Here is a 144,179-nt window from a genome sequence, read left to right as displayed (position 1 = left end):
GCTCCAGAGGAAGTGGAGGAGACAGGAAAAGGAAAGAGAAAAAACGGGAAAGAAGATGGTGGAAGGCTTCTTCCAGTGTCCACAGCACTCCTGCCTATCCTACTCCTGCCCCCTTCCCTCCTACTGATGACAAAGACTTTTGGATGTGCAGCACCCTGGTGTGAGGCTACTGCTCCTGAATGGGTGTGCTTCTTTTAAACATAGGCCCAGGACAGCTGTCTGCTGAGTGACTGTCTCTGTGGGAGGGCATTACCAGCCCTCACAAAAAGAGACTTGGTCCTCAGGGTTTCTGTCCTGCCACATGGCAGTATCAGCCCGTCTGACCCGAATACACAATCCCTTCCACAGCAGAGCTGATTCACAGGAGTTGACACGTGCAATATCAATTGGGACGTAGAGGACATGAACATAGGTAACTCCATGCACTAAACTCAGGCATACATTATTTGTAGAGTTTACCCTGCCACCAGCATGGGGTACTCATGATCATCGTAGTTTGGGTACTGTGGACACGTCTTAAATGTCGCCCCGTGGGCTGAAGTGACCTTTCTGTCATTCTGGCAGTTGAATGGGCATCTTGTGACCTTTGAACCTGCTCTGTGTCACGAGCAGAGAGGGTGCTGCAGATCAGGCTACTGATGCAGCTGGGCATACGTGCACTATTCTTTTGGCATGGAGTTGCGACAAAGGGGGATCTGGTTAGCAAATTTCCCGTTTCGAAATTGAATCACTCACATCATTTTATGTACTGAAAATCAAAAAGCCAGGGCATTGCACCCTTGCCAGATGACAATTCCTCACAGGTTTGCCAAGTGAAAACTATAGAAGTATGACATATGTTGCAAGAAAATGTAATTATGTCAGTAATAAAGACGCTATAGAACATGAGAGTGAACTGGTTACCCTCCCTTAAGTCCACACTATTGGTATGGGCCAACATCTTACAACTTTTCTTTTTCTTTTATTTTTTTTGTTCTGTTCTGATCAATCTAAGAACCCTGTATATGCTGAACAAGAACCATAGTCACATGTTTTACTTACCCCACTATAGAACCTTTTTGATGCATAGTCAAAATTCTGATGTGAATAGGAATTGTGTCTGCATCTTATGTTTGAAATAATTGTTTCTTATATGATTTTTTATGTTTTAACTGAGAATTGAATAAATTATTTTGAATGAAACAGGTGCATGGTTGAATACAGTGTTAAAATAATACACAGTAAGAAGATGTTGGCCCATACCAATAGTGTGGATTTAAGGGAGGGGTAACCAGTTCACTCTCATGTTCCATATGTCTTCGCAATCTTCCTGCAATTGAACTGGTTCCCCGAGATTAAAAAACAGGGAAGTACCCAATCACAGACTACAGTATTAAAGACGCTGCCAGGAGATGTTATTCAAATCATTGCTTGTGTGTAAGTATAATAAATGTGAATTAGAATTGGCAGGAAAATTATTTTTCAAAGCTGCTAGTAAGGGTGTTGTTACTGCATGCCAGATTACTTCTTAAGTATATAGTGACAAATGGCCTCCCTTTAAAATGTACCCAAACAGTGCCTTAGCAAACTGTTGCATAGGAAAAGAGCAATGAAATCCGTCCCTTGATCTTGTGGCTAGAGGTCCCACACTAAGAATGATTGGAAACTAGTAGGAGACGAGGACCAAAAAAACAATCTGAGCAGGGATTACAGGTCTGGGGACTTCCCACCAGTGGGGTGAAGTCATGTGAGGTATGTGAAGGGGAAGTGCCGCAGCACAGGGGGAGAAGCCGTGGAGAACTAGAAGAGGCGAGATAGGGGTGGAAGCTTCTGCATCTTGGAGAAGAAGTTACCTAGAGAGACCTGTGACCAGGAGGCACTCTGACTGGGCTGGACTGGGGTGCCTGGCTCTACCAGATAAAACCATTTTTTGGGAGGTTTTGAAGGCTAGAAATATTGGCAGCAAGACTGCAGAGAATTCGGGAGAGAGGGTTGCCGGAGGAGTCAAAATGATGGAGACACATGAGAGATCCTACGAGAGCTTTAAAGAAATGACTGATATCTTCAGAGCAGTGTTATGTGAGAAGTAGGAGAAAACATTGAAACTGGAAGTCCACGGGAAAGATATGTGTACTCCTGTTTGGCCTCATCCTGCATGTTGGAAAGTATAGTAAAATTACCAATGCATCTAACAGACAGTGGGCCTCATTACGAATGTGGCGGTAAGGCAACAACGGCGCCGGTAGTGCTACCAGCGCCGTTGTTACCGTACCGCCACATTACGAGCTCTGCTCGCAGGTGCCGCTCTGAACGCCTGGTCAGATCCCCATTCTGCCCTATGGGGCAGAATAGGGATCGGGAGCCCGCCCACACCGGCACCTGCGAATGGGAAATTACCAGCCCATTCATCTCGTAATGTGCCGGTAATGGCCCATTCGCGGGAGCCGGTGCCGGTAGCCAAACTCGTAATAAGGCCCAATGTGTCAGGGAACATATCTTCAATTGACCAAAAAGTGTTCAAAACTAAAATAAGTATAATTCCACCAAAAATGTTCTCCCAGGCGGGATGGTTCCAGTGGAGGGGGGGCCTTCCTCTGGATTATCAATTGCAAGAATAATAGACACTTGTGTAAACAGTTACTTGTTATCTTGTATGGGCTCACAAGATTCTTGTTTATGCAACCAAGTCTTTAACAGTCTTTCTTTAATGACACTTTCTCCGTGGTCTGGATAGCAATGTCTTCTTTAACATTAAACTTTCTAGGGTTCAATAAATAAACACCAATCTTTCCTTTACTATTTCTTGAGGCTTGTAAATTGCCTCATTTACTCTCTTGCCAGGTTCCTTTATGCAATGCCAACTGCCTGGTGTACTCTCCTGCCAGGGCTCTTTCTGAAATGTGAACTGCATGGTATACTTGCTTGCGTATTGGGGTTGGAAGCCTGTGGCTGAAATGTTTGAGGGAGAAAAGACTGAAAGTAATTTTTCTGAAATTAACTTTCGGTCTTCTCTCCCCTGAACATTTCGGACTTGCCACCCACCCCCACCCACACCCCCACCTCCACCCCCACCTCCACCCCCTACTTACCTTGCAGCGGCACATTTCGCTGTGTGCCGCCGACTCAATGTGTCCCTGCAACGCCTGTTCCCTTTCACTTCCGTGATCGGGAACCGGCGCCGCATGACCCTTTCCTTTTTTACTTTTTATGGGTTCAGCTGCGGGGACACCCCTGCAAACCCCACCAAGGGTGCAGGAAGACACCGCCACAGCGCCTGCAGCCCTTGCCACCGAATGGGGATTTGGTCAAACTTTTCGGCTGTTCAGAATTTTCGAACAGATGGAATTTGTCCAAATCTCCCATTCAGTCTTTTATTTTCGGCCTTTTTGGATGATTCCCTCTCTTGCCAGGTCTTCACTTATGAGTTTCACTTGCCTGGTAAACCCCCCTGCCAGGACTTTTATTTTTGTATCAATTGCTTGCTGTCTTGCTTGTCAGGATTACTAATATAAATATCATTTGCCTGGTGTCTTTGGTTATACCCAGATTTCTCCTTTGTTTCGGCTCTTTCATCAATATTGTAGATATGGACATAAGGTTGATATATATACTCGTGGTAAGGTTTCTTTAAATTTGGCCCCACATTTACATTTCAGATATTCACAGTTCAGTGGGGGTTGCCTTTCTGTCTTTTGGTATTCAAGTAAGCCTTTCGCTGTATTCACAAAGTTACAACGCTCAAAGTTTCTATTGGTGCGGTTGCCAGAATGCCCCGGGGTCCCCACTAGATTCGGGTCGACTCACCAGTTTTCTTCAGCATCTCCGGTTGGGTTCATGTTTCTGTGGCATGCTGCTGTCACCTGCTTTCCAATCTGAAGGCTGCAGACGTTCTTTCGGCCTGCCTCATGGCTCTGCGATTGTATGTCTGCTTCCCTTCGGGATCCAAAATGGAAAACGCCAGCTTCTCGACTCACGGAGCGCCTAGGACCTTCCTTGCGGTTCCCTGCATCTCCACGGCACTACAGTCTCTGCTTTGTCATCCCTCACATGGTGGCCTCTTCTGCTCTGCCACGCCGGTACATGCTGTTTGTGAGCTTTGGAACAGGAGCCAACATCTTCTCCTTCCCTGACTGGGGCATCATGGGGTCTTCCTTACGGAAAAGGGTCTTGGGCATAAGGGGGTCTTCCTCATAGGAAAGGAGGAGATACCGCATCTCATCCAATGAAGTCATAACATCTACACGGTAGATGTCTCCTCCCATGTGATCCTCCCTCAGGAAACTGCCCCCAGAGTCAGGATCAGGATCAGGTAGTGGCTGCCTTACCCTGGCCACATCGTAGGAGAGTTATGACAATGGGTACTCACAAGTTTTTTGTTGTCGGGGGGTCTAGTCTGTGAACAGGGAGATTCTTAAGAGACAAGGAAACACAACAGACTGACTACCCCTCTCTCTAAGGTCTTTCGACAACACAGATGTAGGTGCTAAAGTACTGTTACGTAAGTCTACAGTAGGTACTTTTTGCGAGGAAAAATGTATTTCACACAGACCGTTAATTTATAAAGATATAAATCATTTTAATAATTTGGTTAAAAACCACATGTTTTTTTTAAAAAAAAAATTGTACATTTGTGGGCTTTTTCATACATCACTCATACCTTTCATGACTATTCATTCGTACTGTGACATCAGGGTTTGACAATTTAAATTTTCTTTTGGCATATTAGTTGTTGATAATATACATGACATCAGAAAAAACATTTTGTTTTCCTATAGGTCGACATATGTTTCGGCCACTTATACTAGTACCACCGTTGTCTACGGTAGTCTAAGGAATCGTTAATGGGCCATCTTCAGGACAATGATGATTTTTTGAAGCTTCAAGTCTTCACCCCTTTCTTTTCCATATGAAAAGCCAAATCTAAAAACATAAATAGTGCATGTATTACATTACAGAACGGTCTGTACTCTTTTAGTTGTTTTCAAGGTGATGGCCAGATTACTTTGCCAAGAACGAAGCACCCACCTGTGGTCGAAATATTTTATTCTGGACCACGGAGCTAGAGTTGTAGGGTATCTTCTATTTTACCCCTTGTCAGGAGCCCTATTGAAAGGGAACATATGTAGGGAGAATTACTACCCTGCATGTATACTTGAGTCAACATGTGGGAAGGAGAAAATCTCATTTTAAAATTCAAAAAGAAACTTACACCAGGCTTCTTGGTATAGATGAATCTTCAGTATTCTCTGCTTCTGTACCACTTGGTGGGTTGTAAACGCGTAGAAACTGTTTACATGGGTGGCATCGAAAGTGATGCCTGGAGGACAAAGGCGTTACTGAACCTCAAGTATACGCAGCATTTTCTTCGTTAGAAACGGCTACTTGTAGACCTGTAGACCTGTAGCTCGCAAGGGCAAAATTTGTTAAACTACTGACGGATGCGATTTTTAATTTTTGACAACATCAAGCAGACACTTGAGGTTCAGTTACTATAAATAATATTGAATTAGCAGTTTCCTAAAATCAAAGTGTACAAATGCATTGCTACATTTGTCTTCAACAATAACTGTGAGAGGATTAAAATAGGTTGGTCTCTAACCGTGCCTTTGTCCTCCAGGCATTACTTTCGATGCCACCCATGTAAACAGTTTCTACGCGTTTACAACCCACCAAGTGGTACAGAAGCAGAGAATACTGAAGATTCATCTATACCAAGAAGCCTAGTGTAAGTTTCTTTTTGAATTTTAAAATTAGATTTTCTCCTTCCCACATGTTGACTCAAGTATACATGCAGGGTAGTAATTCTCCCTACATATGTTCCCTTTCAATAGGGCTCCTGACAAGGGGTAAAATAGAAGATACCCTACAACTCTAGCTCCGTGGTCCAGAATAAAATATTTCGACCACAGGTGGGTGCTTCGTTCTTGGCAAAGTAATCTGACCATCACCTTGAAAACAACTAAAAGAGTACAGACCGTTCTGTAATGTAATACATGCACTATTTATGTTTTTAGATTTGGCTTTTCATATGGAAAAGAAAGGGGTGAAGACTTGAAGCTTCAAAAAATCATCATTGTCCTGAAGATGGCCCATTAACGATTCCTTAGACTACCGTAGACAACGGTGATACTAGTATAAGGGGCCGAAACATATGTCGACCTATAGAAAAACAAAATGTTTTTTCTGATGTCATGTATATTATCAACAACTAATCTGCCAAAAGAAAATTTAAATTGTCAAACCCTAATGTCACAGTACGAATGAATAGTCATGAAAGGTATGAGTGATGTATGAAAAAGCCCACAAATGTACAATTTTTTTAAAAAAACGTGGTTTTTAACCAATTATTAAAATGATTTATATCTTTATAAATTAACGGTCTGTGTGAAATAAATTTTTCCTCGCAAAAAGTACCTACTGTAGACTTACGTAACAGTACTTTAGCACCTACATCTGTGTTGTCGAAAGACCTTAGAGAGAGGGGTAGTCAGTCTGTTGTGTTTCCTTGTCTCACATGGTAGGAGGTCACCACCGGGGAATCTGTGATGACTCCACTGGATTCATCACACTTCTTCCAAAGGCCCTGCCTTAATAGGGCTTTGGCACCACCTTCTAGCCTCCCTGTAGTGTTAGGGAGCCCTGCTGTTTTCCTTTGGTAGCAGGGTTGAGGATTATTTTACAAGCCCTACTGAACTGACAGTTCTGATTTTGGACTTGGTTTTGGCTCATCCCACACCTTAGGTGGCCCTTTCACTGCACACCACATCCTGGCCTAGCCCTTGGGGTGTATTCCCTTAGCCAAATCTTTGTTAGCTGTATGACTATGGACTCCTTGAGTGGTGAATGGTGGCTTGATAGCATTCTATCGCCAAGTTCAGGTCCCACTCTATCCTCCTCTGGTTTTACATTGGATTTCTCTGTCCGCAAGAGGGGATCGGATCGAGCAGGCATTTCAGCTACACAGGATCACCATATCTTGATTCCCTTAAAGTGTAGGGATCGTCTACGGTGGCAATGTGACAAGACCCTACTTCCCAGGTGTGTTACATTGGGTGTAACAAGGGGATCCGCCTCATGCTACTCCCATGCATGGTGTCACTTGGCTTGTGGTGGTATCAAGTCCCCTTGGTGACCCACCATCCAACAGCAAGGTCTGGCAGGGGACTTCCTTGCAGAATTTTGAACCGGACAGACACTGGCTTCCTTAGCCATGAAAATGTAATGCAAACCGTAAATGTACTGAATAGACTACAGCCTTAGTCTGAGCCTAGTCTAATAGATCCTATCACTTATTTGTGCTAAGTGTTAGGGAGAATTCTCATAAAGGTGCCAATTCGTTCCACCTTAGAGCCCTCCAGCTCTTTTGCTAAACTTTGGGACTTTTAACTTTTTAATTCTGTTTGTTTTCTGTGTTTGTCTCTTTGGTTATGGAGTTTTTAGACAAACTCCATCATCTTTTCGTGTGTGTCACACAGCACCCTCAGTGCAGTGACACAGGTAAGCCTTTTTAGACTTTCCAAAGGTTTAAATCCCTTCTCTGGGATAAACTACTGTTTCCCAGAGAAAGTAAAGTGAAATTGACTTTACTAGTTTTTTCAAATTCCTAGACCCAGCACACCCTATCTTACAATAGAGTTCAGGAGGTGTTACCTAGTATCCCCTATGTCTAGAAACTCATGTAGCAGTCAAATGCTACCCTTTCCTCTTGAAATGTCTGGTGGCAGTGGTTTTACAACGAACTACCATGATTTTTCCCCGACAACGAACACCAATAGCGTTAAATCGCGGGAGCCATGTTTTTCAAGATGACGTCTGAGCTCACTTTGTTTAAACAAGTCCCGGTCTTCTTTTTTCGCCATTTCTTTTTGGAAAGGTCCTTCTAGAGTTGGTCTCTGCACGCCAAACCAGGTTTGGTCCCTTTGTTCCTACGCCTTTGGCGGGCTTTGGGACTGAAGACCGCCTCTGGTGCCTGAGTGTCTGGGGTTGCAGGAAGTGAGGTTGGTGCCCGAAACTCCCTGTGCTTAGTCTCCTAGGAGACCCAAATGCACTCTGGCGTGATTGGCTGGCTGACTGTCCGGCAAGGACAGCCACCCTGCTGAGTGAGTGACAGCTAAGCTGGAATGAATGTGAGAGAACTGATTAAGAGGCAAGTCTCTTGGCTTGGAAGGCAGAGTTGACCACTGGAACGAAAGCACCGAAGATGAGCTTGAAGAGGACGGCTGCTGAAACTCCTGGACCATTGGTTTGCCCGGTGAAGCCTTGCTGCAGGTCCAAATCGCCAAGTTCATCTCGACAGAGAAGCCCTGCAAGGACGAATTCTCCCTTTAAGTTGGTGGGACCAATCAACTCGACCCGTAAGCCACCTGGATACCATTCTCAGAGCTGGTTGTATTTTCCTCAGAGTGCTGCAGGAAACCGAATAACCAGGGAGAGGGACACCAGTTTGTGTGCTTTACTACAGCTACCGGAATCGAAGATTTGTCAGTTGCCAGCTTTGCGACCAGTCCCAGTGCAGGAGTACCCCGACGTCCTCCCTCTTGTCCCCACGACTGAGGCTCAGGAACAGCAAGATCTGCAGGAACAGAAGTCTTCAGCTGCATCTTTTTCTTCATTGTAAGGTACTGTGAAAACCTGACCGAGAGAACTTACCTCTCACTGCGAAAGTGCTTGAAACTTTGGCAACTTGCAGGCCTAGTCAGCTCGTGACCCAACATATGAACCTTTCTTTTACGAACTACTTCTGAGAACTTTGGAAAAGACTTTTCCGTTTAACTACCAGAACTGCTTTATCTGATACAAGACTTTAGCCCATTGACTTTGGCCTACCCTATTGCATTGAATTGGCTCCGCTGGTGAACTCAAACTATTTGCACTGTCTAAGAGTAACTGTAATATTCTTTTTATTAACCTATCCCTTTTTGCTCCTACTTCAACGTACTCTGAATGCCATTTTGCTCCTCCTTCAAAGTAGTTTAAAGGCCTCAGACCCATACCGTGTAAAGTACTGAAGTATATTTTTGTGTGATATAGATTGCCTCCTTCTAGTGAATGTTTTATAAGGGACTGTGGAATAAATTAATACGTGTTTTTCCAAGAAACCTTGAGTATAAAAGTCTATTTGAATACTTATGATTGTAGACCTCTGTGTAACATCATTACAGCTCACATTCCCCTCCTGAGATAAGCCTGGCTGCTCAGCAACGTACCAAAACTGTGTAGTACAGACTTATACCAAAGGTTGGTTTTGCTTACACCTGTAGTCCTAGTTGTGTGTAGTGGTCCCAAAGGGTACTGCATACAAACTCTGCCTAACACTAAGACACAGAAGGGCTTCCCTTGAATACTCTTCTGTGATTGCTAGGTTACATACCAGTCTGCAGCGAAGAGTTGCTGAAACAAAACCTATTAATTACATGGAATTTTGGGATGACAATGTTGTGTTCATTGTTAATGTGACATTTTATTATATCACCATGGTTGATATCATTCTTACACATACTACGAGTCCACTTAAATTATCGTGTGATAGCCACATGATAAAACTGACCGGCCTGATGAACCCAACTGCAATGCAACCTGAGAAGCTGCTCACCTCTAATGTATGCCATGGTGGTGCTCAGAGCAAACACACTATGAACACAGCAGCACATTTAGGTCGGAAATGTATCATTATTACAAAATATACCTCTTGCGAAGGAGACAAGTGGCTCCCTCTTCTAGATACATTTAATTGTAATGAAACAATGATCATAGAAGTAGTTACCATCGGTTGTCCGACAACTCTGTTTACAAAGACCCCAATGATGAGTTACAAAATTCTTTCCTGGAATACAAGATGAAATGGTAACTTTTGTATTCCCGTAGGTGTTTTTCTGGAATTTTTACATTTATAAATTGTCTTCAAGAGGTTCGAGCAGTAAATAATACTTATTTAGATAGTATTTAAGAGTCAGCACTAAAGTCTAACCGAAGCAAATGGTCCAAGGTTCTCGCAAGGCACACAAAGTCACAAAAATATGTTTTACTTTAATCTCCCCAAATATTCTTGAAATCAGAAATGCCATGCCTTTGGAGCGATTTCTCTTAATAAATGTCTATGACCCACCAAGGCTGCGTGGTAGGTCAGAAGGAGGAGACAGTTTGGTGAGTCCCTGAATGTGCCTCACTTCTCTCCTGGTCTCGCCATTCACTGGGATGAGTATGATGAACTCTTGAATAATTCTCCCCCTTCCAACTGTAGTACCTCTCACTGGGATGAGGCGGCATTCTCCAATCATTATATGCGGTTTGTTTATAGGGAAAAATATTTCCGTCCCTTTTTAAATCTGTGCTTCATTCCCCGGGTCTCGCACTCTACCCGTTACCTACAGTGAAAGGGGTCTGCATCACCGGGTTGGCGTTCTCTCTTTCTTCTTCTTCACTCCAAACTGCTCTATGGCTTTTCTCTGTTATGTTATGTTATGTGAATTTCTAAAGCGTGCGGTCATCATAAGGCCTAAGGTATCATGGCGCTGGAAGAAGAGGCAAGGCCATAACCAGGAATCGCTCTGCCTAAAACAAATAGGTCTTAACAGCCTTTCTAAAGGCCAGATGGTTGGGAAGTTTTTTATGGCTAATGGCATGTCATTCCATAGCAGAGCTGCCGCTAAGGAAAAAGCTCGGCCTCAAACCCGTACACCTTGAAAGTAGGGCACACAAAGCCGATCCGCCAAGGCAGATCGCAAACAACGATTGGGGCAATAGCGGGTAAACTTAACTCTGAGAAATTCTGCCCCCTGGTCCTGCAGCGCCCAATGGACGATACATAATGCTTTAAACTTAATGCATTGAGAAACTGGGAGCCAGTGAAGGGACTGGAGCACCAGCGAGATGTGAGCCCCATAGGATGTGCCTGTTGCCACATGAGCTGCTAGGTTTTGCAAACGCTGCAGTCGCAGAATCAACCCCTTCGGCTGCTCCAGATAGAGGGAGTTACAGTAGTCCAGCCGGGATAGCACCAAGGTTGCCACCATAGGCAGACGAAGAGGGGCTGGGATCATGGGAAGCACTTTCTTTAATACTTTAAGCTGGATATGACTGGATTGGCAAACAGCTGCAACTTCGTTGTCCATAGATAGAGATGCAGACAGGACTACCGCCAAGTTTTTCACCTTCTCCGTTCGAGCTGGGAGGGGACCAAGGGAAGAGAGCCAAAAAGAGGACACCCAAAGTGAAGGATCAGGAGGACAGCCCACCACCATCACCTCAGCCTTGTCTCCTTTCAATTTTAGCTATTTGAGGTTCATCCAATCCCCCACGGCCACCAGGCAACCCCCTAGGCATGACGACACCTCAGCCTGATCGAGATCTAAACGGATCAGGATCTGGATGTCGTCGGCGTAAGAGTAGCACCTGACGCCGAAGGAGCGGATGAGATACACAAGTGCCCAGATGTAAATATTAAATAGAATCGGAGACAAGGAAGATCCCTGCATCACCCCACAGCTGAGATGGCAAGAAGCAGAGAGAAAGGGGGGCATGGCAAGGGTCTGAGTGCAGTCCACCAGGAACGAAGTGAACCAGGCTAGTACTTGCCCACATATACCCATCTGGGTGAGACTGGAAAGCAGAATGGGGTGGTCGACAGTGTCAAATGCCGCTGACAGGTCTACTAAAATCAGGGCACCTACACCACCTGCGTCCACCAGCCTGGCCATATCGTCCTGGACAGAAACCAAAACACTCTGTGCCCATGCCAGGCCTAAAGCCAGACTGAGCAGGGTGCAGGAGGTGAGAAGATTCAAGAAACATGGAGAGTAAAGGTAACACCAGGGACTCCAAAAGCTTTGTGAGGAAAGGGTGGAGAGAAATGGGGTGACAGACAGAACAGAAGGATCCAGTGACAGCTTTTTCAGGAGAGGGATAACCCTAGCAGCTTTAAGCTCAGGCAGAACCAGCATTGACTGACAAGAATCATTGATAGCAACCATGATCTCCGTCAGGAGATCGGGGGTGATCTTTTTTCATGATAGTCAGCGGGACTGCCTCGACGGTGAGCCTGACTTAATTTTTTGAATTGCGGCCAACACTGTCTCTTCAGAGAACCTTGGGAAGGACGACCAAGTCGTAGGACCAACTGGGTCCACAGCTTCAAATGTGTTGTTCTCACTAGTTAAAGGGGTAATTGCTACCAACAAGATGTTTGCGCGGATAGTCTTGATCTTAGTGATAAAGTGTTGTGATAGGGTGTCACACAATTCCTGGGTAGCTATGACATTAGGGGTCAGATTAGCTGAAGAAGAGAGGGATTTGACTGCTGAAAAAGAGCCTTTGGTTGGCACAATGAAGATTCAATCTTCTTAGTTAAGTACAGTGTTTTGGCTGCTTTGATAGCTAGAGAGTATGTTATCGAGCAGGCCTTATACTGTGCTTTGAGGATAGGGTCATAGGCCTTAGCACCATTTACGTTCTGCCTGTCTCAATTTGAGCCGTGTCTCTGGCCTCTGTAAGGGGGCAGGAGGAGGCTGACAAAAATGTGGCATATTTGGGGCTAAGGACGCTTATTCAACAAAAAGGGAAGAAAAACAACCTATCCATCGCTATTCCAAGGAGGGGTTTCCCTGCCTCAACTAAAGATATATGGTGACTGTCAGGATGTCTGCCAACTCAAACGTGACCACCGTCCTGTATCAAGAAAACCTTACTTCTGTCCCTTACACTAAAACTAAAGACTAAAGCAAGACTGTTCTGGTCCCAGGAGAATGACTCCCTTCTCCTGGGTTATAGTTTCTGGTTTGGTGAAACAGTTCCCAAATTTCAGAACATTCTTGTGTCTCACACGTTATCGGGGGAATGGCTCCCTTCTCCTGATAATACATTTCCAAACAATACTTTCTCATGTGATATCAGGGGGAATGTCTTCCTTGCCATGTTGGTAGGGTTCCAAACACTTTGGTTCTCCTTCTTGGTGAGTCAGGAGAAGGTATCCCTTCTCCTGACGTCGATTTCAGATAGCCTGCAGGAATGACTCCCTTCCCCAGGTCTTTTTTAACTTAAATGCGAGTCCCTTCTCCTGATATCTTCTTCTCAGTCCATTACAATCAGGGGGAATGACTCCCTTTCCCTGGTCTTCGTTTTCATTAGGCTGCACACCTATAACACCTATTTCTAAATTATAGGAGGGTCCACAACCATATCTTCTCTTCTTCTTTGGTCTGGCCCACTTGGTTCACTTCCCTGCCAAGTACTGCCATGAGGAAGATGTCTCGTAACACTCTCTTGCTTTGGGTTCCAATCCCTGGTATCGCCTCTTCTTTGGCTCTGAGTGGGCTTAGGTTGGCCACTGTCATGAGGGACTCTCCCCCTCAAGTTCTCTTTGCTGTCCTTAGGGTCCTTGACCCTTCCCTGGTTGTCAAAAGGCCTCGTTCTATCACTTTGATGGGGAGGAGAAGGTTTATAGGCTTTCTGCCCCTGCCGTGCCACCCAAGCATTATGATTGCCAAGGGGCCTAAGGACAACTGCATGCACTCTCTTGGTGAGCCGCCCCCATCCCCTCTGAGTCTCCCATGCCACCCTTTACTTTGTTTGGGGTTTTGGCATGTTGCCAGGGCTTCCTGGGATGGTGGGCGTTCAGTTCAGCTTCTCTGGCATCTTGCTTTCCCTGCTACTCTGCAATGGCGTTCTGAGCTGACTTCTGCTTTCCTTCCTCCTCTTGACACCACTGTGCATAGGTACGCTCCTGTGAATCATCTGATCATCATTTGCAGCAGACTGCCAGCGTCCTTGGAGCACTGTTCTTCCGGATCAGCGACCAGGTTTGAATCTACCACGTTTGGTGCACAACACACCTACAGTCTTCCGCGGCAGCCCGAGACCAAGTGTTTAGTCCATTGTCATTTTTTATAAAATGTTGCCAGTAGTGTCTGTCCCTATTGCATAAGTCCTTTGTCTCTTTCACAGGTTTCATCTGCATTGCTCCATAGGGCCAACTCATCCCAGTACTCGAATTACCTAGGTTCCTGTTGATCTTCTTCGTCTTAGTATTTTCAAAGACCTTAAGGTATTCTGCCTTAGAACAGTGCATAGGTCTACTGTCTACAAAGAGGTTAGCAACGGAACGAGAGACTAGAGTATGTGGGGGTGTGATGGTCTTGTAAGGGCTGTACCCTAGATGGTCATCCTTCTCCCCAGAGGGGGAGTCCCTCCTCATGAGATCCTCCTGCATTATAGCACCCCAGGGGGATTATTGGGTAGTCGTCTCACCTCCCTGGCCTCATGGGAAAGAGCTCCCCTCGGGGAGAAGTGACTACATCTAGTGAACAGTCACACCACTCTTCCAACACACTCTGGTGTCCGACGGTGGTATCGGTGATGAAAGGGTTTTTCATCTGTTTCCATTCCAGGCCACCATTGGCCTGCTTCGGTTCTCTATTCGGCTTGTTGTTCCCCAGACAGACATCCTCGATTCCATCTTTTTCTCTCCTCTCCAGCACGCCAATGTATTTATTTATTTAATGTTTGCTTGTTAGGCGCTTATACAGAAAGTAAATACTGTTTCAAAGCGCCCACAGGGCAACAGAGAGGGGACAAGGGGATGTGAAACAATTAAACAATTAATACAATTAAATACATAAAGAAATATAAAATACAGTGGGTGGGGGGGACTAACCTACTATGCCTTATGAGTGTTCAGAATACGCAAGTGCAGAAGGGAGGGGGAATGGGATAGGTGCTGTGGTGCTCATGGCTGAATCAGGTGAAGTGCAATGTAGGGTAAGTGCGAGCCTCTGGGGAGGAAGGGGAGCCGAGGCAAGTGCTGAGGAAAGACAGATGCTGGGGCGATTTGGTGTGGGAGGTCATTGACCCGAGGATGCATAAGGGCCCTGCACAGCAAACAAGCAACTGTGAGACTAGCAGAGGAAAGGGGGGGAGGTTAAAGAGAAAAGTCTTGAGGAGCTTCCAGAATTTAAGAAAGTCCTGCTCAAGACGAAGAGGGAGGGGGAGGATGTTCCAAAGAAGGGAGCCAGCAGAGGAAAACAATCGACCACCTGCCCTCTGTTTAGCAAAAGGCTTTACACATAAAGAGTTGGTGCCAGAGGAGCACATGGGTCTAATTAGTAAGAGAGAGTTACAGATAGTGTGGTTCCCAGCCCCAGACAGCCTTGTGAATGATACAGAGGGATTTGAATTTAATCTATGAAGCAACCAGGAGCCAGTGAAGACTTTATAGGGCAGGAGAGATGCAGTACCTGGGCCTGAGGCCAAGTGTAAGTCTTGCTGCCCTATCCTGGATTAGCTGGAGGTCGCAGAGTTGAAGAAGGGAGATTCAGGAGGAGGCTATTGCAATAGTCAAGCCTAGAGAGAACCAGGGGTTGGGTAACATTGAGCTTCTGGGGGAAAGGTGAGAAAAGGTAGAATTCCTTTGAGAAGGAAGAGCTGAAAGTGGGACTTCTTGGCAATGTCCAGAGTGTGAGGGAGGAAGGAAAGAGAGGAGTCAAAGATGACTCCAAGATGACTCAAGGGTTCTGGCTTCAGAAGAGGGAGCAGGGGAGAACCCATTGAGGAAGAAGTTGGGGGCTGGAGCATGGGTCCCAATGGGAAAGATCTCCGTTTTGCTGGCATTGAGGCATAGATCATTGGAAGTGCACCAGGTCTGGATGGCAGAAAGGCAATCAGGGATGATGGAAGGTGCAAGAGGGTCAGCAGGAAGTTTGAAGAAGAGTTGTGTGTCGTCAGCATAACACTGGAAGTTGGGGGAGAAGGAGGAGATGAGGAGTGCCAGCTGAGTGAGGTAGATATTGAAGAGCAAAGGCGAGAGGATAGAGCCCTGGGGGACGGCACAGGTGGAGAAGGAAGTAGGAGAGGAGAAGGTGCCGAGAATGACTTGAGAGGAGCGATCAGTAAGGAAGGAGGTCAGCCAGTCCAGTGCCCACTCCGAGATACCAAGGGTGTCATGGAGCCTTTGTATGAGGATGGAGTGGTTGACTGGATCAAATGTAGAAGAGAGATCAAGAAGGATTAGGACGGCTGGGGAGCTTGAATCCAGGGATGCGAGCAATTCTTCACAGGTGTTCAGAAGAGCAGTTTCTGTGCCTCTGGATGCTCGGAATCCAGATTGATGGTCGTGGAGACCACCAACTAGTTCAGTGTGACAGTTGATTTGGGACCGTGTTAACTTCTCCAGCAGTTTCCCTAGGAAGGGGGTGATGGAGATAGGGCAATAAATGGCTGGACAGGTAGGGTCTGCTGACAGTCTTTTCAGGAGGGGGCCTACAAGGGAGTGCTTGAGGGTGGAGGGGAAGGAACCTGTAGCAAAGGAGTGGTTACAGATCTCAGCGAGTGCAGGGGAAAGAGAGCCAATGTTGTCCTTGATGGTTCTGGAGGAGCAAGGGGAAACCTGTTTGGAAGAGACCTTCATGGAGCGGACAACTCTGGTGACTCAATGGTTGGGCTCCGCTCTGGCCCTGCTTGCGCGTCCCTCCTGGGACTTTGATAGGCTTCCTCCGGTGTGTCAGGTGTACCGCGTACTGCTGGTACTTCTCCTTCCCAGTTGTTCCTTTGTGTGCGATACTGAAACAACAATTTCCCCGGTCTTCCAGCCTCCTTGTACTGGCCGGTTTGAAACTCGCGGGTTTCACTTCCTTGTTCTCCTGGGCCTCCTCTTTTATGACTCAGTACTGGGGCTTCCCCGGCTTCTCAGGAAAGTCCTTCCATTGTGTTTGGACCAAGTTCATCATGACTCTTCTTGACTTCTTTGTCTCAGTGATTGACAGACACGCATTCTTTATTCCTCTTCGGTTCTTATCCTTCACAGTACCAAGCTGATACTTTTCCTCTGTCATTATATCACAATAACACATGTAAGGGGAATCTAGTGGTCTGTCAATTAATGATGTGGTATTGGGTTTTGGAGGATAATGAGAAGGGAGTTGCTCACTGGAAAGGGAGTCCTTATCCCCAAGAAGGGAGTCTCTCCCTGTGAGATCCCACTTACCGCCACCCCTCAGGGGAATGTTGCCTAGCGGGCTCACCTCACTAGCCTCAAAGGAAGGGGCTCCCCACTTTGGGGAAGTGACTGAATCCCTCGATTCATCACTGCTGCAAGTATCAGGAAGGATCACTGATATTTGTGAAGAGGTTTTGTCCGATTGCACATCAGGTATCTGAATGACAATTTTGGTGATAGTGAAATTAAAGGCAAAGTACCTCGGAGACACAGGCCATGATCTTGATCACTGTCACTTGGATGACATTTGGAGCATTACCTCTCCATTCTTTACAGGGTTTCAGCCCAAAGACATTGGTCGGGCCTGTGGCAAATTGAGCAAATACTTTGAACTTAAGAATGTTGAATAGTCATTCATCTCCATTCCGAGGCTGGCGGTAAGGGTTAACGGTCACTGTTAATGGCAACGGTGACCGTTAACACTTACCACCATATTCCGAGTTCCCTTTTGCGGGTTGGCATTTAACGCCTGCTTTTAGCAGGCGTTAAAAATCCAACCCGCAAAGGGACCTTGGAGTAAATTACGGCACCGTAATTTACGGTGCCGTAATTTACTCCTTCCCCATTCCCATTGAGCCCTATGGGGGCAGGAATGGGATGGGGAACCGGTATGGTGAATGGGGAATTACCGGTCCCTCCAACCTTGGAATGGACTGGTAATTACTCCATTCACCATGCCGGATTTCCATGGAGTAAATAGCTCCATGGTTGCTTACCATGGTGCTATTTACTCCATGGATAGCGCCAGCCTTGGAATGAGGCCCATTGTCCAGAAGACATTCCTGCACTGTTCACCAAATTCACCCCTACTTCTGCGTCTACTTTAGACAGGAAGAGCCCATGTATCTGAACCCTGGTTCTCTGACGAACTCAGAATCCTAAAACTTAAATGCAGACAAGCTGAAAGAAAATGGCGTGCTAGCTATACGGCTGTCAATAGAACTGCTTTTCACCATGCCCCAACAATCTATCAAACAGCAATTTTGACGGCCAAAAAATCTTTTTTCAGTGAAAAGATCGAGCACGCGGTTAACAGGCCTAAAGCACTCTTCGAGTTAGTGCAGTCTCTTTCCACCCCAACTAAGACACGTGTCTCTGTTGAGCCCCGACAAGCTTGTTGCGACTCCCTGTCTTTTTTTCACTCCAAGATTGTTGCGATGTGTAAGGACATCAGAGATAACTCTGCCTGGGCTACCGCTGAGCGGACCACCTCCGTGCCTCCTATTGCTATAACCCCATGGCTCTCCTTTCCTGTCTTTTCCAAGCAAGACATCTCTGAAGCAATCCTTGGTCTCAAATCTGCATTGCCGGCAGATGCTATTCCACTGGATGTGCTCTAAGACATCTCTACACATCTGATTACTCATATCACCTCGGCAGTTCATTTGTCCTTTAAAGAGGGGTTGTTTCCAAGCTCTCTGAAGCATGCTTGTGTGCTTCAGTTCTTGAAGGAGCCTTCTCTGGACCCAGCTGTACTGGCTAACTTCTGTCCCATCTCTCTTCTCCCCTCTCTGATGAAGCTGCTTGAAGCTCTGGTCTCCCCCCTCCTGTCATCCTTTATGGAAACATCTGGGTACTTTGATACCTTTCAGTCTAGTTTCAGACCAGGGAGAGGAACTGAATCAGTTCTGAACTCTGTATTCGATGACCTCACCCACCTAGTTGATCAAGGCGGGGTGGGAGCTCTTCTCTTGCTCGACCTTTCGGCCGCATTCGACACGGTAGATCATTCCATTCTGATATCCCGTTTGTCGAGCGTGGGCCTCGGAGGTCAGTGTCATGATCTCTGCTTCCAAAAGGTCAGGGTTTTCCCAACTCCCTTGGAAGCAGATCCATAACCCAGGTTCCGAGTGCCAACCAGTCCCAATTGGGACCTTTTGGACCCAGTCCTGGCGCCAGTGGCACCAGGCTCATAAATATGCCCAGTCCCAGCGCTGGAAGCGCCGGGCTCATAATGCTTGGGTGGACTTACCTTCAGCAGACCATGCTGCTTACTTGCCTGCCAGTTGAGCCTCTGATCCTCTTCTGTTTGGAACTACTTTTCCTGTTGGGTGGGGCTGGAGCCACTCCCTAGATTCAGAACACTGGAACTCTTCTGGAAGGCAGGAACTCTTTTCTTACCAGGAACTCTTTTCTTACTTAGGCGTGGCTGTGGAAGGAGACACCTAAGCACTACAGGAGGCTATTTAAACCACACCCGGTGGATGAATCTTGCTTTGCGTTATTCTGCAACCTCTGCAGCAGAACGCTCAGCGTGTCTTCTGCATCCGGTCCTGGGCCTAAGGAAAAAGGCTTACCATCCTGAATCCAGTCTTCAGCAACACCTATAAAGACAAGAAAGAACAGGTTAGCATTCCGGCATCTGAAAGGCAAAGGCTTACCATCCTGAATCCAGTCTTCAGCAACACCTATAAAGACAAGAAAGAACAGGTTAGCATTCCGGCATCTGAAAGGCAAAGGCTTACCTACTCTTCGTGCGCTCCGGAGGTCTTCACACTGCATTCCGGCATCTGAAAGACAAAAGTTTACCAACTCTTCGCACGCTCCGGAGTCCTTCGGCGCTGCATCCCGCATCTGAAAGACAAAACAAGGTGCGTTTAAAGACATTGGGGAACTTTAATACTCACGTGCCATTACTCCTTTCCACATCTAATCCAGTGGGTATTCCGGCACCCTGCAGCCGCTCCGAACTCGTACCTGCAAAATAAAAAGACAGTTAGAGCGCATTGTGAAGCAGGCAACAAGCGCTTACTTACGTGCTTCCAGGCGCTTCTATTCATCACACGGGCTCCATCTTCAACTCACTTCAGCCCGTCATCCGCCATCGCCGGAACCCTGCAAAACAAGAGACATCATTACTAAAGACTTTAAAGACATTTGATTGACTCGAAACTTACCGTTCGTGCAGTAAACGACGGACAGCAGTCCTCTGAAGTCAAGAGGCCTGCGCTACCTATCCAGTGAAGAAACTGGTTACAGCACCCTGCCCCGAGGCAGATGGAGAGCTCGGCATTCACTTACCTAAGGTGAGAGCGTTAACCTTTGGGGGTCTACAGGAGAGGAGAAGAGGAAAGAGATAGGGACACCCCAATAACCCCAGTTCATTAACCCCATATTTTCTATCTGCAGACATCTTACTCTACACGTCAGGCATACAGTGCACAGAGGTCCAGCCCAAAGAGCCAACCGGGTGCTACACATCACCTTTGAAGATACGGTAGTCGCCCAGTCAAGACCGGCGCCTCTGCGAGAATCAGGTGAGCGTTACAGAACGCAAAGCCTACCGCAAAACTCTCGCCCAGGCGCTATGGAAACCTCGGATACTGACCCCCTAGCCCGGTTACTTGGGGAACTAAGGGCAGAAGTGCATGCAGCTCGTCAGGAAACGAATGCTCTAAGAAGGGAACTAATTATTTCCAAGGAGAGAACAGACAATCTTGCTAGACAAGTGCTACAGTCACAAGCCGGACAGCCCCCTTTACCCGCATCAGGGGCAAATCTTCCTTCAACATCCTCTATGAATCCAGTGCAGATCAACCTACCTGGGAATGTACCTCTGGCTCCGCCCGAACGATTTTCTGGTGACCCAAAGAGGTTTGCAGTATTTATCAATCAGTGCCGGTTGCACTTCTTATGCCGGCCAGCAGCCTTTCCAACTGATCAAGCAAAAGTAGCTTTTGTACTATCGTACCTTAGTGGCAATGCGGCAGACTGGTCGATCCCTCTAGTTAATCAAGATGATCCGGTTCTCCATGATTTTCAAGCCTTTCAGCTTAGTATGGAAAAACTGTTCGCAAGACATTCACAGGGGCAGACCTTGGACAATGAGCTTCTTTCGTTGCGACAGGGTAATCAAGACCTTTTGGCTTATATTGCATCTTTCAATAGACTAATAGTGGAAACTCAATGGCCTGAGGACAAAAGGATTACGCTGTTTTATAGAGGTCTACGTGGAGAGCTCAAAGACGTTTTAGCCCAAGTAGTGAATCCCCCACAAGACTGTTCGGATTATATAGACTTGGTCGTTCAAATAGATCACAGGCTGCAGAACAGGAAGGCCGATCGCTCCAAGTTTGATGCTCGAGTATTTTCCAAACCGCCAACTCCTTCCAAAGGAGTAGACTCCGGGGAACCCATGCAAATAGGGGGTCTGAAAGGTCCTCTAACACAAAGGGAGCGGGAAAGGAGGAAACAGTTGCAATTATGCCTATATTGCGGAAACTCAGGGCACTTTCTTCGAGACTGTCCGGTGAAACCTGCCAAGAAGGCAGTAGGAGCTGCAGTTACCAAAGTTACAAACTCTGAGCAGGGAAACGACCTCGCCCGACAAGAATAGAGGTCCTCTTGCCGAGCGTGAAAACCAGTTCCGTGACCTCGCATTTCGTGATACCTATGGTCCTCATTAGCCCTGATAATCCGGATCGATTACATGCAATTGAAGCTTACGTCGACAGCGGTGCCATCGGTAATTATGTGGATCATGAAATGGTTTTGAGGATGAATCTAACTCTTTGTCCCAAGGCTGTAAAGGACGTCATTACTACGGTGGATGGTACGGAGATAGCCTCCGGGCCAGTAACGCATACCACTCAAGAGGTGACGCTAGTAAGTCAAGATGGACACCATGAGAAGATCGTGTTCGATGTGATCAAGGCCCCTCAGTTTCAGATTATTCTAGGAATACCTTGGTTAGAGAAACACAATCCTCTGATCGATTGGCGAGCAAGAACGGTCCAATTTCCAGAATGTGTCTCTACTTGTCACCCTCCACCTGGTGTTGCACTGGCCGCAATTTCTTCAGAGACTCCCCAGTTATCTCCCGAATACCTAGAATACCAAGATGTTTTCCGGAAGGATCAGGCTAACTCTCTACCTCCTCATAGGTCTTATGACTGCCAGATAGACCTGATACCTGGATCTACTCCTCCTTGTAGTAGAATTTATGCCCTCACCGAGCCTGAGAACCTTCACCTTCGACAATACCTGGATCAATACCTGGCAAATGGGTTTATTCGTCCTTCCAAGTCCCCTGCTTCTTCAGCTTTGTTCTTCGTTCCAAAAAAGGAAGGAGACCTTAGAACTTGTATCGATTATCGCTCCCTGAACCAGATCACCGTTAAGAATAGATATCTGTTACCTTTGATCCCTGAACTCCTGGACCAAGTCAGAAAAGCATGCATATATACAAAGCTGGATCTTAGAGGAGCTTACCACTTGGTACGAGTAAAAGAGGGCGATGAATGGAAGACGGCCTTCCGCACCAAGTATGGGCTATTTGAATATCAGGTCATGCCCTTCGGACTTTGCAATGCCCCGGCCGCCTTTCAATATTTTATGAACGATGTCCTCAGAGAGCTCATAGATGTATGTGTTGTTGTTTACATTGACGACATCCTCGTTTATTCTTCATCGGAATCTGAACATCGGAAACACGTGAAAATGGTCCTCGAAAGATTGCGTCAACACAAACTTTTCGCTAAGTTGGAAAAATGTGTTTTCAACGTGACTGAAGTTGAATTCTTGGGATTCATATTATCACCTGGCGGAGTGCGTATGGATTCAAAGAAGGTCGATGCAGTTCTCAAATGGCCATCACCATCCTCCGTAAAAGGTGTGCAAAGCATGTTAGGCTTCGCTAACTTTTACCGCAGGTTTATCCCCGAATTCTCTCGAATAGTCCAGCCCATCACTGCCTTGTTAAAGAAAAACAAACGTTTTGAATGGTCTACCGAGGCGGAACAAGCTTTCCAGGATTTGAAGACTAAATTTATCTCTGCACCAATCTTAAAACACCCTCGCCCCGAACTCCCCTACATCGTGGAAACTGATGCTTCAAGCCTTGCCATGGGGGCAGTTCTATCACAAAAGGACCCGGTAACCAATCAGTTGCATCCCGTGGCATTTTGGTCCCGCAAATTCTCGCCTCCTGAAATCAATTACACGATTACTGACAAGGAACTTCTGGCTATCAAGTCTGCCTTTAAGGCTTGGCGGCATTATCTGCTGGGGGCCCGACACACCGTTACTGTGATTACGGATCACCGAAACCTGCAATATTTGAAGACCGCAAAAGCCCAATCCTCTAGACAACTCCGTTGGGCATTATTCTTTGCCGAGTTTGACTTCATAATTACCTATCGACCTGGTACAAAGAACGGTAAAGCTGATGCCCTTTCTCGGATGGGAGTGGAAGAACACTTGGTCAACCCTAAACCTGTACCAATCATTCCCGAACAAAGAATTCTGGGTGTAATCGCCACAGAATCCATAGAGGAAGTTAAGGATAAAGCCAGGCAACTTGTAACTCCAGCAGACATACAGAATTGGCATCTGCAGGGAAAGGACTTTGCAGTAAAGGACAACTTATTGTATTTCCAAGAACGATTATACCTACCCAGCACAGATTTACAGAAAAAAGTAATCTCTTGTTATCACGACTCTTTAATGGAAGGTCATCCCGGTATAGCCAAGACCTCAGAAAAGATCAAGCGCTACTTCTGGTGGCCGTCTTGGAAAAAAGATATCAGAGACTTTATAATGTCCTGTGGAGTATGCGCCCAAAACAAGAGTCAAAAGGAAAGACCAGCAGGCCTCTTACGCCCTATTGACATCCCACCTCGCCCTTGGCATACGCTTTCTATGGACTTCATCACCGATCTACCTCCATGCTCCGGATACAATACGATTCTAGTAATCGTGGACTTATTCTCCAAGATGGCGCATTTCATTCCGCTCAAAGGCTTGCCAACAGCAGCAACTCTGGCCCGAGAATTTCTCGAAAACATCGTCCGACTGCACGGTTTTCCTTCGGTTCTAATTTCGGATCGAGGTAGTCAATTTATTTCTCATTTTTGGCGAAGTTGCTGTCGGTCGGCTCAAATTGATGTGAGACTATCGACCAGTCACCACCCTCAGACCGACGGACAAACCGAGAGGACCAATCAAACTCTGGAACAGTATTTACGCTGCATGCTGCAACAAACTGAAAAAACTTGGAAAGATATCCTTTGGATAGCCGAGTATGTCTACAATAACTCTGTCCATTCGGGAACTGGGAAAACCCCGTTTTTTCTTTTGTACGGCAGTCACCCTCGAACCTCGGAGTTGGATCCCCTCCAAGATCTTGAAACACCAGCAGTAGACTACCTGCATTCTACAATCACCCAAGCCTTTAAGGAAGCTGTTTCTCACCTTCAAAGGGCTAAAGAACAATACAAGAAAGGAGCAGATCAACATCGGAAGGAAGCCCCTCACTATCAAGTAGGGGATCAAGTCTGGTTATCCACCAAATATCTATCTCTAAAAGGGCCACGCACATTCAACCCAAGATACCTTGGTCCCTATTCCATCACTACCATAGTAAACCCAGTAGCGGTCAAGTTGGACTTGCCCCCGCACATGAAGATACATCCGGTCTTCCACGTCTCTCTATTAAAACCCGTGCAACCTCAAACCCGACTAACCAAATCTCCAAAACCTATCCTAGTGGATGGAGAACTCGAGTTTGAAGTCAAAAGCATTCTGGACTCCAAGATCTCCAAATCTAAACTATTCTACCTAATTGACTGGAAAGGCTACGGCCCCCAAGAGAGATCCTGGGAACCTGCTGAATATGTCCACGCTCCTCGCCTAATCAAAAGATTTCACCGAACATTTCCTGACAAGCCAAAACCCCCGGAGAAGCCCGGTTTGGGAGGGGCCTTGAGGGGGGGTACTGTCATGATCTCTGCTTCCAAAAGGTCAGGGTTTTCCCAACTCCCTTGGAAGCAGATCCATAACCCAGGTTCCGAGTGCCAACCAGTCCCAATTGGGACCTTTTGGACCCAGTCCTGGCGCCAGTGGCACCAGGCTCATAAATATGCCCAGTCCCAGCGCTGGAAGCGCCGGGCTCATAATGCTTGGGTGGATTTACCTTCAGCAGACCATGCTGCTTACTTGCCTGCCAGTTGAGCCTCTGATCCTCTTCTGTTTGGAACTACTTTTCCTGTTGGGTGGGGCTGGAGCCACTCCCTAGATTCAGAACACTGGAACTCTTCTGGAAGGCAGGAACTCTTTTCTTACCAGGAACTCTTTTCTTACTTAGGCGTGGCTGTGGAAGGAGACACCTAAGCACTACAGGAGGCTATTTAAACCACACCCGGTGGATGAATCTTGCTTTGCGTTATTCTGCAACCTCTGCAGCAGAACGCTCATCGTGTCTTCTGCATCCGGTCCTGGGCCTAAGGAAAAAGGCTTACCATCCTGAATCCAGTCTTCAGCAACACCTATAAAGACAAGAAAGAACAGGTTAGCATTCCGGCATCTGAAAGGCAAAGGCTTACCATCCTGAATCCAGTCTTCAGCAACACCTATAAAGACAAGAAAGAACAGGTTAGCATTCCGGCATCTGAAAGGCAAAGGCTTACCTACTCTTCGTGCGCTCCGGAGGTCTTCACACTGCATTCCGGCATCTGAAAGACAAAAGTTTACCAACTCTTCGCACGCTCCGGAGGCCTTCGGCGCTGCATCCCGCATCTGAAAGACAAAACAAGGTGCGTTTAAAGACATTGGGGAACTTTAATACTCACGTGCCATTACTCCTTTCCACATCTAATCCAGTGGGTATTCCGGCACCCTGCAGCCGCTCCGAACTCGTACCTGCAAAATAAAAAGACAGTTAGAGCGCATTGTGAAGCAGGCAACAAGCGCTTACTTACGTGCTTCCAGGCGCTTCTATTCATCACACGGGCTCCATCTTCAACTCACTTCAGCCCGTCATCCGCCATCGCCGGAACCCTGCAAAACAAGAGACATCATTACTAAAGACTTTAAAGACATTTGAATGACTCGAAACTTACCGTTCGTGCAGTAAACGACGGACAGCAGTCCTCTGAAGTCAAGAGGCCTGCGCTACCTATCCAGTGAAGAAACTGGTTACAGCACCCTGCCCCGAGGCAGATGGAGAGCTCGGCATTCACTTACCTAAGGTGAGAGCGTTAACCTTTGGGGGTCTACAGGAGAGGAGAAGAGGAAAGAGATAGGGACACCCCAATAACCCCAGTTCATTAACCCCATATTTTCTATCTGCAGACATCTTACTCTACACGTCAGGCATACAGTGCACAGAGGTCCAGCCCAAAGAGCCAACCGGGTGCTACACATCACCTTTGAAGATACGGTAGTCGCCCAGTCAAGACCGGCGCCTCTGCGAGAATCAGGTGAGCGTTACAGTCAGGTTCTGAACTGGTTTGCAGCCTTCCTGGCTGACCGGTCCCAGTCAGTCTTCCTGCCCCCTTTTTGCTCTGAATCCATTTCACTTTTTTGTGGAATCCTACAAGGATCTGCGCTTTCGCCTATTCTCTTCAACATCTAAATCCGCCCTCTTCTTCTTCTTATCATGTCTCAATGCTTCCGCTTTTACTCCTATGCGGACGATACACAGATCTTGGTTCGCCTTGATCTCTCTCGCCCTGAGACGGCAACTCGGCTCAGGCGCTGCCTTGAGGATCTGGGAGCCTGGATGGCAAATAACTCTCTTAAACTTAATGGCAGCAAAACCGAGGTCCTTGTGGTAGGAACAACCAGTCCACTTACCTACTGGACCCCTGACTTCTGGCCTACTTCCTTTGGCCCATTCCTCTCTCTGTCCCCAGTAGTGAGAAATCTGGGGGTAAAGTTTTCATCCTCCCTGACCATGACCGAGCAGGTGGGTGCAGTCTGCAAATCCGGTCACTTTAAGTTACGCACCCTACGGAAGGTCCTTCCCTTCATTCCTGGTCACTTTCATGCCCCGGTGGTAGCAGCATTGGTTCTTAGCACCGCTGACTACTGCAATTCACTATACCATGGCCAACCACGCTACCTGATTAACCATATCCAAATGCTTCAGAATGCAGCGGCCAGAACAATTCTCTGCCCCCCGGCACGTACGCATATGTCACCGCTCTTGAAACAACTACACTGGCTTCCAATTGAAAAACGAATATTGTTCAAATCCATGTGCCTGGTGCATCATGCCTATTACAGGCTAGGAGCTGAATACCTTCAAGAGAAATATTTCCACTATGTTCCTGCTCACCCCCTCCCGTCCCAGGCTGCCTTATTACTATCTGTCCCCCACATCAGACGGACCAGGACCGGCGGCCGTGCCTTCTCTGTGGCTGCCGCCACTGCATGGAACCAGCTGCCCTGGGATCTGCGTGCGACCTCCAATCATCTGGCTTCTGACGGGCCCTGAAGACCCTTCTCTTCTGAGGTTCTCCTTGATCTGTTGTTCTGGGCCATCCGCCACTGCTCAGCACCAAGATGCCCTAGGGCGTACGTGCGCTTTATAAGAACATTTAACACAACATAACAGGAAGATGTTAAATATAGAAAATAAAGTGGCCATTTACCTATCTTACTGCATTAGCATTTGGATTACTCTCTAAAACAATTGATTTTTACACAATTCCTTTGCAGTTAAACAATGGCTGTAATTAGAAGGCAATGGAATGCATGGATTATTTCTCTTGGGAGGATTAAAATGTCATCTGTGCATTCGAAAAATATAGTTATTTATTCATTTTTATTTGCACATTTAGTTTAAACATAAACTTTTAGCACAAATCTCCAAAGTTCCATGTGAAACAAGGACCAGTCACCTGGGTCCAGGGTGTTTGTTACTGAAGTCTTTTGTCCAAACAATTCCTAAAGAATTTTACCATTGCTATTATCAGGCGAGTTTGTGTCCCATTCAGTCAGTGACGCCACCAAACCTCGGGAGACAAGGCTCTGTATTTTTCTAGATATTTCCCATGTCCTGAACCCTTATGGTCCTTTTAATCGAGGCAACACATCGTACGATGGAGGGAGATGCAGAGTAACTCTTACACCAAATGATAAGACCGACTCAGGAAGTTGGCAAAGCGCCTCAAAATACTGTTTTAATTTCAATTGTCTAAAACAGGGAGTTACAACGGACATCAACGGATGTCACACTGCATAGTCTCGACGCATTTCATAAAAAAAACATACTTATATAGCAAAAGTTATAGCATCATACGTGACATCATACTACGTGGCAAACTAAGAACACCTACTTGGTATTGTGGTTGGCTTAAGGGAAATATCTAAGTATACTTTCTATAAGGGATTGGATTGTGATTGGATCTCTATAGTCAGGTGGACAATGTATGCCCACCCCTAGTGCAAGTCATCTTAAACAGTTCTTAAGTAGACAGCATCTCATTGGCTCGCAAACTATAAGGCCCTTTGTATTATTGCCCTCTACAATTGTTTGGCATGCGTGTACCCTTCTGGAACATTCACTAGCAGCACGTAAACTGGTACACCAGGTGTCAGTGGGTGGACTTAACCATGTCTCCCCACCCAATTAGCCCAACATCTATCATCACTCATGCCTTCTGCCATTCAAATTGTCTTCGAACTTGGGACTGCAAACTATCATTGCTCCTGAGAATAGAAGGGAGTCCAAGCACGTTCTTATATTCAGGTCTGGTGCTGCACGCCCAGATTCTATTTCCATCTAACCCATGTGACAGGAGACTGTGCTTTGGCTCCTTTTTCGTATTTAATTGTATTAAATGAATAAAACCTGGCACTTGTGTCTTTTCTCCGCACCTTAACAGTGGCTGGTTCCGTTTCTCACGTTCTCTGTATCCTCAAGGATAGATAACCAGTTCTTGGCTGACCCAGCCTTTGACACCAGGCCAGACAGCCTTCTCGATCCTTCCTTGATCTTCAGCTGCTTTCTTCGCTGCGCCACACTCTTAGCTATTAATCCTTCCTTCTCCATAAATCTGAGCTTACTAAAGTTGCGACATCGAATATCCAGATTCTATATATAGTGGCAGCACTGCCTGCAGTCTATTAACTACATATAGCCAGCCTTCATGATTACTTAGTCTACATGCGCTGCTGCATCTGTACAGTTATAACATGTTTTGCATTTTCTGCTGTGCTCTTCACACGTGCAATCTTCATTTAGCTTGTGAACGTTTTCTCGATTCTTTACTTCGTCGTCAGATTCTAAAAGGACTATACATCCTTTCCTTCGGTAACTCTTCTCAGTGCGTCACCACTACTTCGTGTGACGTCACCAATCTTCTCTTTCATTCATCTTCATATTCCTTCGGGAACTTCTTCCAGGAGACCGTCAGCTCTCCGGGGATACATCAGATAGGGTTTTCTCAATGATATGATAGGTTATTTATAAAGTGCTTAATACCCAAAGGTTTCTAAGCGCAGACCCAGAGATCGAACCTGTGTTGCTCCGTGTCGTCTTGTTTCCAAGGCGAGCGCGTTGCCCCTGAGCTATCCTCCCTATACCTTGTCTCAAAGGCTTTTTGTGGTATAGGCATCATTACTGGCGTTGTGCATGTCGCAATTTCTGGTTTCCAACATATGGGCAAAATGGGGGTGGAACTTCCTGCAGAGGCATTCAGCTGCTCCTCTACAGTCCGTTCCTGTATAGTCCGTTATAGTAAATTATTTTGCAACCATATAAATTTCCAAGGTAAGTAACACTGCAAGGTAAGTGACACTACTGAAAAACCATATGAAAACAGGGTCAATTATAGTAACTCCATGATCATTAAGAAAGATTTTACGGATCTATGTTATCATTGCGACGGCCGAAAATGCAGACTTATTTTTTTAACCCTTTACACCACATATATATGCGGAGGGAGAGCCCCCCCCCATATTAATATCATACAATAAACCCCCCCACATATATATATATATATATATATATAAGGTGTAAGGGAGGGGTTAAAAAGAAAAAAAAGTCGGCTTTTCTGGCCGTCGCAGTTCCCAGGTCGACATTTTTGTACGATTCCAAATAACATGCTCAGAGGTGAACCTCATTATTAAATATACTTTTTTTGAAAGTTAAATGAGCTAGGAAGCTGAAACAAGGTTATCGATATGGATATAAATATCACACAAAACCTGTGCACAATTGAGGGCAATGTTTACCATAATCAAACAACAAATCTCATCATGTTTAGCAACTAATAAATAAGGATAGCAATGTACAATCAATGCATCTGAAGAACTCACCTTTGGGAAGTGTCTTTAACAGAACGTGATTAATAGCTTTGTTACAACTTTAGGCACCCGTGATCAATATACGCTTTTTGAATACGAATTTTGATAATTCAGTTGAGAATATGTAATTAATTGTAGGTACGTTGAAGCCACCTCAAGCACTGGGCCCTGATGGGCTCTGCAATGAAATAATCAAATGTTCTTCCTAGAAAGTGGCTGCTTACAAGAGCCTGGTATTTCCATAGGTAGTAGAACAGGTTTATTGCCGGCTTCATGGAAAATAAACATCTTGATACCCATATACAAGGAAGGGAATAGATAAGATCCCAAAAACTATCATTTAATTGCTGTGTTAGCTTCTCCAGAGATAATATTTGAAGCAATAAAGGATTGGGTTGAATATAAGGGGATCCCATCTATTACACATGGAGGCTTTGGACCCCGTATGTCTATGCATGTTAATGCAATGGCACTATCAGTCATGGCAAACCATGTAATAAAAATGCAAACAGCGACCATCTTTTGCTACTTTATCGATTTTTCTGAGGACTTTGACCAGGTGGATCAGTCATACTTCTGGCTTGAACTGCATCACTGAGGCTTGGATCTAGCCTTGCTGCAGGCTTACCATGCACACACTAGTCCTTTAAATCTGTGTCTGGCCAACGACGTTCCCAGCGCTACAACCAAAGAAATGGCAACAGAGAGGGGTGGCCCCGGCTCCGAGCCAACATGCACAATATGGACCACATCACGATACCATGAGAGAGGACAGTCAAAGTTGTTCTTATTGTTATTATTGTTGGTTTGTTGTTATCCGTTGTTTTTTTGGCAGACATGATACACGATTGATACCATGAGGCACAACCTGTGCCCAACTGCTATATGTATGATTACAAATGCCAATAAAAACATTTAAAAATAAATTAAATCTGTGTCTGGACACGCACTGACTGCGATTCCTTCTCTCCGCCCACAAGCTCTCACCGGTAGGGTTACTCCCTGTCCCTTCTCCCCACAGCCACCTTCTTGCTGCCCAGATGTTATGCCACCCAGTATCACACCCCTGCATCTCTTTACGAGCATCCACCAATCCTGCTCGAGAGACTGGAAAGGGGTCTGGCTTGATATTTCCCATTTGTATGTGCTTCCTTGAGATCTACTTCTGAGTCAACCTGAGGATATAAGCAACTTCCTTATGGCATCCCATCGCCTGGGTCTGTGAAGTTAGGGTGTCACAAGAAAGTGTCAGGCAGAACTAAGGCTAGGCGTAAATATCTTTATGTGCTCTCTATTAGTCCCTGTTTACCACTAGGTGCCACAAACATGGCACGAAACAACAAAACAACCATGTACAGTTCACACTCCAGACTTCACACCTTCACTGAAGCAACTATTCACATGCATTCTCCTCATCCGTCACTCTGCACCAACACAAATCCATGATATCAAGACCTCAGCACCACACACCTCAGACATGCTCTTTCTCACTGAGACATGCCTGAAACCACACCACACACCTATCATCCCTGACATACTACCTCATCATCTTCAGAGAGCACCCCACAAAACACAGGTGGCAGCATTGCCATCACACACAAAGAATAACTCACACTCAAAACCATAAACATCCTTTGAAGCTCCCTCTCTAGGCTTCTCCAAATCACACTCATATTCCACAGACACCCACCTCATTTACCGCCACCATCAAACATTCCTAACTTCCACTCAGAATGGTCCAAATACACAACAAACAACCACAGCTCACCCTGCATCAAGATCTACATTGGACAACACGTCCATATGAAACAGCATCCTCATAATACTCTCCCGCTACAACCTTATCCACTGCATCATCTTATCATCTTCCCCATATGCATAGCTGGCAACACCCTTGATCTCCCGATGTCCTGCAAAATCCAATCAGGGTATCTTGGTCAGACAACTTTACTATCCTCTTCACGCTCACACTCCCACACAGTATCCCACACGCCCACAGCACAACCACCTCACAACCAGGCAAATCGGCTCTCGTACCACTCATACTACACCAACCCCACCTTACACCTCAGCAATTTAACCACACAGGTTTCCCTTAATGAACGGAATCCCCATAACCACAAAGACCGCATTCTAACAATGAAATATGAAGCCAAATGCCTACAAAGAGCCTGGCATAATAACCCATGCTCCCCCACCAGAAAACCCCTCAACTACTGCCATTCTAAATACAAGATAGTCATATGCAGCACCAAAGCTGCCTACTACCTAAAAGAGCTTAAATCCTCCACCACTCACAAACAGAAACTGTTCAACCTCATCAACCCACTCTCAAGACCACCCCAGCATGCCCCCATCGACCTCAGTACACAACTCCCTCATGGACTATTTGAACTCCACGATACACAACATCTGATGGGTCCCCCTTTACACACCCTCTTCCACCACCCACTGCCAAACCCTCAAAAACAAGGGACACATTCCAACACATAGACCAAAACACCATTGTCACACTCACAGCCAAAACTAAAACAGCCCACTTAGCTCAACCAGTCTCTCATGTGGCACCATCTCAACCACACTCAAAACAAGACAAATCTCTCAACACCAGAAGAGCTGTCCCTCAACAACACACTCCCCCAAAAACTATAATCTCATCACAATATGCCACAGCTCATTAGAATAATGGAACAGTTTCTAACAAGCCACCTCCAATGTCACATCACAACAAATAGCCTTCTCAACCCATCTCAATCAGGATTTAGGCCTTGGCCACAGCACCAAGACTGCAGTCCTTGACACCCTTGATGACCTCTACAACATCAATCACAAGGACAGACAGCCCTTCTCGTCCTCCTCAACTTCTCAGCGGCTTTTGCCAACATTGACCACACCATCCTCCTAAACATACTATCCTACATAATTAAACAGTCCGGGAGTGTTATCAACTGTTTTACATCCTTCCTCATGGGCAGGACACACTTCATCCTTATGCTAACTTATTGATTAATCAAATCCACTCCAGTCAAATACAGTGATCACAAGAATCTTCCCTATCTCCCCTCCTGTTCAACCTATATGCTGAATCCCTCCGATAAACTCCAAGTAGCCACAGCATCCAGTTTGATCAATATACAGATGATGCACAAATATACTTCAAGTTCTCCTCCCCCTCAGAACTCCATACCCTTTAAAATGGTCCCTCCACCTTTACTACTTGGATGGCCTCCTAGTTCCAAAAACAGAACCCATTTAAAACTCAATACCGTATCACCTGCCCCTCTAGACATTAAGTCAACCTCACCCTCAGAGACAACTAACACCTACCCTTCTCCACACCATTTAAGTCCCTGGGCTAGACCATCAGCCCCTGCCTGTCCTTCATAGACCACATTGATGCTGTCACCAAAGCATGCAACCTACAACTCCACCTCTTAGGCATCGCTCCCCTTGGCAACTTCTGTAACACAGAATAGGAACCTGTCTTCCCCAAGTTAGACTATTGTAATACAATCCCAACTGGACTTCTCAACAACACTCTCAACTGGCCACAAGCCATACACAATGCAGCAGCAATTCTCATTCTACAGTTACCGAAACATACACACATAAGCACTAATGGCTTCCCATACCACAAAGACTTGTTTTCAAGGGACTCTGCATAGTATAAAAGGTCATCCACATAAAAACCTACCCTCTCTCCACAATAGACTCAAGCCCATTGCCCACACAAACACCAGACAAGCCAACCAAAATATCCTACACATTCCACAATGCAAGCTAACCAGCACATAAAAACAGGCCTTTACCTAATGGCACACAGTGGCTGGAACTATCCACCCACCTGACATCTATGCCATCCCTTCTGCAAAGTCATCAAACCATTCCTCCTACCCTACTATTGTTTATCTATCCTGGTCTTATTAACCTTTTCTGAAATATTGTCACTTTGTTTCACCTTTTCTCATTGAACTTGTACAGACACTCTTGGTATGGTCACCCCTGTATAAATGTGTAAATAAATGAGGATTATATTGCACTTCATGACCAAACGCCAGTACAGGTATACCTAGTCACTAATGGGGCCCTCTGAAATAATTTTACAATAGCTAGGGGCTGATGCAGGGATGAGTGTTGGCTCCATATGCTTTTTAATACATAACTTGCAGACGTGCCAGAATATTTAAACCAGAATTAAACATTTCCACCTAAATTAGTGGGAAATTTCTTACAATGGTTATGTATACTATATTGAAATGAAAATGTAATTGTAATGTGTTCCTGCATGTTTGTAGCCATTGAGAAACAAGATGATAGACATTGCAACTTGAATTTTAGTCTGAATGTTTTAATGGACCCCGACACAATCTATACATTCTGTTCTTCCTAGAAATTCCCAACTTCGCACCTGGGACCCGAGGGTCTCCAACTGCTTGAACTGCTTGAAACAAGTCTTCATACAATATTATCTCATCCTCTTTCCTGAAAAGTGGTCAATATATGGTTGTGCCTTCGGGGTCTTTTACATCACCTGTGCCAATTCTTCATATTGATGTAATTGCTCGATCTGGCAATAGGCAACAGCCCAATGATGTAAATCCATGATTTTTTTTACATTTTTGTTAAGGGAGTGAAAAGGTGAGCATCTCTGGTGCTCCCTTACACTACCTTAACTGCATAACGAATAAAAAGGTCATTATTGACCTTTTCTGCATTAAAAAAACGTAGAGTAGTGGTATAAGCCATAGTGGTACATTATCCATTTCCACCATCATGTTAAAGGTAGAAATGGATCTAAACAAGACCTTACCTAAGAGATTACCACTGGCAGAGGTGGTATTGCTGTAACAGCGCCAGAGGTATTCTAGAAATACCGCCTGTGATTCTAAACTCTGAATAGGTCAGACTTGCAGAAATGCCAGTGGCGGAGGTGGCCTTTCCCATTGGCCGCATTTGTGTAGAAAAGTCTGAACTCATGATGAACCCATATGGCTTTGGCAGACTTATTTTGCAGTACAAGCTGGTTGCTGTGATGCACTATGTATGCCTATCACTTCAGGTGTATGTTTCTTTTTATGCAGGTTCAATGTTTCAGGCTCTTCTGATGGAGACCGTTGTGTAAAGTTGAAAACCGGTGCATTTGATTCAGACAGATGTCTCAATAAACGACCCTGGATCTGTCAGAAGGATGCCGAGAGCCACATCGACTTAGACGACCAAGCCTGAATAACAATGAAGCAGAGAATATATGAAAAGTGTCTTTTGTGAATTCTGAAAATCACTGATATCATTCACAGCCTCTTGCCAACATGGAACATGTTACAAGCAATGGTGATAAGTCAGAGGAATATATTATTTGTTGAACCTTCTCCAATACATTTTGATGTGAATTTACTAAAATCTATAGAGAAAAGAGCTGAGACTTCAGATCTCAAATCCCCCTTGCCGAAATTTGACAGTCACTGTTTCCTTGAATGGCTTCTGGCACAACTAACTGGTTGCAATTCAATGTGTGTGTATGTGTTGCCACTTTCAGGGGCACCCAACCTACCCTCAATATATTGCACATTTTTACTGGATGCAGTTAATTTCCTTCCTAACAAGTGAAACATGTCCATGTGCCCAGATGATTTAAATGCAGCGATAGTGCTGTCCTTTGCATTGATGAGAAAGGCCCTTACCTGTGGAGCCTGGTGGACATTTGACTGCGATCTCTCCTCCATAATCAATAGTTCAATAAATGTCTTGCACCCTTGTTATTTCTGATTCCCTTACATTGTTGCTTGATGTCATTGTCTAGCCCTGTGCCTTCTGTGTTGTATTCACTCATTCCCATTGGCAGTAAGACATGCAATCTGAACTCATGCATTGCCCCTTTGTCCCTCTTTCTAATCCCAATGCTAAAGAATGACGGTGACCCTCATCTGAAGACAGGCACTGCCTAAATGTAACTGCATATTGCTTCTCCCCCCAATAAGGAAGGCAATACTGTGGGGTACATTTACCAGTCACAACAGAAATTCCCTTCATCGCAAAACCGCATTTCAACATTCACCCAAAAATGGCTGTGCTTCTGTCTGCTTAGCACATGTGTGGCGATATTTGAACACAGCCACCCCAAGAATGGCTGCATTTTGTTCTCCTTCACGTGAATCCAAAGAAAATAACCTAAATTCAGAATGGCTCTACATTGCTTTTTTGTCATTTAAAGACTCAAGGCTGCACAAGAAAATGACCTGCATTCAAGACGGCATCGCACTTGTGCCTCCTTTCATTTTAAACACCACAAAGTTTTTCTCCATTAAACACAGCCCTGCATGTGTATTTCATTTGATTGCCATAAAATAAGGCAATCCCTCCCACAACGGCATTGTTTTCATTAATAAAGTCCATGAAGAGCAAAGAACTCTGTTTCAGTCCGCACGGCTATGATTTACGTTTGAAATGAGCCAGCACACACAAATTACTGCAAAGGAAAGTAATTGCGTGGCTCACTCCCTTGCCTCATGTCAGTTGCAAAAAATTCTTTGCAGCATATCTCTGTGTCCAGAAACTGACCATATTGTTAAAAGCCTTTCAGAAAGTTCATTCAAAGGAAACTGTGTGCGGCAAAAAAGCATTTGTGAAATTAACATGAAAGAAAATGAACACGTGTAAATCTGCTTTTGCAAAGCAGGAAAATGCCCTTTTGAAAACTAAATGTGAAATAATACCATGGCTTGCACAGAAACAATTGTATATGTGGGTGGATGGGCTGCAAAGCTATGTATATTATGCTCTTTCACCCAAAAAGACTTCAATCAGCCTGGCTGAGGCCCAGGAAATCCAGTCAAACCAGTTTGGCAGGAATGCTTGCCTCCCAATTTCGCACTTACCAGTGAACTGATGCTGCAAGGACATGGGCTGGGATTAACAGTGTGATAAATACTGGTTCAGCCAGACTGCCAGGCAGAACTTCTCCAAAGGACAAAGGAAGGGGGTGAAGCCCTGTGTTTCGACCCGGAGGCGCGATTTCCTCTACATCCATTCCCAGCACCCACTGGATGGCTTCAAAGGGCTTCATGGAAACCTTGTACCCAGGGGAAGACAATTTGGTTGTGGGGGTGGCAGCACTGCCCACATCTTTGGCAAATCCACCTCTTTGACAATAAGGCACATTTATATTTTAAGAAATATTTCCCGCAATCTGAATAAGCAGCAATGTGATATGATGACAGTTTTCATGTGATTTTTAAGCAAGTAGAATGAGACCCAGTGCAGGCTGCTAGCACCTGGGGAATGGGAATGGCAGGAAAAATGTATTTACCGGTGAAGTATAAATGGTACAGACATCAAACTTGATGAAAATATGCAAAGTAGTACTGGGCATATGTTTAGCCATTTTCAGAATTTAAAATATTATGTTTTTTCCTCGAAATGGCAAAGTTGTGCCAAAGGGCGATGCAACATCACACATAATTGGCGTTTAGACTGGCAAATTACTTCTGAAATATGGGATCTGCATTTTATGATGGTGATTAGTATAGATTTGAAGTTTTGCTCCATAACTCATTTTTGTAAAAAAAAATAGGCTTGTGAGACAATGGAAGTCATAAAATGCACTCACCTAAAATGTCACTTTCCCGGAACCAATCAGCCCGGAGGGAGGAGGGGACACCAGTAGCCTGACATTTCCCAGTAGAGGGGTAAGTCCAGAGTACCTCCCCCCAGATTGTAAAAATCTCTGATGTCACTCTGGCTATATAAGGGGGAGACATATTCAAGATGTGAAGATTCAAAGACTCAAAAACCAGATCAAGAGGCAGCTGATTCCATCCAGGCAGGACCATCCAGATCCAGGCAGAACCACCCATCCATATCCAGGCATACCCAATAATCCAGGGAGAAAGGAGGAGCCCAACTGATTCCATTCCGGAGAGGCCAGCTGACCCAGTGACCAGATCCCTTGACCCCGCTGCCCAGTGACCAGATCCTTGGCCCCACTGTCCAGAGACCTTGCTGGCTGTCCAAATTACCAAACTCAAGCTCATTTGTAAGTATCACATCTCCCAGTACCGAAAAACTACATATCCCGCTCTTTTACCTTTGCATCCTATTCAAATCCTATAAAAATACCATTAAAATCCCACTCATATCCCAAATTGCCAGTATCCTCCGTTTACCCTTTCCTTAGAAGAATCTGTGTTAGTCCATATCTGTTAGCATATTTCTTTTCTATTTCTTTCAGTTATCTGTTTAAGTCCTTAGTATCATTTCAAATAAATCAATTCATTCCCCTATAAAGAGATTCACGGTGAGCTGGTTGCAATTCGAACTCAACCACCTCATGACAAGTGCCTTTCTTTGACAATTATAATCCTTAAAATATAGTCTCAGTATAACTAGTCATTGTGCTAACAAAACCGAATTTGGCCATGTATTTTCCTTTTCTTTAAAAAATCCGATTTGCATTTCCCATCGAAAAACGCACACTGTCATCCTATAAAAGTCATCCCTTCCCGTATCTCACTATCCGATCTGTTCTGTGCCTGCATCCTTGATCTTAAAAAAACGATTTCCGATTTTTTTGCCAGCTAAGCCCATTTTCTTACCTGCTTGTCATTTTAAACCCTGTGGAAAATAAGAAATTGCAATTCCCAAAATCGTTTTTTCTCCCCTGTGTTCTCGTTGCTTTGGTGCCCTGCTCAGAAGCCTGTAAGCTTCCTTGTCTCTTAAGTGCAGCCACATGAATTTCTATATACCATTTTGCTTCTTTTGAGGGCTTTCATTTTCATTTCTGGCCTCCCATTCTGGGGTGGTGGGCTGGATTCACATTTTGATTTTTCCCCCTCTTCTTTTTCACTCCTTGCCACTGCTTTCCGTCCACAAAAAATTTAGTCAGCAGGTGTTTGCGGGAAGTGCTGCATGGGGAGTGCATAACCTAGGTGCCATTTGTCATCTAAAGAAAAAAACAATTTGACTTCTGTTTTTCATAAAAGGTTTATGTAGATTTTGTTAGAAAGTTGAATTAACTGTGTCATAAGATTTTTCATTTTTATTGCCATGCCGTGGTGGCTGCTGCCCTAAATTCTGTTTTGCTCTGATTTTTCATTGGATTCTAAAAATAAATAAATATTTCATGGTTACACACCGGCCTGGTTCATGGTCCATTGCGACACAGGGTGTTTATCAAGGTGGGTGTGAGACTGGTTGGGGCCTACTCAAACCAAGAATCCAGGAATCAAATAAAATATGAAAAATCGTTTTATTGTGCGCCACCTTCAGTGTCAGTGGTAGAAGTTCCTGTCTGGAGTGTGCGGTGTTATAAAATCTGTTGCACAGTAGGGGCTCGTGCCGTGATTGAAGTAAGTGTTTCAACCTGTGACAGCTTAACACAGCAGGATAACTCAGCAAAGGTAGTGATACTTTTGGTGGTTAGAAAACTGTGTTACACTGTAAAAGCGCCATCCCAAAACCTATACCCTAGGTATCAGGCCTGTGTGTAAAAATAAAGTAAACTTAACCCTAAACTAGACTAGAGTAGGGTACAGAGTTATCCTTGCATAAATCATTAAATAAAGGAAGAACACTTTCATAATGAGCACCGTAGAGATTAATATAGCTAGGCAGCACCTTCTGCACAAACTATTCGTTAGAGGGGAATGTGCAGAGCAGGAGCAGGAAGCCTGGCTATCCAGCATGATGCAACATGTCACCTCTATGAGCATGGATGTCTGGCAGGACAGTGGCCTGTTACATGAAGCATTGGCTGAGTTTTACATGACTCAGAATATTAAAGAGGAGCAGCTTAAAATGGTCCAACTCACTGCCTACATATACCTCCACATGGGCGTTATGGAAGAAAAATACCAAGAAAGTGTAACCCTTGTGCAAAACCAGTTTGAGCTCTTAAACCAAAACCAGAGTGAATTGAAACAGGTAGAAGAAAAATTGAAAAGAGCCAACATTCTGAGGCAGAATTTGAAAACCACATCAAGCAGCTCAAAGAAGAGTTGGCTGTACAACGACAAAACCATTTAGAGCAAGAGGCCAAATCAGCTACATTAAAAGAGGAGTGTCAGGAAAAGGTTGACTCTCTGGAAAAAAAATGAATCAACAAATAAAATATAACAGAGCCTGCTCAGAGCAGATAATTACTTTACAAAAAGAGATTGAGAAATTGGAAGAGGAGAGTAATTAGTTAATCATTAAGGAACTCCACTCCCAAACAGAATTTGACTAAGAGCGCCAGAAATTAGGCGCTATAAAACAACAAATAGATGAACTAACTGAACAGGTTGGCACCCTGTATCAGGAAAAATATGCCCTATACCAGGAATTGTGCAAATTAAAAACAGACCTACAGAAAAGAGAGTCAGACCTTCAGGAACTGACTGACCTAAAAACTGAGTATGCAAAATTATTGGGGCAGATGAGACAAGTAGAAGGCGATCTAGAAGAGACCACCCAGGCCAAAAATGTGCAGATATAGGAGATTAATTTCCTGCAACAAAATGGTCTGAGTGTTCCCAAGCAATACAGGAGGCCCAGAAAAGAAATGAGGCCCTCTGTGATGAGAACAGGGGACTCCAGAGCCAGGTAGCAGCACAAGAGAAGGTAATAGAGGCCAGTCAAGCCCTGATAGCAGATAAAAAGGCCCAGGCCTTTGCCTGCTATCAAGAGGTAGGGGCTGAGAAGGAGAAACTTGGGAAGTTAGAAAAAGAGTGTGCTAGGTTGAATCAAACTTGAGGGACCCCGAAAAAGTAGAGAGTGGCAGGGCAAACCCTGATCACAGTGTGAAGCCCTCTGTACCAAGGGACTAAAACCCATTCACCCCCCTTGTATGCACAAGGCACTGTTGACTTCATGTCCATAGGTTCACATGAACCAGACTATATACACACAATAGGGGTTCCCCAGAGTGAACAATTCAGAAGCATTTTTGAATGCAATTTGTTTATATTGGTCGGCCCCTATTTTGGCTCAACCATGACTTCAATTGCTGATTTAATCTTGACAAACGGCACACATAAACATTATATAAAACAATTTTTATTATTCCTTGTATTACATTCTATCGCGGAGGCCATTCATTCATATCGCTCCACATGTAAAAAGGCAGTCTTGCCATATTCAATTCATAAATTCATGATTAATCATGATAACTCACAATTTAACATAAACCGTCTACATGTACACAGATATATGATGTAACATCTCTAATGTGTCATTTGAAAATAAAGAGACCCAACATCGCTCCCGATTTCAAGTGCAATACATATATTCTTTAAGCACCTATGCAAAATGCATTTGGTCCGAAGCTGTTCATCAATAATTCTGCGTCAAACTCTCCATGTATCCAGTTTTGTTAAACAAGAACATAGATAAACATCCGGGCATAACACAAGGACTTAAGATCCCAAAAGATTCAGTTGGATTGGTTCCATACATGACAAATACCTATCCTATTCTGTCCCTGTGTAACCATGTATAACAGGTGACATTTTTGCCCACGTCCTGTGAATGCCCAGTACGATCTGAACCCACATCCCAGGTCTACGTCTTCAGTATAGCCCCCCCCACACAGTTCACGGACCATATTCAAGGTTGGTGTTAGTAGTATTTTGTATACGACCTGTGCTATGTGCGCGTAGGTCATTAATTTTGTAGGGGGCATCAGTCACGATCTGAAAAAGTACATCTATTGAGAAAACTGAGGGGGAGTGGACAGATCAAAGAGTTATTAATCCCAAACTAATTCTACTCACCCCGGCTGTGTTCCATGTATCCAAATTGTCATATATATCTCTAGGACATAACGATGTTCCGCCAGTTAAACATAGAGCCGCCATAGCCAACAACTGCCAAAGACGAAAGATTACTAAGACATTGGACATCTCACTGCTCTGGGAGTGGGCATACTAATAGATTCTTACGCCGTCCCTCTAGATTGGTAACACATCGATTGTGTTGCAGTATACATCCTTGTAATATGTGCGAATCAATACTGTGGATTCACCTCATTGAGCCCATTATAGATGGTGTCTAGGCGATGTACCCACCTTGCTTCCACGTTGTGGAGTAGACGTGGAGTACACTTACCTCTCGGTACTGCTTAAAGTATCCACCATACCAGATCGTCCATAGTATGGCCATACTCCATAAAATAGGAGAACAGGGGTGCGTTGATGCTCTTACACCCAAGACGAGACCTGTGCTCGACAATCCTGGTATGTACGCGGCTGATGTTTGCCCCACATACTTTAGCCCACAAGGACACTCTATACAATAATAGAGTTAGGAGTTTTAAAGTTGGTGTGGGTACGTAGTGACCATGTTCTTCCTCTTACTTGAAAATCCTTAACTTTTTTGCAGAATCTGCACACTGAGCAGGTTCCACAAGGGAAATGGTTTGTGATTGGGCGAAGATCCCAACCTGTAGTCTGATTCCTGCTCGTCTGAGGTCTGCAATGTACAAACAAGTCCTTTAGGTTCTTTTGTCTAGTGATTGTGAACAAAGGCAATGGCTCATCCGTAAGTTCCAGTCTAACAAGCGGCCAAAATTTTGTAAGCAATTTCTTCACCGCATATGTATGCGCTGTATAGGGTAATACGCATACCAGGTTTTCCTCTTGCTGAGATTCCCTTGGGATTAATAGGGTTTCTCTGGGTGTGTATCTGGCTCTCTTGATCGCCCTAGTGACCAGCTTTGTGGGGTACCCTCTTGATATGAGGAGTTCTTTAAGGAGACCAGCATGATGTAAATAATTGCTGGTCGAGGTACAATTTCACCTTAATCTTAAACACTGACCATATGGAAGGTTGTCCTTGACGCTTCTTGGATGGAAACTCGTGAAGTGGAGCAAGGTGTTCCTATCCGTAGGTTTTCTAAATAAAGAACATTCAAGTTCTCTGGTTCCTCACACATATACAGAGATCCAAAAAAATCGATTTCACTCATGCTGGTATTGATGGTAAATTTAATCTGAACCAGAAACCATGAAGAAGCTAGACTTAAACAGGCCTAGCATGGTGGAGCCGGCAGGCCACCGCCCATCAGAGATTGATGGACGGGCATCCCTGTTCAGGTTAAAAAATGACATGGATGATAGATCTGATCAGGAAAGCTCCTATGAGAAAAAAAAAAATCAGGGAGCTAGACCTGCAGAAAGGAACCACTTTGTTCGCTTTGCAGAGAAAAAGGAGTCTGAGTGGAGGCCCCAAAAAAGTATTTTGAAAACCTCCACCCAATCAGGGAGGTGGAGGGAGTCCTCCACCAACTCTGGAAGCAGGGAGGAGTTAGAAGACTACTCTCCTGTACGAAAGAGGGCATCCAAGGGGAGTGACCCAGAGAGCCCAAAGCACAACAGGGGAGATGAGGCTAGGCCCCATCATTCTGGGAGAAAGTCCCATGCTCAAAGAATTAGGGAGCGCCTAGAGGATAGGAATGGGACCTCAAATAGCAGCAGCTCTGAGTCTGAGGGTGAATAGACTCAGGTGCAGTGGCAAAGGAAGGCTAATAAACAAACGAGGACTCTGGTGAAAGACCGAATTAAGCAGATTAAAGCTACTAAAAGTTTCATGACTTTGTACCACTAGAATGCCAAATATTCTGTCTGGGAGCATCTGGAGCTATATGAATAGATGATGACATCTTTTGACATTAAAAATTATCAGAATTGTATAGAATTTGCCAAATGGACGTTCTCCCCAGAGTACTCCAGCTTCTTTGCTGGGCTGGAAGACCAGAACCATTCGAGGTGGTCCACCTACAAGGCGGCCATCTTGAAACACTTCTCCATGCACAGAAACACCCAGGACCGGTGTAGGCCGCAAGGCGACCTACAATCTACAGTGTGGTGGAGAGGATCAGGCCCAAGAGAAAATTGTTCAGGAGCTAAAGGGGGCATTTGCGCAAACTACTAGGCGGGAGCACACGAATAGTAGGGAATATATAAATACCTATTTTCATACACTCCCAAAATATATCATGACACAATTGGTAAGGGATTTTCATGATGACAGGACCCTGGACTGGGTAATAGAGCAAGCTACCTGGATCAACGAGGTCCAAAAGCCCATAGAAAACAAAAATCGATCAAAAACCTCAAACCAGCCAATACCCCCACTGCCACTAAGGTGTCGGAGGTGAAGGTTGCCCCCATTTTGGACCTAGAAATGGGCGGGGGCCTAAAAATACATCGTCCCAAAACCAACCAAATCAGAGACAGAGAAGACCCTCTGATCAATCACAAACTGGTGTGAGTCAGGTAGGGTATCCCACAAATGTGCCCCCTAACATCAGCCCTAGGAACAAGGGCAACAGACCCATCTTGGGGTACGTGTGGGCTCCCCGGCCCAGGGGGGGATCCAATCAGGTGAGTACAGCCCCTGAAACATTCCCTCCTAACTTCCCTCAGGAGGGCAGTAATCTCCCAAATTCTGGTTTAAGCTTTTTCCCCAGGAACCCTCAAAACCCCAACATCCAGGACAACCCTCCTTACTCTCCCCGCTTTCAGGAGTCCTGACAACCAAATCTGGGAGAGGGGGGCCAAGGGTGGAGGGCCCCCCTCTCCGTGAGAAGGGATAGTTACCCTTGCCGAGAGCAACCCAGATTTTACACAAGACCCCCGTACCAGCCGGAGCGGGTGTCCCAACTGGAGCGCCAGGTCCAGAACCTAACTCAAGAACTGAGTCGCATTTTGAGGGCTCAGCAGAACCCTCAGATGAACATGGCGGCTCAGAATAACTCCAACCAAGGGTCTGGCACCCAGGAACAATGACGGTGAAAGAACCCCAATAACCCACTGGTTCCAGAGGAGGAGGCACAGGAGGAAGGGGGATGTAAAGCCCTAGAGGAAGCTTCCTTCCTCACCTGTGAAAAGCCCCTAGATGCCCCGGAACCGGAACTTAAATCTCCTGCCCTCGAAAATCTGCAACCTAGGGAACAGAGGGTGGGTAGGAGAAACAAAGAGACCAAAAAAGACCCATTTTGTGGAGGAAGTCAGTGTCCTCCAGTTTGATGGGGAAGAATCCTTGGAGGATTCTGGGAAACAAGCCTTATTCTTCAAAGACGGGGGAATTCCTCCCAAAGAAAAATGGGTCCCAAAAGACCACAACCCAGACTGGGTAGGTGTGGAGACTGATTCAGAATCACCCATCACTGAACCCCAGAAATGTCATCCAGAGAACATAACGATAAATGAGGGATCTTCCCCACAAACCGGTTCTAGTGACTGTCTCCAGGTAAAAGGGGACATCACAGAGCTAGGGGAAAAAGGGGATTCCGAAATCCCACCTATTTCAGAATGCAAAATTTTCTTTACAGATTCCCAAACTCTGACACAGAAAACTGTCCAAAACCCCAGTGTCGGAGTCCAAAATAAAGAAACTGACCGCCCAGCTTGCCCAAAATGCCCATTTCCTTTGCCCCTTGGAGGAGAAAGAAGGTAGGTCCTATGCCCCCGTCCCAGTGCAAGGGCAATGTGCATCTTCAGCACTGGTGGACACTGGATCCCAAGCCACTCTTCTATCCAAAAGGGCCTTTCAGCAGCTAAATTCAGGAAGGGGGGAGACCCCTCTTCCTGGACAACTCCAGAACTTCGACGGGAATGAAATTCCTGTCGAGGGCACTGCGGATCTGGAGATTAAAATTGGGTGACACAAGGTGAAACACCTGGTAATAGTCGTGACTTCAGAAGGAACCCCCTCTCTATTAGGAAATGACCTCCTGTGGAGGTTGTCTCCCCTGATAGACTGTGTGAACAAGGTTCTATGGACTCAGGCTAACCGACCAATAAAATTAAAACAAAGCATCAACTATGTCAGTTTAAATGGCACATGCCACATGGTTGAACAAAGATCTGACCAGATTGAGTTCCATACCTGACACTGTAATTGCTGTAGGACAACAAACTGGTGATGGGAACTCCTCTCCATTCCAGAAAATCAACTTCCTTCCAGTTTCAAGTGGCATTCCACACTGGAAGGAAATACCTTGAAATTGTATACTGATCCCCAATTTGAAAATCCAAGTCCTGTAGTAAAAAGTGATGAAGCACCAGCTCAAAGCTTGACTGATATTCAGAAAATGGGTGAACAGCTGTTCCTCCCTATTCAGTTAAATGAGGGGAGGGAGCCTGTTCTTGCCAGAATATGCCTAAATAATGGAAAGAGCTTCATCAGCGAAGTGTTGTTCTGGAAACTCCCAAAAGATCCGACCATTCCCACATATAAATTGCTTGATAAGTGGGAAATGGGTGTGAAAATTCCCAATTCCAAACATCTCCTGGCTAGCAGGTGCATGCTAAAAATGTCCATAGGTGATAAATGCATAGTGCATAATTGTTGGTTCATGCGAGATGCCCTTGCAGCATTCTATTTAGGCAGTGAAATTCTCAATCGGTTCGCAATTAATTTGGACCTCATAAATTACAAGGCGTGGTCCCGACTGGGGGGCCACTCTATGGGCTTTGATGATTCTGAAAAGGCATTTCGGTCAGCTCAATTGCTGCCGTATGCGGTTGAAATAACAAATTGGGGAAGAGGTCACCATCCCAGGACGGACCCGACAATTCCCATTTCCCTAAAACTGAAAAGAGGACAGAAACTCCAAAACCCAGACGCTTATGTACACCTGAATAACCATCTCCAACAACAGCGGTTGGGGCTGAACCCAACACCATTACTTAACTTAGAACACAACACCATTCCATTATTGGTGGATAACAGCGACCCTAGGATTATTACTTTGGGCGCATGCACCATTATTGGAATGGCGGTTGATGACCAGCATTTTTCCATTGATTTAGGAAATTAAATCATAGGACCAATCCCCAATGACTGTTAGGACTGTGACAATGACATACCGCCAGAAAGGATCTTCACCCAACAAGGGGGGAATTTCCTGGTGTACTCTTCCTGCCCTTACGGCTGGAAGGGGTGACCTGTGACATCAGGAAGGATGAGGCGATATTCCAGGTCCCCAATGACTGCCTCTCCTACCTGAAACCCTCTGTCCAGTCAACACCCTCACCAGAGATCTTTCCACACAGCTGGAGGAGGCAGCTGAGATCGCAAAACTCTGAGGTCTTCCCAGGCTTCAGACAGATGGTTGAAGAACGGGTCAATGTAAGTAATTCCACAATTTCTTCCTGGATTCTGTCCATGCAAGGCTTTCCTGTGGAGGTCAGATATGGCCAAAACAAGAAGAGTCCCCTCGCGCAAGGTTTGACTGACTTGCATGATTGTGCCCAAGAAAACTGTCTCGAGGACCAAAGTCTCAAAACCCAAGACAACATGGAGGCGTACCTGAATTCCCTGCACAAGGTCTATGAAGAAGACACGTGCAAGGGGATGCCCACAGTCTATGTGGATGGGTGCTCCTACCATGTTGACAACAACGGGGAAAAGGAACTGGTGGCCAGCGTTGGGAATGCCTTGGTGAATGATGCCCCGGAGCCCTCCGCTGGGTACAAGATCGGTCCCCGCAGTAGTCAGGTAGCGGAGTTGATGGCCAGCCTCACTGCCGTGCAACACGGACTCCACGAACTGGTCATAATCACTGATTCAGATTATGTCCGGAACGGGTTAGTGGAGCAGCTGATCAGTTGGAGAACCAGAGGCATGTTGTGTGCAAATAATAAAGCACTCAAGCATGGGAAACTCATACTAAATATTGAGGATCTGGTCACCTCTAATGGGATGAACATCTATTGGAAAAAGATTAAGGGTCATTCCAGAATAGAGGGACCAGACAAAACTGGAAACAACCTGGCTGATCAGTTGGCCAAAACCAGAGCCATCCAGGGGGATATCCTTGAGATCGAGTCCCTGTTGGGGGAAATCCAGGTCACTGATGCCACCAGGCCCCAAACACTTGCCCACAATGAACTCTCAACTGCCCAGTGGAGTAAGGAGACCCCAGATGCTCATTTGATCACAACACAAAAGGGGATCCCATTATTGGAACATTTTACCAACACATTCAGGACCCTGTGAACTTTCCTCCGGCGGAAACCGATTCCATTGGGAAAGAGGATCTCAGGGCGTTGATGAAGTTTCCCCAAAATGTTCCAAAATCCAAGATGGTTTGTTGGTAAGGAGATCTATCTCCGGATGTGACAGTGGGTGGTACCTACCTCATTCCAAAGCCTGATGCTAAATCACGCCCATGACACGGCCACAGCTGGTCATCAGGGGTTTCACACTACTTTAGAAATCTTGCGGGAGGTTGCATACTGGCCACACATGGGGCAGGACCTCGACCAATATTAGAAGGGGTGTCTTGTGTGTGCACAATTTCAGCCAAGTTCACTCACACACTGAGCTCCCCTCCAGAAGAGGGGGATGAGACTGCCTTGGTCAGATTTACAAGTAGATTTCATCGGGCCCGTGATTCGCTGCGCTAGGGGGAACAAGTACATGTTTACAGTAACATGCTTGTTTACCAAATGGGTGGAATATCTCCCGGCCCCAAATTACAAGGCAGAAACAGCAGCCGCCCTGATGGTCAACCACATCTTCACGTGTTTTGGCCTTCCCCCAAAGGATTGAGTCAGACCGAGGAAGTCACTTCACCAGCAAAGTGATGACAAAGATGTGGGAGATACTTGGGGTAAAGAGAAAACTCCAAACTGCATACCACCATCCTCTAGTGGGGGAGTTGAGAGGTACAATAAAACCATTGTGAGCATTCTTAAGAGGTTTTTGGCAGACTCTGGGCCAAGTCGGGACATCCGATTACCGCTTGTCCTGATGGCCATCAGATCTACACCATCTTCTGCAACCAAAATGTCTCCATTTGAGCTAATGACTGGACGAAATATGGTGCTACCTCAGCATCTGCTCTGTAGAACACAAGGGCAGACACTGATTAACGCCTCCACAACACATGAATATGTTGAGAATCTAAGAAAACACCTTCAGCATGCTTTTGCGTACGCTCATCGGAATCTGGAGGAATCGGCAGATGGATGAAAACCCACTACAACTTAAAAACAACTAAAAAAAGAATACCAAGTAGGAGACAGGGTCTGTACAATTTTCAGAGGAACCAGACTAAGGAGAGAAAGTTCCTCCCCTCCTGGCACGCTCCCTTTAAAATTATAGACAAAATTTCACCTGTCGCCTACAGGATTCGCATCCCCAAAGGAGAGCTGTCAGAATAGAAATGGGTCCACATCAATCAGTTAAAAAGTTGTCACCCCAGACACACTTTGCAGCGATTGATGAGCCAAAGGAAAATCAAACAGAGGAACCATCAGAAGAATGAGAAGAAAGGAAGAGAAAAAAGTGGAAGTAAGTATTTAGATGTATAGGTATATTTATATAGCTGGGAGTATTTTTCTTTAGTGTTATTGTAAAAATTGAAGAAAAAAAAATGTAAAGTCAAGTTGCTGTCCTGGTCCTGTTGAGTAAGTTGCTGCATGCTATTGTAAAAATGAAACAGGGGTGTATAAAAATCAAGTTGTTGAGTGAGGAAGAGATCACAGAAATATTGTGACTGTAATCATTGTTCCACTGTTGTAAACTTCCGGGAATATTGTCATTGAAATATCCTAAAACCTGTTTTTATCTATCTCCTATTAGATAATTAACTCCATTACCTCCTAGCCTGGTGAGGACCTCCCTGGGGACCTAGAAGGGAAGGAAAGAAGGTGCCGCTCCTTACCCTCCAACTGAAATACGGAAGGAAATCCTGGAGTGTCGCTCCCTGATGAAGGAGGATTCCACCAAATGAACCCCACTCTGCCCTACTCTCCCTCAACAAAAAGTCATGGCAGAGCAGGGGAGGAATATGTAGGGTACATTTACCAGCCACAACAGATATTCCATATATCGCAAAACCGCATTTCAACATTCACCCAAAAACGGCAGTGCTCCTCTGCTTAACACATGTGTGGCGAGATTTGAACACAGTCACCCCAAGAATGGCTGCATTTTGTTTTCCTTCTCGTGAATCCAGAGAAAATAACCTAAATTAAGAATGGCTCTACATTGCTGTTCTATCATTTAAAGACTTAAGGCTGCACAAGAAAATTACCTGCATTCAAGACGGCATCGCACTTGTGCCTCCTTTCATTTTAAACACCACAAAGTTGTTCTCCATTAAACACAGCCCTGCATGTGTATTTCATTTGATTGCCATAAAATAAGGCAATCCCTCACAGGACAGCATTGTTTTCATTAATAAAGTCCATGAAGAGCAAAGAACTCTGTTTCAGTCCGCACGGCTACGATTTACTTTTGAAATGAACCATCGCACTCAAATTACTGCAAAGTAAAGTAATAGTGTGGCTCTCTCCCTTGCCTCGTGTCAGTTACAAAGAAACTCTTTGCAGCATATCTCTGTGTCCAGAAACTGAACAGATGTTTGAAAGCCTTTCAGAAAGTTAATTCAAAGGAAACTGTGTGCGGCAAAAATCGCATTCGTGAAATTAACATGAAAGAAAAAGACACATGTAAATCTGCTTTTGCAAAGTAGGAAAATGCCCTTTTGAAAACTAAATGTGAAATAATACCGTGGCTCGCAAAAAAACACAATTGTATATGTGGGTGGAGGGGCTGCAAAGCTATGTATATTATCCTCTTTCCCCCCAAAAAGACTTCAATCAGCCTGGCTGAGGCCCAGGAAATCCAGTCAAACGAGTTTGGCAGGAATTCTTGCCTCCCAATTTCGCACTTACCAGTGAACTGATGATTCAAGGCATGGGCTGGGATTAACAGTGTGATAATGACTGGTTTAGCCAGACTGCCAGGTAGAACTGCTCCACAAAGGAAGGGGGTGAAGCCCTGTGTTTTGACCCGAAGGCGCGATTTTCTCTACATCTATTCCCAGCACCCACTGGATGGCTTCAAAGGGCATCATGGAAACCCTGTGCCGAGGGGAAGACAATTTGGTTGTGTGGGTGGCAGCACCGCCCACATATTTGGCAAATCCAACTCTTTGACAATAAGGGACATTCATACTTTAAGACATTTTTCCCTGCAATCTGAATAGCAGCAATGTGATATTATGACAGTGTTCATGTGATTTGTTTCAACAAGTAGAATGAGACACAGTGCAGGCTGCTAGCACCTGGGGAACGGGAATGGCAGGATAAATGCATTTATGGGTGAAGTATAAATGGCACATACATCAAACTTGATGAAAATATGCGAAGTAGTACTGGGCATATGTGTAGCCATTTGCGGAAATTTAAATATTATGTTATTAGCTGGTGGAAATGTTTTAATTGATTGTGTTGTGCAGTCTCTTTTATGGTTTTTATACCGAAATAAACCTGATGATGATGCTGGTTTCTAGGAGACGCTTGTAAACAAGAAGGATCTCAAGACCAAGCGCTCTAATTTCAATACTTTATTTGGGGTATGTATACTGATAGGGAACAAAAAGAAAACCATGCGATCTTTCCCAAAGAAAAAGCAAAACAGGTTAGCCTTCTCTCAAACATATGTCTGTTTCTCCAGTTGAATGGGAGGGTAAGCTTTCAGGCCCTTGCAGCAACAATCCCTGCTCATACAGTTCAGTAGGAACTTAGTTCAAACATATCGGGGGAGGGAGTTACCTCACCCCTCTCTAGGATTATGTGCTCAAGGGAGAACCAAACAGTTCTGCTCAACCAAGACTAGGGATATGCTTTGAGGTGCGATACCCAAAAACTAAACCAGCCTCCTCAAGCCTGGTAAAATTGTCCAGGTCTTTTTACAGTTTAGGACGAGGTCAGCCAGGAAAGAGACAAAAGGATCAAACCCATATGGCGCTTTTGCTTCAGCTCCTTTAGCTCCCTGACCCCCACCAACGCCTTCTCCCTATTCTCAGACCCGACCAGTTTACAACCTGCCTCTCTAGAACCTATCTCCTCTAACAAGCAGATTATTTCGGTGGCAACAAGGAATGACGGGACTGACCAAGTCGTGCCATGTGATTGTTACAAACTTTTATTAAATGAAAAGAAATGCCCAACTGTCCTTATGCTAAAGGGGTTTCCCTACCTAAAAATTAAAACTGGGGCTGTCATGTGGTCAGTCGAGTCCAAACAAAAGAACCGTCCTGGTCAATACATCACCACTTTCCCTGTCACTACAATAAGGAAGAATTAAAGTTCCAGCTCTGCTCGAGCCCAGGAGAATGACTCCCTTCTCCAGGATATAAAAGTTCTCTTTATCTAGAAACAGTTCCTCGTAGGAAAACTATCAAAACCAGTTCAAACAGTACCCAAAGGGGCTAAGAGAATAACTCCCTTCTCTTAGCTTGCCTCTTGTGTTGATGGCAGAATTGAAGAAACAGAAATTATAACTTCAACAGAAAGTTCTCTCCCTTCTCCTAGCTGGACTCCTGGACTTATTGGTACTTCAGTTGGTCCCCAGCTGGGATGAAGAAGATACTCTTTGAGTCCCTCTTGCACCACCCTCTTGTGAAACTGCCGGGGGACTTGCGGACAAAAGTGATCTCTCAAAAACGTTTCAGTCTCTGCCTTTCCTGGCCCTCTCCCAGACTTAGACTGATCCCAGATACCTTCTCTCTGAGATCATCACCGATTTCACCAGGGATTGCAGGCTCCGTTCTGCTTCTGCTTTCTCGGCTTACTTCACCTGGAAGCCGTTCAGGTTGTGCAAGCTTCTCTGTTTCACTAACCCACTCGGCAGACCAACGCCATGGCATTCCACCTCCATTCTTTTTCCACTCACAGCGTTTAGGAAAGACGGTATGCGCAAAGTTGTTGAGCCAAACGGCCCACCCATTACAGGTCTCGCTACCATCTTCCCTTCCCCCCTCCTTCTCGCTTGTACTTCAGCAAGCACACCGCTTTTTCAGCAGTTTTGGCCCCAGTCTCCCAGAGTCTGGATTCTCCTTCTGTGCTTCTATGGCAGCTTGCCTGCTCACCAGGATCTTTCTCAGGGCTTTTCTCTGCAAAACCCAATCGCACGAGCTCCAGCAGGTGGGTTGGACAACCTCTCCTTTGGTCGTCCTCTGGCCTCCAGCATCCAAACACTCCCTTCAGGCAAGGGATCTCCTCATGATGAAGGACAAGAACAATGTCCATCTTTACTTTAAGGTTTGTATAGAGGGAACAGCCCAGTGTAACGTCAGTCCAATGAATTGCAACTGGTGGAGTGATCTTCCCGCATGGCTTCCGCATTCTCCGATTGTTCCTGGTCTTGGTCAAGACAGAGCTATCAAAGGTACTACAAAAACACTTTGTTTCTGACATAAGCCTGTTAGCAGAGGAATTAGGCATAGACATTAGTCTTGGGTCTTGAGAGTCAAAGGGGCCATATCCCAGACTTGCATCCTTCTCCCTAGGAGGGGAGTTTATCCCTACGAGGTCCTCCTGCATATTACCACCCCAGAGGGATTGTTGGTTAGCGGCTGCACCATCCTGGCCTCATAGGAAGGGGTTTCCCCTCCAGGGAGAAGTGACACCATCTGAAGGATCATATTTCCTAGTTTTCTGCTTCACAAATGGTTATTTGATAAATAGTCCCTTTCCTTTACTCTTCTCTCTTTCCACCTTCAATTATCAACATAAAACCGCTCTGCCTCCTCATTCTCATCCTTGTTTTGAAATGTCTCTTTTTCAACTTCCTTTGTAGCCATTGTTTCTGCAACTACCCCCTCCCTTAATATGTCACAGTACACTGACTGTCACTTTGGCATGTTCTTATCACCACAGTCTCCTCTCTCCTGTGGCCACCTTTCCAGCTCGGTCTCTCCAGCCAGCACCTCCTCTGCTACTCTGCATACTTCAACAATGATCCTCCAGCCATCTCTCTCTCCAGCCTTCATCAAACACAAGCCCCGGGATCCTGCAACCCACATATTGTATGCAGTATCTTGGTGAGTTCACAGGCTGCAGACCCCTAAGTAGCAGAACGTGGGTTTGTGTGCCCAAGGGGACAGGAGGGAGTGTTGGGGTCTCCAGATTGGAAAGTGGTCTGAAAGGGTTCAGCTTGGCTTGAAGGGGTCTGGTGAAGTAAGAGTGGCAGACCCCATTAAGTGAGGTGGACACAGGGCGAGTGACATAGGATCCTCCCAACTGTGCCCTTGACTCATCATTCACTGGCTCAGAGTGACACCCACCACCAACGCTACTCCCCCCAGTGGTCCAAATAGAGGGGCAGGATTCTTTGTCACAGTGGGCAAAGCTTTAACAGTTGGCATAGACCACCTCCTCGGAAAGAAAGAAAAGTTAAGATGGAATGCATAGTTCAAGGAAATAATGTTTCAAGCATAAGAAAACAACAAACTAGTAATTTCTCAAGCATCAACAACATTTCTCATTGTGTGTCTGCAGAGAAGTAGTTAATGGCTGTAGAGTGCAACAGAAAGTTGGCCCTGGCAGAACAGAAGATTTCAGAGCTTATAAAGCTGACTGACACCATAGTACAAGCTGCTGTCACGTCCTATGGTTTACAAGCTACAAAGTACTTTCCCACTTTTGTATATACTCATTTTACCGAACCCCTGAACTGTAAACATGTTCACTATGACTAAGCAAGCTGTCTGCCACTAGGAGTCTTCTATGCTGACCTAATTTCAGAGGAGGAGGGGGTGTGGGGGACCTCCTCATTTCCCTTCCAGGCCCTCGACCAGGAAGTGTCATTGCCCACAGAGGACTGCCTAGTGCCGAGAAGGCTTTCTGATCTTAAGCAAGATTTCAAAATTCCTATTAGAGACAGTTAAAATTACATGTACAGGTTTGCTTGAAGATGCACACGACCAGCAGCAAGCATTGAAAAGTTGAGAAAAAGACAATTGCCACACAAGGGAACACAGCCCAGCTGGGCTGCACTTTAACACCAAGTACTACGAAGGAATCAAAATTGGCACACACGCACAAGACAAGCCTTTAAAGGAAGGAGCACAGCGGTGAAACTATGTCTCACAGTAACATTTAATTAGGTGACTTAGCGAATACAACATATTGAGTACGGTCTAAAACTGCGTTTATGCTCTATAAATAAAAAAATAATTGAACAGATTCCTCATCCAATTAACTGTATTTTCCTAAAGAAAAGTTCTTACAGTGGCAATAACATTTTCAGCCCCCCCCCCAACCCTTGGATTCTAATCCGCAAAATACTTATTTAATAAAACCTACTAAAAAGAAAAATCACAAATATTTTGTTGAGGAAAGGGAGTGCAATAGTATGTTAAGTGTCAGCAACATTTCCGCCCAATTTAAAAAGGAGCCTTTGTCAGAGTTCCTGTAATAAACTCTTCTCACAAATCAAGCTACTTGATCTACATTCCATTGTAACGTCTAAAATTGCGAATTAATGTAATCAGTTCGCTGACAGTGTACTATCAATGTTGTCTAATCACTGATAGAAAAATGTATTTGCTGGTAACATTTAATCCAACATTTAACCTTCTAATCAGTTTTCACTAAAATGACATGTTTATTGATTTAGTTATTGCATTGACAGTAATCAACCCACTTGTCTCACACATTCAATATCCTACTCATTTCAATGTCCGCAGTATTTGAATTGCTTTCCTAAAAGGTGAAAGATATTAGATTCAGAGGAATGCCAGTAAACTCATACAGCAGAGTTCAGATGGGGGACTAAGGGACTGATGGAACTATGCCGTGTAATGCCCAACAGGGACCAGCAACGAATCTCTGTTCAGCATCCGGACGTCTCAGACACAAACTAATGAGACTCAGAAAGGATTCTCCTTTTTATGCATCCATCATTTTCCTTACGATTTCATGGACAGATCACTCAAGGGTTAAAAGATGTGCAAAGTTAGTGTTACCCAATCAGAAAAGGTCAGCTTTAGCAGTACCAATTTTGATTGAGTAACAATAATAGCAATGTATGTAAATATGTCCTTTGTAAAGCGTTTTGGATTAAAGCGCTATATAAAAAAAATTATTTATCTTTGAAAGGTCAAATGCTGAATATATGTCTTGCATTTGTAAAATTGAAAACTGCGCAAATTCAGTTTAGACAATATAATTACAGATTCTACATACTACATAGTAAGAGGGAGTTGATTCTATTAATGACCCATAGCCTAGTGTTATGCTCTGCTTCCTTCCATTAAACTTCCAGAAGCAAAGCAGATTTAAAACAAAACTACATTGGCCTGAAAGCCCTGGTGAGTATTTGCCCATATCAGCATTTCCTTATGAGCCAACCCTCTTCTAGACATGTCCATGATCTCACTTGCTTAGAAAGGGCCCCCAACTTTTGCTTTGATTCAATGTACTTCAGTCTAATTGTTAAAAACAGGGAACAATCAATAGACAAGAAACAAAGATTGTGTATTCCTCAAATGGCCTTCATACCAGGAGCTGAAAACAAAGGAAACCCTAAAAAGGTCATCAGTGTGATACTGAGCTAAACTGTGCACACAAGAAATGTTTTCTAACATTAGCAGGGAGGATGGGAGAATACTTACATCCATGTATTTATTATATTCAGAACTCACTCTTACTATACAGCACATAGAATCTGCCTTCTATGACAATACTCGACATGGATGTTATGCTTCTTCAAAACTTGCCACCAAGCACACAACTGTGTCAACCAGCTTTAAGGCCTTAAAAGCAGAATCCCTAGGCTAGGCTCCTGCCTTCAAAATATCCTCCCTCTTTGTCAATGAGCCAAAAGGCGAGATGCCATTGTCCTCTAGCAGGATTTGCTCTGAAGAAGTGCATGCCAATACTCACCTACTGCCACATCGCACCAGCAATGGGCTACTGTCAGGGACGATTCCCCCTGAACAGGTTTCTAAAGGGCAGCTGGCAGTTTCTGATTCTTCCCAGACTGAGAATCGACTTTAACATGTTTGTATGTGTGCAAAAAAATATGCACCATGCAAAGTAAATCCGGGTAAGACAACAATGTGCTTTTAGCCTCGGTAGATATAGAAATCATGAATTACACCTGCACTGGGCAGAAAATACATGTAAGAAAAACAATCCTGTCATCACAAACCTGGATATTAAATATCAACGCATTGCCAGTTTACCTGCAGGACCTTCAAGGAAAGGGTTAATTATCTCCAAAAGAAGCGGCACGCAATTCATATCCCATAGAGATCAACACCAATGGGAGGGAAAAAGAAACTGGCTCTCTTAAGTAAAAAAAATCTCGACTCGCAGAATTCACTAAAATGTGGACACCAAAGGTATGAAAGCCTTCTCATACCTTTTTAGGGAAGTAAAAAAAATGGAAAGTTAGTTGCTGACTCGGGATTGGAATGCCAATCCATTGTGACAAATTCACAGTGCCGACATTGCATCCAGCTAACACTCCGCCTGAGAGCAGCACTGACGGGACCAGCCCTGAACTATTCCTAAACCCAGAGAGAGCAACTAGTAAGTTACTACCAGGTCCCAAATAAACAGGTTACCCAGACTGCATTTCCCCAGATGCATCAGGTTTAAAAACGTAAAGAGCAGATTCCGGAGTGTCCTTCAGGAATTCAGGCAAAGATTCACTATGGGGGGAACACTAACATATCCAGTGAGATATCTCCCTCAGTTAACAGGTCCGGATCCTAGAAGGGAAAAACCTAACTTATTCCAACACACGCACCCCCAGTAGCAGTATTTGTGAAGAACAATCCCCCATGCAGCTGTAGCATTTGAGAGACATTATCTTCCCCTTTTTTGCACAGGTGAGAGCGTTTTAGAAGTTTTCCTGTCCCTTGTGTTGGCTTTTTAAGTACCAGAAAACAACAAAATTATGTTCTGAGCAGGAGGGGCAGGGGCAGCCAGGAAGCAAGGTAGGAGCATAGCCGCAGACAAACACCAGCTCCTGCATGGGTAACAAACTGATAGAAATCCAAAATGGTGGCAAGCCTTTTATCAACTTCTCTCCTCTCGCTTGGAATAGAAAGCCAATTAACCAATCAATTCGAAAGTTTGCCTTAGCCAATGGCAGGATGGTGAGAGCTTTGAAAAGGAGGTCAAGAGCCACAGTTTTTCTGAGCTGAAAGCAGGGGAGAGGAGTTTGTTGCACTCCAGTGAGGTGGACAAGAGCCACTTCAAGCCCAGAATAGGTGTGCTCCAGCGCAAAGAGGCGGGTGGGGGGTATGGAGCCCTTGAATCACAAAAGATGAGTGGTGTGCTCTTGTGAGGAAGATGTGAGTCCCTGGGACCAGAGTAGAGAGGTGTGCTACAGAGAGGGGGCGGAGAGCCGCTTGACACCAGAAAAAAAAAGAGACCTCTGACCCAAGAGACAGGGTGGATGAAAATTAGTAAGAAAGACTTTGAGCTGCAGAAAATGGGCTCTGTAATAAACGAGAAGTGCATTGTGTAGCCCAGGGGTATGCTGGAGTGAGGAGAAAGAGAAAATCCCCATTCGAGGGAATGCATGTGGGAGAGCCCCTTAGCTCAGAAGTGGGGAGTAAGTCCGGTGGGAGAAGACGTAGTCAGGTTCGAAAGGTCCGGCACATGCCAGCAAACCCTGAAATCCTCCATGCTCCCACCTCCAAGGATTCAGACAGGTTCAGGAGGTGGCGGGATTGGGCGAGTCCGTATTGGACTAAATGGAAGGGCTGCAAACTGAGGAAGCCAAACTGGAAAATCTATAGATAATTACAGAAAATTCAGAAGCCAAACTTGCTATGGCCAGAACGAAGTAAAAATCACACCTCTCCCTCTGTAGCCGCAGTTACAGCCCAGCTATGAGGGTGAAGGGAAGAAAAGCATGGTCTGTCAAAGGACCTCCAAGCCTGCAGAAATGCACCTGCCCACACTGCTACAGGCAGCAGTCCTGTAATGAGCCTGGCATGCCCCGAGCACAGAAGAGGGTGGCAAAGCATGTAGCAGAAGGGAGGCAGAGACGAATGCCACCCCCCCCCCACCTCCCCGACGCCCACAATGTCCAGAGCACTATGCAACTCAAAGCAATGAAGCGAAAATAACAAAATAGTAACAAGCCATATAAATAAATGTAATCCAGGAAATCCCAAAGGCATGCAAACACATGGCTTCTGCCTGGATGCAAAAGAGAGGCTAGGTGCAAGTTCTAAGGAATAGAGATTATGTACATCGGAGAAGGAGCTTGGTTCAGAAGCAAACGCTTTTAGCTGGAAAGAACTTTAAGGGTTTCAGAGAGATTTTGGGAAATGTAGTTGTTGAGAAAAATGTAATCTACTTTGCTGCTAGAATTTAAAGCAAAAGAAGCAGAGCATAATCACCCGTGTATCTTGCCATGGAATGCAGCTAATGTCTTACATGAACTATTTTTATAAACGGTAAACTGTGTTCTCTGGCCTTAGGACAAGTATCAACACTGGATCAAAATGATGCTATATCGTTTTAAAGTGCTCTGGGTGCAAAGAAGGGTATCATATTTGATTAAGAATTCAGGAAAACAACAAATTCATAAATAAGGAGCTCACATATTTCAACCTTTTTGAGTCTCATCAGTACAGTGTAACGTTTCTGCCCAGATTTCGGCACAAAGATATTCAAGAATTGACACAATGGGGAGATCGTAACTGTAGATATGTGTGAGAAAGGATCGGATTTAGTCAAAATCTCTTTTTTTCTTCTTCTTTCGTTTTCTTTTTACTAATGGGAGCAAATCCAGTTCCTCACGTTGTGACGCTCAGCAGATCCGACGTGGTCATGGTCCAGGAAGGCGTAGTCCGAGACATCTTTAATTTGAAACCTGCATTAGCAAGGAAAGAGAGTCAGGGCATCAAGTCCAATATTGATTGAAGCCAGTCAAGCACTCCCCCAAAGACACAGCGCTCAATTCACATACACACAGCAAGATGAGCATTCGCACAAAGTGCTTGAGCCTTGTGGTAGAACTAGTAGTGCACAGTTGCCCTGCCCCCACCCCCTCTCAACTGTCACGCCACTGGGCACGCACATGCATGGGAGCCACGCGTGGTAGGGATGCCTGGTGATGTAAAGGATCACGCCCGATTCAGATGATTTAGTCAACCGTTCACACTTCCTTTCCACCGCGTTGCAGGGGCAAAACAAACCTTCTAGCACTGCAATCAATTACACTGCTTCATCATGGGGCTGCATTGTGCGCACTATTGAAAACACTACCACATACGCCCACCAGTTATATGGGCAGTCGCAAATGAAAAGTGTGCTACATGAGTTCAGACATATTCATGGTCCTTTACTGTCAGATTTCTTTAGAAGATAGTAAGTTCTGTTACATGTTGGTTCCTTTAAATGCCTGCATGCAATATTTGTGCTATCAGAGGAACAGCTTGGCATTCTCAAGAGTGGGCCTCACGGATCTGTGGACGATATCACTGCCTTCTATGGCTTGGGTCTGTTAAACCGGTGCAAGCTGAGTGATAGCTGTGCTGCCTGAAACCTGGGCCTGCACAACATCTGCCAGGTGAGGGACAGCTCTGCTATAGGAGCCTGAACTATCTGGGTAACTCATTCACAGATGTGTTGTCTCCCAAGGGTTAGCTCTGCGGGATTGAGACAGTTGACTCGAGGTGCCCAAGGTACAGCTCTGCTATCTGAAAGCTAAGGCTAAAGGGTCTTTGAGGTAAAGCGCTTCATCCAAAGCATGATTTTATCGATGCAAAGTCCTGACTTGCCACTATTGCAGTGCAAATGGGTAACGCACATACTCGGGGATGTCCCCTACAGCACATGCAGAATATTGCAGTGAGACACTGAGAACCAAGAGCATGTTACGTCTTCCTTTTGAGTCTGTCGCCCTGCTCCCGGGGAAGAGGCTCATCCAATGTGGCATTCCATGCCTGGTGCATAATGCCATTCATCAAGCAGGTCCAACACTTCCCAAGCTCAATCCTCCTGTGCGCACTGGGAGCAACGGACCAACATGCCACAGACCTTCACCATTACTCCACTTCAGAAGAGCGAGGAATGGAGGCATTGCCAGAATTTACAATACAGCTAAAAACATTTCTGCTTCCCACTTGGTCAGGTATGGCCTGACCACGGCCTGAAAAGCAGCTGTGAGACTCATGCAGTTATGAGCAATACACAATGAAAATAAAAACACGAAAAGACAATCTAAAAAGTTGATTATCTACAAGATACGGGCTAGACACTAAACCTTGATGTTTAATAGGGAGAGTAAACCTTTTGAAAAGGAATGTTTTACTTAAATTTGTGTTTTTGAGTGGTACTCTCCCAGTTTATTGGTCATAAGAAATGTGTTCAGACAGTGCTTAACAGGCATTAGTATATAATTATTTTGGCTGGAGGAAAATAGATTCAATGAGTGTTGGCAACCCAAGTCTTTTGTTTTTACTACTGGACAACAGAGGATACAATGCTTCAAGTTTCATCAGAAAAAGACTTCCATTACTTACCTCTTTCACCAAGTGTATAGGGAAATGGCTTGACCAACCTGCGAGGGGTACATTTTTAAAATGTATAGAACTGCATTTTTTAAGTGACTTTGCTTTAAATTCCTATTGGGTCTCTGCAAAGACTGGGTATGACATGCATTACCTACCGCAATAGCATTTCTGATGATTGTATCCGTTTAGATTCACATGCTGTGCATATAGTCGAACATCTAGTGGTAACCGCAGAGTATTGCATCTCGTCTTTCGAGGATCTAATGGGGACGTCGGCATAGGCGTGTCTGTAACACTATCCCCAACGTGACGTGTAGTATACCCAGAAACCCTCACGTGTGAATGTCCCTCTGATTGTATTTTTTCTGCCGTGAGGGAGCCTTATGACTATCGTGAGTGAGTACAGAAAAGAGAGAAAGTAGTAAGACATCTATGTTCCTTGCACCCGAGCGGGGAGGAAGGGTGGTTACCCCACAAGTATGGAAAGAAGATACTTTCAGTGAAGAAGAAATAAAAAATACATTGGAAGCATCCAACTTGTGACTTTATACAACAGTAAAAGCGGCGCCTTTAAAGTAAAAATCACATCTTCTCACTACCTACAATGTGCTGGGAGTTCACTGTTATTGCCACCTGCGAGTGCCATATATGAAGAGCAGAGAGATGCAGAGCAAATCCATAGGTTTGCAACCTGCGGGAAGATTCTAGTCAACTCCTGCTTGTAGCTTAGGAGAGACAACCTGGTTAGTTGGACACCATCAGGAACAGAATCCGGACCTACGTTTTACTTCCCAGGCCAACAAGTGCCATAGGGACAGCTATGTGACATGTTATGGTCATAGATGGTGGATACAAAAAGGTATAGTTTGCATCTCATGTTGAAGGTATTTTGCAACATGGTAAATACTAGTTCCTAGTTCCCTAGAGGTAGCTCCTGCTGACTGGGTGATCTTGACACTGGGAGTTCCTTTAGCTCCTGCTCATCAGACCTTTATTTTGATACCTTCAGTGTGTGAAGTCAATCAGGAGACTGACAACCCAATACGGTTTTGGCTATAAACTTATTTTCCTAGCAAACACACTTCTCTAGCCCCATCACTAGGTTCCCTACACAAAAAGAAAGAAAAAGGGTTTGAAAGGGTGTACATTAGCTGGTCGTCCAAAACAATATTTTTCTCTGTCCAGAAACCTGTCTGGTCTGACTCTATCCTACCACTATAAAAGAAACAAAATCTAAAGAAAAAGGTGAGAGCTTCTTGCCCCTGCTTGGCTTGCTTCCGATCTACACTGTGGCCTCCTAACTCCTTCTCAGGTATTGGTTTAAAAGCAGCCACCCCTAACACAGTTCCAGTGTGGATTAGCTCCAAGTCTTTTTCCTGGGAAACAAGTCTCTCTCGGCCGTTGGGCCTGTGATTCACTCAAAGGGTGAACCAAGTACTTTCAGACAATGGGCCTCATTACGACCCTGGCGGTAAGGGGTTAACGCCAGCGTTAGCTGCGCCGACCCCTTACCGCCAATTACGAGGTCCCCTAGCGCCATGGTGCTTTTAACACCTGCTTTTAGCGGGTGTTAAAATCCATGGCGCTAAGGGACCATGGAGTTAATTACGCCACCGTAATTTACGGTGGCGTAATTAACGCCTTCCCCACTCCCATTATGCCCTATGGGGCAAAAATGGGAATGGGGAAGGGTAAATGGGGATTGGGGACTTACCGCCCCGCCAAGGTCGGAATGGGGCGGTAAGTCCGCCAACCACCATGGCGTAAACGTAGTTTACGCCATGGTGGTAAAGTCACGGCCCAGGCGGTAACTTACCGCCTGGGTCGTAATGAGGCCCAATGTCTCAATTGGCTGGAACTCTCCCGGCTTGCTCTAGAACTGCTCCGGTTCCAGCCCCTCGTTGGGGGTCTCGGGTTTTCTAACCACTTGTGCGGTCATACATCTTTCAGCCCTACTTATTGTCTCCTCTTTGGTCTCTCAGCCCCTTTTGTATTGGGTTCATCTTACCTTTCATGGAGTGTTTAGACTCTCGACCTCTTCTCAGACTGGATAGCGGTTCGGCCCCGAAAACAAGCCAGTCGCCTGAAGACCAACCCAGGGAGAGAAGAGTCTCCTGCAGATCAGACCCATTTCAAATGTGAGGACACTTTATACATCCCACCATCCTAACAAAACAAGTGAAGTATATACTCACTCCCAAGTCCCTCTTGCTTTTAGCAGCTACCTCTAAAATGGCTACTCTTCCCTTTGATTAATGGTTTGATTATTAGCTGAGGCCTACATATGCGGCGCACATTAAACTGTTACCACCTTTAGCAGCCCCAGAAAGTGTGGCTTAAAGCTAGAGAATAGGTCTATGTAGATGCAGACAAGACTTCTTTGAACTAAACGGGTCAGTCTTCTGTAATTGGTTCTCACACCCGCTGTGCAGTGCTGATTTGACCCTCGCAATCTCTGTGTAATGTTGGCGGAGGTTCTGTAGTCTGCCCATCACCGAGGTGCCCTGATCACGGAACCCAAAGTCACATCAATGTCAGCTCATCTAGCCGTATTGTATATTGGGGTCTTCTCACCCCTGATGTGTTAGTTACTTGGCCCCCCACATGAACGTTGTCATTCACATGGTGCGAAGTAACACCATAGACTAGGTTTCAATAAGAGATTGCACATGCCACCTCTGCCAACAATGTTGTGTTCAGGTGGGATGTGATCCCAGAGAGATGTGGCACTGGCAGATAGAAGCATATTGCTAATATTAGAAAATGGAGATACACTACAGTGGTGATGATTTTGGGGGATGGAAAGTAATCTTATGGTTTGACTAAAAGGGAGACTATTGCAATTGTGGTTTCCTTACTTGAGTGTGTGACTCACTAATTCTGGCAATTTACTGAAAGGTGAACTTGCGGACCCTGCATCTTCTAACAAGTGTACCAACTGGTCAGAGTGAACATCAGGTTCACTCCAGTCATTGCCATGTTATCCACATAAAGAAGCCTTACACAGGGCTTCAGTAACCACATAGCTATTCCATCCACATAAAGAACCCTTGCACAGGGCATCAATAACCACATAGCCATTCCATCCACATAAAGAAGCCTTACACAGGGCTTCAATAACCACATAGCTATTCCATCCACATAAAGAACCCTTGCACAGGGCATCAATAACCACATAGCCGTTCCATCCACATAAAGAAGGATTACACTTGGTTTCAATAACCACATAGCCATTCCATCCACATAAAGAAGCCTTGCACAGGGCTTCAATAACCACATAGCCATTCCATCCACATAAAGAAGCCTTGCACAGGGCTTCAATAACCACATAGCCATTCCATCCACATAAAGAAGCCTTGCACAGGGCTTCAATAACCACATAGCTATTCCATCCACATAAAGAAGCCTTGCACAGGGCATCAATAACCACATAGCCATTCCATCCACATAAAGAAGCCTTGCACAGGGCTTCAATAACCACATAGCCATTCCATCCACATAAAGAAGCCTTACACAGGGCTTCAATAACCACATAGCCTTTCCATGCATTTTGAGGTAGATCATTATGGTGATTTTGCAATGTTTTGCTAATGTGAGGCAGACACAAGGCAATGCTGCACAACATTAAATCTGTGGCAGGTGAAAAAGGTGTGGATATCTTACAAACCTGATGTATAGCACTAACAGAACATCCCTGTGATAAATCGAATATTGTCAAAGAATAAAGCAGAATGTGTGAATTTTCTACTATATATATAAATTAGAATTGTTCATGTATAACGAGATTAATACCAGAGAGTGCTTTCTAAGCACGGGAGGGGGATTCAAACATGTATGGCTCTGCGTCGTCTTGCTTCCAAGAAAAACACATTGCCCCCGAGCTATCCTTCCTCACCAAAATATTGTGAAATGCCTCTATTTTTGCACCAGTATCTTAAAGCAGATAGTTAGTCTAAAGCAATGGAACCTGAAAACGTGTTTATAGACAAAGAAAGTAGCACTGCAAGACGCACAACATCCAAAGCTACCCAGTGATCTAAATATTACCCTAGCAGTGGGAGGAGCTGTAATTTTGAACTCCAGGTGAGCCTTTTCGTCAGAGCAGATACATCAGCCTTTTGCAACCATAGTTACACTGTTGCAAAGATCACCACGATGGCTCTGTGCTTGGAGCAAAGGCTTGCACAACAATTAGAATTTGAGTGATATAGAAAATGCACTTTGGAAAGGGTCCACAGCAGGGTGGAAAGAGAACAAGGGGCAATATTTAGATGGCTGAGTGGGACTGGGTTCTCTGGGAGAGAGCTCTTCTTGAGATTTGATGGGGTCTTATTTCACTGGAGCACACCACTTTATGTTGGTGTATGGGGTACATTTGGTTATGAGCCACTGCTTGCGACGACCTTTGGGTTTTAGGGCCTCAACATCACTAAGCAATCGAGCAAATGACTGGGCAAATAATACTGTCATTACCCGGTGCATCAAGGTGAAATGCCTATGAACTTACCATATCCTTGTTTGCTCAGGGTAACTTGCCAGTTGGCGTGCTTTGCTGCATATGGATTGCTGGACTTCTCCTTGGTGTAGGATATGATATGTGGTCAATTGGACCTAGTCTCCTAATCTATGATCATTATTGTTCAGATGCACGCATTTCCTGCTCGTGGCGGATCATTAGCCCTTCTGTATATGCTATTAATTCCAATATCCTAGCACACTGACAAAGGAATCGGGTACTGCACCACAAGACTGATTAGCGATGCCTTTTTGAACATAGCTAAGTACAATTATAAGGACTTACCAATCGTTGAATTCAGAGCCATTGACCCAAACCCATCGTTGACCAGAATCTCTCCAAAGGCCAATCCAGTGATCAAATATGCCATTGTAACGCATCAGGAAATCCTGTAAACAATATAGAAAAAGAACACGCTGCAACTTAATCACTAATGTTCGAGTGGCAGGATGCTGCATGAGAGAGTGGTACAGGATGAACTCAGAATATAACCGACCCCCGAATATCCTGAAATTCCCCGCTTAGATAGATCACATACATGTGCAGTTCTCCTGCTACTGAAACGTCATGTAGAGACCTAAAAGCAGTGCTCTTTCATGGTGGTGCCTGTTAGAAAATTGGAACGTTGTATGTGAATTAGCAGGACATAAAAAGGTAAAGATGTTCTTTTCTGCTTATTAATAATCGGAGTAAATTTAATACTTCAAACACTTATCAATTACATTTGTTGTGGTGTGGACCAGAAGACATCCACTGGTGGGATCTCAAAGTAGAATTAAAAACGTTCTACACTAACCAGGCAGAAGCCCAAATGAAGAGGTTGAGTAACCCTGTGTTATCCAGAAACATGCAGAAATGGGAGGGCTTTAATTTAATAATCCTTAGCACAACAATGTAGCAGGTATTCCCTTGTATCTCTCACTCTCCCACATGGGGTTATATTATGAAACCAAGGAGGCTTTCAAATGAATTCATTGCCACTGGGATCTTTCTTTGGTGCAAGGGTGCAGTCTTAAATTCATTCAGTCATCGAAATATCCTGTCCCAGTATGAACCCCCTCCGCCCCCAAAGAAGCAGTACACTGGAGCTACTACCCTATCTTTCATTACATGTCTTTCAATCAGACCCTCCAAGATGTTGCGGCATGAAATACTTTGCGGCATTAAAAATGCAAGTTTTGTAGTACAAAATTGCATTTATTGCAGCATTTTGCCTGATTAAAAAGGGCCTGCAAAAACACCATAATAAATGTAATTTTGTGCTGCAAAACATTTGTTACGCCGCAAAATATTTCAGGCCGCAATATCCTGGATGGTCTGTTCAATTAGCCATCTGGAAATCAAGAATTAAGGACCGCTCTCTTTGCACCTTACCATACCTAAGCGTTAGACCTACTTCCCCATGTGGTCTTAGACATCTGCATCTCAGATGATACACTAGGTGCGGTGGTGGAGTAGCGTATAATGTTTGCCACCTGGATACACTGGAGCTCTCCGACACAAGAGATCCATGTGTCCTATTACCAAGTTTAAAAAGAAAGCTTGGGTAGATCCGATTACTGGGATCATCGAGTGATTCTTGGACGACAAACCGCGAGAACCAACTCCAATTAGAGTCTCTTTGTCTCCATTAGACATATGTTTCTGATTCCATCACTGAATTGGAATGTGCCAGCTGTCTGCCACTGTCACCCAAGTCCAAATCGCGGTGGTTGGATCCACAAAGTTATGTCAAATGCTGGTAAAATAACCTAATTCTGCAGTATCCCAGTCCCTTCATAGGAAACACCTAGACATTTTGGAATCTGTGTTTAGTTTCCCACTACAAAAAAAATAAAAAAGTATGCTTAACATGTATATTTCACTTGGAGCATAAATAATGCAGCTATGGAGACTGTTCTTTTTGTGGCAGAAATGTTACTGATTATGATATTCTATGTACACTGCTTACGCCAATTGAAACCTGCACTGTAACATTTTTATTACCGAGTAATAAAGTGCTACAGTCAAATTAGGTATCCTTCAGGTGACGAGCTGATTCCAACAACATAGGGAGAACTATAAGTGCCCACTGCCATGTGTTAACAGCCACGGGCACACCAGACAATCTAAAGTCAACAAGCTTTATTATAACGAAAGAAAAACCACTAAGGCGTTGCATTTAATTTAGGCTAAATGTGAGCAAAATAAACAAATCAACCTTCCTTTAAGGTCCATAGGCCTCAACCTTCCCCCCTCTGCCTTGGGTTCTGCCTTCCTCACAATGAACAAAGTCGGTCTCTGGGGTTCTAAGTGCCATGCACGTCTTGGCTGCAATGTTCTTGTCAGGATGATGCTCGTCTGCTCCCAAGTATTTTTGGCCACCACCATTGCTGGTCATTGTGTCATCAGGATGCGCTAGTCATCAGATTTCTTATGACCTTGCGTAGGATTGTGCTGGGCCAAGGTGTTTTTTTGTGCTTATCCCTTTTCGTGTGACCAGTGACAGTCTTGGCTCAACCTCCTCCACCAAGTCAGGGGTCTGTTCTGAAACCCAGCTTCAGGAGACCCCTGCCATCTTTTCATGCATCTCCTTTCTTCACTACTCTTCTCACTATTGGTGGTCTTGCTTCTTCATTTGTCGGTTTCTTTTCCTCCTTTCTTCCTAGACCTTCTGAAATTACCTAATCTGGCACTCCCTTTAGGACTGCTTCACCACTTTCTCACCCCCCCTGCCCCCTACCTGGATGTTTTTCAGTTTAACAATCTTCTTCCTTGCGACTACTTTAAATAATGTTCTCACCTTCTCCCCACAATTCTAGTCTCCTGCTACCTCCTCATCTCACTATTGTCATCTTCCCCTCCTCTCTCACCCCACTCTTCTGACCCCCCCAGACAGTTGTGTGCAACTGAGGAAATCGAGCGAGCGCTCTGCTTAAAGCAGGTTGTGATGTTCCCATTGCAGAGTTTGCGGAAGTGTACCCTTGTGAAGATGTACACAAATGCTTTAGTCCATTAAGCCAAACGTTTTTCACATAACGCTCAAGTCTCTTTGATCCTATTTATAGTTGAAAATGTGTTGCTGGCACAATAACGTATGGGATCTTTTCAGCCCCGGAAATGAACGGAAAAGCCAGGTGAGGCATCCAATTTGAAATACACTGGTCTTATGGAAAGGCACAATGGCGAATGAAAAGCCTGCTTTAAAAATTCAATTCTGCTAAATGTGCCTAGCAAATACAAATACATGTATTTCTGCAGTTGACACAAGGAATATGTGGAAATAGAAAAGGCACATTGTTGCTTGAGAGACAAAAAGCAGCATTTTTCATTGAAACAGTCCTTCATCAAAATGCTATGCACCTGGAAAATTACGAGTACAAACTGGGCCTCATATGCACAATTTAAAGCCACGTTAGTATATTACCATTCAGATGACTAAGGCAGACTTTTCAACAAAGAAAGAAGAAAGAAACTGACATGTTAAATGGAAAGGTGTGTGCATCTTGTAGCTTGTAGCTTGTAATGAATACAAGGAGTGAAAATGTGGGCCTATCCTCTTGGAAGATAAATAGTGGCAGTTCTATGCAAGTGTATGAAAACTACTGAAAGGCCTCAATGACGGTTAAATTCCATATATAAACTGCAGTTTTGTGCATAGGTGAGAGACTGTTTAGCCAAACTCACATTTCTAATGGGATGTGAAGGCAAAAGCAAAAGCAACCTTTCCCCATTCCTGGCTTTGCTCAGGCTCTGCCTCTGAAAGACAAATGCTTTGAACTTTCCAGGCCTCAGCAGAAGGGCTTGGCTCCTGCCTGACAGGAATTTATGGGTGCTGTATGAACAAAGACTGCCATTAAGTGGAAGGAACTTTGTAAAGTACCCCAAATTCATGAATTTTGTGGACTACCCCTGGAATAAAAGCAATAAAAACAGAATAGAAGCCAGCGAGAGCTTGACCCAAGTCTCGTTCTTAAAGAACAAATAAGACCGAGCAACGAAATACAGGGGTAATGGAAAACTATAAGGGACATTTTCCCAAAGAGAGAAGTGACCCAAGAAATACCTAAAGTAGCACAAGAAGAGGAAAGATAAGATGCAGAAGAAATTGGAGAGAGGATCGATAAGTTATATCAGCAAATAAGGCAGAACAGCGAGTATGGGACTCAGAGGAACAGCAGACAATCCCTGATACAAAAAAAAAAAACGGGATGAGGAGGAGAACATGTTCATTGATGAACGCAGAGCATTGTCTGAGTAGATTAGATTTAGACAGGGAAGAGGAGGATGACAGTGACACCAGTTGGGGTGTCGCAATGTCAGACGAAGAAAGGGAGTCAGGTCTTAAGATGTGAGGGTGTATGCGCCCCCTTGGGAAGTTAAAATCTGGATAAGAAGGTAAGATGGTCAGATCTGGAACACCCTAAGGAAAGACGATTGTGTAGTGCGAGAAGAGAATTCCCCACCCTATGTGAGTAAGTTAAGATGGTTACCAGCACGCAGACGAACAGGGGTGATTACGCCTGCATTGAATAACCGAATAATGGGGTCCAGTTATGGGATGGGGTTCACACAGTTCCCCACGTTGGAGAAGGGGGGGGCAGGACAAGACCGCAATATATTCCATGGCCTCCGTTGGATCAGGACAACTTAAAATGCAAGTTACCTAGTTTGACTTTGGGGGCTGGAAAATGGTTGTACGAATTCGAAAGCATGACGACAGAGGGAAATACGTTGGCCATAGGAGAAATAAAAGGTCTATTGGCAGCTATTCTTGGAGAGAGAGCTGAAGACATTTGGACATGAGCGTGATAAGCAAGTGTGACAGCACAAAATACGGCGCATGATGGAGCGCCATTTAATAATTGTAGGGCAGATGTTAGGGCTCTCAGGATACAGTATCCCGATACGTCAGATATGGGTGCAATTATGACATGTAAAACGAAAGAAGATGAAGACCCTACTGCTTATATTCAGGATATTCAAGAGAGATGGCAGCTTGAGGCGCGTGAGCCTTGGGGAAAAACAGTGGCATTATTCGATCATATTTTGCATCAGGTATTGCCAGACAGTACAGAGACAAATGGAAGTAGCAATGGAAGCAAAGCCTTGGGCTGCGATACAGTTATTGTGCATCATTGCTGATTCTTACAAGAGAAAAATAGAAAGGAGAACAGGAAGGTTGAGGAATCCAAGTTAGTACAGAAGAAATTAATTTGCTAAAGAAGGCGTAGTATTGATAAGTGGAGAAGGAGGAGGAATGCAAGGAACTACGTGGGCATCGCAGGTGAACAATGTACACCCAGTGGATCAAAATGGGTATGGGTTTTGGCCACGAGGTAGAGGGAGGATTTAGAGGAAGAGGAGGTGGATTTCCAAATTTCTAGGGTGGAAGTCAGAACACTCAGGGAGGATATAATGGTGGGTTTGCCAGAGGGCCAACCCCATTGTGCTGGAATTGTGGGATAGTAGGGCATATCGCGCATGTATGTAGAAGCCGAGGAAATATGCAACAGAATGGAAAAAAATTCAAGCGAGGGTGAGGGCAAAAAGGTCATCCACTGTCATGCAGCACACCAACACGAGAGGGATGTGCCAAGGATCACACATTCCCATCGGAAACAGGCCCCACAAGCGCAGCAGCACAACATCAGGGGCCAGTGCAATTTCTGATCAAGTCAAGCATTGGAGGGAGGGGTTGGAGGAACACGGAAGAGAACGGCCCAGTAACTGATCCAAGTGAATCATTGCCACCACCAAAGTTGTATGTTGGAGATCAAGTGCTTCTCAAACACTTTACACGTAGATGGCATGAGCCAAGATGCAATGTATCATATCAAATAGAGGAAGTTTGCCCTATTGCAATTACGGTGGCTGGAAGAAGAGTGTGGTTACATTTGGGTGACGTAAAAATCTACAAAGGCAAGACTATCCCTCTAGTACCCGCTGATTGGGAAGCAAGACAAGAAGAATTGCCACGTGTGCAGACTCGATCGATGACCAAGAAGGACGATAAAGCAGTGCGAGATTAAAAAACATTTCTTTTGGACTGTAATTCATTGGACACGCCTACAAATACTAGCAGGAAGTGCATCCCCTATGCCACGAGTACAGTAAGAACATTAATTTCAAAAGAGATGCCGGCACATGATGCAAAGTGCCTCAGCCATCTAGCAGCATGTACTACCGGAGGACAGTTCCAAGGGAGCTGGGTAACCCTGCGATGGCAATCAAGACCAACGTTTCCATACCAGGATGATTATATCAAGACAAAGCAAATCAAAAAAGAGCTTGGTTGGACAGACCAGATGCTTGTGTATCCTTCTATGGGACAAGTAATAATAGAAGAAATGAAGAGGATGAATTGCTCTGAAAAAACTGGAAAGGCTGGAATGCCTGGATGCTGGGAACGCTCACAGCTGTTAATCTATGGATGAGTGATTATGACCAAAGGATGGGAAGATGGGATGCTGTCCTGTGCAGCTCATCTACTGAGAAAGGAAACCGTGCAAGAGGTGCAGAAAGTGAATGATGAGTGCCTAAAGTCACGGGCCAAGAACTGACGAATCAGGACCAATGGCTGTAGTGCATTGACTGATGCAACAATGTGCATTTGAAGCAAAGGTAAAGTCTGAGTTGGAGAACATAGAGGGTGCAAGAACATAATTGATATCCCAGGAAAGAGGAGAGGGACTGCTGTCCTAATTGATCGATATTTGGCCTGTGGCTCCAGAGCATATATGAAGTTGCCCAGAAACTGGGGAGAAGTGTGTTCCATTGTACTCATGTTCCAGCCTTGCTGATCCCCCAGAGCAACCTGAATATTGAGGGATTTCCAAAAGTAGATGAGCACTTGCGAAAAAGGTCACTTGCACTTGAGCGTATGAAGAGAGAGAATTATTCCTCAGCTAAGTCAATAGAAGCTTACAATGAGATGTGGATGAGCACAAATTGTTCAGCAAGACTATGATAATGATATCTATATTTATACCTGGACTCCAAGCAGCAGTGAATGCTAAATGTTTGTAGATCACCAGATGGGAGTTGTTACAGACAATCAATGCCACTATAAAAGGATTTGGAAGAGTTGAGGGCCATAAGGTTAATGGCCCTCCAGAACAGGCATGTCCTCAACATGATTACAGCAATGGAAGGAGGTGTTTGCGCCAAGGTCGGGCCTTCTTGCTGTACTTTCATACCATCTTGTGACGGTGAGAACTGGACTCCGACAGATGCTATGACTATGTTGACAGAACTGCACACGAAATTGGAGGAGGAGACAGAGGCTATTGGAGATCACGATTGGCTGTCATTCCTGTTTGCATGGATTCCCGACTGGATGGCAAATGTGTTCAAGTTGGTGATGATTGTTCGGGAGAATTCTCAGAAATGTGCTAATTCCCTTCACCTTAGAGACCCCCAGCAACTTTGCTGGATTTTGAGGACTTGATTTTTTTTACCTGGAAAGAGTGAGCCTTTTTTCCCCACCATTTCATGTATTTTGATGTATGTTTTACATTTGTGTTCTCCGATTATGGAGTTTTAGATAACTCCATAGGCATCATCTTTTCATGTGTGTTACAGAGCACCCTCAGTGCAGTGACACAGGGATGTCTTTTCCCAGAGGTTTAAATACCTTCTCTGGGATAAACTACTGTTTCCCACAGAATGTAAAGTGAAATCGACTTACTAGTCTTTTCCAAATTCATAGACCCAGCCCACACCATCTTACAATGGAGTGCTGGAGGGGTTACATAGTATCCCCTGTGTCTAAACACTCATGTAGCAGTCAAATGCGACCCTTTCCTATTGAAAAGGCTGGTGGCAGTGGTTTTACAACAAACTACCATGATTTTTCCCGACCGCGAACACCGGTAGCTCAAAATCAGGGGAGCCATGTTTTTCAAGATGGCGCCCTAAGCCCCTTTGTTTAAACGGGTCCTGGTCTTTTTTCGCCATTTATTTTTGGAATGGTCCTTCTAGTGTTGGTCTCTGCGCGCCAAACCAGGTTTGGTCCCTTTGTTCGTGTGCCTTTGGCGGGCTTCAGGATTGAAGCCCGCCCTTGGCGTCTGAGTGTCTGGGGTGGGCAGGAAGTGAGGGAGGTGCCCGAAACTCCCTGTGCTTAGTCTCCTAGGAGACCCAAATGCACTCTGGTGTGATTGGCTGGCTGTCTGGCAAGGACAGCCACCCTGCTGGGTGAGTGACAGCTAGGCTGGAATGAAAGGGAGAAAACTGTTTAAAAGGCAAGTCTCGTGGACTGGAAGGCAGAGTTGACCACTGGAACGAAAGAACCGAAGACGAGCTGGAAGAGGACGGCTGCTGCAACCACTGGACCATTGGTTTGCCCGGTGAAGCCCTGCTGCAGGTCCGAATTGCCAAACTCCATTCCACAGAGGAGCTCCTTCAAGGACGGCTTCTTCCTTTGAGTTGGTGGGACCAATCAACTCATAAGACACCTGGATACCATTCTCAAGTCGGGTTAGGTTTAACCAGGGAGAGGGACACCAGTTCGTGTTCTTGAATCTACAGCTACCGACTCCATTTTGTTTGCTTTCTTCAACGATCCTGTGCAGTGCAGGAGTCCCCCGACGTCCTCCCTCTTGTCCCCACGACTGAGGCTCAGGAACAGCGAGATCTGCAGGAACCACGACTTCAGCAACATTTGTTTTCTTCACAAAAGGGTACTGTGCCAACCCGATTGAGAGAACGCCACTCCACTTGCAGGCCTAATCAGCTTGGGACCCCACGAATGATTCTTTTTCGCCTAAACTACTTCTGAGAACTTTTGCAAAGACTTTACCGTTTGATACCAGAACTGGCCTTTCATATCCAGAACACTAGCCCATTGATTTTGGCCTGGCCTATTGACTTGAATTGAACTAGTCTGGTGAACTGAAACTATTTACACTGCCTAGAAAGTATATATAATCTATTCTACTTACTTTTGTCCTTTTTGCTCACTGCTAAGTAACTGAACTGCCATTTGGCTCCTTTTGTATTGAAGTGTATTGGTCTATAATATTAAGTTTTCTTCTAGTGAAATGTTTTATGAATGATTGTGTAAATAAATTAATAAGTGTTTAACCAAGAAACCTGGAGTACAAGTGTCTCCTTGAACCACTGTGATTGAAAGTCCTCTGTGTAACTACTTGTACTGCTCACATTCACTCTGGAGATGAGCCTGGCTGCTCAGCTCGCTACCAACAAACTGTGTGGTACAGACTTATACCGAAGGTTGGTCTTGCTTACACCTGTAGTCCCAATTGTGTCTGGTGGTCCCAGACGGTACTGCATGCAATTCTGCCTAACACTGATAGTGTTCGGATTCTGTGTTATAAGGTTAATAATTAGAAAATGGCAGTAAACAGCAAAGAAAGCAGTGGGAATGAAGATCATGATTGATGTGAAGGATGAAACGGAAGACAACGCGCAGACTGAAAGTACCATTAGAAACCACATAAAAGCAAGTATTGTGGCACCTGAAGGAACGCAATTCCAGTACCCAAGAGATCATAAGAATTATGTGGGAAGTTTAGTCTTCTGTACCCCAAGTGGAGAATGTAATTACATGACCTGGAGAGGAAGAACACAAAAAAATGTGGACACCCTGAGGGGGGGTGACGAAGATATGGATACCAAAGAAACCATTCTTCAAGAGAAGATTCAAAGAAGTAGGAAAACTTGAGGAGGTGGGGAATGCAGAGGAGCAGACGTACACATCCGCAGGAGATCTCCTCCCCCTCCCCTACTTGCCCTGTATTGGAGACATGAAACTGTGCCCAGTCTAACACCAGCTATTGTACCAATACTGCAGCAAGTATTTGGAAGACGTTATCCATTAAGACAACCATATCGAATGTACCCTCGAGTCGATGGCAGCCTGCAGGAGGAGCTCCTAGAAGGAATATGAGAAAGAGCTAAGAAAATGGACTAATGACGTCATAAGAAAGTGTGCACAAAGTCCTGAAATACTGAATGAAGACAATGTACGATTCCTAGACGACAAATGACGGAGTAAAGAAACAAGTGAACCTTAAAAGTGGCAAACAAGATTACACGTTAGAAAGTGCTTCAGAAATCAGAAGTATAATGAATGTACATACGCTGAAACGCAAAACAGATCAAGTCATAGTATAGGCTAGCTACAAGTAGTGAATCGAATGCAGGCGGAGCCACCATTGTACAGAAACTGGACATTGGTATCATGAAATTCGTAAGCCAAAGAATCATGAGGAGAAAATGAAAGGCTGCGTCGCAGTAGAATAGCAGGTTGTTGGAGCTGCATTGGGAGGCTGTCTGGCCTGAAGTCAAGAACTACGCTGAAGAGGAACATATGTACGGAGGATGAATCCTCTCACGTTAAGGCGCAAGAAAGAACACAGAAGATGCCAAGTCTTAATTCATTAACACATTTAAATGCTTGCCGAATTAACAGAATCGTGGAGGCTGAAAATAGGTCTTGAACTTGGAGTTCCAGACATGACAGCGAGTGCCCTCACTGCCGGTGCATTCCTAGGACAAGTATAATCTGCAAGGCAAAGTACTAGTACTATGAATTTCATGGCAGAAGGCATGGGTGATGAGAGATGTGGGCTAATTGGATGGTAGGGCACCTTCATGTCCCATCTACTTGCACCTGGGTCTTGGCTTATGTGCTAATTGAACTGAATATTCCAGACATGGCACAAGCTTGTCAAATCAATTGTATTAGTCCATATAACGAAGGACCTTATAGCTTGAGAAACCAATGAAACACTATCTGATTTTTCTTAAATGACATGTATGAATAGGTAGTCGTATGTTGTCCACCTGATATCGGACAGCCAAACCTAGCTCCTATATGATTGTATATCTAGATGCGTCCCTTAACCAATCCCAACCCTTGATAGGTTTTTCACTATTGCCACATAGCAGGACATCATTCTGACGCACAAAGAAAGTATATAACTGTATTTCATGTGGAAATCGCCGAGAATGAGCGTACGTCCGTTGATGTTTGGTGTAACTCCATGTTTTAGATAATTGCTAATAAAACTGTAACCTGCCATCTTCTTGAGTTTGTCCGGTTCTTTGGACTCAGAATTATTCTGGTGTAATCCCATCCAGTAACAGATGCACGTTTCCAAGGGCCATTAGCTCAGTTGCCTCACTGACAAGGATTTGAAAGGAACCAATGATGAAGACCCTCCACTAGACCTGTAGATAGGCGCCAAGAGATTCATACCTTCACAATCATGCCTCCCCTCTGGTCAGCCTGTAGATAGGACTCTAAGAAGGAGGCCCTGTTTCACAAGGACCAGCAACCATCATGTAACTCACCTCGGCCTGATTGTGGTAGATGTGGCAGGGATAGTGGCCACACACAGGACAATGTTTCCGGTCATTGGGCCAAATTCATAGAAAAGTGTTCATAGACCTCGCAAAGTTTGCGCGGCAAGAACGACTTTGTGAGTCCCCTCGCGCATGAGACTCTTGTGGGTGCTCTGCATATTTATGGATTCTGCCCGCAAAGTATCCCTATGAGCAAGAAGCAGCTGGAACGCCCAAGACACAGCCCCAGCCACACATACCAACCTTTGCAGGCTCCTCAGCCACGAACACATGCACCCCAGAAATCCTGCTTAGGGTTCCCTGCAAGCAAGCCAGCACCCCAGCGAGACTACGTGGGGTCAGCCGTAACTGTAAACAGCACTCCGACAACATGCATACCATTTTCCATAGTTCAAGTAATTCCACAGTAGATCTGCGTGCGAATCCCCATAAACCATGGCTGCACCCAGCTATTCTGCATATGCGCACCCCTAAGTGCAATCTAAACCCCAGCTGCATGCACGCACCCCTAAATTCCCGATCGGACCTTACCTTTGCTAAATGCATCCTATGCGTTTAGGGCCTGGCGCCTGCTTTTACGCCGCGGTGTGCTAGGCAGCTTTGCGTGGTGTTTCCCCCCAGGTGATGTACGGTCGGATCCATGAATACGCGTGGTTTCTTGCAGTGATGGACACGCGATTTCCTTGCGGAGCTCGTCCCTCGACACACCCACGCAATGCCTTGTTCTTCCTCATTCTGCATGGAGGACAGGGAATATGCATGTTCTGCCCCCTATTTATGTGTAGTGCAGGCCCGGCCCACACTCTGCGAGGAGTCTCGCGCTAGGCGCTCGGCCGCTCGCAGAGACGTGCTGGACTGGCACGGAGTCCCCGCAATCTCCGTAAAAAGCATGAAAAGTTAATTCCATGAATCGACAAAGGCGGTTTGCGCAAAGAATGGCACGCAAGTCCCTATTTCATGTGCAAATTATTCCATAAATCAGGCCCTGCCAGAGCCCTTCTAATGATTGCAGCATCGCCAGAGGCCCAAGTTTGGTCCAAAAGTTAAGAGTGCAAATGAAAATGCCTGGAAGACCTGCTTCCAACTACCCCCAATCTATCTCTGATCCCATGTAACTCATGTTTCACATACTGTTTTATATTATATTATCATGTTTTACTGTGAAATAAAAGAAACTTATTTTATGTATGTGTCAATCATGGATCCTGGTACTCAGGCACTGCGGAGTGCTGGACACACAGGAGAGGCGAGGGCAGACTGCGCCTAGAATGTGCATATACATATGTTTATATTCTCTGCAGTCCAAGTGTAGGAGGTGGTGGGGGTGAGGGTAGGGGGAGGCCTGAGAGAGCTTATTGATGTAAGCTTGAGTTGGACTGTGGAAGGAGCCATCAGTATCGGGACGGACACCTGGGCTCTTTAACTTTGTGTTGAAATGGACCTCGAGACTCTAGGGAGCCACGAGCCTGTACCTCATTGTTGTCTTATCATACAGCAAAATAAATTCTTGAATTCAGTAAATTAAATGCATGCTTTGTAACGTGCAGGTTACAGGCAGACTTTGCTGGGCCCTCAGGCCATCCACTCCCTCTGGCTTTGCAGTATCTAGCAGCTTGCTAGTGCTTATCACCTGCGTGCTTTTCTACTCCGGGTTTCGACTACGCTACTACTTTGCAGACTGGTCACTTGGGTTTAATTTCCCCAACTGAAAGCCTTTCTTTGTTCTGTCGTGCTGGACGGAGACTAATAAAACTGTCCCTTGATAATCTGCAGCTATTCCAGCGCTTTATCTAGGAATTGGTACCTGAATGAAGCTGGAAGGAGGCGTTGTTGATTTGCACTCATCTCCAATATAATGTAAGCACCCCACAGCTGGCTCAGACAAATGTTTCCCCTCGTCAATGAGGGGCCCCCAAACATTATGTAATGGGCCCCTGGCATCTTCATCTGGCCTTGGTCTGAACAGTAGATTTAAGAGTCATATGAACGCCCGTCTATGTGAACAAATATAGGTCAAATGGAAACGTGGTGGGTGTGGAATGAATAGGGGATGGGTGTTGCGTTTGTCTGGCACTGAAACTATAATGATTGAGAAGTCACTGCATATAAAATGCTAGCAGGAGGCAGGTTGCGTGATATTCACTCATCTTACCATTTCCCGCTGGTTGTCAATCACGGCCAGCGAGGAGTTCCATGAAGCACACGCATGTTCAGCAGCGTCCCAGTTTGCCTCGACTTGAGAAAAGAAGTAGCACTTCTTCCTGAACCAGATCCATTCATCGCCACAAGGTGGCAGCACTTCACTGTTCTTCACATTCTCCGCTCTGCTGGCAACACCTGTAGCATGGGCCTGTGGATTCTCCGCTCTGCTGCCCACGCCTGTAGCATGGGCCTGTGGATTCTCGGCTCTGCTGGCAACACCTGTAGCATGGGCCTGTGGATCCGGGCACTGGCTGCTCTTTAGAACTGTAAAGCAGGAAGTAATGTTATAGTCAGGAGGGCAAATCTACAGTGCAATGAATTATAGTAAGACCATTCCCCCCACCTTGACCACTGCTAAATAGCGTGTGCGACTAGTTTGAGAACTGGACACATGGGCGGTTGGGTACACAGCGAGAACCCCTGGCACTGCTGACTGGCGGCTGAGATGACCAGACACATAGAAGGGCACTCACGGGAAAAGGTTACTACGATTATGGATGGGCACTTATTCTGCGATGTAGAACCATAGTTACAGAAGAGAGAGGAAATGGGGTTACTGACCTAAGAATATCTGGTTGGAATAGGTATGGGCAATGGCATGGCATGAAACTGCCAAATAAAAAAAAAGAAAAAAAAAAAAAAAAAAATATCGCTTTTTCCAAACTCCTCCGCCGTACTACCCAATGAACCTAATGAGAAGTTACCCAACAATATTTCCTCCAATCATCAGCTTTGCAAGAAGCATGTCAGGTACAGAGCTTTCCATTTCCCAGCTGTGCAGTGATTTCATATTAGGCTATCCCCCCACCCCCACACGCAGTCAATTGGGCTATTTTTGACAACAGATCTGTTTTCCTCCTGAGGCTTCCTTTCTACGACCACCCACGCCCACTCTCTCCACCCCAACCAGTGGTCAAGTCCTAAAAAAAAAATCATTTTAAAAAAAAAAAGTGGGGGCGGGAAAGAACTCATTAACATACCTTTTGAATATGTTGTCACCAGAAATTAGTATATCAAGGTGCTCTCGGAAAAAAGAGGGGGGACTCTGTCCACCTGCATGTACCCTCGACTTGAGCACACCCTCCCCACCCAACCCCATTACGTGTGCTGGTTGGGATTTGTTTGGGCTATTTTGGACTACCTTATCTTTTGCCCCCAACAACCATCGAACACCCACCACACCACCACCACTCTTTAACCCCACACACTCACCCTACCACCTCCCTCTCTACCCCCTCCCACCCAATCACCACCCTATCTATCCTTACCCACCCAATCCCCACTCTATCCCCCACTCTCTCTAGCCCCACCCCAACCCCCACTCTCTATACGGCCACTTAACCCCCCACTCTCACGAACCCCACCCCACCTCCTCACTCTCTCTACCCCAATGCTTGTTTTTATTGTGAGCATTCTGAACCTTTACCCTAATGCTGCAATAGAATGACGATTTGCAACAGAAAAAAGTGTAAACACCTTCAAGATAAATCATGAGATTCATTTTTAAGGTTTCTTAATGAACACAGAGGTATATTTTTGTAACACAGCAGTTATTACTATCACAAAATCGCAGAGACAGCCCTGCAAAAATTCTAACATATACATACACGTTGCATATGTTATGGCACATACATGCCACAGGTAATTCTGATTAAGCACAGTAGTCACCCGAGGGTGTCATGGCGCTATTGAAATGGATGATATTGTGAAGGTCTGTTTTTGATACCGACGCTTATGAAAGAATAAAAACATAGCTTTTCAAATGTTTCTGGACGGTTAGTAAGTTGGAGTCTCTGTGTAGTGATGGTGGAAGGACATTCCTTTGCTCTATTGCCTGCACTATGAAAGAAAGTCCGTCTTTGCTTTATTTTCGATTGCCTGTCCTGGTAAGACCGTAATGGACGACTTGACGTGCAAAGTTTGAGTCTGTTAAAAAAAAAAAAAAAAGAAAAAAAAAAAAAAAAAAGGGACGAATTTGTCAATTTTAAGCTTCTAAACGCCAAGATCATGCTCTTGAATTTTGGATGTGTGGGACTACCACTCATACTATTTGCTGTGACAAAAAAAAGGAGCTGGGAGATGGAATGAAAATGTATGGGTACGTAGGGTCAAATAAAGAAACAGATGAATCACTGCACATTTCTGTAAGAATGGAAAGGTTCCTGTGGGAGAATTTCAACTGGGGTAATAAGTCTTCTTCAGAAAGAGAGGATGCTATACATGCTATTTTTGGGGGAAGCAAGGCCAGCCGGGATCCTGAGCAGCTGATAAGAGCTGTAGGAGACAGTCATGATGCGACGCAATGAAAGAATCAAAAGCCCTCTGGACTGTTGGTAAATCCTGGCACGGCCTTGTCTTCACTGTACTCGGTCTGGGTGTTATGTTGCCTAAGAGCTTCCTAATATTAGCAACTTGTTATACAAAATGAAGAGCTACTTATCAGTCAGTGACTGAGATAGAACTATGTTGGTTGTGGATGGGTGGGAGTAGAAAATGTGTTTTGGGTGGGTGAGCGTAGAAAGCAGTTTTAGGCTGGGTAGGGGGTAGAGAGGGTGGGGATTGGGTGGGGTTTGAGAGGGTGGGGTAGAGTGGGGAAGGGTTGGTGTGGTAGAAAATGTGGGGGTAGGGTGGGTGGGGTAGAGAGAGTGGGCTAGGGTGGGTGGGCTGTGGTAGAGAGCGGTTGTAGGCTGAGTGGGGGTAGAGCGCATGGGGCAAGGTAGGTAGGGGTAGAGTGAGGAAGGGTAGGAATAAAGTGTGGGGGTGGGTGAGGGTAGGGTGGTTGAGGTTAGAGAGGGTGAGTGAGGGTAGAGAGGGTGAAGGTATTGGGTGAGGGTAGAGAGAGTGGGGTAGGTGGGTGCGATAGAGTAGCGAGAGTTGGGTAGGGTGGGATAGAGAGATGCAGGTAGGGTGGGATAGAGAGTGGGATAGGGTGGGTGGTACAGAGAGAGGGGTAGGATGGGTGGGGTAGAGAGTGGGGTAGGGTGGCTTGGGTAGAGTGGGGTAGGGTAAAGAGTGGGTTAGGGTGGGTGTAGAGAGCATGGGGTAGGGTGGGCGGGTTAGGGTAGAGAGCGTGAGGTGAGGTGGGTAGGGGTAGAGTGCGTGAGGGTAGGGTGGGTGGGGTAGAGAGGGATGGGCTAGGGTGAGAGCAGGTGGGTAGGGGTGGGTGAGTTGGTGTGGTTAGAGAGAGTGGGATGGGGTGGGTGGGTGATGTTAGTTGGTTCGGGGCGAGAGACATGAAGAACAAAGCAGCCTCGGGAGGGTTTTTCAAAGGTACTCCACTATAGCCCAAACAAAACCCAACTAGCACATATTATGGGTGAACGTGGGGGTAGAGAGAGTGGGGGGGTGAGTTGGGTGGGAGGAGATAAAGTGGGCATATGGGTGGGTGTAGAAAGGCTGCCTCATGAGAACAAATGACAGATCTGCCCTCTCTCCTGTACTAATGGTTTCAGCAATTTTGTGGCGCAAACGCCACATAAATGTGCCAAAACCAAAAAGAAAGAGGTTCCTAAGCATTGTCTTTGATGGGCCTGGTTCTGGCTTGGCCACCTCAGACTACCTAGGTAGTGCAATGGGCACCAGTTTGGTGTTGAGCTGCTTTTCATGACCATGAAAGTCTGGATTTGTGCCAACAGTTCAAGCCAGGTTGATGGATATGCCTTTTGATGGTCATAATCTCTTTGTCTCAAAAGCTTACGATAGCATTGAGAAGTTGCAATCTGCCACGGCGGCAGCCAAGTCCCTGAGCGCAGCAATTCACCAGCACACAGCGCAACCGTCATCATCCTGAAAAACAGAGCCTTTTTGTTACTCTGGATCATTCAGTTAAAGAGGGGAGGACAGTCTACCACAAGTTATAGGAGATTTCGTCCCAACAGACCCAGCAGCGGAACCAAACCCTTCCTAATCTCACCCTGCACAACTCACCAGTGGGAGGGCATCTGACCCAATACTATGACGAATGGGAAAACAATACTTCAGATGCGTTTACCAGGCATGTAGGTTCATAAATGGTACTGTCTTTCATTACGTCCGGATACCAAAACCTCCAGACCTGCTACTGCAGCAGGCGATTGCCTTCCTGCTAGAGGAAGGTGTGATAGAACCAATACCACTGGCAGATAGAAATCAGGGTTGGTAATCTCACTGCTTCTTGATACCAAAGCCCCTGACTGCCCGGAGAACGTGGTACCTGGACCTTCTGGGCTTAAACCTCTGTCTTCCACAGCATCTCTCAAAGAGAGCAGACTTGGCTTTGCAAGATGGTCTATCGTCCATCCAAATGTCAGTACCCTCAACATCCACACATGGTTACAATGCAGCTCCAGTTCAGTCTCCTCTGCCTAGGGCCAGATCGCCAGAGGTAAATCCACCTCCAACCCTGGCACCGGCTAGGGACATCTCAATGGATTTTCTGGACACACTGAAATCATTAGTGTCAGAACTGCAGCACAGGTTGATTGACCCTGCTACACCTCAACCTGGTGGGAGAGGCCTACCTGCCCCTCACCCTACCAGGGAACAACACCCCCTGTGAGGAATTCGACCATCCGCATGGGAAAAGTGTGCTCGCTGGGGCTTTTTTTGTTTGTTTTAAAAAGAATGAAAGATGGGGCCATTCCCACGCACATTTTCCACACACAGCAGAAAAATAGTAATGTACTCAGAGGGCACAGCTTACCAGCGTTGCCCTCCCCCGTCATGTGTAGCTGACACCTCACAGCCGTGGGTACATCAAAAGCCTTTGGCCATGTGAAGCCTGATAAGAATCTCAAGGCCGCATGGATTTGCATCTCCATTGCTGGTGGCAGTAAATACTGAAGAATGTTAATTAGCAGGCCTCAGGAAAGGCATGGGTGTAGGAAGTGACAATGGAGACCAGATACCAACACCTCTTTGTAATGCAATGTGTCAACTTGGTACTATCACCCCTCCTTGGTACAAAAGGGCAGTCATGTCCTGATGGAACCACTCCTTACAGAGCAGGGACGTATGTGAATTGTAGGCGATGAAAGTCTGCCAGCAACCCCCTACTTCAAAGGAGGCCCATGTTGTGATCAAGCGCCACATAGGGTTCAGTTAATTAGGAAGATACTTTGATGTACAGCAGACTGGAAGATGGGTGGGACAGAATTATATGTTGTCATCTGGTAAAGAATGTGATGAATGTCAAAGGTTTTGGGGGCTCTAGTAGGGGCTAGCCCCGCTATGTCTGTGGATCAAACAGAGGCTGTTACGCACCCCGCCTCCCACTACCTACAACTGCAACACAAACAAGCATTGGCAAAGCCAATAATTTTGGCATTTACTGCTGTTTGCATTTATAGGCACCAGGGTGCTAGGAGGAGAGTGCAAAGTTTCAAAAGAGGATGCGAGAAGGGGCGCGGGTGTTAAAGAGAATGAGAAGGGGAATAGAGCAAGGGAGGAAGCCAATGAGAGAGGGTTCCATCTATGATGAGCAATGGGAAATATAAGCGAGAAAGGGTAAGAGTGAGAGGGTAAGAAATAAAGCAAGCATGTGAGAGCAAGGGTCAGAGGGGGTATTTGCAAGTAGGGCTGGTTAGAGAGAGGTTAGAGAGTGAGAAGGTGTGGGGGTAGAGAGAGTGGGGATGGGGTAGAGAGAGGGGGTGGATTGGGTAGAAAGAGTCAGGTTTGTGTGGGGGGTAAAGAGTGTGGGGATTGGGTGAGGCAGTGTGTGGGTAGATGGGTGGGGTAGAGAGAGTGGGGGTTGAGCGGGGGTAGAGAGTATGGTGGTTGGAAGCAGAAAACCTGATTAACAGCCTGGCAAGATTTGACAAAAGTAGCCCAAAATAGCCCAAACACAACCCAACCAACAGACTAATTGGGTGTGGGCTGTGTGGGTTTAGCAAGGCAGCCTAGAGGGACTAAACAAAACCCAGATTGTTCATTGAAAGTAGCACTCCACAAACAAAACATCCTGCACCTGCCATTTCCCAAATAGGGTTCAAATAGCCCAACCGTGCTGGTAAATAGCCCAAAATAGCTCAATAGCTCAATCTTAGAAATCACTGCGCGGCTGGGAAATGGAAAACCTGACACCCGACTTGCTTCTTACAAAGCTGCTGATTGGAGCAAATATTGATAGGGAATTCGTTATTGGGTAGTTCTGCAGAAGAGTTTGAAAAAATAAACGAGTGATTTGCGATTTCCATGCTATGGCATTGCCGGTTGTTATTCCAACCAGATTTTCTCTGTTCAGATTCTCTCTCTCTCTCTCTTTGTTTAGATTCTCAATCTCACTCTCTCTCACACTCTCTCTGCCCCCCCCCCCCCCCCGCGCCACCACAATGGTTCGCCATTTTGTTGCACAACCGCCACAAACATTCGGCAAAACAAAAAATATATGCTGGTAGATGCTGGTATCCCTTCCATTCGGTTGAGGACAGAAGCCAAGTCGGAACACTGGAAAGACTGCAGGGGAGGAGGGCCACTGCTGCCAGGAGCCAGTGTTGAGATCTTTAGACCACCAGTCCCGGGCCCCCAGCTATGACTGCCATCAGCCACTCTACCAACGGGCTCCCTCTCCTATGGTTTTAGTGCTTGCAGGAAGAGAAGAGCAAAATAAAAAGTAGTGGACCGATGTTCCCTCTGCCCTGCCCACTTTTCTGCCCCCTCCGCTAGACCCCCAATTTAAACCCCATACATGGATGCTTCCTTTTCTGCACCCCACAACGCTGTGTTTTACAGCAGTTCCAGCAAAACTGCAGGAAACAGTGAAAGAAAATGCATTTACTGCCATTAGTGGGTCATTGTCCCCCACTCCCAAAGCATGCAGCTTTATATAGGCAGCCTACCGTCCCAAACACACATCATTAGCACCTCTTAAGGGACTTTCCTATGATGATACGCACACACTCCCCTCCCAGTGCCTACAAACACTGCTGTGCCTAACGCAATTCCAATGCAGATTGCTGCCAAGCTTGGCTTTTCCAAGAAGTCTATTCAAATAAACAAAGCCAATGCAGCCTCTGTAAAATAGTGCAGGCATATGACACTGGGTGGTTAGTGCCAGGATCACGTTTGAATCCCCAGCAGGGAAGCAGTTAAAAAAACAAAATAAAAAAGTGGCCTTCCCTGCCGTCCTGGAACGGGCAGATATCCCGCCCACTTCACCCTCCGGGTGCGTGCGTGTCTTGGCGCAACCGCGATTGCTCAGCGAGAGCCGCAGTGAGCGCAGATCATGCTGGACTTCGGTATTTCATCACATGCTGGTTTAAGAACTGTGTTAAATAAAGAAGTGGCAGTGACACACACACACACACACTCACCTGCAATGTAAGCTCCCAGGGCAAGTATAACGAGCACCAGGACTGCTAAATAAACAGCCAGAAATCGGGGTCCGGTCGCTCTTCTCAATAAGGACTTCAGTTCATCATCTGCAAAAGAAAAACACACTGTTCCTGCAAGGTACATCACGTAGCAATGGCAGAAGTAATATTTAAAGGCCTGTTCGTTATATAACGTGTTAATTTTATTGTTTATAGAGCAAACTTGGCCTATAGGCAGCAGAGCGCTTTACAGAGTTCAGGAGAAGCCAGAGGCTAGCGTCGAGCCAGCGTTTTTAACACAGTACTGTGGGGGATCGTCAGGGTTTCAGTCCTGGGGAAGGATGCGTTGAAAGAGCCAAGTCTTCATGATTTGCCCAGAACTGCATGATGGAAGGGGCAGTAGGAGCCTCCAGGGGGACTGAGTTCCAGAGGGATGGGGCATAGCAGGAGAAACACTGCTTTCTGGTCCTTTCCTTATGGGTAAGCATGGACTCCAACGTTTTGATGATCGAGCTACGGGAGGTGCAGGAACCTCCTGAGATATAGAGTTTGGCTGCCAGGTAAGATGGGGTTCCATCAGAGACTGCTTTGTATGCGATTCACACGGTTTTAAAGAGAATCCTTGCAGGGAGGGGGAGCCAGTGGGGATCACGTAGGATGGGGGTGGTGTGGTTGAATATACGGGCACCCACGCTGTGGTGGGCAGCTTTGAGGGGAGTGAGGTAACATGGCTGGGAGCCCAGCGAGGAGGGCGTTACCCCCATTAATGTGTGAGATGACCAGTGCTTGGACTACTGTACGGAAGTTAGCGGGGGGGGTGAAGGGTTTGATTTTCCCAAGTATGGAGATTTGGAGCCAGGCGGTTTGGGCATTCTTGGCCACATGTTTTTGGAAGGAGAGACCACTATTGGCAATGAAGCCTACTGATTTGGCTGAATCCGTCGAGGTTCATCTTGTCGAACCAGTTTTGGACAATCTGTTGTTCTTTGGAGGGGGGGGGCAATAAGGACAAACTCCATTTTAGTGGGGTTGAGTTTTAGGTAGGCGGACGACATCCAGGTCTGGATGGTGTCCAAGCAGCAGCTTAAGGAACAGCTGCGTGTCATCAGCGTACTGGTGGATGGAGATGCTGGGGTCATTTAAGAGGTTTCCCAGGGCCTCCATATGGGTGAGAGAACAGAGCCCTGCAGCACGCCGTAAGATACCGCTAGGCGTCTGGACCTGACCTGCCCCAATTGGATGGCTTGGAATCTGTTGCTGAAGTATGAGGAGAACAAGTCAAGGACTTTTCCTGTGAGGCCCATTGTGGTGTCGAGGATCGAGATGAGCGTGGGGTGGTCGACAGTGTTGAACACTGCTTGAAGGTCGTGGAGGCAGACGTCACCTCTGTCCATAGGATCTAGTGAAGTCATCTATCACCTGAATTGTGCAAGTTTCCATGCTCCATTTGGGGTGGAACCTTGATTGGCAGTCGCCAAGGAGGCCGAGTTGGTCGATTTTGGCCACTGTGGCAGCTGGTGAATTTTTTTAACTGGAAGGGTGTCAGTATTTTTCCCTTATATGGCCAAGTGATCGAGCGTAGCGAGTGAGCCCACATCACGCAAGGTGGGTTTGGGGGGTAGGGGAGTGACCCTTCCCCCAAGAATTATTTTAAATAATGGGTGAAAATGGTGTATTCTAGAGCACACTTTGTTTTTTTAGAAAAATTGGGTAAAAAGCCAATCAGTTTGCAATTGTGTTTTGTAGATTAACTCATGAAAAAAATCCAATGGATGCAAGTTACCAACAGTGCACATGAGCATTTCGCCAACACATATTCATGATGCCTTTTCCCACATTATGTGGTGCAAGTATAATACATTTTCACACTGGCTGTGCCATACATTTCCATGCTGACTGCAACATTATACCCCATTATTAAACATACAAGCACATATTGAAACTTGCTGCTTTGTGCATAATACTATAAGAAAACATGTCCATGTTTGTTCTGCCAGTATATATCAGTATCCCCACATAAGAACATACTCCAGTTGGCTTTACCATTATAAATTATTATTATTATTAAATGCATGCCAAAGTATGAAAATATGTCCAAACTGGCAGTACTAAAATGCCAGTCGAGCTTCATAATAACACTTATCATGCTTGTTTTACCAAAGGTGCCCAATACACAATGCCATACCACAATCCTAAATAACTGAACTGGCTACATTGAAATGCCAGCCTAGCTACATAACACTTATGCTTGTTTTACCAAAGGTGCCCAATACAAAATGTCATGCCACAGTAAGAATAATACCACTGATCCTGCTTGCTTTATCAAAGATGCTCAACACAAAATGTCATACCACAATAAGAAACGGCTAGACTGGCTGCATCAAATGCAAGTCTTGCTACATAACACTTATCATGCTAGCTTTAACAACCATGTGCAGTAAAACATACCATGCCTGATCCACGGTGTGCCAGCGTCTTGCAGTCAGATATAATCACAATAATGATGAAGGCGATTATGTGCTATTGTGAGGCGCTGGGTGGCACTGGGGTAAGGCATGTTTTATTTTTACAGGCCATCATAGATGCCCAGTAAATAAATAAATAACACGCACGTCTCCATTGGGCCCCGAGCTCCTCACACATGCACACAATCAATGTGGTTATGTGTGTATGCCAGGCACTGGGGGACCAGGTGGCGGGGATGATATCATAGATGTCCAGTAATAAAATACCATGCCTAACCCCCGGGTCTCACAGCGCCAAACACACAATCAAAGTGATAATGTGTGTATGCAATACGCGGGAGGACCAGGGGGGCAGGTATGGTATTTTTTTACTAAACATCTATCATAGATGTCCAGTAACAAAATACCATCCCTGTCCCCTGGGCCCCATAGTACCCCAGACAGAGAGCTGATTTTGGCCGCCGGTGGGGAGAGTGTTTGTGCAACAAAAGGTATTTTTTAAATGCCTTGGTTGTACAAACCTCCTACCCCCACTCACCAAAATCATCCCAGAACAGCAAAAACACATGCACACAACATACACATAGCAAGCACTCACTGTCTCATTCACAGTCACGAGCACCCATCATGCACTCAATCATAACACAAGCATACACGCATCCATACACACATTTACACAATATACATACACACAGCAAGCACTCTTTCATTCACACGAGCACCCATCATGCGCTCACAAGACATCCATACACATATTTAATAAACATACACACACACACACATTTACACAACATACACACCAAGCACTGTTTCATTCACACGAACATCCATCATGCACTCACTCAAAACACAAGCCTACATGCATCCATACACATTTAAATACTAAATAAACAAACACACATGTACACAACATACACACAGAACACACTCTCATTCACACCAGCATCCATCATCATATATTTTCCTAATACCACAAACATGCATGTATCCATACACATAATTTAAATTAGAACATAAACAAACGTACCTTCTGCCACGGGTCGGAGGTTCCAGTGCTCCAGCCCCCTGAAAGCATTAGCAGGAATCAGGATGTTTCCTGGGTCCTGCACGTGCGTGCAAGGGGCCCGAGCGTGGGTCCGTAGACGCCCCACCCAAGCCTGCTGTGTGTGTATGTATGTGCGAAGAGGCGCAGAAGCGCCTCCTTGCAAATACATATGTGCAGTTCCACAGCCAGCATTTCGTATGAACCATGCAGGACTGAGGAAGCAAACGCCCCCAGCCTTGCATGGCTCATTGAGCTTGTGGGGCTGGGCCAATATAACTGTGAAAGGGAAACAAAGTTTCCCTTTCACAGTTAAGAGCACTCCCTCCGCTGAAAAAAACAGCTGAGGGTGTGCTCGTATTTTACTGGGCTGGCTGCTCCATAATGGGTGAGAGGGGGCCAAGACCTGGTGCTTCGACGCCCCCTCGCCCATTATGGCCGAGCCGCCTCGGTTTGGCCAGCAATTTATTGTCTACAGCCTTTTTGATGTGTTTCCTTATGAAAGGGACGCTCGTGATGGGTTGTAGTTTGCTAGATCATCAGGATCGAGTGAGGGTTTTTTCAAGAGGTGGCAAATCAGCCCCGTTATTAGAGAGTCCTGGAAGGAGCCTTCAGTGAGAGAGGCATTGACGATATTAAGGAGTGGGTTGAGGGCGCAGCCTTTGAGCTGTTTGATGATGGAGGCTGGGAGGACATCGTCTGAGTAGGCTATGGGTTTGAGGGATGCAAGCGTGTCAGAGTGGTCCTTAATGGTGAGAGGGGTGAAGTGCGGAGTTCCTGGTGCAGGGTGGGGGCTAGCTCCTTGCAGTGGCATCACTAGGGACGGGCAGTAGTGCGGACCACACCAGACGACAGCCCTCCAGGGGGTGACAAGGGGCACCGAAAATGCCTCCCCACCCCTCTAGTAAGGGCCCTATATAGGCTGCAACTTTGAGCAATACAAACGCACATTTGTATTGCTCAAAGGTGCAGTGATCATTGCTGAGTTTTCTTGCTCTTAAATCCAGTGCACGCTGTGTAGAGGCCTAGTGTGTTTGGGCTTAAAAACAAACTTCATTTCTTGTCTGTTCTTGAATGGAAAGGCGCCGATTATTAGATACAAGTCATCTTAATTACACTATCATATTACTGGGCATGTTCCTAAACGTTGGAGAAAATAATCACTTGGAGAGCTCGAGAGCACAAACCACAAGCTGTCTACATTATATCTAGGGCTGGCTGTCTGAGGCATACACATGCTGTTATAACCTCATCACAGCGGTACTCAATTCATCTTCCTCAGAAGGATGAAAGGTTGAGTTGACCCTGCCACGATTCGAACCCGACACAGTAGGCTGCGCACAGATAGCAGGAGCGAGCACTCAACTCACTGTTCCATCTGACCAGCATGAATCGCATGCTGCAAAGGTTGGCATACATATTCACACGGACATATTTTAAAGAGAACCTCTTAATTTGTTTTGCTCTTTGTGTGAATTTGCTGTTCGACACCATACCACTCACAATCAGGAGCACGTGGAGTGCTTCTGTTTTCTGTGTGAATGTACACCGTGCACTGGTTTCTGGGCTGGAATGTGGACTTCCTGTATGCAAAGGACTGTATTAAAGGACTGTATTGTCATGTGCATGTGTAAATTAGGCGCCTGCGTGTAAAGCAATGTCAATATAGGCATCTCAGCGCTAAAACCAAACAGGTAATGACAGAAGTGCATGCGAAAATTCCCAAATACGGCATGCACCTCCGAGCACTAGAGAACATTCAATGTATTTACTTCCTTCTTACCTCCCCATCTTCCTCACTCCCTCCATTCCTCCCACCACTTCTTTGCCCGTCCCTTCCTCAGTCTTGTTTCTTTCCTTCCTTCCTTCAGGGCCCTTTGGAACAGGTGCCATTGGCCATGTATATTGCACTGCCATACCCAGTTTCCTCAGTCTTGTTTTTTTCCTTCCTTCCTTCAGGGCCCTTTGGAACAGGTGCCATTGGCCATGTATATTGCACTGCCATACCCAGTTTCCTCAGTCTTGTTTTTTTCCTTCCTTCCTTCAGGGCCCTTTGGAACAGGTGCCATTGGCCATGTATATTGCACTGCCATACCCAGTTTCCTCAGTCTTGTTTTTTTCCTTCCTTCCTTCAGGGCCCTTTGGAACAGGTGCCATTGGCCATGTATATTGCACTGCCATACCCAGTTTCCTCAGTCTTGTTTTTTTCCTTCCTTCCTTCAAGGCCCCTTGGAACAGGTGCCATTGGCCATGTATCTTGCACTGCCATACCCAGTTTCCTATAGCTGTTAGATTTCTAGTTTTAGCTAGAAATTACAGCTAAAACTAGAAACCCTAGTGACTCCACTGGCTACAAGGAAGTGCTTAAATGGCACCTATATGCCAAAACTTTGCATTGGAGAGAGGGAAACGACATATGAGAAGGTAGATAGCCATTAGCTCTCCACGTCTGTTCTAATCCGTTTGGCCCTTCCCACCCACTACTTGCCCCTCCACACCCAAAACGCATCCTTCTGAGATCTCTCTCAGCTAGCTTTATCGCAGAGTACCTTCAAATTGTGGCCTGCCAATGTTATTTCCAAGCAGTCTTCTGAGAGTTCATGGCTTAAGCGCAGTTGCAAATTCGCTACTGGGGCAATAGAAATGTCTTAACAAAGTGTGCCTTCAGCCACTTGATTTATATCGGTGTCTTGCAGGTCCAGTTAAAAACAAGCACGGACAAGGACAACAGTTTTTGCTTGTGCATAGGAATTAGGTATGTTTTTTGCGAGGCACGGTTACCCTATGCCCATGTATAGGTTCACCTGTTTTCTTCAGATCAGGTACTGTCTATCCAATGCCAACACAATAGCCAGAACTGTTGGCTTTTTTAATGCTGGTTTTAATTATTTTTTTAAGGCTCAATGCGTTTCCCATGGCACGGTTTGCAGGGTGGGTCTTATAAATAGCTGGATGCCAATTTGAAACATCTTTGAATAAAAGCCAGTGTAGCATTTGGTCAAAATGTGTTGAGTGGAATATGGAAGGAATGGCATGGCTGACCAATCATAAGTAGAAATAGTCAGATGATGAATCTGGGTGGTCAAATTGCTGTACTTCTTAAACATAATTAATTCAAGTACCTCTTGGTTTTGCGCCATGCTTCACTGACAACCATGATGGGATAGAGTTTATGAATGGGGTGGTTTTTGTTTTTAATGGCAGGGCACCTTGCAGTGACTGTCACAAGCAATGGGTGCGATTAGAATTCGATGTGATGAGGGTTTCTTCCATTGTGTTAGAGTAGGACATGAAACTAATGTTGTCTACCATCCAGAGAATAATGGGACTCTGGAAAGTTCCAACATTATAAGGTATACACATGGCCATGGAGGCGAGAATGATTACAATGGCATGATAAAGGAACCCTTATCGGAATCGGTTCATAGTCATTCATTTACTGGTGACACCTAAAAGGAATGCAAAGGCAATGCCAAAATATGTTCAGTGTGGGTAAAAAGGGCATAATTGTCAACATAGATTTATCTATAGTGATGGATAGAATAAGAACAGAAGAAAGGTACTGCAAAGTGATTTAAAAGGACAGTGGCGTCACTAGGCAAAGGCATTAGCGACACCCAATGCGGTAACTCCGCCCCTCAGGGGGGTTGGCGGCACCATGAGTTACCACACTGGGTGTCACCAACCCTAGTGATGCCACTGGCTCCTTGGAGGCCTTTGCAGAGTCAAAGTCCCCGATTTTGGCAATTTTATCTAGGAAGAAGCTGTTAATGCAATTGCATTTCTCCTGAAAGCTGGGACCTCAGGGTCGGGGGTAGGCCTGACGCAGTGTCTAACAATGTGGAAGAGGGTTCTGCTCCTGTTAGGGGCACCCTCAATTACGGTGGCGTAATAAGCTGATTTGGCATCAGTAATCAGCTTTTTGCGCAAGGGTCGCAGGGTTTTGATTGGGAAGGGATCCTCCGGATGGCAGTGTTTACATCACCGTTTTTCCACCAGCCTGATTGCCCTTTTGTTGGCGCAGAGGTCATACTAGGGGGCGGATGGTTTGTGTGGTTTTTAGTGGGGTGTGGGTATTAACCAGGTCAGTGGCGGCAAGAGAGAAGGCTTCAAGGAAGTCCGAAGCATGTCCGGTGGAGGGGACTGTGGCCAGAGCTGGCTCAAGGAGGTCCACAGGGAAGTGTTTGAAGGAGTGGCAGGTGATTGTTTAGCCTGTCCCTTATGGGGCGGTTGGTCTTTCCTTGCCGGTCAGTATGCTGAATACTGTATCCGGGTGGTAGGAGAACATCGAAGATGTGCTTTGAGGAGGGGGTGAACTACGTTTCCATGATGAAGATCGCGTCAAGGGTACTCTCGGTGATTGGAACAGAGATGACGGTAGTGTGGGCTACGGCTGACCAGGCACTTACCAGCATAATGGGCCGGGAGCGCATGATGTGAGGGTGTTTTTGTGGGAGGCATGGTACAGTGATAAGGTTGGATATGGTAGCCATTTGTGGCAGCCTAAGGCGCATTGGAGCACAGGCCTTGGAAATTGTGGGGATTGGCTGCAGACGGACGAGAAACATGGTGATGTCTATTGGAGGATTTGAGGGGCAGCATGGTTGACCCTGGGCTCTGCCAGGCCGTAACAGGTAGCAGACTTCTCCTTGTACGTCCTGGCGCTAAGGACGCCTAGTTGAAACGAGGCTTCAGTAGGTAAAAGAGTGGGGGAAAAAAAGAGCAGCAAAACCAGAAGCTTACCAGTGATTGACAGGTGAGCGGAGACCTAATCCCCTTGCCACAACTGTGTTATATATGGCTTCATAGCAGCTCCCAGTGTTTTCCTTTGGGAGGCGCTGTGACTCTTCTAGAGAGGAGCTCCTCCCCAGCTCTCAGTAGCACAAGCCTGGGCGTTCATGTGACTTTCATTACACGTTGCTTTGTTTCTCTTTCCTGCTTTCTTTCGTATTTTCTTTCTCTCATTCCATTTCCCCCTTCGTTATTTTATCATGTGCAAGTCGATAGCTTGCGATTAATGAGCTGGATTGTTACATGAGAACTCCCTTTCCTTTGCCTCTCGTAGCAGGTTCGAGTTACCCTTTCACCCCAAATGAACATCTGTTACTACATCGCTTAGAAACAGGCGTGAAGCACCATAGAGCTGCACAGTATTATAATGTGTCCTTTCTTCTATCCTTCAGTCATTCTTTCTTTCCAACCTTTCCTTTGCTCTTTTCTTCTTTTTCTTGTTCTTGGGATTCCAGTTCTCCTTTTCCCTTCCTTGTTCGTTCTTCTTTCTTTAGCATTTGCTCTATTTCATTCCATCTACTTCATCACTTTTTCTTAATGTCTTTCCTTCCTCCATCAATCCATATAATTTGTTCTTTTTCTCTCACTTTATTTCCATCCATTAATTTGTTCTCACATTATTTCGCTTTTCCCGCTTTCTTTTACTCTTTCAACTGATAAACGGCACTCATTCCTCTTAAGCTCAAATGTCTTACAATTGCCATCATTACATCTATCAGGTGGATAAACTGCGGCGGAATCTTTGTAAATCTTATTTCCAAAAAGGAAGATCAACCTTTCCTTCTGTTCCTATCAAAGGAATCCCTTATCCGCCATTCCCACACCTGGCGGGGAATGTAGCCCCTCTCTTCCAACCTTCTCTTCGGTGAAGATCGAAGGGCCTGATTTACAATCTGAAGTAAGCATCAGATAGCGCAATGGTTTCTGCTGTAACAAAACCCTTCCCTATTGGTACCTGTGCCTGCTTCCATTCAGCCTCCGTGGAAGGAGAAGTCTCTGCTGTTTTGTGGTGGGTCGGGTCCTCCACTAAACCACCAGCCACTGCCTATGGAAACCAGGTGCAGAAAGACCACTGTGCAAGTTTGGAAAACTAAAAATTCACCTTTGTGTGCTGCTGCGACTACATATATAAGAAGCTTATAAAGAAATGTAAGACCAGAGCATTTCATCACCACTGAAGGCTCTAAAACGCCCAACCAAAAAAAAAAAATCTCCCTCGTCATCACCAGATGATGTGATAGTAAACATTTAAATAGCAGGCTAGAGATTAAATGTTCTTTGTTGCACAAATGAGAGAAAGAAAGAGTGAGAAACAACTACCTGGGGAGGGGGTAATAACTGATAGCAAAGGATCATTGCACAGCGTTAACTGCTGCCCTGTTTAATAGGCTCACGCCATAGGTAAAAACCTCCAGCCGTTAGGTTATTGCAGGCTGGAGGAATGTACAGACTTTGCTGCCAGTCGTAGAAGGGGCGGATAACATTGTTGCTCTGATCCTATCTACTGACAGGAAGCAAGGACGGCCTTCCTTTGCTGAAAATAAAGGCTTGCAAATAGTTCAGCTCCACAAATGCATCATTCACCAACCAGAAAAACGTACAGATAACAAGTGGAAGAAAGTTTAACATGGTGCACTCCCCTTTCTCTTCATCTCCCATTAATGGTGGCACCCACTGGGAAGTACCCTTTCCCATCCTCTACGGCCATCATTAATGTCTACCTAAAGGGCACCGTCACAGTCCAGGGCATCAGCCCAACCTCCTCCTTCTTGATAGGCGTCTTCCGTCTCTCATCAACTTCCTCCCTTTTCCTGCCATTCCTACTTCTGCTACTCCTCTGCCACCACCGACTGGTGTACCACATTCACGTACCCCACCTCGGAAGACCTTCAACAGTGGCAACCAGCTCCACTTAACTATCCTCAATTAAACACTACTCGGACATCTGCCACCTGCTGCCACTTTACTTGAAGACCTCGACGTCCTCGCTCTCATGGAGATGTGGTTCACGGCCAGCTCTGTCACAGGTTTTGACACTCTCCTCCCGGGGGCTACAAGATCATCTCCAAGCCCAGGCCCACCTGCTCCGGGGGCGGAGTGGCCCTGATCTTCGCTGAATTGGTCCATGCTACTATCATACCCACTCAGTTCTACTCCTCCTTTGAATGCGTTGTCTGCAGGCTTGGTGTCTCTCCTATCCTTACGCTGACTCTAGACACATCTACAGGCCCCCTGGATGCTCTCATCTCAGCAGGCATCCCCATCTCCAACCCTCTCACTACACCTCTCTCCTGGTCAGACCATGCTCTCCTGTCCTCACACCAGGACCTCCTAGGTCCCACGGCTAAGCCCCCGCCTAGACTGCTAGTCTCCTCCGTTATTCGACCAATGAAGCGAGTGTCAGTTGCTGCTTTTGCTGCCACCTTCAATTTCCCCCTACCACTCCTGTCACTTACTCACACAGCCCTTACTAACCTTCACCTCTCCATCTCTAACACTACGGACATCTTTGCCTCTGTCATGACGATGCACATGAAGCCCGCCTCCAAGCGCACACCGGGTTTGACTCTGCCCTAGGCTCTCAGGAACGCAAGTGCAGAGCTGCTGAGCGTAAGTGGCAGGCTTCAGGCACTTCCTCTGACAGACTGGCCTGCTCCAAAGGCAATACATACTTATCCATCCGCTCGAAGAAGAAGGCATATATCGAAGCACGCATCTCTGGGGCCACTAACAACACAGCTCAACTGTTCAAAATCTGCAAGGAACTTACCAATCTTACTGCAGTCTCCATTTCTCCTCCGCCTTCCCTTACCCACGGCATTGCCCTAGCCTTTCACTTCATTACTAAAACTCAGGACATCCTGTTCTCACTCTCCTCTTCACCACTCCCTTCACCCTCACACATTCTCAGACCTCCCTTGGCCCCCCTCTCACCTTCCCTCCTACTCTCCACTTTCTCTCCCATATCACCGGATGAGGTCTCTAGACAAGACCTCTAGTCTCATCCAAACAGGTGCTCCCCCGCTCCTCCAGAACTATCAAGGACAACATTGCCCACCTTGCTCCAGCCTTGGCCAAACTCTTGGAGAAGCTGGCAATCTCCCAGCTTTTCCACCACAATGAATCTGTTGGTTGTCTCCACAATCACCAGTCTGGCTTCAGAGGAGCCAGAGGTACGGAAACTGCACTCCTAAACACCCGTGAAGACTTGCTCTCTTATCCAGATTCCAACACTCCTTCCATTCTCATCTTTCATGACCTTTCCTCAGCCTTTGATAGGGTCAATCATGCTACCCTTATAAATCGGCCCGTGATACCCTCGGCATCACGGACCTGGCGCTGGACTGGTTGACCTCCTTCCTCTCTGACCAACCTTCCCAGGTTCAACTGGGTCCTATTCTCTCCTCTATTACACTCTCCACCTGTGGTGTCCCCCAGAGCTCTATCCTCTCGCCGTGGCTCTTATCTACTGTAGGGGAGCAATGGCCGCAAGGCCCTCCTCACCTACAGCTTCCTCCCCAGGCGGGGACCATGACTCGGTGGGCGCCCCCTCATGCCACCCGGGCCCAGGTGGAGGAGGGTTCACCCGCCGACGACATTGCCCACACGCACCCTGTCTTTGCATTTACCAAAAATTAAGTTAGGCCTAGACGCCATCTTGCCTAGCAAACATGGTGTGAGTTCAGCACACTGTAACGAGGCCCCCACCTTTGGAGGGCCTTTCATGCATCTCTGTCGCCTCAGCAGCCCTGACAGATCCGCTGCGAGTGCGTTCCCATGAGAAAGTCGGAGATGAGCTAAACCCGAGATGCCAACACGGCAACATTATATTAGTAACAATGTGATATTGCACCCCGTATGACCCGGACCGCAAGGCCGGGGTAGCGAGGAAAAAAGCTGAAGCATCACTATCTGAAGAAGGTAGAAAACAATTCAAGTATTGGTATCAATGAACTACCTCTGTTTAAAATGTGAATAAGCCATAAAAATGTAACGTTATATGATATCCCTCCAGGTCTGGACTAATGCTGCTATAACCACGGAGAAAGATGTTGACCAAACGTGTAACCTCTATCTGTAAAAGTGTTTTTCAATAGTATGTAGAAACTTGAACTCATATATGTTTTTTAATTCACCCAAAGCGGCGAGCATCAATCTCTGTAGGCCATAACCTAGATATCCCTCGTATAACGTCTAATGTACATACAATACGCACACAATGTAGTGAATATAATGTTAGGTAATGAAAAGGTACTGGAACCGACTGTATTAAAGAAATGTGTAACGAAATTGAAGTATATATATATGTGTCTAAATAACGTCAAAATAAGGCAGAACAGTATAGAACTTCTGCATTTACTGATCAGCAACGCACGAGGAAAATACCTTTGTGGATATATGCAAGGCCATTCCCTCTCCCACCCCACCAAGCCTGCCAGATAAAAAAGTTAAGACTTGTGCCGCGCTCCCTCACCTCCCCCAACCAAGCTGGCGTTACTTCAGAGAGTCAGAGGCCCCGGCGCCGCAACCAAGGCCACAGCCCGCCACCTGTGTTATTTACAGCACGGTAATAAACCCACGGATGAACCCACTGATCTACCAGCACCCTCTCATAAATCCCACGAACCCCCCAAGAATCCTGACCCCGTGTAAGGACGACCCCCATCATTGGGACAAGACACAGAGACCCATCTATATAATAACTTCTAACGCAGCAGACAGACATGTATCATTCGGCCCAGGCCCCAGAGCCCCGTCCCGCGACCTAAAATACCGGTCAATAGGACACAGGTAAATCTCACCCCAACCGACAACCACCAGACCTCTCACGAGGTGCATTCCTCATGTGTTGTGTTTATTTTATAAGATAAGCTGCTGAAGCGATTTATTAATGAACTTAAATGTCATTTTCTGAATAACTGCAGTGTGCATGGCCTAGGGCAAATGAGACAGGAAAGGTATTCGTCATTGTCACAGGCTGCCCCAGCACATCAACACCGCACGGATGACCTCAAGCCGGCCTGCCAGGCCCAACCCAACCCACGAGGCTGACCAGTGACGTCGTCCCGCCAGGACCAACCCCGCTGCAGCAACACCTATAGTTAGTCGACGCCACCCAATCCCAATTGACTTGTGCCCCCTATAGTGTTTAGGTGGTGATGACGTTTTTTGTATTAGAAATACGCCTGTCTTTGCTATTGTCAGGCAGAGCGCTCTCGTAGGTTGCAGAGTTCTTTGCATGCCTTATTCTTGGATAAACTCCCACTTACGCTCACCCGCACTCTGTCTTGGCCTTATTCCCACTACGGGAGAGTCCCTTATTGTCTCTCATTGCGGGGAGGATCGTGCTGAATTGGGGGCGCTTCCCTTCAGTGGTGACCCCGACGTGATATCTCCAAACTATTTTTCCTAACTCCTTCTTAACGACCCCCTTGTGGCACGAGAATCTCCGGTCGAGAAGGGATACGCACGGTTAGCCGTCTCCGGGAGGCCGCCCGCCAACGGCGACCGGCACAATAAGAAGTGCGCACTCAATGAGAAAGGGTACGGGATCCCGATTGGAAAAAAATCCCCTTTGAGTGCCGCTCGCCGGAGCCAGGGGCTGACCGTTGAGTTACCGGTGACGCCGCCTGGACGGACCCAGTTTCGGAGAGTATCGGTTCAAGACGGGCACGTGAGTACCGAGTGCGAGTGATCGTCAAGGGGAAAAGAAGGGGAATTGGGAATAAAAGAACGGGGAAAGGTAGAGGGGGAGAATTGCGGAGGTCTACTAAAGACGGGTCTTGAAACTTTCTTTATTCTTTCTTTGCATATGGCCATTAGGAGTAAGAAATAAGTGACGTGGTAGAAGTGACGGAAACCTAGCTCCGAAAGGGGGTGGAAGGCGGCGCCGCATAGTGCTATCTAGACTAGTACTGGGAATATATGAAGAAGTGAGAAATAAGTTATTGGTGTCTAGCAAAAGGAGACACCGGGAATATTTTTTAGTGATTGTGCTCTCTCTCTATTTCTTTTTTCCATTTCCACGGGGTAGGGGGTGAAAATGAAAAGGGTATAAAGTAGTTAGAACATCTTAAAAAGTGGGGACTCAGTAGTGGCACGTACAGACGTGAACACAGTAACCTTAGCAGAAAAACAGGGACAGCTGGCTAGGGAGGAAAGGGAGGAAAAAGACAAAAGTGTGAGTGGAAAGTATTGTGAAGGGTGCGCGCACCGTACGAGTGTTGGAGACGAACGGGTGGCCGCGAGGTGGTGCCAGAGAGTGTGGCCATAACCATTACTTGATCAATTGCAAGTGAGATCACATAAGAGTGCCTGGGAATGGGAAGGAGATGAGATATGGTGAGTGAGAAGAGATTTGTGCAGTGAATAACAGTGGGTGATAATTTTGAGAGGTCCGCTCTTGTCTGTGCCATAAAGGTATACATACGCATATTTACACCTAATAAAAAGTAACGAAGGCGAACGCGGTAGCGCTAGCGATTTAAAGGATGGGGGCTGAAACTCCCTTGTCACACATTTGTAAGAGCTTGCCGGGATATGCTGAACGCATAAATAAATATCATGATCAATGGTTAACAGAATTGAAAGGGGAGGGGTTGCCCCAGATTTGGCCAGAAGGAGGGTCTTTTGACAAAAGCGTTCTTGATATGGTATGTACATGTATTCGCCTCAAGTATAAGGGAAAACAATGGCAGAATAGGAAGGAGATATTAGATCTTTGGAGATTGTTTGAGGAAGTACCCCCACCCAAAGCTCCAGCTCCAAATATTGATTTACCTTCCACCACAGACAATCCACTAATGATCCCGCGAGAGGAAAAGGAACAGTTAAGTACAGAACAACCTGCGGAAGTGGTTATGTTGTACCCAATATTACCTAAACCAGCCCCTGCAGCAGGATATAGCGACCCGATTTATGTGCCTCCCCCTTCGACCAGCACGCCACAAAGACCAACTGCACCCCCACCATACGAAAACACCAGAGAGCGCGCTCAGGGAGGCACACAGAGGGTGGATATAGAGAAGTTAACGAGTGACTTAGAGTCGAGGCTTACAGTGGCAAGAGATGAACTCTCAAGAATAAAAGACATATGTGAACGCACAGCATGCGCCCCCACACAATCTGGACGCACGTCTAGAGCGTCGAGCGAAAATAGACAAATTGAGGAGGGATGGAAAAAGGGGGAAATACTGTTCAGAATTGAGGAAGAACCGACCAGAATAATAGAAGTGGGGACAGCAGAAGGAAGTATTGGTGACGTCTCACGAGAGAGAGGGATCAGAGAGGATTTGTTATGTGATGTCAGAGGAGGGGGGGATGAGAGTGATAGATTGAGCATGGCAGTAGGAGGAGAAGGCGAGGAGCTAGATGGTGCATGTTCACTGGGGACTATAGAAGATGAATGGATGGGACGACTAAGAAATAGGGTGGGGAAGATGGCGTCATTAGAGTCAGCAGTGACTAAGGAAAAGGAAGCTGCAACGGCAAAAGGGAAATTACAACTCCCATTACTCCACCGGGGGGGTGGGAGGCCAAACTATATACCGTGGGCTCAGATGGACAAGGCTAATTTAATGAAATTACTACCACAGCTGTCAGGAGGGGCAAGCAAGTGGATATATGCATTTGAGAAACATACCGCTGGTATACCGCTGGCAGTAGGCGATGTGAAAAGCCTACTAGTGTCCGCAGTAGGGGATCAGGCGGACAGAGTGTGGGCTAAAGCGGGTTTTCCAGCTGTAACTTTAGAGTGTGATCGCCATGATGGGGCTTCTTTTAACACCGTGCGAGCAAGGGTGTGGGACGCACTGCGGGAAACCTTCCCAGATACCCCTGATTTGCAGTCAGTAATGCAATGTACCATGAATGACGGGGAGGACGCTATGGATTACATTCTCCGGGTGCAGGAGATGTGGAGAGCGGAAACGGGTACGCCCTGGCACCAATCCACGTCTCTATTTTACTTCATCATTAAGAGAGGGCTCCCAAAGGAAGTGCAAAAGGCACTAGATAAAATAGCAGGTGTTGAGGCAAAAGGCTGGCCGGAGATCCAAAGCATAATAGTACACCATTGTAAACGGATCAAAGAAAGAGAGGGAAGTAGCACAGAAAAGGTTGGCGGATGAGGCGAAGTTGGTGCAATCAAAATTGGTGAAGGTCGCAGCAGCGGTAGCGGGACTCCCACTCATACGGGAGGGAGAGGAAGGAGAGGAGGGGCAAATAGCAATACAAGGAAGAATAGCAGCGAATTGGGCAGGACAAGGGCAACGACAGTGGACAGAGCAGGAGCAGAACGGAGGTCCAACGTGGCAAGAGTGGGCCCCAAGAGGAGGAAGAGGTGGGTACAGGGGTCGAAGAGGAGGACAAGGGTATGGAGGAATGGGAGGAAATGGGTGGCAGGGTCCCAGAGGCCCACAGGGGAGCTGTTGGAATTGTGGGAGATGGGGGCATTACTCAAGAGAATGTAGGAGCAGACAAAACAACGGTTTCCAAGAGATAGAACAGTACGGACACCCCCATCCAGGAAGCCCCTACGGCCTCCCCATGGGACAATACCAGCAACCAGACAATGTAGTACAAAGGAGTAACGCACAACTACACGGACATCAGTACCGAACACAGACCAGCCCACAAAATAATGACAATGTGCACTACACGCCTGGTAACACTTTCGCCACAGTAGCTAATGGGGCACCCGCCCCCGCACCTTACAGTGGAGTGTCAGTGGTTTCGGGGAACATTTTCGATCAAGGGGGGGCAATGAGACACCCCGCATAGGACAGCCCACAGAGAGCACTTGCGTGTCCAGTACTGTCTACGACCCACAATGCATCAGAGGAACCATTGATAGGAGCGCAGATAGGAGACAAGCAATTCATATTCATGGTGGATTCGGGAGCGGAGAAATCATGCATTAGAGAGGGCCGGTTCCCGTTATCTAATAGAACGTTAGAGACGCAGGGGTTCTCTGGGGCTGTAATTGAAGTTCCTTACACAGAGGTATTGGATGTGACAGTGGGGGGTAAAACAGTGAAAGCACCCTTACTGTACTATGAAAACTCTCCCATCAACTTACTGGGGAGAGATCTCTTGAGCAAACTAAACATGACAATATCATTCACAGGGAGCGGTATCGTATGTTCAACGCCAGGCATATGCCCCCTCCGTATATTAGCAGTAATACACGGCCACACAATCATGAAAGAGATCAGAGGGGTACCAAGAAATGAGGAGATGTTTGTTGAAGGTATGAGAACATTGGCTCTCATAGTACCAGAACTAAAAAGGGTGGAGTGGAGGATCCCAGCAGAATTCCTTTTTCGTCCCATAGCAAGCCCTGACACTGCTCTTGGGACAGTACTATCGTTGGATTTGCATGCAATACATGTATCAGCAAACAGAATATGTGTGATTGGTATTGACATGGAAGGGTGTGAGTGGCGGACAGTATTGTGTACAAATGCAAATATCCCGCTGAGAGAGCTCTCGGACGAGGAGCTATTTTCTGACACTGAGGGAGATGGTGAAGTAGTGATGGAACTGGCAATGCCCTGCGACATTGTAGTTACAGCCAGACAAACTAAGGTTGAACTAATGGCGGTAGTAGGAGCACCGCACACATTTTTTGATGAAGACATGAGGTCAGTACCCACTAACTTATGGACTAATGGCCCCCACGATGTAGGGTTGCTGCATGAAGTTCAGCCTGTGGTGATAAAAGTAAAACAGGGAGCAATACTACCCCGGGTGAAACAATATCCACTGTCGCGAGAAGCAGAAGAAGGGATCAGAGAGACAATAGATGCACTGCTAGCACAGGGTATAATAGTGCCCTCAAACTCCCCATGCAACACATGCATTTACCCAATCAAAAAGGCGAAGGGGGGTTCATGGAGGATGATACAAGATTTACGCCCACTGAACGATGTGGTAATGAAGGAGTTCCCTTTAGTCCCGAACCCGGCGACAATACTGTGCAACATTCCAAAAATAGCATCACACTTCACAGTAATTGACTTAAAAAATGCATTTTTTTCGATTCCCTTAGCAGAAGAGAGCAGGTACTTGACAGCATTTACATTGGGAGGAAGGAGGTTCGAACACTGCAGACTACCACAAGGATATTGCGAGAGCCCAAGCATATTTAACAGGGTACTACATGAAGATCTGGGGAATTTGTCTGTAGAAAGCACAGTGATTCAGTACGTTGATGATTTATTGGTTTGTGCACAGGCTGAGGAAGAGTGCAGACAGGACTCGATAACACTCTTGACATTATTGGCCAATAAAGGGTACAAGGTGGACAAGGGGAAGTTACAATACTGTCTGACAGAGGTCCTATACTTGGGTCAGCTGATATCAAAGGATGGCAAGCGAATTATACCAGACAGGGCACAGGCGATTAGAACAATTGGGGAGCCCAAAACAGTAAAAGAGATGCAGAAATTTCTGGGTATGTGTAACTATTGCCGAGCATGGATATTGGACTATGCGGCGTACACAAGGCCCTTGCTACAGGCACTGAAAGAAGCACAACAAGAACACAAACACATAGAATGGACAGAGGTGATGAACACAGCATTTAACTCACTAAAAGAGCTGATATCAAGCGCTCCAGTACTAGCAAATCCAGATTATGGGCGCGAATTCTTTTTATTTTCACACTGCAAAGGAACACTGATGACAGCGGTACTGACACAGAAAACATCTTTAGGGCACAAACCACTTGCTTACTATAGCGGCACCCTAGACGCAGTAATGCAAGGTCATTTCGCGTGCGAGCAATCCCTAGCTGCAGCCGCATTCGCAATTGAAAAAAGTGCCACGATAGTGATGGGCTGCCCGGTGACACTGTTTGTGGAACACTCACTTTTTGCAATATTAGAGCGAACAAAGAGCACATTGACAACACAACGCGCCACAGCATATGAGATAATACTGTCCAGCGCTAACATCCATATAGTAAGATGTAAAACAGTGAACCCAGCCACATTCATCACAGAGGCATGCACCGTAGAGGACATGGAAAACCACAACTGCGCCACGTACACAGGTGACGAAAGTAAGGATCCAGTGATTTTTGAAAATGCCCTGACCGAGGGTGAGGTGTATTTTGTGGACGGGTCAGCATCAATAGACATGGAGACAGGAGAAAAGCATGTGGGTATGGCAGTGGTACGATTAGAGGAAGATGAATATGAGATACTAGTACAACACCGCCTCCCATCACACTATTCAGCGCAAGCAGCAGAACTAATAGCGCTAATAAAAGCATTGCATGCCGCCAAGGGGTGCGCAGTGACCATATATACAGACTCAGCATACATGACAACAACAGTTCACGGCGGGTTGGCCCGGTGGGGGCGGAGAGGGTTTCGGCGAGCAGACGGAACGCCAGTCCAGCATGCAGAATTATTGAAAGAACTGATTGAGGCCCTGCAAGACCCCACGGCAGTGGCCATCGTAAAATGTCAAGCTCATACCGCAAATACAGATTTTATATCTTTGGGGAACGCGGCAGCAGACGCCGCTGCCAAAGCAGCTTCATATCTACAAAAAGGTGAAATAGGAGAGTACATGTTGCACCACACAGCAAGCCAAGAGGTCCCCACAGGATACAACATGATGTCCACACAGGAGATAATAGAGCTGCAAGAGGGAGCTAGTGCAGAGGAAAAATTGCTGTGGAGTAAGAGAGGATGCAGCAAATCACCGACTGATTTATTGTGGCGACAAGACAGTTCAGGAAAAGTGGTAATGCCAATTACGCTGTTAGAAATAGCATTTCAACAACTACACTTTCCTGCACACAACACAAGGAAACACATAATGGCAGAGATACAAGAAGATTGGTTTGCACCCTGCCTCCAGGAACACGTCACAAGGTTAGCCCTAGAATGCACGACATGTCAAATTTACAACTCAGGTATGACATTGCGTACACTAAGGGGTACGATACCAAAACCAAGTGGCCCATTCAGAGAGCTCCACATTGATTATGTAGACATGGGAGAAAGGTGTAACGGGGCTCGATACATGATTGTGGTTGTATGTCCATTTTCGAGGTGGGTGGAGGCAGGACCATGTGCCCGCCCTGACGCGAAGGGCGCCGCGAAGTTCCTAGTGCGGGAAGTGTTTCCGCGCTGGGGAATTTGCGACGTTATTCGCTCAGATAACGGGACACATTTTGTTAATGAATTATTTAAAGAAGTGACTACATTATTGGGAATAAAGCACAAATTATGTTCGATTTATCATCCTCAAAGTAATGGCGTCGTGGAAAAGATAAATGGCCTGTTAAAAAGCAGATTATCAAAACTTTGTTTTTCCCTTAAAAAGACTTGGATGTACTGCCTGCCTTTGGCCTTGTTTGAACTACGAAACCAGCCAAGTAAGGATCACCATTTGTCCCCGCACGAGATCGTCACGGGAAGAAGAATGCATACAGCGCATTCGCCTCTCCGTGAGCGTTCTGATGCACACAGAAGCGCAGCTATATTGGGGGAGGAGTTCACAGAATATCTGCGAAAACTGACACGGGCAGCGCGCGTAATTGCAAAGCAACTAGCCCCCCCCTCGACAAGAGAGGAGGGAAACGCGACTGAACCAAACAGGTTGCCTGAAAAACCACTACAGCTAATGCCTGGTGACCTTATATATGTTAGAAGTTTTGTGCGGAGGTGGAACGCACCACGTTTCCATGGCCCCTATGAGGTAGTGTTTTGCACGCCTACAGCAGTAAAGGTTAAGGGCCTGCGATATTGGGTGCATTTGACAGATGTACGTAAAGCTTACAGCGCTGCGGAGAGTGAGGTGCAGGACGAGGCACAGGCAACAGCGGACGATGAAGTTGTGCGGAATGAATGATTGGAATTTTGTGTGCATTATGAGATGAACAGTGAACACAATTAGCGCGCAACAAATGTCCTGGACTAAAACATGTACATATGTATATGGAAATTTTCTTTTTATTACAATTTTTGAAAGTTTTGCGTGGGGTTCTTTTTTCCTCTCCTGTGCTCTTTAAGAAGTTTTTTCTTATTATTGTTGTTTTTAAACTGTCATGTTTTTTATTATTTATATATATATATAGTAAGGTACGAATAATGATGCTTGAAAGGCTACCTTGTCTGTCAACACACCCCCTCCCTCACCCAACCCTATATTTTATCACCGAAACGTTACAACGTGGAAATGTTTACATGTTTGTATTTAATAAACTCTTGTGTCTCAAACAGGATTTATCATGGCATCGAATGGGCAGCCTGCAACTAATAGATATGTTAGATTTAGAGAAATGTTAGTGGCTAGATTAACATATTCATTTGAATGTGGTTTATCAATGTGTGCTATCGTGTTCTTCATCTCAATGTTTTGTCTGGTATTACACTGGGTTATAGCGTTCATCTCTACCGAGATGAACGAGGGGGGAGGGGGGAACAACACCACCCTTGCCCCTGGAACGAAAACAATTCCGACTGTAGGTATCAAAGAAGGTGATTTCTTGATCTGGGATGGATCACACTTTGTGTGGGGTTACTATACTACACCACCCACTGCTGTCCTGTCACAATCAAGAACCAAAAATTTAAACAATGACACAATGTCCCAACCTGGAACATACAACAACCGCACGATCCCTCCCGCCCCAATTTCAAACAACGATCTCTTGTTTATTAAGGAGGATGGAAAAGTGATTATGATGACAGAACACAAGTCCCTATATGAAGAATTAGAAAATGGGGGTGGGAGGGAGGAAGGGGGGCCTGGTTCTTCACCTACTATAACGAGAAGGTACAGAAGAAGGGAGAAAAGTAGGCGGAGAAGAGAGACTGGTGGAAAAGGGTATGATGAGTATTATGGGCTAGGGTTAGACAAAATGGAAGACCCACGACACCCTCACCAAGCAAATAAATGGTATGCAGATATGAGCACAACAGCCAAACAGACAACCAATGAGAGCTGTTATGTCTGCTCACTTATCCCCCATGCATCAGGCACACCTAAAGTATTGTTGCCACGAGAATTGCCCATTGTGGATGCCCAATGTCTCCTTCATCTCACGCTGTGTAGAATAAAGAACACTTTCCAAGCACACGATGTCTCTTTCAGAATGCTACAGAACAACAAAACGTGCTATTCGCAAGCGTCTGGAGTGATCTGTCTTAAAGAACCTTTCTTTGCAATACAAGGGACACTGTTTTCCGAAAACAAATGGAAAGACGAAGAAGTGCTGTGCAAGGCAGAAGCACTGAAAGGTGTCCAACCGGACAAGTTGCGGTGGATGGAAAGAACGTGCTTGCCAATATGGAAAGAACACATCCCTAAACTAACATGGGTAACAGCGATGGAGAAACCCTTCAAGCTACAAAGTGAAATACAAAACGAACTATGTTTCAAGGGAGAAGGAAAAATGGCAATGGGAACGAACAAGAACTGTAACAAAACTCTCACCATCCCAGATATGAAAAAAGGGACAGCAGCACTAATGGACACCTACTGGGTATGCGGAAACAAGGCGTACCTGCATCTTCCCCAATCATGGAGTGGTAGCTGCTCAATGGCCACTTTGCACTCAACACTAATGGTGATTCCAGAAAGCCATATTGACAGAAGTAACATGATGAAAGAAGGCTTGAACCAGAATGCAGCTTCTCCAACTACACAAGCGCACCTTTATGTCCTGTCCTCCGGAGGGAAGGGAGAAGAGCTCTCAAGGAACAAGCGAGCCTCGAACTACATATCACAAGCATCATCTGATTTATTGGCACAGATCCCAGACAGGTATCGCCTGTTCAGCTCCGTGGAAACATTCTTTGCTTCGCTAGTATCAAGTGTCCAAGCAAGAGCAAATGCAAAATGGCTCCAGATCACACGGTGGGAACTGATCCAGTTGGCCAATGACACTGAAGAAGGGTTTAACATAATAAAGGTGGAACTACGAGCTCTGCGATTAATGACCATGCAGAACAGGTATGTTCTAGACCTGTTAACAGCAATCGATGGAGGTGTTTGCCGAAAAATAGGAAGTGCGTGCTGCACGTTCGTACCTTCCGAAGATGCAGAAAATGGGTCCCTGTCCCACGTTATTGAAGCAGTACATAACCTGGGCGAGAAGATGAAAATGGAAGGCGGAGCTGAGGATAGCTCGTGGTTCGACAATATCTTTTCTTGGGTTCCCTCATGGCTTGGAGTGACAATGAAGTTCCTGATACCAATAGTGGTGATCATTCTCGTAATGTTCTGCCTGTGCCAGGTGGGCCTCCGATGTTGTGCTAATGCAGTTCCTAACGGCGCAATGATGATGGTGACAATGGGCAACTCCGGTGGCACAATTAAAGCAACACAAGAAGTACATGTGCAGACAGGAGCAGACAACACCCCCAGGTATCAGTTAGTGCCTATGTGCCGTGATAAGTACATAGTAGATAAACTATGGCACACCACTATCAAAGAACCACGAGACGTAGAACTGGAATGGTATGAGGAGGTCTGGGTAGATCTGGAAGAAACTGGCGACTGTATATATTTAACATGTACACCAGACGAGTATGCTAGGAGAGGTGAGAGCTTAAGGGGGGTGTGCAGAGCATGGATGCCTATAAAAGGAACCCCTGCATGGGATGGTGCAGTGTTAGAGGAACAAGAATGTAGAAGATTGGAAGAGCTAAAGAAATTCGTTACTTTAAGTAACGAAAGGGGGGAAATGTAGGGGAGCAATGGCCGCAAGGCCCTCCTCACCTACAGCTTCCTCCCCAGGCGGGGACCATGACTCGGTGGGCGCCCCCTCATGCCACCCGGGCCCAGGTGGAGGAGGGTTCACCCGCCGACGACATTGCCCACACGCACCCTGTCTTTGCATTTACCAAAAATTAAGTTAGGCCTAGACGCCATCTTGCCTAGCAAACATGGTGTGAGTTCAGCACACTGTAACGAGGCCCCCACCTTTGGAGGGCCTTTCATGCATCTCTGTCGCCTCAGCAGCCCTGACAGATCCGCTGCGAGTGCGTTCCCATGAGAAAGTCGGAGATGAGCTAAACCCGAGATGCCAACACGGCAACATTATATTAGTAACAATGTGATATTGCACCCCGTATGACCCGGACCGCAAGGCCGGGGTAGCGAGGAAAAAAGCTGAAGCATCACTATCTGAAGAAGGTAGAAAACAATTCAAGTATTGGTATCAATGAACTACCTCTGTTTAAAATGTGAATAAGCCATAAAAATGTAACGTTATATGATATCCCTCCAGGTCTGGACTAATGCTGCTATAACCACGGAGAAAGATGTTGACCAAACGTGTAACCTCTATCTGTAAAAGTGTTTTTCAATAGTATGTAGAAACTTGAACTCATATATGTTTTTTAATTCACCCAAAGCGGCGAGCATCAATCTCTGTAGGCCATAACCTAGATATCCCTCGTATAACGTCTAATGTACATACAATACGCACACAATGTAGTGAATATAATGTTAGGTAATGAAAAGGTACTGGAACCGACTGTATTAAAGAAATGTGTAACGAAATTGAAGTATATATATATGTGTCTAAATAACGTCAAAATAAGGCAGAACAGTATAGAACTTCTGCATTTACTGATCAGCAACGCACGAGGAAAATACCTTTGTGGATATATGCAAGGCCATTCCCTCTCCCACCCCACCAAGCCTGCCAGATAAAAAAGTTAAGACTTGTGCCGCGCTCCCTCACCTCCCCCAACCAAGCTGGCGTTACTTCAGAGAGTCAGAGGCCCCGGCGCCGCAACCAAGGCCACAGCCCGCCACCTGTGTTATTTACAGCACGGTAATAAACCCACGGATGAACCCACTGATCTACCAGCACCCTCTCATAAATCCCACGAACCCCCCAAGAATCCTGACCCCGTGTAAGGACGACCCCCATCATTGGGACAAGACACAGAGACCCATCTATATAATAACTTCTAACGCAGCAGACAGACATGTATCATTCGGCCCAGGCCCCAGAGCCCCGTCCCGCGACCTAAAATACCGGTCAATAGGACACAGGTAAATCTCACCCCAACCGACAACCACCAGACCTCTCACGAGGTGCATTCCTCATGTGTTGTGTTTATTTTATAAGATAAGCTGCTGAAGCGATTTATTAATGAACTTAAATGTCATTTTCTGAATAACTGCAGTGTGCATGGCCTAGGGCAAATGAGACAGGAAAGGTATTCGTCATTGTCACAGGCTGCCCCAGCACATCAACACCGCACGGATGACCTCAAGCCGGCCTGCCAGGCCCAACCCAACCCACGAGGCTGACCAGTGACGTCGTCCCGCCAGGACCAACCCCGCTGCAGCAACACCTATAGTTAGTCGACGCCACCCAATCCCAATTGACTTGTGCCCCCTATAGTGTTTAGGTGGTGATGACGTTTTTTGTATTAGAAATACGCCTGTCTTTGCTATTGTCAGGCAGAGCGCTCTCGTAGGTTGCAGAGTTCTTTGCATGCCTTATTCTTGGATAAACTCCCACTTACGCTCACCCGCACTCTGTCTTGGCCTTATTCCCACTACGGGAGAGTCCCTTATTGTCTCTCATTGCGGGGAGGATCGTGCTGAATTGGGGGCGCTTCCCTTCACTACCTTGCCCCTCTAGCCCATTTGACCTCTGCCTGCTCTCTTAACTTCCAGTGTTATGCGGACCATGCAGCTCTCCTTCAAGCTTCCCTCCACTGCTTCTTCTCTCATTCCGGACTGTCTGTCTGCTATTCAGGCATGTTACACACTGCTAACGATATCTGCCTTAATGCCAGTAAGACTGAGATCCTTCTCATTGGGAATCCAGCTCCCTCCTTCCCTCCTACTCTCTGGCCGCTCTCCATAGGCCCCATCCCCTCACCCTCCTGTGAGGCAAAAAAACTTGATATCTTCGACTCCCCTCTTTCCTTCTCTCCTGACATCATGGACCTTGCCAAGAAGGTGCACTTTCAGCTGGGCCTCCTCAGAGGCATTCTCCCTTTCCTCACCTTCCCCAGGAAACTCAATGTCTCCAGGGCTCTAGTCCTCTCCAGGCTGGACTACTGCAACAGCCTCTTCCTCAATCTGCCTAATTCCTCCCTTCGCCCCCTTCAACTAATCCAGAACAGGACTGCAAGATGTATTGCCGGGTGCATTCAAAGACCTCAAACAGAAGTCCCTTTCACATGAACAGCATGATTGTATTCACTGAAACAAAAACGGCTTGTAAAATTGAAGAGCCATGTGGAAAAAAGAGGCCTACCTATCATTACCAAAGCAGCATTTTAATTCACAGAAAGAGGAATCAAAGATCCTTTTCACAAGGAAAACAGGATTGTTTAACAGTGACACAAAAATGGATTGGGGTTGGCAAATAAAAGCAGTTTAAATGTGAAAAAGTATCACTGCTCACAGAAAAATGTCAGGGAAAAAAAGCATGTGCGGGTTGACAAACCCTTTTGCTAGCTGTGGGCAAAATTCACAAGGAAATCTACCACTGCCAGTCTGGATGTTACATCTCCCATCTAATTACCAACTGCAATAAAGTGCCCAGCTAAAGGTGTCGAAATTCAGTGTTCTCCAGAACTGCTGGCTCTGAAGGCATTGACTGTAGGAGAAGTTCCCCTTCGCTCAGCATGACTAATATGTGTGAATATGGGGTGCTCCTGGTTCTCCCCCGGTTGTTCACCTTCTTGTCAGTCTTTGGGCCTCATTACACGGTAGGCGGTGAGCCATGGCGCTATTAGCGCCATGGCTCATGCCGGTAAAATACCGGCACCGCCTTGGCGGAAAGGGGATTTACCGCCCCATCCCAAGGTTGGAGGGGCGGTAAATCCCCCTTCCGCCATTGCCCTTCCCCATTCCCATTTCTGCCCCATAGGGCTCTATGGGAATGGGGAAGGCGCTAATTACGGCACTGCAATTTTGCGGTGCCGTAATTAGCTCCGAGGTCCCTTAGCGGGTTGGTATTTAACGCCTGCAAAAAGCAGGCGTTAAAACTCCAACCCGCTAAGGGACCTCGTAGTAAGGCGGCAGGGATTTACCGGTACCGGTATTTTACCGGTGCCGGTAAATCCCTAACGCCTACCGTGTAATGAGGCCCTTTGTCTTGTTTGTTGCATGTGGCGTGCTACAAATATTAAAATAAATTAAATAAAATGGGGGCAGCAACTTCAAAGAGCAAGCTTCTGACACAAAGTGACTGACAAAAACAAACTCTGGGTACAGGTTGACCCAGTGAAAGCAAAGGGCCGGAAGGAAAGAGGATGGCCATTTGGAACACATGAACATTCACAATTAATTTAAAAAGGACTATTGTCATTCAGGCCTTTTTCTCAGCAATCATAAGGTGTATTTTCTTCATTTACGTACCATTTTTTATGTAATTTCCAGGTGAATTTGGAGATATAAAATTCATCCACCTGCGACTCAGGGAACTGTAATGGCTAAGATGCGTTTCTGGCTGATCTGAACATGTTCCAAATATGAGAGTTGGTGAGCGGGTGGACAATAAAATTAGGGATATGGGTTGCATTTTCATAACTATTATGCTTTTTATGGAAACGGCAGAAATGTGCCACATGGCCGTGCTACATGGTACGGACCTGGGGGTCGGTTTATCCAATTCCCCACGATTAGCTGAATCAGAAAAAAATGTATACTATGGCAGTTGCTAGTAAAAGCATGAAGTTGTGATACATAACTAGTTTTTGCTAGAAATATGAAAGGAGAGCAAATGGCGATTACAAATGGGAATTGCCATATGTTGCTCCAGACCCCTAAACCAATCCCGACTTGGAGGCTGGGTTTGGGAGCAGAGAGAAAGGTAACTGTCCAATCCTACTTGCGGGAATTATTGCAGGGTGCTTCCCCCATGATTGTAAAATTGGTGGTGTCATCACTGCTATATAAGAGGGACTGCATTAAGAGGAAGGGACATAGGGGCACACAGACAGAGGTCTGCTGAAACTTACCATCTGACAGCTGTAAGGAAACTCCAGTGGAGATTGCTGAGAGTGCATATGGGTGGAGGTGTCTATTTCTAGTAAGGCTTCAAAGCTGACTGGGTCCTATGGTGGAGAGCGGAAGGCCATCTTTGAGAGTGGAGTGACCAGACCCGTAGCCTATCTTTCCAGAGTTTCCCGAGATGCAGCTGGCGTTCCTGAACTTTAAAAAGAGGCTTTCTATACAAGTAGAACTGATCCCTGGGAGACCAAAAAGGTGGGGGAGTCTACTTGCCTTGAATCCTTTCCCTTTAGAGTGGGCAGGGGGGCAAAACTGTGTAGATCTGTAGCCTATTCAACTAAAAAATATTAATTTAATTCCCCTTTTACAGAACACTACGGGGTGAATTTTGTGAACATTCATAATTAATAAAGCTGACTTCCCAGTGTGTGCTGAAAACTATAGCCTATAAATTAAATGGGTAATCCTTTTTGTCCAAAGACCCGTCTTCTTTAAGGAAGAGGGGTGTCTTTGTTCTTAAATCAGTCCAACCTCGTTATCCAGCTTCCTCAACACAGGCCTTTTACAGGAAGGGGTCTGAAATACTAAATTCCCCAAAAATTCCCCAAATCATTTCTATTTTTCTGTCCGGCTTCCCAAACACAGACCAAAGTAGGGGGGGGGGGGTCTGAAAAACAAACCGCTAAATCACTCTGTGTTTATTTTACACTAAAGGTGTGGGCAAAATAATTGCCATATGTATTTTTACCAATCTGGAAATCCTACCGCTAGCCTTTTAAGGCGGCAGGAAATCAAAAATCACACAACACTACATGATAATTGCTTTCGTTAGTGATCAGTGTAATTATTTCTAGAAGTGAAAATTTGCAGAAAGTGCAGAATTTTGATTGTGTTTTGTTCTACTCACTATTGTGATTTATTTATGCATCTCTCCAGCCCTAAAATCTCTCCACTGGCTTCCGGTTGCTGCTAAGATCAAGTTCAAGACCTTCGGCATCATCCACAAGGCTTTCTGGGTCCTGGGACACCCCTACATCCAACTTACTCTCCCTAAATACCATCCTGCTAGATGATTCCTTCGGTCTTCTAGCTCCAACTCTCTGCAGATCAGACGCTTTTCCAAGCACAGAGTGGGGGGGGTTAGATCTCTCTCCTCCACAGGTGCCTCCTACTGGAATGGCCTGCCTGCCCCTCTCAGACATTAGCCAGATCTCCTTAAGTTCCGGAAGCTTCTCAAGAACCCACCCCCCCCCCATTTCTCTTCCTCCTTCCCAGCTAATGTCCCCCTCTGCCTCTTGCTGCCTGGTTCCTTCTGATATTTACAGGGCACCAGGCCCCCCTCAGCCAGTCTACCCCTGCACTTGATCTCCCTCCTTGGCTCCCTAACCTGTACTTGCCCTTCCGGGCTCCCTCCCCCTGAACTAGCCTGGCTGGGCCTGCACCCCACTTATGTGGGATGTATTTACCCATGCATCCGGGCCCTACCTCAAAACTGTGCAGTACTGGCATTGAAAACATCATAATGGCCAGAGCTCCCCAGAAAATGCACAGGAAAATCCCATTTTGCCTATATTGTGAGTTCAGAGATGCAATGCTGATTGCCAAAAGCAAACCCATACTGTTGGGAATTCATTTTTCTTGAATGTCAAATATGGCAAAATCATGGGCACAGAATTACTTTACTGCAGAAACACACCAATGCCATGTCCTGAACATGGACAATCTACTCCATATAATATCACTTGCTGAAAGGAATCAATCTAAAAAAAAAAAATCCCAAGGATGGATGCAGTAACCACAAAATCCTGATGGTGGCGCTAGCGGTCTAAACTCTGACAGGAGAGCTGTCTTGCAAACTGCATGAGTGCAAAGAAAGGGGTCTTATTTCATCAAAGGTTCAAAGGGGTTGCCTGTCCTGAGAACTCTTGACACTTCAGAACTCAACACAAGAAGCCAGGAAATAACAGGGTTCTGTTAATTAAATGCAAAGTGGCCCCCTGGCCTCCTGATGTGAGCTTGCTAGACACCACACAAAGGACCCTTTCCTCTGAAAGGAATATGTTAATTCTGGATGTTTGCTGTCAACAAAGATCTGCCAGCCAGCAGAGATCTGTGACTGACCCACCCAAGTCTTGGAGGCGGACTTCAACACTCTGAGGACTGAATTGAAAGTAAAATATATATTTTACAAAAACACTGATAACTCTTTGTAATCAAATGACAGAAATGTATAACTTTGAGAGCTTTAATTTAAAAAATGTACCTTTAATTCAAGCCCAAACTCCAATTTGTGTGATGTTCTGGGGCAAAACCCCATTGTTTATTAATATTACAGACTCCCTGTTTCAGCTAGACAAACGAAAATGCATTGGTATGTGGGTAGATATGTGAGGAACAGTTGTATAAAATTTAATGAAGATCCAATGTTGTTCAGCACATGAAAAAGTGCTAGAAGTTGCCATTTTTGAATGCAAGCTCCTAGAAAGAGCAGATTTGGACAGAGACATGGCTAAATTCAGCCACACCATGTATGTGTAATTTCAAACAACTGTGTAACTGTGAAATATGGATTTTGATCATATATAGATTTGGGTGCACAGATGATAGGGGAGTTGTTTCAAGAGATCATAAATGGATGACATCACTCTAACTCACAGCTCCTTCGCCAATCAAGTGAGAAATGGAAGCTTGACCAATGGCAAGTGGAGAGGGGTAGGGGCTGGTGATGCTGCATACACCCCCACTCTAAAAACACATAAAAGCAGAGAGTCAGGACAGATAGAGACTTTCAAATCCATCTGCCGCTGGAAGCTCTGCCGGAAAAATCCATACTTTACCTCCATCAAACCTCCAGAGAGCCAAACTAGAGACTTCAATCTATCCAGAACTAGAGACCCAGACCAGAGAACCAGAGAGAGCTGACCCAGATCACTGTGAAGTGCAGAGACCAGAGGCGAATTTAAAACCTGACCAGATCCATGGCGAGGCCCATTTCACTCAAGAATATAGTGTGAGTACCTAGAAAACTGTGCAGAACCAATCTCCTAGTTAAAATAATATAATTCAATCTATTTAACCTAAGTAGAACTGCCTGATAGATCCAAATCTGTCACCTGTCATTCTAGCTGCAAAATTTGTCACTTGTCATTTTGAGCTTTTAAAATTTGCAAAACCAAAAACGACCTCTATTAAATCGGTCATAACTCTGTAACCGTTTGGGCTAGAGACTTGCAGTAACTTTTATCTGAAAGCTTAGAATCGTGGCTTTCCTATGAACCTAGAACCGCATTCCTACCCCTTATAGTTTTACCGCAATCGCGGAACACGCATTCGCGAATTTTACCGCGATTTGCAAATTTCTTCACATGTAAAAACTGCTGCTGCTTGCCTTCCATTTGCCAGAAATTCGTTTAACCTGCTAACTATCCCTGCATCATTGCTAGTGTGAGCCTGGACTAATATTAACTAGATACCACTCACCCTGAACCTCTGAAAGGGAATTAAAAGCATTTCCAGCATATTTCTCATCCATTGCTAGCACATATCAAAGCATTTTGCCTGTGTTTTCAAAACTCCTATCTGTTTTCTGTAGTGTAAGCTTGCTGGGGTGAACTGATTTACATTGATTGCATTTCTGAGAACTGTGTGTTTTCCTTCCATTTCCTTGCCTTGCATCAAGGGGGGGAGGGGATTGCCAGAGAAAAGTGATTACATTGTTTGGTTGAAATCATATTGAGTATTTTCTGTACTGCATTCATTGAATATTGCATCCACCTGAGCTTCCATAAAGCATTCTGTACCACCTTCTTCTTTTGTTCCTATTCACCTGTGTGCTACCTTATCCATTTCATGTCAACTCATTATTGATTATAGAGAAGCGTGTTGGTGCCAGATTCTCCGTTCTTAATCTTTATCATATCAGATTAAGTGTGCTATTCAATTATTAATTTATTATAAAGCGTGAGATAATATATATTGTTTAAGTTATCAAATAAACCTTTAAACTTGCAAAACAGAACTACTTCTTGGCTCAGTGGGGTCAGGGGGATTCCAAGGGAGGGGTGTTATATAGGGGTAGTCATCCAGAACGCATGAACTGGACATAAAGTTATATCAATAAGGGTTTTCATTCAGTATTATAGACTAGGCGTTGACTTAGCTGTAGTGTTGAATTGAATCCTCTTACACTTACAGCCATGTCCAGCACTTATCATGTGGACCTTCTTTCCCCTGCACTCTCTGCATTCCCCTGGCACTTGTCCACCTCTCCTCTCCATAGCACTCACCTAACCCCTGGGCCCTTTTCTGCCCTGTCTAGCACTTCCACATTCCCCTCTCCCCCGCACTTCTTGTTACTGCACTTGCACAATCCGAATGACACTAGGCCTAGTAGGACCGTTTTTGTTTTCTTCCCCTTGCACTCCTCCTCTTCTGTCTTTTTGCGCCTTGAACCCCCTTTTTGCTGTATAGCCGCATTATAAATACCCAATAAATTAATAAATGCTGGCATACGAGTGGTTTATCAGTAACAAAAAAAAAAGGAAAAAGGGATGAAAGATAGACTGATTAAATAATGCAGGGAAGAAACAAAGACGTGATGAAGCAAATAATTAAAAGATAAAAAGTGAGAAGAAGAAAGAACTAATGACAGAAAGAGAAAACAGTAAAGAAAGACAAAACAAGAATGTGTGCAAGGAAGAAAGTAACAAAAAGTGGAGAAAGAAAGAAAACTGAAATAAACCGATAGATAATTAATAAAAGGAAACTTTTTTAAAAAAATGAATCTATGGAAGAAAGGGAACCGTTTTTGAAATTGACGATTAAAAGAAAGAAAAAGAAAAAAAAAGGTAAAATAAAGAAAAGGAAGGAAGGAAATATGGAACGATCAAATGAAGGAAAAATAAGGAAAGGAAATGGAAGAATAGATTAAATGGGAGAAAAGAAAAAGGAGGGAATTAAATAGTTAAAGCAAGACAAATAAAAAGATAGAAATACACTGATGAAAACAAACTAGGATATAAAGAAGGAACGACCAGTCAATCACACTGCTTGGGAATTTGTCCATTTCAGATTCTTATCACTGCATTTCATAGCTGAAAAATATTTCCTATCCTCAAATCCGTTGTTCATACATTGTAACGACAGCCATTGCCTGCCTCTCACTACTGCAGAGCGTGTTCTGCAGTGAGCAGTTGAACAGGACATATGGCAACATGGGAGGTAGCAGGAACTCATTTTCGGGGCTATTTTACGTCCCCCCCAGGTCTGTTAGCGTTTTCCAACGAACTACAACTTGAATGCTTCAAAATACAAGATTACTTCACATTTCCCCTTGTACTCACTCTATTAATTGGGATTATTAAGAGTGTCCAAGAGGGAAACAGGACTCTGAGGTTTGAGATTACCACTCGATTAGTGAGACCGTGCTCCAAGGCATGAGACCTGCAATCAATAAATTACACTTCAAAGGTGTGAGTCTCACTCTGAATGACAGATCCTAAGAGTGTGAGTCACAGCCCATCACTGAGACAATGAGGCAAGGTTTGCATGTCACATCACAAGAACGAAACTGGGGGCTAAGGTATGGCGATCCTGCCCCTCACCACCCATGTGACCGCGCCCCTTGGTTTCAGCACTGAACAAATGAGACTGGTCTCCATGTAGTGTAATATGCACCCTATGGCAGAGCCTGCTGGGAGATGGGAGATAAACAATGATTGGTGTTATGATCCATCGTAAGGAATCCTTGCTTTATAGGGAGCCATTGATCACTTATCGCGAGACTCGCACACAATAAATGAGACCGTTCTTCAAGGTGTGCAGGTCACCCAGAATTATACACACAGTCCTTCCACTGGCACTAGCATCGAAGGGCTGAGATTATTCTTTAAGTTGTGAGGCAAGTGAACACAGGAGAGCATGAGACATGTTTCTCATTTTCCTGTGGCTCACTGGTACTGAAACTGCCCTCACTATAGCGAAGGTTGTATAGGCTGAGTAGTGTGGGCTCCCTTTGCTCTTCTACCCCAATCCCTAACCCAGTAATAACATCACAGACTAAGTTATTTTGTGGAAAAGATTATGGCCTTAGGCAATTTATTTTCATACAGAAAATACATCACAATAACACCAATATACAGTTGTGTGCTTTTGGGCACCTTGTGTCCAGTTCCGGAGTTGCCCAAGGCTCCTTCCGAGTCCTTGTTACTCTTGGGCTTCCGCTCCTGGGCACATGCCGCCACACCTGAGCGGGCGCTCTTCTCGCTCGCTCAGGTCCCCCCCCCAAAAGCCCCCTACCTACAACCTTGTTCTCGGAGTGCCCTAAAAATTTCATCAGAAAAAAAACCCAACCCTTTGTCGGACAGGTGCACCCCATCCAGGTGAAACATTTCCGGGTTGTTCTGGTAAAGTCCATGCTTTATGAAATGGAGACCTGTGCTCTTGCAATACTTTTCTAGCGCTTTAACTTTTTTCTGGCTATCTCGATTGCATGCCTCCTGTGTGCCCCATACCAGACCCTTCTTGGACATGAAGATTTCGGTTTTCCACCAACTGTGGGCTATGGTCTGCAGAGAGCCGCAGATGTCTCTCTGTAACTTTCCCCTGTTTGTGCTCACCAAGTCGTTCTCCCCCGAGGTGTATCACCAGATATTCGGGGGGGTCCCTGAAACCTATCAGGTCCGACAGCCTGTCATGGATTTCTTCCCAGTGCATCCCCGGGAGGCCCCACCAGGATGTGATTGTGTTCTTGAAATGTAGTCCTTGCCTTATTTCCTCCAGCCACCTGCCTGCCCGGGTCACGAAAGAGTGCCCCACTATCCATGCTGATTTGTATGGACCAGTTTCTGTGGGAAATGGGAAAATGAGCGTTTATATCAATTCTTCCCTTATGTTTTTTTTTAAAACATTTAGACTTCCACCCCCCAATCTTCTTTACTCCGTTTGTTCCCAAGCCCCCCACCCATGCGGAGCTAGCCGCACCTATCCTGAATGAGTGGGTACCGAATTCGGCCGGGTCCCATCCTGCTTTGGCCACTGCCTGTTTCAATACCGCCTGAAACTGGTACCTGCTGAGTGCTCTGCCGTCCTTGTGTATTAATAACTGTCCGTCAACCTCCGGTCGGAGGTCTAGGAACTCCTGGGTGATGCATCTGGGACAGTGGTCCTTCTCTTTGATGCAGTTGAGATCTATTGCTCTCGCTTTCCCTGCTTGGTCTGTTTTTTTTCTTAGCATTATAGACATGCCCTTGCTTCCCATACTGATATCCCTCTTTGCCAGGACATTTCCTGCCCCCGTATTGCTGGCCACCAATTCCCCCACCCTGAAAGCCCCATAGTATGCCAGTGCGAACATATGCTTCTGCATATGTTCTGTAATACTTTTAACAATATTATTAGCTTCCCAAAGTTCAGCGGCCTTCTGCTGTCTGGTTTCTTCCCCTCCAATTTTGCCCAACCTCTCATGGCATATTTTATTCTAGTGCTGTTGGTTGGGTCTGTGGCGCCAGCCACTTTCGTTGTATAGGCCACCGCTGCTAGATGTGCTGCCGCCCAGCTTTTCCTTCTCCCTTTGGCAAATGCCCTTTCCAGAAATTCACACATCTTTTTGGTAGAAATTTCCCCCACATTTTTGACTCCTGTTTCTACCAATACATCCTTAACATATCTTTCATACTGCTTACCCGTTTTGTATGTTAAGGCGTTCCTGGTCAGCTTATCAATGACCCGTTCTTTTTTCTGTGGCTCTCCCCTTTCTTCAGAGTCGACCTTGTAGTCAACCATGTTTTCCTTTCCAGCATTTCCAGTGGGACCCATGCCTTCTGTGGCGTGGGCGTTCCTTCCCTGTCGGCGTCCGGTCTCAGCTCCCTGAACTTTTTCCACTGAAAATGAGATATTGTGACAGCCACCACATTCTCTTCTCCCGCAATGTGCCTTGGCCTTATGCATGTATTCATTTTTAAGCTTTCCAGCGTAATTGCTCTCATTAATTCCAATACCAGTGGGCATGACGCACTTCCTTTGTTCAGCACGTGCACTACTGCCATGTTATCTGACCATACTACTAACTCCTTGTTCTTTAGCTCTTCCCCCATGCACACATTGCTACCCATATCGGGAAGAGCTCGAGCAGCGTTATGTTTTTCGTCCATCCCGCCACCTGCCATGCTTTTGGCCATTCTTCTGCACACCACTGGTTTCCCAATATTTCACCAAAACCAAAGCCCCCAGCTGCATCCGTGAACAACAGCCTTTTCCCTTCCTCGTTTATGGGTGAGCGCCATATTACTGACCCATTGAAGTATTTTAGGAATTTTGCCCACACCTCTAGCTCTCTCTTGATTCCCTGACCTATTCTGACTCTGTGGTGTCCCAACGTGGCCCCTCTTGTTCTCAGCTCAATGCTTCTTTGGAACACTCTCCCCTGTGGGATGACCCTCCCCGCAAAGTTTAATTTTCCCGCTAGTGATTGTAGCTCCCTCACTGTTACCTTGCTTCTTCCCTGCAGCTCTTTTATTGTCTCCAGCAGATCGGCCACTTTGTCCTCCGGGTTCCGGCAAACCCCCAGATTTGAGTCAATTTCTATACCCAGGAATTGGATAACCTGTGTTGGGCCCATTGTCTTCTCCTTTGCTAACGGGAATCCCCACTCACTTGTTATTTCTTCAAATTTTTCCAGTGTTGCCTTGCATAGTTTTTCTCCTTTGGGCCCCACGAATAAAAAAATCGTCCAAGTAATGTACTATCATGGCCTCTCTTATTTCCACTGTAACTGCCCACTGCAAAATGGAACTTACCCTCTCAAAATATGCGCATGAAATGGCGCATCCCATGGGAAGGCATTTGTCGATGAAGTATTCCCCCTCCCATTGCATACACAACCACCTCTGAGATTTGCTGTTGACCGGCAATAGCCGGAATGCTGATTTAATGTCTGCCTTTGCCATCCATGCCCCTACTCCCGCCTTTCTGACTAGTTCTACTGCATCTTCGAAATCTGAGTACGATACTGTCGCTTCTCCTTGAGCGATGCCGTCATTCACCGATGCCCCTGGATGGTATGATAGGTGGTGGATTAGCCTGTATTCCCCTTCCTCCTTTTTTGGCACTAAACCCAGTGGGGAGCATATAAACTCGTCAAATGGCAATGCTAACAAAGGCCCTTCAATCCTGCCCAGTTCAACTTCTTTCCGTATTTTCTCTGACACTATATCCTTGTTCTCGGTAGCCGATTTTAGGTTTTTGGGAATGTCCTGTGCTCCTTGGCCAGTGAATGGGATATTAAAACCTTCTCTGATCACTTCTGCTGCTTCTTGGTCAGGGTATTTCTTTAGCCACCCCTCCATCCTCAATTCTTACTGGGTGGCTCCCTTCCTGCCCCAGCTCTTAATTCCGTTTCTCATTGCCCCTGCTGTTTGATGCTGCCGCCCTTGTGCACTTGGCGGTGCTGTGGTCGCCCTTGCATCTCTCACACTTGTGGCTGAACTTACATTTCCATCCCCAACTGCATGGTGACCCCTTCTCGAAATTTCTACATTGCCCTGGCTCTGCCCGTGCTGCGCCCGTGCCCCCACCCTGCGTTGTTGGGGGCAAGCTGCTCTGCCACCGTCTCTGTGACCCATAATTTCTGCTCCGAAAACTTTGCTCCCTATTTCGGTCATAGCTATTATCGTATCTTCTGTTGCTGTATCTATAGTCAGCCCTGTAATCGTTCTGCCAATACTGCCTCCTCTGCTGCCCTCCCGTGTTTTGCTCTTTGGTCTCCCACTTCTCTTTTAGTATATTAAATATGTAGAAATAAAAATGTTCTTCGTCCCAGCCCATATCTGGAAAGCAATCCATCTCCTTCCTGAACTCATGATCGTATTCCAGCCATGCATCCCCCCTGAATGCTGCGTGCACTTTTAATACCCTTTGCTGATATGCCACTACTGATGCCCCATCCTCTGGGAATTTCTGTAATATAATCGTGGACATTATACTAAATGCTGCCATCCAGTTTTCAAAATTTCTCACCACGGGACCCCTTTTTAGTAGGCTTTTCTCATCCTCCTTAATGTCCTCTATTGCTACATTCATCCCTCTTTTTTGACAGTCTAGCAATGTGAAAATATCGATCAATTCCTTCCTCCATATTTTTTCCTTTATTTTATCATTAATATACCACGCCATTGCCTTCATTGACCTGCCATCCGCATCCTTGCCCATGGAGGGTCTCCCGTATTTTGTCATGGCTGGCCCCCCCCAACCTCTGTTGCCGCCACTTGTGGTGCCCCCTGCGAAGGATTCCCTGTCCCTAATGACGCTGGTAGTGCCCCTGTCGGGGCCGCTGGCTGTGGTAACCCCTGTGGTGCTGGGCCCGGGGGTCCCTACCGGCCCTGCCCCTGCCCCCTTTGGCCCTTTTTTCTTCTCCCTGCTCACAACCCCTTTCTTTTTTACCCATGCCCTCAAATGGTCCCTCTCTTCCTCATTACTGCTCTCTCCTTCCGTCGTCGTGCTCCCCTCCCGTTCCTCCCTAGTCACCTTTCTTTGCTTTCTCCGCCTGCCACTGAGTCTGGGCGACTTACCCGAACCGCTGACACAATTTTTTAACATGCGTACAATCTTATTCCCCACATCATTATTCACAGTACCTTTGTTTTTTTCTTTTCTTCTTCCTGGTCGATGTCCCCGGCTGCTCCTCTGATCTCCTTGGCTCCTCTCTCCCCCTCTTCTGTCCTTGTGGCACCTCGCCTTCTCCTTCACTGCTGCTTGGTTCGATGAACAGCAAAGGTGACATTGCTTTTGCCCTCTCATCCTTCTGGATTATCTCCAGTACCCACTGTGCTCCATACTCCTTCTCAGCTTTTCTTGCCCATTCGCTGAATTCCTGGGCTCTCCTCGCTCTTCCTTCTGCCATTCTCCTTGGTTAAACTCCTTCACCCCACCGAGCTGTCCCACGTTTCTTTCTATGCTTGATAGTGATCCTTAGTCTTTGCTCCTTTGTCAACAGGCAATGCTTCTCAGTATGGGCCTATGATCTGACCTGTGTTACTTTGCTTATCTTTGTCCCCGTAACAGATTTGCCATAGGTAGTGTTTTATCTATATATTTTATTTTAAAATAAAACATTTTTCGTTGTGCCGGAGGGGTGCCGACCATGTTCCGGGTATTGGGTTAGAACTCGGGTCCCCAGGTTACTAGCCCCAGCACTCTTCATTTGCGCCACTTGGCGGCTCCTTTCCAGCTCCTGGTGCCTGGCCCTTTAACCCACCGTGCCGCACCTTCGCTTGTGATGTTTGTCTCTTTTAGGGCCGGGTGATCCTCGCCGATTGTTCTTTTGCTCCGCCCACCGCCAACCGCTTCTTTGCGGGCTTTCTCCAGCGAAGCTCCTTTTCCTCGCTTCCCGCTCTTGTGATGTCGTCCGCCGGAGCCTTCGCTGGCAATCTCCTTCCTCCCCGGTTTCCCGCGACGGTGCTGTCTACCGGTCACGCCCGGTCCTTCTTCCGTTCTTTCTCCCTGTTTGCAGTGCTGGTAGCTTCCTCCTGCGCGTCCGATGTCGCCGCCTCCTCCCTGCTGGGCCACTCGAGATTCTGGACGATGCAGGACAAGGTAAGGATGATCACGCTGGTTCTTGCGTAACCCCGTGCCTGTAAAGGAGAATAGTTTACATGAGCCCGCAAGAGCAGATGCAAAACGTTTCCTTTTCCTTATCCCAGGTCCCAGGAGACTACCCGTGAGAGGTGAGCTCCTTACCTGGTTTGCTTACTCTCCTTCTTTCGGGGTCCTTTATACCCCAACCGCCTTTTGTTCTTCCTTTGTGGGCCAGGCTTTTCCCAGCCCCCCTGCAGCTGCACCTTGCACCTCTCCTAGGTGCCACTTCCTGCCCTTCCCGGGCTTTTTGTGTTTCGGGCGCCAACTGGCCGCCCCTCCCCATGGCTGGCGCCGTTTCCCCCCACCCTGTGCCTAAACCCCCCCAGTCTCTTATCTGCCCGCATTTCATGCGGCCCTGGCCCTGGGGCATTTCTGCTGTGCGTTTGCTGCCCAGGAAGATGTCCACGTGGTCTTGAAAGCTAGCAAACAAAAACCAGGAGTTATCTTCTCTACAATACTTAGTGCTGTTTTTTATAGTTAAAAAAATAAATAAAAAAACAACCTGCACTCTTCTGTCGCAAAGTAATTGGTGGACAAATCTCTTGTGGCACAATAACTAGTGGGCAGGCACGCTGTGCATAGTAACCAGTGGGAAGGCATTCTGTGCATAGTAACTGAAGATCGTGCATTTTGTGGTAGTGTAACTAGTGGGCAGACATGCTGTGCATAGTAACCAGTGGGGAGGCGTTCTGTGCATAGTAACAGAAGATCATGCATTTTGTGGCCGCATAACTAGTGGTCAGGGATGCTGTGCATAGTAATCAATGGGGAAGCGTTGCATTCATAATAATTGAAGATCATGCATTTTGTGGCCCTGTAACTAGTGGCTGGGAATTCTGTGCATAGTAACTGAAGATGATGCATTGTGCGGTAGTGTAACTAGTGGGCAGACACGCTGTGCATAGTAAAGATCATGAATTTTGTGGTAGTGTAACTAGTGGGCAGACACGCTGTGCATAGTAACCAGTGGGGAGGCGTTCTGTGCATAGTAACAGAAGATCATGCATTTTGTGGTAGTGTAACTAGTGGGCAGACACGCTGTGGATATTAACCAGTGGGGAGGCGTTCTGTGCATAGTAACAGAAGATCATGCATTTTGTGGCCGCATAACTAGTGGTCAGGGATGCTGTGCATAGTAACCAATGGGGAAGCGTTGCATTCATAATAATTGAAGATCGTGCATTTTGTAGCCCTGTAACTAGTGGCTGGGAATTCTGTGCATAGTAACTGAAGATGATGCATTTTGTGGTAGTGTAACTAGTGGGCAGACACGCTGTGCATAGTAACCAGTGGGGAGGCGTTCTGTGCATAGTAAGAGAAGATCATGCATTTTGTGGCCGCATAACTAGTGGTCAGGGATGCTGTGCATAGTAACCAGTGGGGAAGCGTTGCATTCATAATAATTGAAGGTCATGCATTTTGTGGCCGCATAACTAGTGGGCAGGCATTCTGTGGATATTAACCAGTGGGGAGGCGTTCTGTGCATAGTAACTGAAGATGATGCATTTTGTGGTAGTGTAACGTGGGCAGACACGCTGTGGATAGTAACCAGTGGGGAGGCGTTCTGTGCATAGTAACAGAAGATCATGCATTTTGTGGTAGTGTAACTAGTGGGCAGGCACGCTGTGCATAGTAACCAGTGGGGAGGCGTAGTAACAGAAGATCATGCATTTTGTGGTAGTGTAACTAGTGGGCAGGCACGCTGTGCATAGTAACCAGTGGGGAGGTGTAGTAACAGAAGATCATGCATTTTGTGGTAGTGTAACTAGTGGGCAGGCACGCTGTGCATAGTAACCAGTGGGGAGGCGTAGTAACAGAAGATCATGCATTTCGTGGTAGTGTAACTAGTGGGCAGGCATTCTGTGCATAGTAACCAGTGGGGAGGCGTTCTGTGCATAGTTACAGAAGATCGTGCATTTCGTGGTAGTGTAACTAGTGGGCAGGCATGCTGTGCAAATGAACTGGTGATGAAACATTCTGTGGCCGGTAAGTGATGGCCGAGGCTTCTGTTGGACGGGCCTCTTCATGGACAGAGCTAATGGGCAGGCGTTTGTTTGGGAAAAGAGCAGTGGTATTTGGCCCAATTAAAAATGGGCATGGCTGCGGTGCACAGGAACTGGCATCAGGTGCTGTAAGGCAGGGTTGCTGATTGGTGATGGATTTTGTGACTGATGGACAGTTGTCTTGTGGCACCAACATTTATTCTGCTATTCTAATGAAGAAAGGAATGTCTCCAGGCTGTTCATGAACACAGTTCCTTTAATGTGAATAGCAGTGCATACACATTGTGAGTGCCAGATTCTCTGACAGAACAATTCTGATATGTTCTAGCAAATTAACGAAGATGGGCATATGGCCCTTGGCACATGAATCCTGAGCGTCATGCATAGCACGTTATTTTCTCCTGTCCCAGGATGGAATACACGTAATGATGAGTGAGGTTTCTTTCAGGACCTCACTTTTCTAATCAGCATGAGTTCTTTTGGGACCTCTCCAGACGCCAGAGCGCAGTCCTGGTCTACAAGTTCTGAAAAACCACGGGGAACAGGCTCGCTCATGGGCAGAAAACTACCACCATATGATGCGGGTGTACCCCCAAAACACAGAAAATGGGGGTACGCATCCTAAAACAGGGGCTGCTTCTGGCCATGAAAACAGAGCCTTGCGCTTGGGTTTGGCACCACTTTGGGAGGAGCCCTGAGCCCGGTCACTGCTTTTAAGGTGGGTTCACTGAGGCACCAGAATGTGCTGTTCCAGACAAGTTCCTCTCCCCGCGAAGTGAAAACTCAAGAAAAACAACAGCCCAGAGATGGCTGGTAGCGGACCAAGCTTAACTCTTAACAGTACCAACACTGCAGCTGACTGTACTGCCGCAACCCACAATTCAATGCAAGGCTTGTGCGACTTAAGTGCCAACATGGCACCTAATACCATTAAAAGAGGTTAATTCACTCCTGATGTTTAGTTCTGGGATATTAGGTGCTGCTATTGCATTGGAGTAAAGCTCGGAGGGAGTTGACATGTGAGGAGGGGCACACAGCGTGTGGGTGTTGGCCATGTATCCATCCACTCACCCTCCACGGCCATTACCACCAAATACCTGTCCCTCCCCGGCCAAAAACGCATCCTCCTGGGAGCTCTTTGAGCTGGCCTTATCAATCAGTAATATCAAACGTTGACCTGCCAGTGTTATTTCTAAGCTGTCTCCTGAGAGTTAATGGCTTAATTGCAGCTGTAAACGCACGCCACTGTCTAATAAAACGTTTGAGCCAAGTGCGCCTTCAGCCACTTGATTTATAACTTTTCCTTCCGCTGACGACCTGTTAAAAACGAGCATTGGCAAAGTCAACCGTTTTGGCTTGTGTACGTTGTTAGCTAGGCAATGCTATCATACGCCATCTTGTGTCCAGGTTAGCACCGTTATGGCAGTGCCTGTTAAATGCCTAACTGAATGTAACTTCCTTATACCCTCATTCTATGGTAATTTAACATTTGCAGAAAGTAAGGGCCTTTTATGGATGTGTAGAGATGCACGAAGTCTGGGAAGTTTTAGTCAGTTAAGCGAGTTTGTGAAAGTAAATTATCAATTCATGCAGATAATTGGGTTGGAATTTTTGGGAAACATGGACATATGAATAGCTGGAAAAGTGCAAATCAAAGCTCTGCCACGTGACTGGTAAAGAAGTGGCACTATGTTAACTATTAAAGCGCTGGTTCCAGAATATGTAAAGATGTCCCTCTATGTGCTGTTAGCAAGCCCTTATCATAATGTTTCCCAGCAGCGTTCATGATTTAGGCAGAATCAGTTGGGAACCTTGCAAGTAGTGGGCCCGCAACTACAAGTCCCTGCAGACCAGAAAGCAGGTAGAATCCGTCATCTCTGGATAAAGGAACACCCGTGCTTGCTCTGTTCGGGACTACAGACGCGGCTTTTTGCTCATTGTTTCCAAACTGTGAACTTCTATGCGGTGAGATCTGGAGTACAGCTTGCAGCCAGTCTACAAGTTAGAGGTACCAGACGTTTGCAGAGTTTTTGTTATTTGTACATAAGTGAAATAACTTAATGTTCCATATAGACCAGAGGCCCCAACACCCAAGACCTGACTAACTTCTGGGTTGGTCTCTGGGGTTGCCAGAAGAGGTAACCCATCTATAGCCCAAATTGAGTTAGGAACTAGCCCAAAAGTAGCCCAACCACATAGTTCTGCATAAACTAAATTGTCTGTTCAAAACACGATTCGCAGGCATGTAACCCCACTTGTTTAGGATTGTACATTGAAAACTGAACTGCAAATCAGGAACAAGCAGAGACAATTGAAACAAAGATTTCAGATTTCACAGCAAGAGAGCACATATTGCATGCAGTGTGTTCTGCCAGGCCGCCCAGACAGGGAGGTGAGGGTATCATATAATATAAGAGCACACATGCCAGTATGACCCCATTCCATTTGGGAGATACTAGAGCAGTCATAGAGTAAAGTTTGCATTCTAGGGCATGTAGTCCTAGGTTTATAATAAGAAACTCAGCACTGACTACAAGTCCCAGAATGCAAACTTAAATCTATCACTACTCTAGTATCTCCGAAGTGGAATGGGGAATGTTGGTAGGCATGTAACAGATCTCCTCATGGGATTTATTCACCTCCATTACTGTCTGGATGACTCTGCGAAAAGCACTACATGCAATCATTGATGTTCTCTCGCTGTGAAATCTTTATTTCACAGGAGAGCACATCACACATTGCAGGCAGTGTGTTCTGACGAACTTCCCGATATGGAGGTGGGGAAATCACGACTGCCCCTGGGTGGTAGCAGTGCACGGTATAAGTCAACATAGCATAACATAACATGATAAAAGAGCTTCCCCTGGCTCGCAGCCGGGATGTATAATATTCCATACCATATCATACCAGGGCCTATAAGAGTTTCTATATTCGCTCTCCTTTGGGACACAGCTCTGGACAGCCCTACCACCTTCAGTTCTGCCACAGTAGACCACCCCCATCCTCCACCCCACCTGCACATACATCTCTGGTGCACTGAATGGCTGGTGACACTATGAATCTGCCTTTCAAATCAAGTGCTAAGGGACCTGGCCCTGGGTAGGGCCAATGCAAGAATAATGCAATTTTAGATGACGGCCTTGGGAGCCACTGGCAGGGGGGCAGAGGGGACACACTTTTGTCCCTAAATTATTAAATCTACCCCGCTGTTAGGGCCGCTGTTTTCATGAAGTGTGAATGTAATCCATGACATTACATTATTTGCCCTGGATCACACGCTTTGGCTAAAGATTTTAACTCGCTGTATAATGTAAGCATTTGGCCACACACATTTCAGGCCTTACTTGGCACAAATATATAAGTTTTGGATTTCAAAGCCGAAGATAATTCTTAATGCGTTTGCTTGCAAAATACACAAAATGCAGCAACCTGACAACATGTTAAGCTACAAGAATACCAATCAGGGGCGCCGAGTACACGGGTGCTCCAGGGCCTGAGCCCCTCGCCCACCAGGAAAGGCCAATATCGGGAAAATCCCTAGGCGTTGCAATGGGACTTTTTTTTCCCGGCACCGGCCACCTCCCCCCCCCCAAATGCCCCAGCCGGGAAAACCAAAAAAGTCAACGCCATTGATACCAATGTATTTTACTCTTCACGTCCAGGGGTGGACTAGCCTACGGGGAACTCTGGAGATTTCCCGGTAGGCATCTGCACCCTGGGCATCTATTGTGGTATTTCAAATCCTGGCCCTTCACTGCGTAACTAGAAGACCACCCACAGGGACGGGCACACAGCTAAAACAATGATGAAGGAAGATACCGATCCTGGCTCCCACCAGGCAATCGACTAAACAAAGTCTAAGGAAGACACTCCACGACATACCAGACCACATAATGAGATAGCCCTGAGATGAGGAAACTAAAGACTGAATACATAGGCAGACCAAGACGAAGCACTTGGACGATTCATCATTAGCACCCTGGCCCTGTACCACACCCAAGCTCCAATAGACCTATTTAACATAGATAGCAAGGGAATAGGGCCCACCCAACCCCCGGCTCCCCAGCGCAATAGCACCCTGTCCCTGTACCACACCCAAGCTCCAATAGACCTATTTCACATAGATAGCAAGGGAATAGGGGCCAGCCAACCTCAGCTCTGATACCTAAGGAAGAGAATACACTCCCAATCACATTATACAAAGTCCATTAGAATACACAGCAGGGAGAGAGCCGCGCTACACCCACAACAGTCAAACGGTCAAGAAAGGATAGTAGCAACTAATCCCACCCATAGTAATACTAATTAATCAAACAAGATGTGCCATAACCAGGATTCTCACCCCACTAACCCCACCATCAAATCTCTGCATGCCTAACTCACCCGAAAATTCACACAACCAACTCTCGCCCAGCAAACCGCTCGTGCTTTACCACACCGCACCAAACCGCACGCGCTTTACCACAACGCACCAACAACAAACCAACAACACAAACAGCACACTAGCTCTCGCCCCGGCCCAATAGTTACACCAAAGCTCAGCGCACAGCGTATACCGAACTGAAGCCGCCAAGAGCACACCACCTCTCTCCCTCATCTCCCGACTAACCCAAACCCTGCCCGCCTTCATGTTTTACAGATCGGCCAGAACGCTTGGGGACTAACTCTGTTGGTGACGGTGCGCAATACAAACACCTTTAACCATTTAAAATTTCGAAACGTTCCCATAGGAAAGGGTTGGGCTTGCTGAAAATGTGCAATTTGGGGCCACTTTGAAATTATTTCCAGGGCCACTTTTGGTTCCCAGTCCACCCCTGTGTTCACGTCCTGAAAAAACATGTGACCATTGACATAAAGCAAACATTCCCCATGTCAATCTAGTAGACATCATGAGATTAAATAAATATTTAAAAGGGGACCTTATTATATCATACCTCTCTCAACTCACCCGCTTTTGGCGGGTGTCACCCGCCACTTAGGCACCTCTCTCACCTGCCAAGATCTCTACACGCCCATAGGAATCAATGGGCTTTCACCCCTCAAATATAAAATCGGGTGTGTTCACCCGCCCAGGGGCCATGAAAGGTTGAGAGCTATTCACTAACTCGTTGGGAAATGGGCAAATCTTTTCTGTCTATTTACACAGAGTGGTACATTGAGGAGGGAGTTTTGTGCACCCCATTCGCCGTCCATAACATTCTCTTGTGGGTTTTGTGCAAATAACGGGAGTCAGTTTATCTTGCAACGCCCGCTCCCCTCACTACTTACCTCCGGGCGACGCCTGTGGAGCAGAGGCTTCCTGTGCAGGGTTCGGTGCCTCCATCGGCGCCGGGGGCTGCTGGCTCTCAGAGTTCTCCGTCTGAGACGAGTTCTCATGATCCATCAGCGGGTGGCTCTCGAGATTCGTGTGCTCCTCATTTTGGGATGCCTCCTTTCCCTGCACTACCACCGTAAGGGATGTGCACTCCGTCCCGGGAACGGAGTTGCTGCCCTTCCCCATGCCGGCGTTCGCAGACTCGACTCGACAGGTGGTGTGCCCCGGCTCTTCCTCCTTGGGAGGCGGGGCGAGGGAACTTCAGAAACTTCTGGAACGAGAATGAATGAAGACGTGTGAACTGAACAGCAGCTAGGCTCCGTCTGATGGCGTGGGGCGTGGGGGGGGCCGGTGGCGCAAGCCCAGCACCTGGGACCAGCATATGACGCTCTGGTGCCAGACAAGGAAAGAGAACGCCCCTTTAACGTTATATCACAGTAACTAATAAAAAAAACTCGGAATCTGCTGGCTTTTGATTTGGCCACGATCGACATACAGTGCAAACAAGGCAACACAGAAAAACCGCATCACTTTGGTTATTGTGTAGTGCAGTGTTCTTCAAACTGGGGGGCTGGCACCCATGGGAGCGGGGTGTCGAATGATGTCCAGGGGTTCAGTCTCTTTGAAAATGGATTAAGATGACTGTTTTTACTATTTAAAAAAGGCTTACATTGACTGCTTCTAATCGAAAAAATAAGCAGTAGGCAATCTGCTTATATTTTAAAGAACCTGCCCCCCACGCCCCCACATCCTGCGGCCGCTAGGGCGGAGGGGGGCGGACAATATATTTTTACTCAAGGGTGTAGTGTGGGGGGCTCGGTATGAACACGTTTGAAAACCACTGGTATAGTGAAACATTTTCTGAGTTCATACAGACACACTAAGGCACATGGTGTCGGGTTGCCCACATCGTTGTGTGGGTGAGCCTCCGTTGAGGCCCCACGGACATGACGCCCGGACGTGACATCAGGGGAAGGGGAGGGACGGGGAACGGGGTTCGGCAGTTCCGCCGATGTAACTAATAAAGTAAGAGACACCACGAATCAGCTCCTGTGTTTCAATGCTGCGCGAGCGCGCAAGCCCTGGAGACCGCGCCTCAGGCGAGGGCGCAACACTGGCGACGAGCGGGTACGGGCCCCGCCGAAGCCGCGTTGAGGTCTGCAATTGGCAGTTCTGCGCGTCGGCGCACCTCGGCAGCGGCGAGCTGCACTCAGCGTTGTCCCGCCTCCCGCGTGACCAAGCCTGGGACAAGCACACGGGCACCGCGCGTCTGCCTCCTTAATGACGGAGGGGACGCACGTGCATGCAGCACGCCCAACCCGTCTCCCGCGTGACTGAGTCTGTAGAAGCACACGGGCACCGCGCGTCCGCCTCCTTGACGACGGAGGAGACGCACGTGCATGCTGCACACCCAGCGGGCGTCGCCGGAAGGCCATCCCCACGCCGCACGCTGAAGGACACAGCGCTCCGTTTTCCCTGCACCACGTGACACCAGCCAGGAGCGTGGGGAAGACAAGCACCACATTTATTCGCCCACACACGGCACATCTTCGGTTTGCAGCCATGTCAGACACGGCAAGCACCACGGCATCCTCCTCTGGAGGGGCGGGAACAGTGGCAACTGCACCTGGAAATGCGGACACGGCGCAAGATATCGGCCAACAGGTACAAAATGAGGGAGGGGCATCCCAAGTCATGCATATGCCCAACACCTTTGAAATACGAGACACTTCAAATCTGGGACCCAGATGGAACATATGGCTCCGAGACTTTAAATTCTACACCGGCGCCATCGGGCTAACAGATGACACAAGGCTAAAAAACACACTGTTCATGGCGGTGGGACCTGCGGTAAGAAAGAGACATTGCAGGAGAACTGTTAAATGTTGACACAGTCACTTATGGGGAGCTGCACACCAAATTATCAGAATACTTTGCGCCACATACAGATGTCGACTATGAACGTCACATGTTCCACATAACCAGACAAGAGAAAGGGGAGTCAATAAACAATTTTGTAATGCGCCTCCGTATTAAACTCAAAAACTGTGAGTTCCATAGATACTCCAACGAAGAAGCGCTCAGGTCACAAGTGATAGCGGGGTGCCTCTCGCAACCATTTCGCTAGCAACTCCTACAGAAGCAAAGGTCACTAGAAGAGATTTTAGCACTGGCCCGCATGGAAGCAGTGGTGGACTCTCAATTGGACAGCCTGGGCAAGGTGACCCTACAACAACACAGCGAAAACACCGAATCGATCAACAAACTGCACACCCACCCCGTCCAAGGAAACAAAACCCTCGGAGCCACATGCTTCAAATGCGGATACGAATACCCACACACAGGGCAATGCCCGGCGATAGGACAAAAATGCGCCGCGTGCGTAGGAATGGATCACTACAGGGCCACGTGCAAGAACGCACCGACACACACGCCACCTAAACAGCGAAATCAGGACAGACGCCGATACACTCGTCAGAGCCCCCAGATCAGTGGGAGAGAGCGAAAGAAGGCACAACAGGAAAGAAGACAGCGACCGCAGAAGCCGATACACCCGGGAAGATAAACGCTCATCAGAGGACACAAGACGCTCACACAGACGGCGATTCGTACGATACGTGGAAACACGGTCCCCCACCAGCAGTGACTCCCTATCATCAGAGGATGATCAAAGGAGGAAAGGCTACGTGTGGGCCCTAAAGGACAATACCGCGGCGACTCAGCACAGTCCCATATTGACACTTCAAGTGAATGATACCCCAGAGAAATTTCTCGTAGACACCGGAGCGACGGTCAACATCTTAAGCGAACGAGCATACCAATCACTGGCCACGCCACCCAAAATCAAGAAAGCCACAGTAGATATATACCCCTATGGCTCCACTACCCCTCTGCCATGCAAGGGCATGATCACGGCATGGTGCACCCACAAAGAACACACAGCCAAGATTCCGTTATACATCCTGGACACGGAGGCCAACAGCGGATGCATTTTGAGTTTCCGGACAGCGGTCGACATGGGCCTAGTGCACATTTTATACCGGTTGATGGCCCACAAGTACTTTGCCAAACCGGAAGCAATCGAAAGTTCATTTCCGAAACTCTTCACCGGCCTCGGCAAATTGCGAAACAGGAAAGTTCATCTCCATATAAATCCTCAAGTCAAACCTGTGGCCCAACATTATCGAGGAATTCCATTCAACATCCAACGCCAAGTGGAAGAGGAGCTGGACAAGCTCATCAAAATGAACGTCATAGAACCCGTGTCGGGTCCAACACCCTGGGTTTCTCCCATCGTCCCCGTCCCCAAGAAATCACCTGAACGATCCATATGTCTATGCGTAGACATGCGCAGAGCCAATACCGCCATTGAAAGGGAGAGGCATCAGGCACGCAGGATCACCGACATGATCCACCTCCTTCACGGCGCGAGAGTCTTCTCTAAACTAGACCTCACCAAGGGATACCACCAAATTGAAATCGCGCCTGAATCCCGATATATCACCACCTTTGTTACTCATCTTGGACTCTTTCAGTACAAAAGACTCCGTTTTGGCATTTCTTCGGCCGCTGAAATTTTTCAGGAGGAGATTCACAAGGTGATCAGGCACGTCCCCAACTGTCTAAATTACTCGGACGACGTTTTAGTCTACGGCAAATCACAGGAAGAACATGACGTGGCACTACACAGAGTATGCCAGGCACTAGATGGCGCAGGTCTAACCCTGAACAAATCCAAGTGTGAGTTTTCAGAAGGATCCCTGCGATTCTTCGGGCACATCTTTTCAGACAAAGGTATGAGGCCCGACCCAGAAAAAGTTGAAGCCCTCAACTCGGCTTTGCCCCCTGTAAACACCACAGACTTAAGATCATTCCTGGGCCTAGCCAGCTACTGCTCCAGATATCTCAAAGACTATGCCACTGTCAGCAACCCATTACGTTTACTCACCCGCAAAGACGCGCCATTCATATGGTCACAAGAATGCCAAGCAGCATTTGAGGCAATACGAAAGGCCATATCACAAGCTGAGGACATGGTATACTTTGATGCCAGCCGTGACACCGAACTTATCGTGGACGCCAGCCCGGTCGGACTCGGCGCCATTCTGACCCAGAAAGATCCCAGGGAGCCACACATCACACATGTGGTAGCATATGCCAGCCGGAGCCTGACGACCACAGAACAGGCCTACTCGCAGGCGGAAAAGGAAAGCCTGGCGGTCGTCTGGGCTTGCGAAAACTTCCATCTCTTCCTGTTTGGCAAGGAATTTACCATCATCACGGACCATCAGGCACTGCTCATCATATATGGAAGCCCGAAAGCCAGAATGCCCCCGAGGATAGCCCGATGGGGGCCTGCGCCTACAGGACTACCGGTTTCAAATACAGCATCGCCCGGGGAAAGAGGAGAACCCCGCGGATTACCTTTCACGACACCCCATGTCCACACCCGTCACACAGCCGTCCATAGCGGACGCATACATTAACTACATCATACATCACCTGCAACCGCTCCCGGTAGGATGGTTGGAACTGTCGATTCAGTCAGAGGCGGACCCAGTGCTTCGAATTGCAAGGCACTGTCTGCAGACCAACAAGACGACCCTCATGAGACAACAGGCCAGGGAGGAATCGGAAACAACAAGGGAGGACGTCAGGTGGCTGGACCAAGTAAAAGAAGAGCTGACAGTAGTGGAAGACAATGTTCTACTAAAAGGATACAAGGTCGTCATCCCAAGATCACTCCGTGAGAGAATAGTACACCTGGCACACGAAGGGCACAGAGGAGTAGTCGCCACAAAGCGCCTCCTTCGACAGAAAACCTGGTTCCCACAGCTTGACCGTCTAGTAGAATCCATCGTTGGGAGCTGCCATGTCTGCGCGCAAGTGGCGCCTCGCCACATCCAAACCCACTACAATCGTCACCAATGCCGCACAAAGTGTGGGAGGAGCTAACGGTAGATCTATTTGGACCACTGAACAACGGGACACATGTGGTCGTACTCATGGACGAACATTCAAGATACCCGGACAGTCAGATAGTAGAAAGCAGCGCCACATCGAGCGTCATCCCGGCCCTCGATAGGATGCTCTCTGCCTATGGCATCTCAAAGATCATAAAGTCGGACAATGGCCCCACCTTCATAAGTCAAGACTTCCAAACTTCGCAAAATACATGGGGTTTCGACACTGACGAATAACCCCCCGGTGGCCCCAAGCAAATGGCATGGTCGAGAGGTTCATGGCCAACATAAAGAGAACCTTACAAATCGCCCATGTCCAAAATAAGCCGTTTGAACAGGCCCTCAATCAGTTATTACGAGACTACAGGCACACGCCCCATAGCACGACGGGAGTGTGCCCTGCGGACCTGCTATTCCGGAGGCCGATCACCACGAGGCTGCCTGAGGATCCGAGACCGCAAGAGCCGACACAGCTGGAGCAGGAAGCGAAAGCTAATGACACTGTGAGGAAAGAGAAGACAAAAGAATTCACGGACAGGAAAAGAAGAGCTTGTGAAGGCATAATGCAACAGGGGACGAAGTATGGCTCAAGCAACCCAAGAATTGGAAGGAAGAAGCCACGTTCGCGTCCACCCCCCTAATAGTGACACACAAGAAAGGAACCATGGTCACCGCACAAAGGGACGACTGGTCGGTGGTGACCAGGAACAGCTTGCACTTCAAGCGCGTCAGGCCAGCACAGGAAGATCAATGGACCATGGACAGAGACAGCGGCGACGACAGGCCAGGTGAAAAGGCGTATCAAGGAGACGGGGAAGAGTCAGGAGAAGAAGCACACCTCCCAAACTCCACCGGAGAAAGACCGACCCCGAGCAAGGAAAAGCGACCACAGAGGAGCCGCATGAAGCCAATGCGACTCATTGAAGAAATGGGGTAAGAATGAAGCCCTAGGACTTACATGTTAAAAAGGGGGGAGATGTCGGGTTGCCCACATCGTTGTGTGGGTGGGCCTCCGTTGAGGCCCCACAGACATGACGCCCGGACGTGACGTCAGGGGAAGGGGAGGGACGGGGAACGGGGTTCGGCAGTTCCGCCGATGTAACTAATAAAGTAAGAGGCACCACGAATCGGCTCCTGTGTTTCATTGCTGCGCGAGCATGCAAGCCCTGGAGACCGCGCCTCAGGCGAGGGCGCAACACATGGGGGTTTGGTATATCAGTTATATTATACTGCGCCAGTCGCCACAGCATTTTTGCAAGTCCTACGGATGTAGGCAGTAGGCGTCTGCTTCTTAAGGAACAGCCTACAGCTTTTGGTAGCCGTTCCTAATGCAATGACAGTATTTCTATTTGTTTGTATATTTGTGTTGAGGGCACGTGTTGTTTCACCGAGAAACGATCACAGAGGAAACTGACAGCAGTCAGCAGTCAGCAGGCAGGCTCGGACTAACCTGTAGGGACACCGCTGGAAGCGGCAGCACATTATTCTGGGAATGGCTACATTGTTGGCCAGAATGGATCCCTTTTTTTGGCAGAAGTGGACCAGTTTCATACGTTATTACACTAGTTTTAGCAGGTTGTACGTGTTTTTAACCAGGTCACTTTCCCCATTTCCACATTACTCTTGCATTTTTATGGAGGTCGTTTTGGTCAAATGCTTTTTTAAATGGGGGTACCCCCCCACCACCCATCTAGCTCACCCCCACCACCTCACCCTGCAACCCCCCAAAAGACACAATATTATAGTCACCATACTAGGAATCGCCTTTGTTACTGTAGCAGTCGAAACCAAAGAATATCTGTATCTGTGGCCTTGTTGTGTGCTGTGTGCCAGCGCTGGGAGTTTCCTCGAACTCGCGCTATCTGTTCAGCCGCTCGCTTCCTGGAGGAGGCGGAGCTTCGGGCCGATCACGTGATCGCTCACGTGACTTCAGACGGGCACAAAAGCACTCTCAGTGCAGCCGAGCGGCGAGAGGAATCGCCTTTGTTACTGTAGCAGTCAAAACCAAAGAATATCTGTATCTGTGGCCTTGTTGTGTGCTGTGTGCCAGCGCTGGGAGTTTCCTCGAACTCGCGCTATCTGTTCGGCCGCTCGCTTCCTGGAGGAGGCAGAGCTTCGGGCCGATCACGTGATCGCTCACGTGACTTCAGACGGGCACAAAAGCACTCTCAGTGTACCCTCTCAGTGTACCCTCGCGGCGTTAAGCCCCGCAGGGTAAAGCCCGGAGTCTGACTGTTAAGCGGCTGTTAGGCGCGGAGGCGCTCAAGACAGGTAACTTTTAATTCCTCATTTTCCTTGGTTTGGGGGGATCTTACTAAATTCCTCCCTCACTAATCTAGAAAGAAAATCAACAAATGAGACTCCGAAGCTCACCTCTACTGGAAGAGATGGTTGATCAAGAAGGTTCATACCTCGGGGGGGAGGGCAGTACAACTCCTGATATCTTACCTCCTTCTCTACCAGGAATATCCCACCAACCCACCCAGTCTAGCCAAAACATTACCCAAGCGTTTTGCCATCTGGCCCCTGAAGCACATGTGTCTCCTCCACTTATTCAGGAAGGGTGGAAAAGAGGACTGGAGTACACTCTAACAACAACAAAAAAATACAAAGTAGGATTAATGACCACTTTGTACGTAAAAGAAATAAAAGTACCAACGATCTAGCAGACCCAAGGGTCATAGCTGGCCAGACTACCAGTACAATTCAGGAGAGTGATGTCATTCCTCCAACACTTATGGCTACTGACTGTGTTTATCAAACTGAACCATTACTGTTCAAAAACGGCCCAGCTTCTGCAGCTTCACAGGATGATCTTGAATTACAGGAAGTGCCCCCTACAACTAGTGAGAACACGCTCACAGCACTGAGCTCTGTTTTGAACTCTCTGGTCTCTGTATTTGAACTTTTGAAAGAAGAGGTTCAAACACAAGCAGGCATTTTGTTAGAACTTGTAAATGAAGTATCAAAGAATGAGTCAACAACAACGGCACTCACTAATATCATGAATACGACTTTGATCCCTACAATAAAAGACTTACAAAATGAGGGAGTAAAACAAGGCTTGGATCTCACTCAAATATACTCCCTGCTGAAAGAAGAAGCCAAGAACAATCTCACAACTCAAGAATTCATAAGAAACCTATCCACGGAAACTCGAGACATCACAAATAAGAACCATCCGCAGACAGAAGAGGATCCTGTGGACTGCTTTGATGATACACCATTATCAAATTCAGTCCTGGAAGAATTTCGAAGACTAGCAAACGTTGAAATAGAGCCTACAATAGAGATCCTGGAGAGTCCAAACAAAAACACAGCTGTAGACGTCTAAGACTCCCCTCAAATTGAAGCTAATTTAGATCTGGTTACGTCACGTCATCCCAAAAGAAGAAGAAAAAATAAGCAGAAAGAGAGGTTTTTTTCAATTGACCCTCATTGTCATTCACAAATTGAGAAAACTAAAAAAAAAACAAAAAAACAAAAAAAGAGATCCTCAAATAAATCGGCAACAAACGCTTTCCTTAAAAAACTATCACTGAATGAAGAAAAGACCTCAGCTCCAGAAGTTGATGTATCTCCAGTTGCCGGCCCCTCTCAGAGTAAAAGCCAAAAGCCCTCAAGTCCCATCAAAAGAGGAAAGGGCCTAAATGGAAATTCAGTGACTCCCGTAAAATTAAGGAAAGCTCATAGCGATATAAAATTTCAAACCACAAACACGGGCATGCAAACTGAGCCAATGAACCCTGTGAATGTAGCTTTTAATAACTCAGAAACAATCATGCCTAAATTGAAAACTAAGATAGCCCCCATTTTTTTTAAAAAAGGGTACTAAAAAAACTGCGACCAGTAGCACGGCACCTCAAATAAGTGCAAGTAACATCAGATTGGCACCCATCTTCCTAAAAACCACCTCAAAACCTGCGGCAGCAACCCCATTGGCCTCTCCCGTTGAGCTCAAACCAACTAATGACAATGCTCTAACAGGGTCCCGGGCCCATGAAGTAGACTGCCGGAACGGATTGGGAAAATCAAGAAACCTAGAGCTCCATCTACAAACTGGCTCAACGGAAGAAGAGGCAGATGGCCCTTACCATACTCCCATAGAGTGGGAGACAGAGCAGGAAATAGCTGACTTCTCAATTCCAAGGATTTGGTTCAGACTGGAAAGACCACTAGGGTATATGTCCCTTTGCAGATCAGTTCTCTTAGCAGAAATCAGGAAAAACTACAAGTTGTTTCTTTTTTCATCAGAAGACATCGAATACGTCAAATTTCCAGCTGTTAATGACAAATTTTTTGTGGAGGTCGGCCTCAGCTCAAGAAGAGCCTTCCAGGCATTAATTGGAAACAAAACTGAACTAGCAAGAGCAGGCCTGTTGGTATTTGAGCAGGAGGAGGAAGATGGATTTAGAAATCACACCAGTACATATAGAAACAGAGAGGATTCTCCAAGACTGAGAGGACCAGTCGGTCCACTGAGTGAACATCCAAGGACCCCTAATTCCGGCCCCAAACTAAGCGAGAACCTAATTATGAAATTACTGGAGATTATATCACAGGTCCTCCTGAATCTCGGCGAGGAGCAAATGAGCCTTTAAGCAAAATAGCCTCGGTCTCGTCTCCTGGAACACAAGAGGCTCTACTTTTCTAAAAAAAAAGCTACTAAAAAATAAACTACTAAAAGAATTTGATATTCTATTATTCCAGGAGACTTGGCTAGTAAATCCCATAGAGATAGAGGGGTTTACAGTTATAAGTCTTGGGGCCTCACAAAAATCTAAAGGGAGACCGGCGGGCGGACTTCTTATGGTCCTCAAAAACTCGAGTATTCAGCAAATTCTCCCTCTCTGCAATAACGTTGCAGGCATTCAGGCCTGCAAAGTAGAGTTGGACTCAGACAATTTAAGAGTCACTCTAGTCCTCATTAATATATACTGGAATCCAGCCACTATAAAGCTGCAAGATTTTCTAGAACTTCTACAGACCATTTTAATAGCAGCGAAGACCAACTTCCAGGGAGCCCACATTATAGTAGCAGGTGATTTTAATGCAGACAATATCACCCTAAACAACAGCCGAAAGGGCAAACTATGGTGGGCCTTTTTTTCCTCCTGGGACCTCGAAATGATTATTAAGCAAAATGGGGACAATGAAATAGAAAATCATACTTGGCGTCGAGGTTCTTCGAAATCCACATTAGATTATATTTTCGTAACATCAGGTCTCGCAACTTACTGCCCGACCCTAACCCTTAACTGGGAAGGAGGCAGTGACCACGCAAGCCTAGAACTTCGATTCTCGGCTTTACAGAGAGACATTAAAGCAATACGTCCGCAGAAATTAGTCGGACTCAAGGGCAAACTGAGAGTGGTAAAATATAAATTTGGTGGGGAAAAATTAAACCAACTTTTAGAAGCAATTCCGGGACCGT

The 144,179-nt window shown here is 46.2% G+C and overlaps 1 protein-coding gene across 1 annotated transcript; it reads right to left on the bottom strand.

The window, feature by feature from the left end:
- Positions 1-54,855: 54,855 nt before the first annotated feature.
- LOC138580159 (C-type lectin domain family 7 member A-like) lies at positions 54,856-134,055 on the bottom strand. Its single transcript, XM_069650489.1, has 5 exons — positions 133,736-134,055; positions 86,580-86,687; positions 79,241-79,554; positions 66,064-66,167; positions 54,856-59,617 (listed from the first exon to the last, which is right to left on the bottom strand). The coding sequence occupies exons 1-5, from the start codon at positions 133,965-133,967 to the stop codon at positions 59,518-59,520; spliced, it is 858 nt and encodes a 285-aa protein (XP_069506590.1). The 5' UTR covers positions 133,968-134,055; the 3' UTR covers positions 54,856-59,517.
- Between the last annotated feature and the right edge of the window lie 10,124 nt (positions 134,056-144,179).

Source organism: Ambystoma mexicanum, chromosome 3p (genome assembly GCF_040938575.1).
Source record: "Ambystoma mexicanum isolate Mex_15411 chromosome 3p, UKY_AmexF1_1, whole genome shotgun sequence".
Classification (NCBI taxonomy): domain Eukaryota; kingdom Metazoa; phylum Chordata; class Amphibia; order Caudata; family Ambystomatidae; genus Ambystoma; species Ambystoma mexicanum.
The sequence above is the reverse complement of the archived record's forward strand: the minus strand, read 5'-3'. Positions and strand labels throughout refer to the sequence as shown.

Coding starts and splice junctions, on each gene's coding strand:
- LOC138580159 (XM_069650489.1), bottom strand. CDS start 133,967: ATGGGGAAGGGCAGCAACTCCGTTCCCGGGACGGAGTGCACATCCCTT. Junction 86,688..133,735: donor TCCACAGGCGTCGCCCGGAG/GTAAGTAGTGAG, acceptor TTTCTTTTGCAG/ATGATGAACTGAAGTCCTTA. Junction 59,618..66,063: donor GGCTCTGAATTCAACGATTG/GTAAGTCCTTAT, acceptor TTGCTAATGCAG/GTTTCAAATTAAAGATGTCT.